This window comes from Neofelis nebulosa, chromosome 5 (genome assembly GCF_028018385.1).
Source record: "Neofelis nebulosa isolate mNeoNeb1 chromosome 5, mNeoNeb1.pri, whole genome shotgun sequence".
In the NCBI taxonomy this organism is placed as follows: Eukaryota; Metazoa; Chordata; class Mammalia; order Carnivora; family Felidae; genus Neofelis; species Neofelis nebulosa.
Window position 1 is genome coordinate 106,280,932 of NC_080786.1, and position 144,179 is coordinate 106,425,110.

Consider the following 144,179-nt stretch of genomic DNA (forward strand, 5'->3'; position numbering starts at 1 on the left):
GTCTTATACACATATTTTGTTATATTTTTTCTTGAGATTTTATGTTATTTTTGGTTATTAAAAATACTGACATTTTACATTTTATTTTCCAATTATTTATTGATGCCTTATAGAAATAAAATGGATGAATATTGAAATCCATTCCTTCACTTGACAACCACTAAAGTAAGTGGTTTATTGATTTAAATATTTCTTTCAACCTCACTCTCCATTTACATGGATGATACATTAATTCAGATGTCATAATTTCTCCTAGTTTATTTACCTAGTATTTGCACCCTAATAGTCATCGAAGTATTATGCTAGTTCCTGGCTTAATATACTTCTAATCCATCATTATAAAATCCCAAACTAATCATGTCACTCTTCTGATTTAAAAATTATTCATAACCCAGATATAAAATTCCTTAGTGTGCAACATCATCGATTGACCAAACTTAGCTATGCAAATGGATTATTCAGCCAAATATTATTAAACTACATATAGCTATTAAAATGATAAATTTTTTTTTTAATTTATGTGTTTTACCATGTGCTCTTTCCTCCTTTTGTAATTCCCTTTCTTCTCTTCTCTACCTGGTAAGCTCCTAGTCAGCCTTTAAGACTGAATTCAAATAGCTATGCTTCTGAATAGCTACCCCTGACCTCATGAAAGAGATGTAATTACTCTCTCCCCAACTTTATTATTTATTTATTTATTTATTTATTTATTTATTTATTTATTTATTTATTTATCTGAGTGGAAGAGGGGCAGAGGGAGAGAGAAAAAAATCTTAGGCAGACCCCACACTCAGCACAGAGCCTGTTCTGGGTCTCGATCCCATGACACTGGGATAATGACCTGGGCTGAAATCAAGTCGATGCTCAACTGACTGAGCCATCCAGGTGTCCTCCTCAACATTTTCTTTATACGGCTCTAAAAGTACTTATCTACAATTTTCTAACATACACCAATTAATATTATCTCAACTTACATATAAGAGAAAAACTTTAAAACATGGAATTGAACAAAAATGTGTTTCTTAGGATAAGCATTTAAGGCTATATAATGGCTTCAGAAGTCTCCAGTAAATCACTAAGTCTTTCATTTTTCTATTCTGACTTCTTCAGTGTGGCTTTCATCAATGTCACCTGTTGGTGTAAGAAGTTAGCTGGAGCTCTACTTATTATGTCTGTTTTTCTGGTTCTAGAAAGAGAGAAAATGGTGATGGTAATAGACATTTCTCCTATGCTTCTGTGTAGAACATTTCAGGTAGTCTTAGAAGATATTTTTGCATGCGTGACATTGGCCAAAAAATAATCACATTGCATGCATGCATGCATGACAATTGCATGCATGACAATTGGAACAAAAAATAATCACTTAGCTACAAGTAAGGCTGGAAAATATCATATTTTACTCGGTAGTTTATGGTACAAATGATTGTTCAATTACGATCAAATAAAGGCTAAATGAATATTGGGTTGCCCCTAACAGTCCGTGCCATTATCCCTTCCTATAAGCTAATAGATTGTTTCCTATTTATCTCTTTATCTCATGTGGACAACACAGAGCTTGGCATAGTAGGCAATCATTAAAAATTAAATGAAGAATGCATTCGATACAGTAAGAGATAAGTGAATATATATGCCTATTTCGACAGAAGACTAGCAGCCAGCACTTGAAAGGAAATAGATCTCAACCTAATCAGTCTAGTTTGGCCTCAGTTTTGAAGATTTGTATAATTACAGCCCGGAAATGTTGAGTATTCTTAGCTGATATTGATATTATTGATCTGAAGTATATTTAGGCTTATTCAGCCTCTGAGAGAATTAGAAAAAAATATTATGAGGAAAGAAAAAAAATGAGGAACCTTGGCTATGAAAGTATGTATAGTCAGTAACTCATTCTAACAGAATTTAGAAACTTTCCCATTTGGGAAGAACTTGTACTCATACTTCAACATATTTCAATGACAAATACTAATATGATAAAGCAAGGAGGTATAAATGGACAAAGGGAAAGTTCACAAAATATTAATCTAGTCAGTGGTCCCTTTCCAGCATGAGTGGGTAGATTAAGGGACAAAGGGGAAGTTCACAAAATATTAATCTAGTCCATGGTCCCTTTCCAGCATGAGTGGGTAGATTAAGGTCACAAGAATTACAACACCAAGAAACTATTATGAAATTTCAAAGTTCTGAAGCTAATTAGTGACCGATTTTTATAAAAACTAATACTTAATAATCATTCATGTTTCTAAACAGAACTACTTTAAACCTTTTAATTAATCTACATGGTATTTCTTAAGTTTCCCATTAATTATCAGTGAATTTGAAGAAGGTTAGTTTACCTGTTATATAAGGTAAGAGGGAAAAATGGGGTACAAATGGAAATATAGTTAACCGACAATGAATATTATTGAAAAGAATCATTGGGAAGCATTCAGAGAATTTTACATACTGGAAGAGAAGTTAAGCTTTGATCACACATTCAACACTTTATTGAGCATGTATTACATGTCAGACACTGGGGCAGGTGAGTAAAAGAGCCATGCTCCTACTTATACAGAACTTAGAATCTAGTAGAAAAGACAGATTGTAACCAAATAATTACAGTAGAGAATGTGCAATTATAAAAATACAAGTGAATTGAATGAAATGAACATGATACTGTGATAGCATGTTAAAAAAAAAAAAAGGTTCCTGGCTCAAAAAGAAGAGGGAGGAGTTTCCGCATAAGCCTTTCCTAAGAACACGACTTTGACACTAATGTTGGGAAATACAAACACTGACTATTGTTTAGGAGATTTTGATTCGTTGTATTATTTTAACTTGTATAGTAGAATGCATAACGATCAGGACACCTTAAAAACTTGTATTTCCCAAGATCATTAAGTAATTGCAGGTACTCAACACTAATTTGGCAGCAACCTTTGATGCAGAAAATGTCTACAAAATAGTTTTATTTTATTATGAGGGTTAAGTTTATAAGGCCTTATCATAATCACTTTTCCCCACCTCTCTTAGAGATCTTTGCCATTTTTCAGTTGTTGTTCCGTGCATGCTGTATACCAGAAAGAGGCTTTCTTCAGAGTTGGTCTGGGAATAGGTGACTTTAGGATGCATTTCTCAGGCTACTAAAGCATCACTTCTGCCAGTTGAGAACTATTTGGCTCAATAGGATAACCACCAGCTAAATATGGCTATTTATATTTGAGTTACATTTTTATAAAAGTTAAACATTTCATTCCTCAGTCTTACTAGCCACATTTGAAATGTTCAATAACCACCTTTGGCCAGTGGCTTCTGTGTTGAACATAGCATATCCATCACCAACAAAATTTCTTATATAGATAGATAGATAGATAGATCTATATCTATATCTATCTATCTATCTATATATGTGGAGATATTCAGCCACAACAGGCTGAATGTGAAGGGTATATATATATATATATATATATATATATATATATATATATCCAGCAACTAAGACCGCAAAACAGGTAGTATATATATATATTATATATATATAATACATATATATATTTTTTTTTAACGTTTATTTTTGAGACAGAGAGAGACAGAGCATGAACAGCAGAGGGGCAGAGAGAGAGGGAGGCATAGAATCCGAAACAGGCTCCAGGCTCTGAGCTGTCAGCACAGAGCCCAACGCGGGGCTCGAACTCACAAACCACGAGATCATGACCTGAGCCAAAGTCAGACGCTCAACCGACTGAGCCACGCAGGCTCCCCACACCAACAAAATTTCTATTGGACATCGCTGGCCTAGAGTACATAAGGTAGAGCAGATTCCATGACTCAAAGAAAATGAAGCTTTTGATCATTAAATGGCTGTATCAAAATCTGTGCTGGTTTGGCAGCAAGAAACAAAAGGACCCCAGTAAACAGCCTTACGTTGATCCACTTCATGTGAGACTGCTACTCTATTTTTATTAAGAAAATAACAAATAACAAAATGTAATCTCAGGTGACAAACAGAAAAAGCCCACTGGTAAAAGAACCAGAGAAAAGATATTGTCTTGTGGCTCATTAAGCACTGAGCATCATTTTTCTTAAATTCATAATCAAGAATGAAGGACCCACGGATAAATCTTCTTTTCACCTTGGAAATTTCTTATTGGTTTCTTTCTGGTCTCTACAGAATATATTCACAGATATTAACCATTTGTCTTTGTTCTAGGCTTTCAGAAAATAGAACATGAGACAAAGATAAGAGCACTTATACTTTATTAGTAGGTAAAAGTGCAATGAAGACGAAGAACTTAAGAGAGGTGAGGGAAGGAAAAAATGTAAGTTATATAGTGAGAAGCAGTGCTAAGAAGTGTATCTTATAAAGAGACAGGGTAGCCCACACTTAGTAGGTGGGGCTTCCCTGGAAAGTTTGCAAAGAGTAAACAGAAACTCGAGCAGTCTGTGGAAGGGAGAGATACAGGGTTATTAATGGACCCTGTTCTCTTTCATCTCCCTTATCCCACTGGTCAAGGTTCATATCATAGGGAGCTGACCCCACAATTTCAACAGTATTATTTTTTTTAAGTTTAATTAATTAATTAATTAATTATTTATTTGGAGAGAGAGAGAGAGAACAGGGAAGGGGCAGAGAGAGTGGGAGGGAGAAAGAATCCCAAGCAGCTTCCTGACTGCCAATGTGAAGCCCAATGCAGGGCTTGAACCCATGAACTGCCAAAACTAGGAGTCGGATGCTTAACCAACTGAGCCATCCAGGTACACCCCCCCCCCCCAATATGTATTATTAAATAGAGCAGCAATCCATCCACATCTGGAAGGGGAGGCAGTAGGGTAGCGATAGGTCAGAGTATATTCAGTTGGTGAAATACGCAGGCCCTGCTGGTCAACTTGGACTCCAGCCAAATTGGAAGCTTGGCAAGGGCACCAGGAAAGGAGGCAGAGGTGTGGTCCAGGAGTAATGTTGAAGCAAAAGCAACTAAGACCGCAATACAGGTAGTTAAGTTAAATCCTTAAAGATTGAGGGTGGTGGGGCGCCTGGGTGGCTTGGTCGGTTAAACGTCCGACTTCGGCTCAGGTCACGATCTCACGGTCCGTGAGTTCGAGCCCCGCGTCGGGCTCTGTGCCAGCAGCTCAGAGCCTGGAGCCTGTTTCAGATTCTGTGTCTCCCTCTCTCTGTGACCCTCCCCTGTTCATGCTCTGTCTCTCTGTCTCAAAAATAACTAAAACGTTAAAAAAAATTTAAAAAAAAAAGATTGAGGGTGGCTATAATAAGAGGAATGGCATTGTTTGATATAATCTTCAAAGATGCTGGTAATTTTTAGGAAGAATGAAGAGCAAATGTTCTGGAAAAGTCATGAAGGAGATGAAAAAAAGAAACGGACAATCATTACTTGAGAGAGTTGCAGGGAAAGCAGTGTCTCCAGTGGTGGGGCATTTTTGTGTTAAGATGAATAAAAGAATGAAGACTTTACAACAGGCTGAATGTGAAGGGTAAGTTGATGATAACTGACTCGAGTTTCAGGGAACAAAGTTGAAGGGTTGACAGGGTTGGGAAGGGTATAAGATTGGGCTAGAGTAGATGTACATAGCTTCATGGGAGTGAAGATTTAGACCCCACTTAGGGAGGATTCAGGAGTAAGGAATGGATGGCTCTTGCCGTGCCAAGCAGAGCCCTATGTGTCTGCTCCTCAGTCATGTCCATAACCTGACCCATGTGGATAAGCAGTAGAAAACGCCCTGGGAGCACTCAATACAGTGCTTCTCAGACATTATTGAAGCACAGGAAAGCAGTCTTGCCAGGAGACTCTGGGAGGAGGGGACAGAGGGTGGTTGAGAATACACCACATGTTCGTATTTCTTTTCATCAACATTAACATTTGTTTATGTCACAGTTCAAAAATACCACGGGCTTATTACATGTTGCTGTCTTTCAGAAAAGAGCAATAGTTGAGGAAAAAGAAAGAACTATGAGTTCTACTTATACGCTGATCCTCCATATTGCATGGCAAAGAATTCTGGTAGTTTATCTAATTATTTCTGCATGAATGAAACTGTGAAAGCTATAGGCTCTATTTTTGTTAATGGGGTGGGGGGAAATGAATATGGAAATGCCCAAATGATATTATCCCAGGAGTAGAGTTTTTAAATAGAAAGAGATCTTTAATTTTCTGGAATGAATTCTGTTTTTAAAACAATTCCATTGCTTTAGACGTTTCTTACATTACCATAAAGAGACAAAAAATGACAAAAATCTTGTGCATTTATCAAAATATCTCAAAATATCATATCAGAAGCTGGTGTATCGAAATATTTAGATCAAATCTAGTTGCTAGAAAATATTCTTTCTAATTGCCACTTTTTTTCACTTTTTAAAAGAACATTACAAAGTAAAATGCCTTTTTTTTTTTTAAAGAAAAAGTAATTCCATATAGTGCATAGTGCATGGGGTGTTATTATTACATAAATCTTCACTATCTCAACTTGTGCTAATCAAAATGCATAGAAACATGAGTTGCTACAATCTTCAAAACCCTGCAGATCTGAGAAAAAGGTATATTATTATATATATTTATATAATTGTTATAAATATATAATATTTAGATAGATGATAGATCGATCGATCCATCGATCGATCCAGGTAACCTTTCTCCCTTCCTAGTTGCATTAAGACTCTATTTATAACTGAGGGGCGCCTGGGTGGCTCAGTCGGTTAAGCGTCCGACTTAAGCTCAGGTCATGATCTCACAGTCTGGGAGTTTGAGCCCCGCATCAGACTCTGTGCTGGCAGCTCAGAGCCTGGAGCCTGCTTCGGATTCTGTGTCTCCCTCTCTCTCTGCCCCTCCCCTGCTTGCTCTCTGTCTCTGTCTCTGTCTCTGTTCTTTCAAAAATAATAAACATTTAAAAAAATTAGAAAAAAGATTCTTTGTATAACTGAATACAAATTATGTTTAGAACAAGTATCCTTATATGCCTTCATAAATGTGTGGCTATTTTCTTCATTTTAGGTGCAACACTCAGATTCTGTTCAGGCCAAAAAACACCTATTGTCTGAGAGTTAAAGGAAATAGGAAATCAAATAGCCATTGTACTACCATCTTCCCTTGTTAATATAAAATTTCTGATAGGGGCGCCTGGGTGGCGCAATCGGTTAAGCGTCTGACTTCAGCCAGGTCACGATCTCGAGGTCCGTGAGTTCGAGCCCCGCGTCGGGCTCTGGGCTGATGGCTCGGAGCCTGGAGCCTGTTTCCGATTCTGTGTCTCCCTCTCTCTGCCCCTCCCCCGTTCATGCTCTGTCTCTCTCTGTCCCAAAAATAAATAAAAAACGTTGAAAAAAAAATTTAAAATTTCTGATAATAGGCCTGAAAGGAAATATTTTTATGTAGGATAAAAATGTAAAGACAGCTTTAACAATGTATAAAACAGAAAATAAACGTAGGGAGAGCATATAATGCATTTTCACAGGCAAGCCACTGGCTCCAAAGAGAGAGAGGAGTTGAGTTACAATCAAATGAGATATAGTAAGGTTGGGACCAAAAAAACAGGAATGTTTAGGGAAAATTCCTCTTCTTCAAAACCAAAGGAATAAAGAAAAATATATTGTGATCCAACTAAAGAGTGCTCTGGCACACCATTTGCACACACACTGGTAGGTTTAGTTTATTATTTTATCTTTTGAAAAAATTCGAGGGATTCCTGGGTGGCTCAGTCCGTTGTGTGTCTGACTCTATTTCAGCTCAGGTAGTGATCCCAGGGTTGTGGATTGAGCCCCAGGTCGGGCTCCACGCTGAGGGTGGAAACTGCTTGAGATTCTCTCTCTTCTCTCTGTCTCTCTCTCCCTCTCCCACTGCCTCTCTCCCTCACTCATACTTTCTTTCTGTCTCTAAAATTAAAAATAAAAGAAGAGAAAAATTTTTAATCCAGAAAAGTTAAGCAAATAACACATACATGTATCCACTACCCAAGATGACAAATATTTACTCTTCTTCATATTACCTTCAGACATGTTTTCATAAAATTAATGCAATTATTATGAATAAAGTTGGTCTCCTTGGCTGTGCTCCATCATTCTACTTCTTTGGAACTCTCCAGAAGCCACAGCCATTGTAATCTTGTGATTCAGGCAGTTGGTCCTTTTCCAGTTTTATCTCATATACTGTAGTTCCCCTGCCCCCCTCCCTTATCCATGGTTTTGCTTCTGCATTTCAGTTTCCCCGTGGTCAACCACAGTCCAAAAGCAGATGATCCTCCTTCTGACATATGGTCAGAAGGTCAACAGTTGCCTAGCACCACATCACAATTCCTATGTCATTCACCTCACTTGATCTCATCACATAGGCAGTTTGTCATTTCACCTCATCATAAGAAGGCTGAGCACAGTACAATAAGGTTTTTTGAGTGGGAGAAGGAGCACATTCACATAACTTTTATTACAATATATTGTTATAATTGTTATATTTTATTATTGTTGTTAATCTCTTACTATCCCTAATTTACAAATAAATTTTATCAGAGGTATGTATGTATAGGAAAAAACATAGTATACATAGGGTCCAGTACATCCATGGTTTCAGGCATCCACTGGGGGTATTGAAATGTATCTCCTGCAGGTAAGGGAGGACTATTGTATATGTTGTCACTTTCAAAACACTGTATATTTTAAACTCCCATAAATGTTATCATTGTGTGCTAACATTCACACCTTATTTTTCTTTTTCATTCAATATTATCCTTTTCAGATCTAGTCTTGTCGACACATGTCACTCCCTTTTGATACTGCTTTTTCAGTTTCTGATATTTCACTATTACAAATTATTTCAGAGTAAACATCCTTACCGATATCCTCATAAGATGTGCAGGAAGCTACTGGTGTGTACAGGTCTGAAGAGAATTGCTAAGGTGCTGGTAGAAGCATCTTCAACTTTATGATACATTTTGCCAATCTGAAAATTGGTCCTTAGGCCGTAGACTTTCCCCGGTATGTGAGTTTTGATTTACCCACATTCTAAATTATACCTAGAAGGGTCAAATTTTAATTTTTTTTTCTATTCTTATTAGTGTCAAAGTACATTATTTTATCTCAATCATATTCCCTTGATTAGTTATGAAACTGAGCATTATTTTAAAAAAAATTTAAACATTCAAGTTTGCTCTTCTCTGAATTACTTTCCATGCATGTTGTCTACTAATCTATCAGATTGGTTGTTCTTTTTTACTGTTCACTTTTATGAATTCTTTTTAACATTATAGTTATCTAACCTTAGTTATATAAGTAAAAAATTCTCTTTTCATATCTTTGTGTGTTGAATTTATCTATACTTCCTTCATGACTTTTCATCTTATTTAAGAAGTTCTTCCCTTCCACATTATAAGAAAAATAATCTCATACATATTCTCCTAAAAGTTTTTAGCTTTGCTTCTCATGTTTAGGCTGTGGATCCACATGATTATTTTGGTGGGTATGGTTTGTGACAGAGAATCATGTAATGTTCTTACCGTATGTAAAGTCAGCTGACCTAGCACCAAACCTGCAGAACTGATCTTTCCATGATTTTTTGTATTACCACCTCTATCACACATTGCGTTCCATATGGGTTTGGGTCTGTTTCCAGGCCTTTTTTGCTGACTCTTTTCCCAATTAAATCTTATTTAATATTATGGCTTTAAAATATGATAGGGGTGAATCAAGTCCTTCCTCTTTGTTTTCCCACTTTAAAAAAATTGACTTAAAATAATTTTTGTCAGAATCTAAGACTTTGCCAATTACAATGACTATGTAGATTAATTGGTTGAAGAAATTAAGATGTAAGTTTCGTATTGAGTGACATGATATAGTCTCCTTTATTCACTACTTTTTATATTTTTTATTATTTTTTTAATTTTCTTTATGAAATAAATAGTCTATTTCAGACTTATTCTGAATCATATATTTTTGTTTTTGTTATATATTTTTTAATGTTTATTTATTTTTGAGAGACAGAGACAGAGTGTGAGCAGGGAAGGGGCAGAGACAGAGGGAGACACAGAATCTGAAACAGGCTCCAGGCTCTGAGCTGTCAGCACAGAGTACGTCGCAGGGCTTGAACTCAGGAACGGTGAGATCATGACCTGAACCACCCAGGCGTCCCTGTTTTTATTACATTTTCTAATTGCTTTGGATAATACGTAGAAATACTATTGATTTTAATACCAAATCAGTAAGATATGTTAATTCATTTTAAGAGTTTTTCTGTGGATTTCCTTGAGTTTCTATCAGCCCAATCATATTGTATACAACTTTAAAGACAAAACTGACTTTAGAAAAAGAAATTTCTAAATATTTAAAAGTAAGTATGATGTTTGCAATAATTTATTTGTTGTTACCTGCCATGAAATAAGAATCTACACAAATCTGTTAAGATTTTAAAATCTTGAACCTGTGGTAAATTTTATCCACTGTTATTTTTTTTTTTTATTCTTTAATAGATTATATTAGCACATTGTTCTGAAATGATCCCAATTTATCAGGACATGTCAATATTTAATGCATAGCTTGGGTTCATTTGTTAGTATCTTATCCATTTCATCCATGAGGTTGGTGAGTTTGTTTTCTCCTACTTTCATGTCTGATTTTTCTATTAAGATTATATTGCTCTTATAAAATCATTTATGTAGTTTTCACTTTTTTAAGTTCTAGAACAGGTTTCATTAGGTAGAGATTAGTTGACAAACTTACCTATATAACCTTCCGGGCTTGGCATCTTTTCCTTTTACTGTGGGTGAGAAGGGAAAGGGGAGAGGGTGAATTAACTTTTTGATGAGCTTATTGTCTGCACATTTTCTGTTTCTTCATGTTTGTAATATAAATATTTTCACAACATTTTCCTTTTGGCATTAAGTTGTTTAGTTTTTTCCTTTTGAGTCTTTTCTCAGTTTATTTATTTATTTTGAGACATAGAGAATGGAGAGAGGAGGGTCAGAGAGAAAGGGGGAAAGAGGAGGACAGAGGAGAGAGAAGGGGACAGAGGGTCCAAAGCAGGCTCTGTGCTGACAGCAGAGAGCCCAATGTTGGGGCTTGAACTCATAAATCTTGATTGAGATCGAACCATGAGACGGAACCTTGAGCTGAGGAGCCTGCTTGGGATTCTCTCCCTCTGCTCCTCTCCCTCATGCACATGTTGTCTCTCTCTCTCTCTAAAATAAAATTCTTTTAAAAATTAAAAAGGATAATTTCTTTCCTTCTATTTACTAAATATATTTCCTTGGGGCGCCTGGGTGGCTCAGTCAGTTAAGCGTCCGACTTCAGCTCAGATCATAATCTCGTGGTCCCTGAGTTCAGGCCCCGCGTCGGGCTCTATGCTGACAGCTCAGAGCCTGGAGCCTGTTTCGGATTCTGTGTCTCCCTTTCTCTCTGACCCTCCCCCGTTCATGCTCTGTCTCTCTCTGTCTCAAAAATAAATAAACATTAAATATATTTCCTTATTTTTACTTCACCTAATCTTAAGATAATCACATAGTTCATATATTTTAAATTTTCTTTTTTTCTAATGTACGAATGTATGCCAACAAATGTTCTGCTAATTATGACTCTAACCATATTTTTTGATATGTAATTGATATGTAATTCCATACTTTTTGATATGTAACTTTTTTGCTTGTTATTCATTTTTATTGATTTATTGATTTAAATTTATTTTTGCTTCTATTCATTCTTAAATACTTTGGACTTTCCGTTGTGATTTCTTCTTTAACTTAATAGTGATTTATAGTGTGTATGTGTGTGTTTATTTTTCCCATGTATATGATTGTTTGAGTGTTTGTTTACTGTCTTTTTTGTTATTTTATTATTTTCTTTGTATCGCTTTGTGGTCAGATAATACAAACTGTTGTTTTGTTTGGTTTAGTTTGAGACTTCCCCTATGGCTTATGCTGATCAATTTTTGATTGGTTTTATGTGTACTGGAAAGATATACAATATCTTTCTTGGATGTAGAGTTTGACAGGTAGGAAGGCGAATAGAGGTAGGCAGGTAATAATGCTGTTTACTACATTGCTTACATTTTAAACAGCCTTGATAATATATATGTTTTCATTAAGAAATTCCAGTATAGCTAACATAGAGCACTATATTAGTTTCCGGTGTCCAACACAGTGACCTACCAGTGCTCATTACCGTGCTCATCAACACAAGTGTGTACCTCATCTCCGTTTATTCCACTCGTCCTCCTCTCTACCTCCCCTTTGGTAACCATCAGTTTGTTCTCTATACATAAGAAGAGTCTGATTTTCAGTTTGTCTCTGAGCCTTGATAATATTTCTTTGCTTAACAAGCCCTTTGCAGAATATTTTAAAGTTCCCCACTATGATTGTAGATTTGTTCATTTCTTCTTACAATCCTGTTAATTATAACTTTCTGTACTTTAATTGCATACTGTTAGAATATCACAATTTATAATATCTATGTGCATTGGTTGACACGCCAATATTATGGAGAGTCTCATCCGTGTTGAGGTTTTTGCTTTAACTTCTAGTTAATAGTTTCATTATTTAATGATAGTATATCAGCTTTCTTTTGATTAGCATAATACATAAGCATATCATTTTTATTCACATTTCACTTTATGTCCTTTTATTTCAAACTTCCTGTATTATCTGGCTTTATTTGTATCTCTTAAAAACAGCATTTCATATGGATATTTTAAAATACATTTTGATAGATTCTGTATTCCAATAGATGAATGGATTATTGATTTTACCCCATATCTGGCAGGTTGAGTTCCCTTTTCTCTTTGATTTTCCTAGGTTCTTTTCCTTCTTTTCTTACCTTTTTCTGGAATGATAAAATGTTTTAAACTCTGTGTTTTGCTTGTATGGACTTAATTGCATTTCTGTTATTTTACTGGTTACATGTTTTAGATATGTATTTAGATACATAATTACCAGGTGGCAATTTTTCAAATGTTTTTCTGAGCTTACTTTTTCCTTTACTAGTATCAACTTCTATTTTTTTTTAATTATTTGATTTTGGCAGAAAACAGGGAAAGTTGGAGAACTTGAATTGGCCTGTGTCACTAAGCAGCAAGTGAAGCCCATTTCCAGCAAATGAACTACGTGTATATATATATATGTGTGTGTGTGTGTGTGTGTGTGTATATATTTTTTTAAGTTTATTTATTTTGAGAGAGAGAGAATACAAGCAGAGGAGGGCCAGGGAGAGAATCCCAAGCAGGCTCCGCACTGACAGCCTGGAGCCTGATGCGGTTCTTGAACTCAGGAACCATGAGGTCATGACCTGAGCTGAAACCAAGAACCCGATGTTCAACCGACTGAGTCACCCAGGTGCCCAAGACCTCATCTAATTTATTTCTATCCAGAGTTTTAGTTTCCACTTTTTAAAAAAGAAAACAATAAAAAAAAATTCCACAAAATTATTTATTTTTATTCAAATGTACAAACAATTATTGTAATTTTTCCCCCTCCCATTTCCTCTGTATCCTACCCCTCTATCCAGGTAAACTTTTCTTTTTGCTACAGTAAATGCTTCAGAATCTCTTCAGCCAAAGTCTATTGGTAAAAAAAACTCTTTTTTTTTTTTTTTTTTTGATGTTCAAAATGTTTTGCTAGCATCGTCACTCTTGAATGACAGTCTAGGGTTGTACCTAATTGTGACTTGGTGCCTTTCCCCCACAGCACTTTGAAGTTTGTCTTCTGGCCTCTCTATTGTCTACTTCTCAAGAAATGGCTTTTCTCATTTGAATTATCAGTGTGAGTCTGCTTTTCCCACAGGGAAATATTAAAATTTTCTTTTTAGTTGTGATATTTTACAGTTTTGCTATGTTTGTCAAGGTGGAGAATTGTTGAATTTCATCTTGTTTATCTGTATTTTGTAAATGAAGATTTATTTGGTCCTTCAGCCTGGCAATTTCTAAGTTACTATCTCTTTAAATATTGACACGTTCACTTCTTTTGAAAATTTTATGGGGAAAAGTAATTTAAATCAGACCATTCTCCAAATCTCTTATAATTTTGATGTCACAGTTTCCATTTCTTTCTCTTTCTCTTAAGTGTTCTAGGTGAATTTCTCAGTATTCTTTCTAATTCATTAATATTCTCTCCAGTTCTGACAACCTGCTGTTCACCCAGTTTACTCAGGGTTTTGGGTTATTGTTATTTAATTTCAAGGGCTACATTTTTCATTTCTAAGATTTCTTTTCAGTATATTTCTTTTCATAACTTATTTTTGATTCTTGACTATCTTTTTGGTTCCAAAATCATTTCTTCTTTCCTTCCTTCATGCATTTTAAGATCTTAATTGTTCAAATTACCAAAACGTAATTATGTTACCAGATCGATACCTGTTCGATGACTATCTTTCATGGTTAATTTTTAATCTGCGTAGGCTTTGAAATTTAGGTGTGTTTTCTTCAATGTGCCTTTCCCGATGCTTCTGTTTAATTTCCCTCTCCTCACCTCTTCGTGTGTGACCATTTCACAGTTGTCTCTACCTGCCTTGCTCTTTTATTGGCAACCAGAGTTTCATAACGCAAGGATAAAGTATAGGTATATTACTACGCTGGTTGGAGCTTGGCCCAGCTTTGCTGCAATAGCTATTTGTGCTTCCTCTCCACCCTCTAAGCAAAGCTGAGTATTTGCCTATGGCCATGGGTGCTCTGGCCTACCTTGCTATTTCTGAACATGGCCCTATTCTCCCAGCCATTTTGATCTTCAGGAGCTGAATATATGGCTGCTTCTGATTGTTTCTTGTCCTAGAATTCAAAAGAGCTGCGAATGAAACTACAATTACGGTTACATGTTTTATTCTGCTTCTGGTCTTCAGATACGTTTATCTTGCTTTTGGTTGTAGCCATGTTTAAAACAAAAAGTGATATATCATCTATCTTTATGGTGATTTTTGGAGGAGGAGCAGGAGAGCAATTTTACATAATAGCAATCTCAGCACAGGTGACTTTTTTTCTGATGAGCAAAGGCCATCAGAAGCAGTTACAAACCTAAACACAAGCTTAAAATGAAAGAATAAAGCATCAGTCCTCTGTGACCGTTCCAGCTCTGGGTGCCACTTACTGAATGGGGAAGAATCACTTATGTGATACGATTTCAGAGTACAGATTAGTTCCTTTAACCTACTTGCACGCTGATGTCTGAAACTTCAAGAAGAGTTTCAAGCATTTGACATATGATGACAAATAGTTTTTCCCCCGGTAAAATATATATCTTCTTGTGTTGATATGAATTTAAGCCTTATGAATCATTTATGTACTACCACCTTATTGTGAATCCGTTTGTCAAATTCTTTCCTGAGATCAAGTTTTGATTAGAAGGACAGAGAGAATATGAGAACATTCTCTGCCTCGTATATAGATCTGGATGATAAATTGTGTTGTTTTTGAAAGAATGCTAGTCTTGGACTTAGTAGGAGGAGTCATCACTTATGGCTGTGTCATCTTGGACAGGTTTTTAAGTTCTACGAAGCTTGGTTTCCTCAGTTTTTAAAGTGGAGTTTCTATGAAAGTTACACGAAATGATGTACGTAGTAGCACTGTAAATATAGTAGATACTCAATAAAGGTGAGTTGAAAGGTTGAAGTAAAAAAAACAGGTGAAAGTTGGAGCTACAAGGCATTTCCAAAGCTATCTGCTTAGTTTTGCCTTTGTCGTCTACAAATTTCACAAAGCTAATGTGCATAAATAATTTAGGTCCTATTACTACAAAATTAGACATCTGGGTATCAATTTTAGGAATGTATTTTAGATGTGAAGGTCCTAAATCATGGCTTCAAAGGGAGGCATTCAAATTGAATCGGGATGGATTTGCTACTGATTTGTCACTGAAGTCAGAGATTCTGAATAAATGTGTTGTCAGTGCACATTCATTATTTCCATCGACAATTTTTCAGTAGATACTCTGAGAGCAAACACGTTTGCCAAAAGCAAAACCAAGTCATCTTGCAGAATGGCTAAGTAGGCAACAAAGAGCAACTGAGGCTGCTGCTGGTTAAGGGTGTTTGCTTTTGCTGTTCCCGAGAGAAATCACCATTGGACTAAATCTTAAATTACACGCACATTTATTTTTTAGCGCACAAATCAGTCCCATATCCCATACCACTCATAAAATAATCATAATTAATTGGCATGGTATCAAAACTGAGCCCAAAGGATAGTAATAACCATATCTTATATTTTCATAGTTCCTTGCAATTTCCAAAGCACATTTATAGGCATTGTTTGACTTGAGCCTCACAATAAATTTATAAAGCAGGAACTACCACCTCTGGTGCACAAATAAGGAAACTGAGGCTAAGAGAAGTGAAATTATTTCCTCAAGTAATTTGGAGCTCTTTCAGCTGTACTATACTTGGCAGGACTGATCAAAATTTGCAGGGCCTAATACAGTGTCACCTACACTGTGGGTGTTCAATCTTTCATTGCAGGCTACGAGTAGGATTCTCTAAACTGAGTGTTATGCAATTTATTCAAAATAGTATCCTCAAGATTGCTTAAATGCTTCATGTTATAGACTACAATAAAAATGTGTGTTTGGGGCATATGGTAGATACCAGTGATTTTTAAATCTCGGTCTCCTGAGAAATTATTGTTTTACACTTTTTATTTCAGAGATCCTAGCCCTTCACAACTTGTTAAATAACTCCAAACTAGTATTGAAAGCAATTTGTAAATCTAATTTTGTGCAATACCACAAAACCAAGCAACAAGAAAGACTCCTCCTGACTGTTTGTTAAGTAGAACATGTCCTGATATGTCCAAAATTATCTTATGAGACATCAAATACTAAAGTCAAATAACTACACCAAAGGATTAAGCGCCGGGCTTGCCTTAACAACAAGTTCAGGTTCTTTTTGCTCAGACATTGTACTTGCATGTCAGCATGTTTTAAATATAACTTAGTTCCTCTTGAGCACAGGGACTCTTGTAATATTTGTGGCAGCACATATTTCTATGACTTTGTATTTCAGTTCTCCAGTGGGTTTTAAAAATTATTTGTATGATTTTAAATGAGGTGCTGTTCCTCATATCTGAAGAACAGTAAGACTCATTTCTGTCTCCATTCCTCTTTCCCTGTTTCCTGAATTACTTACCCTGGCCTCATTCACCTACATTTCTTTCTACTTTGTCCTTCCAGATGTCAATGTTCCTGTGATGATGTGTGTCAATATCGGTCTGAGAAAAACATGCCTGGTGCACTCTAGCAAGACAAGTCCACCACCCTACCTAGCCACCACCATATCCCACCCCTCTCCATCCACAATTAAGCAGAAAAATAACAAGGGAAACCACTGTTCCCTTTTTCAGCTGACTCACTAGATCACCTAAGGAAAATTCTATTACCTGCTTTCTGGTATTACATTTTAAGCAGGGCTGAGTTATGATTTTCATAGGCCTTCAGTAGTTTTGCCTTCTTGGGCCCCTTCATGAATTAAAAAAAATATATTGTAGGGGCGTCAGGGCGGCTCAGTCGGTCAAGCATCTGACTTTGGCTCAGGTCATGATCTCATGGTTTGTGGATTCGAGCCCCGCGTGGGGCTCTGAGCTGACAGCTCGGAGACTGGAGTCTCTTTCAGGTTCTGTGTCACCCTCTCTCCACCCCACTCCTGCTTGCGCTCTCTCTGTCTTTCAAAAATGAATAAACATTAAAAATTTTTTTTTTAAATATTGTAAATGTTATTTTATGACTGCACTGGTATAAAGATGAATATATCGATATTATATACTAAAATATGTTTTACCTATAAGTTTATATATTTATGATTTTTTTCGTTTATTTATTTTTGAGAGAAATAAAGAATACAAGTGGGGGAGGAGCAGAGACGTGGAGACTGAGGATCCAAAGTGGGCTCTGGGCTGCCAGTGTGGGGTTTGAACTCATGAACCATGAGATCATGACCTGAACCAAAGTTGGATGCTTAAGTGACTGAGCCACCCAAGTGCCCCTATTTCTTATGATTTTAAAAGAGATTGAAATATTCTTGTGATCCTTTAAATGTACAAAGGGCAGACACTGGGCTTGCTATACCTAATGGGTAAGTCAGCCCCGGTTCTAAGGCCAGGTTATCCTCAGGAAATTCTCAGATAAAAAAAAAAATTTAAGAAAGGTTTCATAGAACTCTAATAATATTGATGCTCTTCCTGATACTGTAGTATCTAAAAAGTATTTGGAATCTCTTTAGTATCCAGGAAGTAGGCATGTTATGCAAGTGAAATGAAAACCAAAAGTAATTAATTTGCCTGATTTATTTCACACACACAAAAATTAGTCTAACATTTATCAAGGACGTACAATGTGCTGGGGCTATGTGATGTGCTGTGTATGAATCATCACACCTAATCTCATTATTACTCCAAGGAATAGGTATTCTTATTACTTCCATCATACAGATACAAGACTCAAAAGAAGAAAGTGATTGGTACAGTGTCCACAAAAAATAGATGGTAGAGGCAGGATCTAAATTGATAGCTGAGCCTTAACCACAATGTGTATCCCGGTTGGTGTTTCATAATATTTTTATGGTTAAAACGTATTAGCATTACTTTTACAATGTAATGTACAAGTTCCTCTCTTAATATTCATTGCTAAAATGGGAAGAAGAAAGATCTGCTTTCACTGTTTTATATCATAAGGAAGAACAGGGAGCTCTAATTATAGCCTGTTTTAATCCATCCTCCCTCCTACACACATACACATACATTTGTGTGTGTACCATGCACACCCACTCATACACATACACACACAATTTTGCCTCTCTTCCCCTGGCTTGTACTGTGTAGATTCTTCACAAAACAGTCTTTCTTCCTTTTACTTTTAGTTCAACAAATGTCTTTAGTTCAATGGTAGACTCTAGAGTAGGCACAAATAATGTAAATATGAAAAAGACTTGTTGGGGAAAAAAAGGAATCTTCTTAATGAATAAAAAACATTTCTTTTTAATGAAAAAATAAACTTGTTTTATTATTTTGACTAAAGGGTCAGATCAGGTCCCAGTTCTGCTGGTATCTACATCCTATGAGCTCTAGGCAACCTCTATTCAGCTAAAAATATGTGTATGAAAAGGACTGCATATTACTTGCCAAATGAAAAGAGAAGATAACGCAAGTGGGCAAAGCATTAAGCATGTTGGATGAAGAACTGTCACCAACTAGTGGTTTGAATTGGCACTGTTTGGACCAGATGGGGCTAAGGTCCTACCCAGCTACATCAAACAGAAGCACAATGAATAGTCTTTATACCTAGTGTCCCACCCCCACCCCCACCTTCAACTGTCCTTATCTTCTTATCTTCTTTTCCTCAGCGAATAAATTTCTGTTCTTATGCTCCTTCGTTTTGTTGTGCTAACTCATATGCACTGTTTTACTTAGTGGATATTAGCATGTGTAAAGGGTTCTTAGCAATATCAATTAACTTCAAGAGGGGAAAAATTATTAGCTTGACCACTTGTCATGGTGTGAAGGTTCAACGTATGAATATTTAAACATATTTAAGCAGAAAAGTGGTAAATTGAGCTTATACATGGTAGGTAGACAATACAGTTTTAAATATTTTGAATATGTACTAAAGGAAAGGTGGCACATTAAAACATTTGAATTGACTTATGAAGCTATGTTTTAACTCAAGGACGTGGTCCCTGAGCAAACACTGCTAGTATATGGATGTTATTTTCACAGGGTATATTAAGGTGACCAAAAAGCAGCACAATGCCAATTGTACTCATTTCCTCTTTCTATTCATGCCCATGCAGGCAGGGGTATCCTGCTTCTGGAGTGAAAGGCAATTCTGGAACAAAAACTCCTCTCATCTAGGAAAAGGAAGTCCTAGGTTAAAAAAAAAAAAGAAAAGAAAAGAAAAAACAAACAAACAAACAAACAAAACTGTGTAAAGGCAATTGTACTATTCTACACAAGAAATAACTAAGTATTGTCTAGGTTCCAAAGAATTCTATTCTTTCTGAGCCATATTCAAAATTTCTCCCCAGATAAGTTTAAGACTTTAGCCTCTCCACCTAGGCGTTGGGGTAAAAGTCAGTTAGTCAATGAACTGGGAAATTAGAGCACGATGAGACTGCAGTGGTTTTCCAAACTCTAAATCCCTGTGTACTGAGTATTTGATTGCAGGTCATTGCCTGGGTTAGAAGAATCTGTGGTTTATGCTTTTAGAACAGTCTCATCCAAATGCTGGGACTGCTGACCGACTTCCTCTTAGCAGAGGAGGTGGCCTGCAGGGCCATGTTCAAAAGTATCCTCAGCGCCCGACACACTCCCTCACCAGTCTGCCATTCTCCTCACAGTTAATAATTTGGACCCCATCAACTTAATTGTTTTTCTGGTTTCTCATCCTATCTGGCTGGCTCCAAAACTCGTATTTTTAACACAAAGTATATCGAAATCAGTTGGAATTGAGACAAATCATAGTGTAAATGAAATATTATCAGATATGTAGATATTTACAAAGGGAATCAGACATTTCAATGTGGATGTGAGTGGCAGTGAATTTTTAGTTTCTGATACTCTTCATGCTCTGTGGGAGACACTATGCCATTAATTGATCCACAGTTTGAGAGGATTGCTTAAGTTCACATGAAAAGAAAGTGGCAGACAGGTCCATTGTTACTACAAAGAAAGGAGAATTGAGAAGAAAACTGGATTTGATAGAGTGAATTATAAATGAGGATAAAACAACAAAAATAGATAAAACCAAAGGGATTAAATACAAATAGTGATGCAAAGTAGCACCAGAGAAATAGTATGTTTCAAAATTCTTAATCCAAGGAAGCCACCAGACTCCCTACCCTCTTGTTCTCCCTTTTGACTCATGTCCTCAACTTCCTCTATTCTACCCAGTATTTTAGAGGCTGCTCAGAAATCCCATGACCCTCACAAGGTATTCCAAAACTCAGTCAGAATTCATCTTTTCCCCCTCTCTTCTCACACCGCACTTGTGGCTTTCTTGTGACACAGAGGTCTGTGTATTTCTCCACCACCAGATTGAAGTAAAGGGGTCCAGAACACAGCACCTGGGCATAACACCTGTTTTGAGAAGATATTTGAGTTTCTGAAATCTATCTGCCTAAAAGTAGAGCCCCCCCAAAAGAACTCCATTGACTTAAATCCCCAGCCCGCCATCCCTCCCACCCCCAGAGCAACCTGGAATGATTGATTCTTATTACCAGAGAGAAGTCCTCAGGCCACACCTAAACAAACATGGTCACCAAACCATCTTCCATCCATTACTCTCCTAAGAGCCCATTTATCTTTTCTAAAAGTCATTTATTTTTCCATAAGTGCCCTTTCCCTCCTCCCCCCCTTCCCCTATTAAGAAGTCATTTGTTTTCCCATTAAGAGCTTTTCTCCCTGTTCTTCTGCTATTAAGATGGTATATAAGCCCTAAATTCTAAACACCTCACTGAGTCACATTTTTCTGTGAACTCTCCTGTGTACTTAGGTGAAAAAAAAATCTGTCTTTTCTCTTGCTAATCTATCTTTTGTCAATTTAATTTGCAGGCACTCAAGACACAAACTTAAAAGTGTAAAGCAAAAGATTTTTCCTACTTTGTAGAAGGCAAAGAGAATCAGTCACCTCTGTAATCCTCAAGTGCCAAGGTCATGGTAGGTATCCAATACAGTTTTGCTGAGCTGAAATCAAGCAAAGTGAACTGAATTGAAATATATGGCGTGGGGGGGGGGGGGTGGAGGGGGAGGGGGGCGGACAGCTAGCTGGCCCAGTCAGAAGAGCACCTGACTCTTGATCTTGGGTTTGTGAGTTCCAGCCCCACACTGGGTGCAGAGATTACAGAAGAAAAAAAAAAGTAAATAAACTTAATAAAAGAAAGATATACTAAATGTGATCAAGTATTCAGAAGCCTGCGAGAAGGAAAAAATGCAACCTGCAATTAAGAAGGAATTGAAGGGGTGCCTGGGTGGCTCAGTAGTTTGGGCATCCAACTTTGGCTCAGGTTATGATCTCGAGGTCTGTGGGCTCAAGCCCCCGTGTTGGGCTCTGTGCTGACAGCCTAGAGCCGGCGCCTGCTTTGCATTCTGGGTCTCCCTCCCTCTGCTCCTACCCTGCTCACGCTCTGTCTCTCTCTTTCTCTCAAAAAATTAAAATAAACATTAAAAAAAAAATTTTAAGAAGGAATTGAAGTCAATGATTTTTAGAAAAAGATTTTATTTTTTTTCATTAGTTCTTTTTTAATTTTTTTAACGTTTATTTATTTTTGAGACAGAGCATGAACAGGGGAGGGGCAGAGAGAGAGGGAGACACAGAATCTGAAACAGGATCCAGGCTCTGAGCTGTCATCACAGAGCCCGACACGGGGCTCGAACTCATGGACCCTGAGATCATGACCTGAGCTGAAGTCGGACGCTTAACTGACCGAGCCACCCAGGCGCCCCAGAAAAAGATTTTATACTAGACCTATGAGAACTTCATTAGGGCTGAGGTTGAAATAAACGTGAATTAAGGAGGGTTATAAGGTATCAAGAGTCTAAGTTATAGGTTAACATTTGCCAAACCAGACTAAATTGGGACTGGCCTTGTTATTATGCATTTTTATATTCTTTGTATTTTTTTTTTTAATTGTTTTTATTTTTGGGACGGAGAGAGACAGAGCATGAACGGGGGAGGGGCAGAGAGAGAGGGAGACACAGAATCAGAAACAGGCTCCAGGCTCCGAGCCATCAGCCCAGAGCCCGACGCGGGGCTCGAACTCACGGACCGCGAGATCGTGACCTGGCTGAAGTCGGACGCCCAACCGACTGCGCCACCCAGGCGCCCCTATTCTTTGTATTTTTAACGTTCACTCAGTGTGGTAGTTCTGCATAGTGACCAACTAGGTAAGGCTACTTTGCTAAGAGGATAGTATGACTAGGATCCCAGTCATAGTCTTGAGAAGAAATCCATGTACTTGGAAAAATCAGAAATTTACTATTCAATGAATTCATCAAGGGAGCATTCAGTCACAGAGGTGTTTTTCTCATTATTGGTACTTTGAGTTCTGATGTTGACTTTGTTAACTCTTTGAAAATGATTTCTGACCTTGACCACAAACTCTAGATTCACTGAAATACCAGCTTAACCCTTTCCCTGCACTTCCTCAGTCTCATGCCTGAAGACTAAAAGTTCTAAAGACCATCAACACTGAGCTTAGCTTGGACATAGAACTATCCATCCCCAAGGTTCAGACAAGATTCCTAGAGAGGCTTCCAATCTTCCTTGTGCAGAATGAGAAAAAAATACTGAACAGCCCAGGGCAAAACACCTCTCAGATGTGTGTTCCTCACAGGAGGTCTGAGCAGAAAGATGTTACAAGTGCAAACATGCTAATGTACCTTTTATTGCTACTGATGTTAATCTTGCTATTTACATTAGAACATGCAGCACTTTTTATGGTGAGATGATAAAGAGCAATCATAATGGGAGAATAATGCTATTTTTCCCCCAATGGAGCAACAGCTAATGACAAGAAGCAGCATACTGATTCTAATGGGAATTGAGCATGGTGTTTGGGACAAATCCACTCTGAAAGAGCAGACAAGTAATTTATCTTAAGGATTTCAACAAATATGTCCCTGCTTTCCCTTATAAATTTCTCTTCCTTGCATCTCCCGGTTTGCTCTGGGAGAGCCCTGTGACTAGAAAGGCGCACATTCCACCTCACCTAGCCAGGTAGATTCAACTCTCACAGCCTTCATCCTGCCTCCCACCACAGAGCCATTCTTGGCCCTTCTCACCTAGTTAATGCTTTCCTATTTACGTTATCTGCCTTACCCTATTTTGTAATTTGTTTCTGTGTGTGTGTGTGTGTGTGTGTGTGTGTGTGTGTGTGTGTATTTTTCCCAGTAGATGGATAATGCCTTAATGGCAGGAAGTGTCTATACAAAACATGCAAGTTGTCATATATATAATATCTTGATTTGAGTAAAAAGAAAAGAATTGTCAGTACAAATCTAGCCAACACTTTTCTAATTGTTAAAGATGTACATATTTATACATTAATTTTTATATAGCATGCCTCTCTGTCATGATTTTTTTTTTATTATAATACTATTGACTCACCTCAGGACAGCCCCCACTTACTACTTTGTGACTGAATGCTAACCCTACATCGCCACCCTCCGTGACTACTACCACTCCTCCTCTACCTACCACCTGCTACCTCCTACTACTGTCACTATAACTATTATAACCATCATTACCACCAAGACCACCACCACCATTATGGCTGAGACTTGTCCTTCAGGTCTCAGTCTTATCTCTCATCCTAGACAAGGTGAGTTCTTGAAACCAGAGCTTTCCTACCACTCGCTACAGCCTAACAAGAGCTGCTGATAAGCGGAGGTGTTAATCTTCTCCAGCCTCTGTTGATCTCAGCTAATCGTATACTATCGTATACTATCACACTGAATACTGTGCCTTAGCAGAAAAAATACTGTGAACCCTGCTCTAACGACTTGCATTGCCCTTTTCTCTTCCTGGAATGCCTCATCATTGTCTCTACAATTCTTTAATGCTAGGCAGGGACAGCACAAAGGCAGTGACCTGCCCCCTTTCACAATGGGGACCACCTGTGCTTAGCAGCATCTGGCACCCAGTGTGTCATCAATATGTATTTGTTGAGTGACTGATAAATAAATAGGCCATATCTGCATTTCACAGCTGCTGTGAAGCCAAAGAGGATTATTTTGGGTCCCATCCACCTTTTCTAGAGCCTTTAAATGACAGAACCAAAACAAAGTAAGTCCTTTGCTAATTCTCAGAAGGTGGGGTATTACAGAGAAAGCAGGGTTGCTAAAGAAAAGAAAACAAGGTGATTAGAGAGATTAAGTGGAGACTTAAAAGATGTCAGAAAGCATTAAATTAAGCAGTGGTCAATAACAGTTAATGTTCTACTTAGCCTGCCTGTCATACCAGGTGGGGGAGCGGGATTGCTGGTTTGAGTGGGGGAGGGGAGGAAGAAGGCTGATTTTAAAGAAAGGAAACCAAAAGAGAACAGGAAATGTACATGAGTTTCTCAGTACTGCAGTGGAGCCCTAATTCTTGTGTCATGTTTATTGAGATATAATTTACATACTGCAAGAATTCATCCTTTTTAGCGTAGAGCGCTATGATTTTTGACCAGCACAAAGAGGTGTAACCACTGCAGTCGTGATGGAAAACACTTCCATCGCCTCCAAAATTTCCCTCATTGCCCTTTTTCAATCTCCTTCCACTGTCCCTCCTGATCTGCTTGTTGCCACTGCTGGTTTGACTTTTCTAGACTGTCATAGAAATGAAACCAAACAATACGTAGACTTCTGAGCTTGGCTTTACTCCACTTGGCATAATGCTTTTGAGATTCATCCATGTTGTTGCATGTATCCGTATTTTATGTCATTTTTAATTTATCTTATTTTATAACTTATTTATTTTGCTGAGTACTATTTTATTGTCTGGAGATATGACAGTTTATCTATTCATTAAATGATGGTCATTTGGTTTATGTTCAGTTCATACTATAATGCTTAAAGCTACTATAAACACTTATGCCCAGGATTTTTAGTGGACACATGTTTTCATTTGTCGGGTAAAACACCTACAAACGGGATTAATGGGTCATAGGGTGAGTGTATGTTTTCTTGTTACAAGAAACTGCCATTCTATTTTTCTGAAATTCTGCCTAAATTTTATTTTCTTACAGTGCTGACATCCCATCTTCATGGAGAACCTTTGACCAGACAAAGGTCCTGCAGATGGTATATGACAGTTTAAGGAGAAAACAGGATGCGCAGATTTGATGGGAAGGAAAACCACAGATCACATGTGAAAGCATATATAGCCGTTATTTTCTGATCTGGCCTTACGCTTTGTACTTTGAAGACACGGTTAGGATGAAATCAAGGTGGGACAACATTGCCTGCCAGCTACCATTTACAAAACACCCATCCCCCAACTTGTGGCTCTAAGTCCCAGCACTTCTGCCATATACACACATCCTGCCAGAATGCATCATCCTGACATCCTGACTCTGGATTGCATTGAAGGCACGGAGAGTGTAATTCTAAAAATGTGATGTGTGCCAAGGAAAAGTAATCGTGCCTCTCTGTTTGAGAGTATTGATGGTGTCCTGAAGATTCTTTAAGAGAAAAGAAAAAGCAAAGAAAGAAAATCTTGCTCATAATACATTATTATATTTTTCTTTCTTCTGGCACATTTCCGGAATCCAGCTGGAACTGGAAAAACATGTGCCAAAACACAATTTGGAAAAGTGTTCATGTTTGTGGGTGTTTCAGTTCTGACTGGAACCAGGAAGTAGCAGAAGTCTTAAATGTGAATGAGTGCCCCCTTGAGCCTTCCAAACCAGTTTTACAGTATTATTTTGCCAAGCATCATTGCCATCGAAAACTCTAAGTCTCCTGAGATACCGTTTCAGGCAGGATGGATCTACTTACATTAAATCAAAGATTAATGAAGATTGGGGTGGAGAAAGGGGGTGGTGCTCTGCTTCTGGTTGCTGACACTATCAGAACTTTGGATGAAATTTATAAGGCGATACCTTTAGGAAGAAAAGGAAAGAGCTTAAGGGACAGATGCCCTGGAGCCCTGGTTTGTCTTACGGATCATCCTGTGACTTGAAGGAGTAAATGAGCTCCTGTCCATGTGTCATTTTAAAAATTGGCAGTGGCTACATCAGGTTCAGATAACTCAGCTATGATGGAGCCCTTTATTTAAAATAACTTTTCACATAGTGAAAATATCACTCTTGACGAGTAACTCTTCATGAATACTGAGTGAGAGTCATACTTTAGTCACCACACATGACCTCCCATTTCTGACTTAGAGAACACAGCTGTTTGTGAGTGATCTCTGATGAGTTGTCTTAGGAGGAGAGGTTGAGCAAGTAGCTTGCAGGCTTGTTGCTCGTTAATTCCTTTTTCAAACTCCGTGAGAGATGCAAGAAGCTGCCCAGAATTTAATAATCATAGAATAGTAGTCCTAGACCTTATGAAGAGAGGATAAGCACAGAGAAATGAAGCCATTTAGAGTCTGTTGGAGAGCAGTGAATTTCAAAAACAACTCTCTGTTTCATTAAAAATTTATTTATTCAAGTTTAATGTACTTTGAAATGAATTTGCATTTTATAAAGAACAGAATATATTTTCATAATACTTTATCAAGGAAATACCACCCCGGAAAGGTTACTTATATGCTGTGACAATGTCAAGTGGGTTATGCCCTAAATTTGACATGCTTGAGTATTAAATTCTTGTTTCCTAAATTACTCATGATAGCATCTTACCTTTATAACATAACGTGGCTCTTGATCAAAGGCTTCTTAAAATACACCTTTCACTTCAAGCTCATTTAATCTGAATATACCCATTCTTAATTCCTATCAAAGAAACATGTTTAATACATTTCCTGAAAGTGCACATAGTGATAGAGATAAGATATTGAAATTTTTGCTTCTAAAACAATCTTAACCTGCTAAATTATCTGTCATGAAAAATCTTAGCTTACAGGTTTATAGTTTCAGTTTTCTGACAAGAAACTTTTGTTATCATACCAGATAGCACTTTTCTATAATATTTACTATTTCATTAAAGTATAGACAAAACATGCTAGACTGTTAGGAGAATTTAAATATTATTTAATTAAGTGGTCTGCAAACTATGGCCCATGGGTCAACCATGTGTTTTTGTGAATAAAGTTTTATTGGAATTTGGACACTTCCACTTCCACCTGTGGTGACAGAATTGATTAGTTGAAACAGAGACCCATATGGCCCACAAGCTTAAAACACTATTTGGCCCTTTAAGAAGAACTGTGTTAAGCCATGACCAACTATTTATAAAAAACAAAACATAAAGTATTTAACATTTTCCATTACTGTTTGAGACACTACCAGGGGAACTGATTATCATATGAAATCTTGAAATTCCAAAAATATGTTTTGGTTTGCTTTACATTAATATATATGTGGGAAAATTGCCTTTATCCCTTTGTACTAACATAAGATTGAATTAGTATGTCTACTGAGAAAAGAACATTGACTCTATGGTCTCCCTCAGAGACCCAGCCATAAAAGGCTCAGGGAATCTACAGTACTTAGTATCTAATGAATTTAAACATTATATACAGAATCGAGTTATTGATCAGAGAGCAGTGAAGGACTTTAAAATAAACAAGTCACATGCAATGAAGTAACATCTCTCCCACCATGTTGTCAAAATTGCAATAGAAGTTAAGAAATAAATCAACTGCATGGCTTTTCTTGTAATACCTCTCTTTTTTTTTTTTTTTTTATCATTTTAGTAATGACAAAAAAGAAACACCAGACATTAGAAGAGCAAGTGGAATGCTCCTCAGGTAAGAAGCTGAGAGCTTTCTTACAAAAAGTCTAGGGCCATACTTTAGGAAAGCCTATAAAAGCATTTGGCTTCAAGGTGCCCTAAGGAAATAACAGAGATAGTCTTTATCTTAAAGGTATTTGGAAAGGACTTTTAAGACCAAGTAAAATTGTGGCAAAATGACATTGTAGTGCTTATGAGTGGTACTCCCTGGACTCGTGCAATGCACAACCCATGTGAACCTAGGTGACAGTATTCTTTCGTGAAATACTGGTACTAACACTTTTAATGTAAAACAAACATTTTAATAGGAAAAACGTAATATATTTACAAAGTATAAGCAACACATCTATAGATGCTGTTTGTATCACTAAATATTCTGGGTCCTTAGGCTCATGTTTCAATTCATTGACATTCAGTTGCTGTAGACCTACCTCCTTATTTTCATCAGTTACCACAGTTCTGTCCATCGCCCATCTCAGAACTTTTTCTTGCATAATACAAAATGTATTTCTAATTCCAAGTGTATAACATTTTGAATAAAGGCAGTTAACATCAATTATTTTTATAATCCTAGGGGTTTTCTTCTGGAAGAGTTTTATTGAGGTACAATTTACACACAATGAAATGCATCTACTTTGAGTATATAGTTTGAGGATTTGAAAAGCATGGATAAACTTGTGACAGCTGTCACAATCAGATTACAGAACACTCACATCATTTCAGAAAGGTCTCTCTTGTCCCTTTGCAATTACCACTCCAAATCCGTAGACAATTATTGGTCTGTTTTCAGTCATCACAAATTAGTTCTGCCTGTTCTAGAAATTCACACAAATGAAATAATACTGTACATATCTTTTTATCTGCCTTCTTTCATGCAGTGTAATATTTCTGATATCTTTCCATGTTGTTGCATGTGTAAGTATTTTATTTTGCTTTACTGATGATGCTATTCCTTTGTATGGACATACTGCAATTTGTTTACCCATTCACCTATTGACAGATAATTGATCATTTCTAATTTGTGGCTATTATGAATAATGCAGCTACAAACACTCATATGAAGTCTTTCTGAGACCATATATTTCAATTCTCTTTGGTAAATAACAAAGGTATTTCAGTTTTAAGTATTCCTCTGAAGTTTTTATTGCTTTGTCTACTTTTTTTCTGCCTGAGAACTCTGTTCTCTACTCTCACTATTCCTTCCTTAATATCTATGCTCCAATTTGCATCAATACATATTAAGATAAAATAGAATTAAATATAATACATATACAGTATATGATTAAGATTCATAAAACATGAAATAGTATTTCCAAATTATCTGTTCTTTTCCAGTAAGTGTTCAGCAAAATAGCTTTGCTAAAATTCTCAACAAAATCCAAACCTAAGAGACACCGATCACATTAATTTACATCTTTCGTGAATTCTTCATTTGGCAGGAATCACAGAACAAAAATGAAACTCGGGGTTGTGCAAGCCCTGAACAGAATAGGTCTGCCCCAGAGTGAGAGAAAGGAATGAACCTCTCCCAGCTTTCTAGAGTCTTGGTGACACTTGGTGACATGGAAAGACACATATAGGTCTTTCCATGACCTATATGGTGTGAAACCTTACTTGTTACAGTTCTTGGCAGGGAGTGGAAGGAATGTAAGTAAGAGATGGGTGAAAAGGTAACATAAAAATCTCTACCCTCAAGATGACATGAGTTTGAAGGTCTCATCCCCTAAAAGGTGGCCTAGTTAAACATGAGTGCTTCATAAAAACCACAGAGATCCCTAAGACTTGAAACATACATTATGAGTCAACATTAAATAATGTACTCAGAATAAACAACAAATGAGTACTTAGATGTCAGGGTTGTCAGAAACTGGGGAGAAAATGAGATTTTCTTCTACATGTGTACTAACAAGTTATCCTGCCACAGATAACATGAGATTCTGGCAGAATACATGAGATTCCTGGGTAAGAGGCCAAGGATATTTTTACAGAAATATAAGTAGCCAGAGTATCAACATCTGTGCTGGCTTCCTGAACCCCAGTTTTCACAGGGAAATGTGAAGAAGGCCAGGTCACACCTGCATATAACAGTGGATTACATTCCTGGAGAGGGATTCTGAGCTTGAACCATCTAAACATTTTGTAATGACTAGTGATTCTGCCTGAAATTTGCCTTTAAAGGAAATATTACCTTCCTTATACTAGACAATAAGCAAATCTATCTTTTGTATGTGAGAAAGAGAGAAAGAGAACTCTCTATTTTCCAAGGCTCTTCGCTACAAAAAATCCTTGAAAAGATAATCCAGAACAAAGATAGTCGGTGCATCTGCTTTAATATGCAGAAATGCAAGAGACCTATGGAGACTCGTTTCTTAACAATATGTAATTTCATTTTCCCTAGTCAAGTATCTCTGTCTACAAGGGTCTTATAAACATGAACACTATGGATTGCACTGTAGCCTGCACCTACTTGTGGCGCCCACAAATCTGGTAGCTTTCCATGCCACCCAGTATATGAGTTGGATTAATATTTCTAGGTATGGAATATGTTGCTTCCAGAACCCAAAGAAGCCTACTAGGCTATTTTGTAGTAGGGAATACAAGATGCATGTCTTTTACTTTAGAAGGGATATTCCAACACAGCCCTTAAAATCTTCACTGAGGTGGCTGTTCCCTGAATCTATGTAGGACTTATCTCCCATGCTCTGGAGTGTCTTACCAAAGCTACTAGCATATTAACCATCTCTTACTTTTCCTGTCCAGTCAGCATCATGCCTATGTGATGTACTCTCAAAAATAATATTGTATCCCAGGGTGAGGGTGGAGTTGTGGCAGAGATTGGTATCACCACTAACAATGAAAGGAGGCAGGACTGGTGGCCCCAATCATATCTCTATTTAATTTGCCAGTGTGGCCCCTGCAAAAAACAGATAGATCCTGGGAAGTGACTGTAGACTATCTCTTAACTGAACATGAAGTAGCCATGATCACAGCTATGCCTTCCACACTATGATAGAATTTACCCCAGTCACCAGGGACGTGATATTGGTATAACTCCAGCTGCCAAATATAAAAATTCCGATATGTGCTCAGGAACTAGGGAAATAATTGTAGTGGGTCCACTGCAGCTGGACTTGAATCATGATTCTATTTATTGTCTGGCTCCCATTGGCCCTCACTCTGAAGGGATACTGTGATGATGCTTTTAATCTCTGGGTATCAGTGTCAACTGGATTTTGCCCAATAGTCCTTTCAAAGTGGACTCGCATCCAGGTAAATGGCCATAGATCCCTTTCAGGAGGGATTGGAGGGACTGTGGTGGTGTACATTTGCCCTGGTTTTGCACGGTCGTTCTTCCCAGAGACCAAACTATCTCTTCCCTCAGTGGGTTCTGGATCTGAAAACTGGCTCAGGTATTCTTTACAAAGTAAAAGGATCATGGCTGCTTATTGAGGAGGCAACCCTCATGTTCCACTGTTCTTGATTTTGATTTGTTTTGTGTCGATTTTGGTTACAGATGTTAAGCATCATCCAACCTCTACCTGTGCTCACACAGAATTTGGGCAAAGAATCAAAGTGATTCGTATGCAGATTTCTGGAATTCTTTCTCTGCCTATCTCCCACCTGTCCTTTAATTTGTCCTCAATTTCAAGTTATCTCTGCAATCTCTGTCTCTGCAATTCCACAGGGACACTGTACTTTGAGATCTAGACAGCGACTTCAGACAGAAAGTTGAACTCACATATGTTTCCCTTCTCACAGTGACCAGAGATCTGTTTTCCCTGATGGCCGATGTTTGAAAACAGATGTTTCATATATTTGGTCATTTTCTAATTATTTATGATGAGAGGTTAAGTCCAAGCCCAACTATTCTGTGATGGAAAGAGGAAAGTTCTGTATTTAAACACTGACATTTAATTTCACCATACTAAGAAATTGATTTCATAATTTAAATGATCAATTTAAAAAGCTAACATTTATCTAATGGGTTTATGACAAGAACATTATAACATGTGTATTTTTCAAATTTTTTTTATGGTAAATATTTGGCCTAACTCATTTCCTCTACTTTTCCTAGCTCCTTGGCCAATTCACAGGTATACAAATAGCTTCCATTCAACAAATTTCATGGGACTTCAAAATACCCAGAATACATTGTAGTCTCTCTCCCTTTTTCTTTCAACAGTGTTTATTCAATAAAGTTTTACTGAGTCAGTTCTATTCCACGCACAGTGCTGTTTAATACAGGAGACAGTGATCTTCCGAATGAACTCTGATACTGAAATTCTTCTCTAGCCCTCTCACTCCTAGCCCACTGCCAATTTTCCACATCTTGGTAGCAGTCTATTATTCTTTTCCTTCATTCTAACTAGTTATCCAGAGCACAATTCAAGCTGTTCACCATCCTCACCAAAGAATTAACCTCCACCTTAAAGAGCAGTGCATTTTGCTGAAATTCTCATATTCTGAAACTCTTATTCTTGTTCTTTCTTTCAACTTCTCTTTTCTGGATCTGAGGCCAGCTCCCCACCTTCTCTGTCCTTAGGAGAGACAGTGGAGAACAGGCTGCATTTGATTCCTGGCTCTGTCACTTTCTCTCTGTGTGAACTTGGGTTCCCAGGTCTCTGTCCTTCTCTACAAATGGTCTTATTAGTATGTACCACAAAAGCTTGTCGTGACAATTGAGTTTATATATGTATAGCACTTAGAACGGTGTCTGGCATACAGTAAGCACTTGACAAATATTAACCTTTATTGTTACTTCTCAGAATCGTCAACACCTGGCTTCCAGTGATCTGATCACAATATACATTCTAAGCTGCTACATATGCTATGCTTACATCATAAATTGAGATACTCTCAGTTCCAAAAATTTTGGAAACAAAATTCAGACTTGTGTCCTTATAAACTCTTGGCCCAGACTCCCATTTACCTCTTCAGGGTGAATGTCTGCAGCCAGGTCACTTTACTGTGTCCCTGACCCAGCCATTTTCAGCTTGGTCTGTACCAGTTGCCAGCAATGGGTCTCCCAAGGGACTGGAAGCGCTTCCTTCATGAGACAACCCAACATGCAGCAGTGACACTCACAAGGCCACCATAAAGCCAGCCTTTGATTCCTGAAGTGGCATCTAAGGCTCCAAAGTGCCAGCTGAGGTTGTATGTGTTAGAAAAAGAAAAATGATGAAAACACATAATAAAGTGACAGGCAAAACAGGCAAAGACTTGGGTATTGGGCCCTAAAAAGAAAAAGAAATAAGCAAAGAATTCATCTTGGTCAGAGCTTGTTCTGAAAGAATGTAGTGTCACATGCAATAGATGTTTCCATAAACTAACCTGTAATTACACAATCTGTACCTTCGAGAAGAGACCCGTTTGAGAATCAAAGCGATTTAAAGCATGACTATAGCTAGAATTTAAAGTCTGTGTACACAAATAAGTAAAATAAATCAGTCTTGTTTTATTTAAAAAACAGATATTTATATCCCAAGTATAAGGCACTGACTTCTGCCTCAGCGAGAGGAATTATAAGTCAATAATGCCTCTTATAAATCAAGTGCATGAACCATTCACCATTTCCTGAGATTGTAAATCAGTCATGTTCTCAAAGCAGTTGCATGACTTGGAAACAACTCCTTGGCTGAATAAATCAGTCACTTCCAGATATATGAATAAGTGACGTGACCCATAAATCGCATGACTACATACTCGTGCTTCATCAATCAGAAACTTTTATTTGTAATTGAAAATTTAAAAACACTTATTGGGAACAATTTACTCAACGCCAGTCCAAATTCCCATTGTACTGTAAGATGATATGCCTAAGAAATGCAAAAGTTTGCCCTTACCAAACAGTGTTTTTCACCAAGCAACAAATTGATATGTTTGCTAGTACTTGTGCTAGGAGTAACACCTCGTTGTGCTCTATCTGGAAAATGTGGATGAGTACAACTAACTCATCCAACAATCATATCATTCAAACAATGTCTTTTGAGGTAGATGGATATAAATACATCAACTTTTGGAAAACAGTATGTTTCTTTTGGAGAATATTTTTGAAAACAGATAAAATAATTGTAATTGTAGTTCAAAGAAAAAGAAGAATAAACATTAATCCAGGTAATTATGAAAAACTACATGCTAATGTCCCATTGGCACATGTAAATTTTGCTGACATATTCATGTTTTAGGTATGCATAGCATTTTATACATTTATTATTTTCACTTACAATTGTATACTCGTTATCAACATTCTTTAAAGTTGTTATTTATTTATTTTGAGAGAAAGAGAGAGCATGCATGTGGGGTGGGGGGAGCAGAGATAGAGGGAGAGAGAGAATACCAACAGGCTCTGTGCTGTCAGCCCAGATCCCAATGTGGGGCTCGAACCCGCGAATCGTGAGATCATGACCTGAGTTGAAATCAAGAGTGGGATGTCTAACCAACTGAGCCACACAGGCACCCCTCCTTATCAAGATTTTATACATGGGGGAAATATGTATGATAATTAAAATCAAAGGTCACCTGTCCAGCCAAGTAGAAATCCAGTTTCCTGTCTTCTATTTCTGTATTCTTTCTGTTTCACTCTGTCACCTTTCATGCATTTTGCTGCCATTAAAAGGGCACGGGTAATTTTTAATCTTTCTGTGAAAACATAAAATTACTAATTTTGGCTTAAAGTTCCTTAGTTTAGGCTTAGAGTTTACTAATCTACATGTACTTTTACAGGCTTAGAGATGTCACCCACATTTTGAAGAACTCACCAGCTTCCTTTTAGTGGTACGATAATTATAAAATATTTACTTGTACACCATAGTACATTTGAAATTGGCAGAAGCTTGGATTTTAGGTTTGTGACAATGAATGTCCTTTTTCTGTGTAGATTCCTTAAAAACCATTCCAGGTTTAATGACTTTTGTCATTGAATTAAGATCACCAGTAAATGGTGGAATTTCATGTGTCTTTTTACTATAATTCTAAACTTACTGCATAATCACAAACTACTGATAATTTAAAATCTATCCAAATGTGTCCAGTTATATTGTCTGATGATCAGGCCATTCACTAAACCTATTTCTGTGACCTAAGGTGGGTGAAAGTTCAAATACTTCTATTTCTCACTATCAAACAGGTAGTTTATGTAGAAACAATTCAGAGTCTAGCAAGGGAAACAAATTTTCTACCTTTATTAAGAGTATGATATTCAGTGCATGCCACAAAAAGCACTAATTACAAGTTGTTTTTACTTACTGGCTTGAGCATTAGTTTGGCTTTAACTTTAAAAGTCAATTTTGATTTCAGATTTTTTGCATTAGAACTGTTGTTTTAATCAGTTTGCAGATTATTTTGGCAACTCTTTTCTTTCTCATGTTGGTTTTCTTCTGAGGAGCAGAAAATGAAAATTATACTACAGAATTTATAATATCAACTCTAAAGTATGGCATTTCGAGTTATGCTCTTTGAATTGTTGCTTCTTAATTTGCTAAGGAACATTAATGATATGTCTGTCACATCCCTGGAGGGACAGTATCACACGGTCATTAAATCTTGCTTTGTTAGCATAATTATATGGAATTCAGCATTATTTCAGTTTATCAACAGAGTGAGTCACTTGGGAACTGTAGAGACAATGTGATCTAAGAAAAGATTGCTGGTTGGGAAGACAGAAGTTAATTCTATTCCAAATTCAGGTGGTGCTCTCATGATCTTGGGCATGTCACTAACTCTTATGTGGTCTCAGCTTCTGTCTTTGAGTTGAAGATTAGATGTCTCCCTTTGTGGTTCCTGAGAATATTGTGAGTAAACATTAGGAAAAAGGATGAGCTTGAGTTCATTAGATGAGAGATGCTGTGTAGGTCTAGAAGTATGTGATTGAGTCATGACAGGGTTCAGGGCTTCAGGATTCCATCTGGGAAACTCCTGGGTGGCTCAGTCAGTTAAGCATCCAACTTTAGCTAAGGTCATGATCTCATGGTTTGGAAGTTTGAGGCCTGCATCAGGCTCTCTGCTGGCAGGCCAGAGCCCGCTTCAGATCCTCTGTCCCTCACTCTCTCTGCCCCTCCCCACATCAAGATAAATAAACATTAAAAAAATGTTAAGATTCCATGTGGTATACATATTCAGTGAAAAATGACCTATTTTAACAGTTTGGAATCCAGTGCTTTTAAGATCTCTTGGGAAAATAATGTCATTCACTTCAAACCTGCCTCATGTATAGCTTTGCATTCCTCTTCTAATTCCCATTGTTCTTTGCTTAATAGCGAAAACACATCTAGACTTTTTCTTTGTTACACTAACTCCGTAAGTACATCTTACACCTCTGCAGCACTTCTATGAAGTTCTTAGGTTTGATGAAGTTTATGGAGAACATGTACCTCAAGCTGAAACATGTGACCATCGCAGTATGCTACATGTATAACAAATAATAAATACCAGTTAAGTCATCAATTAGATATAATGTTAAGTTGGAGGCTTTTTAAACAATAGTATCATTAGGAACATTAAAATTAATGAAGTTATATGTAGGTAAAATGTCCTTAATCTAGTTAGCTTTATGGTATCTAGGCGTTCTAGCATCTATGGCAGGATTGTATTCCTTAGGACACTGTCCCCTTCTTCACCCCCAAAGAAACAGACTATAAAATAATCCTCATTTACCGCCCCATCTGCACAGTCCTTCCTGTCCATCTGGATGTCAGATGGAAGCAAAGAGATCCATGGCACTTTGAAATAACTGAGGTGGCCTGGCTAGCATTTTGTAATGCAATATACAAAACCAGGTTCTAATATCCACATCTCCGTTTGAACTATTGCTAAGTGGATAATGGAGGCCACATTTTCTCCCACAGTCACTCTATTACCACATCTTCTAATTCATTATTCTTGAAGTACTTTGAGAGAGCTGGAATAGAATTAAATTTTAAGCAATGCTCTTCATTCTCCAATAAATACACTGAAGAATCATCTTCTTTAAGCCCTTGACCTTTCCCAATAGAAACATTTCCTTTGCCTATAGTGAGTCAGTCTGTGCTTTCGCATTGAATTTGTTATTCTTGGAATGCCTGCCCAAGACAAAGGAGAAAAGGAAAATAAAGAAAAAGAAAAAGAAAACAAAGGAAAATCAAGTAAGGCTGTAAAGCTTTAAGAAAATCTTTAGAATATAGAAGGAATGAATATGTCAGTCCTCAAAATTCGAAAGCTGTCCACTAGATATCTTCCCAGAATAATATTAATGCCTTGAGAATAGTTTGATAGAATTCCGGTATGGATACTTTGTTAGTCAGCAGCACTGTTCTGGTCCTCCTTGCCCCAGGTTCATTACAGGATTGTACTTCCTGTTTATGGTTGTCTGGGGCCTTGTAACAAGTCTGGCAAATAATATGTGAAGTATGTCACTTCTGGACTGCAGGAGACTCTCCAGAGTGGTCTTTTCCCTCTGGCACAATAGACAATATTCAAAGTGTTGACTGTTCAATTTACCCTGTGTACCTATGTACCCATGATGAGTACCTGGCAATGTGCAATTGTCAAGTAGCATGGGCAAGAAGTAAACCTCTATTTTAAGGCACTAAGATACGGGGTTGTATTTTATGGCAGCATAAACCACACTATTCTGACTATTACATATACCAAACTTCATTACGAAGAATTAAAGGATAGTCTTCAGCAAGCATTTTCCAATGCTTCACGCAACTTTCAACCTCCATTCATTTTCATTCTTGGACTTTGATTTCATGTTAAATAAAGTGATAGCTTAGACCCATACAATAATGCCTGTTAGATTTGTGGGGCAATATAAATTATTGTCATATGGTAATTTTGTGAATGCTTTATGGTATTCAACAGATGCATTCAGTGGTTCCCTCCATTTGTAGAATATGAGTCAATTCTAGGTGAGAAATATCTACCCCTTATATAATTAAGTGGGTTCACCTTCCCCCAGATGGCTAGCTGGTCCCCCTAAAATATGCTGCTATATTAGGGCCTCACCATTGTTCTCTATTAATGCTATTTTTGACACACTACAGTGGAAGCAGTCAGATAAAAAATTCAGTAAGAGGAAATGTTGAGTCCCTGCTACTATGCTTACTTTGCTCATGAGCCCAATGGACATGAACTAGAATAGTTAAAGAAAGACAGTGAAATCCAGAGTGTGAATCATGGTTTATGTGAGTGGGAATAATCAGAAGAGGAGTCCATTGTTGGTGATTTGCATGGAAAACAAATAGTCTTCCATCTGGTTCCATTTCAAGTTCCATCCACAATCTCCTCTCTGAAGCTTCTTGTCACCAATCTTAAAACCTTCTCTCCAAATACCTGCCCGTCTGGCCCAAGAAATTCTTCCCTGTTCATGAATCACTCTAGACATCTATTTCTGACAGTCTCTCCACTTGCAAAGCCTTCCACTTTGACCTTCCTAACATAGATAAATTTTGCTCCCCTCTGGTAAAATAGATCAAGTAAGGAATTAATGGACTGCTCATCTATTTCAGTTCTAGAAATGCCATGTACAATTAGTTACCACCAAAAATAACTGAAGATCAAAGCACTTTTATTACCACCGTGGCTCTACTGCCTATTAGAGTAGCTATTACAATCTCGTCCCTTTTTATTAAGTGCTGCTACCTTGCTTTTGTCGCCCAGGGATTCCATAACCCCACTGAAATCAGACAGTCTATTTCAATGTCACCACTACCCACCTTCATGTGTGTCCTACAAAGAACAGACACTACAGGGTTATGGCTAATGTATTTATCTGATATATTTCTCAATTCTGTGGTGAAGGCAGTATAAACTAGTCCCTCTCAGAAGACATTATTAAAAGGTGACAACTAGGGGCGCCTGGGTGGCGCAGTCGGTTAAGCGTCCGACTTCAGCCAGGTCACGATCTCGCGGTCCGTGAGTTCGAGCCCCGCGTCAGGCTCTGGGCTGATGGCTCGGAGCCTGGAGCCTGTTTCCGATTCTGTGTCTCCCTCTCTCTCTGCCCCTCCCCCGTTCATGCTCTGTCTCTCTCTGTCCCAAAAATAAATAAAAAACATTAAAAAAAAATAAAAAATATAAAAAAATAAAAAAAATAAAAAAAAAAAGGTGACAACTGGTTGCCTATAAAAATAATCCATTTCCACAGTCCCATTTCTCTAGGACTCTGGAATTTGTTTTCTAAGTTATATTAAGGAAGTTCTGACATCCCAATTTATTTCATCATAGCCCAATATTGAGTCCAGGTTTTAATCAACTCAGTGAGAAAATATTTAGAAGCATTCCCAGCTGCTCAAACTAGAATTCTAAATCAAGTAAATTCTAGTTATATAAACCCATATTAACAATATCAAGCTTATCTAAAAAATGGTATTCTTCTCATTCTTGTCTAGAATCTCAGAGTCTGCTTCCATAACTATCCCCCTATTTTTGCTTTACATATAAAGTATCTTGCAATTATTTTGAGGTGGAGGCCTTATTCCTCTTGGTTTACTTTGTATTGGCTCCCTGTGGCATATCGAAACCCACCTCCACTTATAGAGCTTAAACAAAGAGTGGAAGTAGATATATTGAAATGAGAAGAATTGGCATCTCCTTGCAAGATAACTATTTCATGTTAGGCATTTGCTGGGATATCATGCAAAAAACAACCAGACACATTAGCCAGAGAGGAGAGGTTGCTTCTGCTGGCCCAGTAGGCAAATTAGAGTCGAGGGGTTCAAGAAACTCATAGTTATTCACTTCACCAAATGTCTCTGATCAACAATCCATGTTCTTCTCATTTCCAAGCATTGCCTTAATTTTCACTAAAGATACCTGGTCTGGCTATGAATTCTATCTACAGTGCAGCTCAGCTATCCTGGTGTGGTGAGCATAAGGGGTGTGGGGGTTGATGAAAAGAAGCAATAATAAAGTGACAGTAACACACAATGAGCCTTATCTGAATAACACTTTGGCAGACTTGCATGTGGGAGAAGTTCCTCACAACATGAAACTGTCTAGAGGTTATGACACAGGGACCACTTTTCAGAAAGATGGGAGAGTAAGAGAACTCCCAAGGGAAAGACAGATCAGAGGAGGTGGTTTGTGTGTTTAGATAATTTCACTCTACAGTCCAACTGGGAGTCTCAGTCAGAGTGCTGTGAAGAGCAGTAGTAGCTTGGCATCTTTTATACCTACAAGACTTATCTATGGCTAACAGATGTTGGATGTCGTTTCATGACTATGGAAAGCAGGCAGGTTTTCTATAGCTAAAAATATGTTCACTTGGGCTATGACTAAAACAATCGGTTGTGTAATAATTTGAGATTGGTGATGGTAGGTTTTTGAGCTAACAGGACTCATTATTCTTGCTAACAAACAAGTAAACAGCATAGGGCCAATATACAGAGGCCATCTTTGGCTCATTTACATAACATTGGGAAACCAGAAAGCTTCTGATGTTTTGCTGCTTCAACTTTGCTGATATGAAAGATAAAAGTTTATCTTAAAGCAGCCATAAAAAGTCTTTGGTTCCCTAGTGATATTTTTAGGCATTCAAAGCTGTACAATCCAGTTAGAGTTAGCCATTCCATTCACACAGTCCTTTTATTCTTAAACCAACATTAATGGATTATCCAAACAGTCACTCAGTCTGGATAACTTTGTCTTTAATAGGACTTCATTCTAGGATCAATCTAAAAGATCATTTAAATAAACTTTACCACTGGTTATGGGAATATATCACTGGTCATGGAAACATATCCCATCTTCTAATGATAACTGGACCTTGGCCACATAGCCAAGCAAAGATTTGCATTTTTTGAATGTGGATTACCTGCAACCACTTCAATGACCAATTATTCTACCACTTAAATTTCACTAGCAGACAGACAAAAGAATTCATTTTAGTCAGTCCAAGCAGGAGGGGTTTAATAGAGGAAATTAGATGAATGCAAAATTGTAGAAACAGGCTCTAGACCAAGTTCTGAAGAGCACATCTCATACTCTGGAATCCTCTAACACAACAACACTGCTAAAAAAGTTTGAAGACTCTGAATGCTGTTGCTGCTATGAGTATAAAACCACATCACTTCTGCCATGATACAGGTCAGAAAAAAAAAAAAAAAAGGATGCCACATCTTCTTCCTCTCTTAACATGACATAGTTCCTGATTAAAATTTTTGGAGATTGCATCTCATTCATTTATTCATTCATTCATTTATTCCTAAACACCTCCCATATGGTTAGTCACTACTCAGGGTGCTAGGGATATAGCAGTGAACAATATGAGCAAATCTCTTTCTTATATAGGCAAGAAATTAATAAAGAGAAATTTCTTTATATACTATGCCATATAGTAATAAATGATTTTGAAAAAAGTAAAATAGTAAAAAGGGAAAGGATAGTGTTTAAAAAGCAGAGATTATTATTCTATGTGCCTCTATTGGGGACAGCTTCAATAATGTATGGTAATTATGGTAACATTGATCAGAGACATCTGAAACAAGTAAGGGAATAAGTCATAAAGATATGTGGGAGAAGAAGATTCTAGGAAGAGAGAGGAATGTGTTCAAAGGCTGTGAGGCAAGATCCTGGAATGTTCAAGAAATAGTTGATGAGGGTTGAAGTGAGTGAAAGAGCATGAGGTTTGAGTGGGATGGGTGGTCTGGATTAAGTAAGTGCCTTTTAAACCATTCTAAGAATTTATACTGTTCTTCTGCATGAAATAGAAAGAGATTGGGGGACTCTAAGTAAAGGAGTGACATGATTTGACAGTGTTTTGAATAATAATTCTTTCTGCTTTGTGGAGAATATAGAAGTAGGGTCAAGAAAGGAATGGAACAAGTGAAAAGGCTAGGATAATCCAGTCAAAAAGTTATGATGCATTGGACCAGGATAGTGGTTATGAAAGCAGTGAAATGTCAAGTTTCAGGTGTGTTTTAAAGATAAAGTCTATAGGATTTGCTGTCAAATGTAAGAGAAAGATAAGCCAAGGATGACACCAACATTTTCAACTTGAAAAACTAAAAGAATAAAATTGCCAATAATTGAGATAATGAAGATGGGAGGTAGAATATGTTTGGTATAGAGGAAATACTGAGTTCCATTTTGACATGTTAAATTTGAGAAGCTTAGCAGACATACAGTGGAAAGGTAGAGTTGGTGGTTGGATGTACTTTTGGAGTTCAAGAAAGATGGTGAGACATAAATTTGAAATTTATCACCATATGGAAAGTTTTTAAAGATATGAACTAGATAATATTCCCCAGGAGTACATGTAGATAGAGAAGAGATCCAGGAGGTGGACTCCAAGATACTATAAGTCTTAGTGCTATAGGAATGGAGGAGAATTTAGCAAATGAGATAAAAGATGACTCTAAGAGTGAGTAATTTTCTGAACACTAAGTAAAGAACATGTTTCAAGAAGACATGATATGCTGTGGACAAGTCAAATAAAACAAGAACATGGAACTGACCATTAGATATAGCTATGTTGAAATCACTGGTAACTTGACAACCGAGTTAGGAGAATTATAAAAATGAGAGCTTGATTAGAGCAAGTTCAAGGGAGAACAAAAGGAAAGGAAATAGGATACAATAAGTATAGAGAACTCTATCAAGGGGCTGTAGCTCAAAGGGATATGGGTTTTTTTAAATAGGAGATGTTACGAGTTTAAAATAGGAGGTATTGTAGCATGTTTACAATCTGATGTAATGATTCAGTAGAGAGTAAAACACTGGTGAAAGTAAAGGTAAGGGGTGGGGAACAAAAGCAAATGAATGTCATTAAGAAGTCAAACAGTCATAGAATGCAAGTAAAATGTATTCAAACTAAAGGAGACAACAAGAGTAATAGTGGTACTGTTTGGAAAATCTTTTTTCATTGCCTATATTTCTCAGTGAATGAAGAGTAAGGACAGGAGTGGGCAAAGGTGGTATTGTTTTTGAGGTTTGAGAAAAGAAGTCATATAATGCCCCATCTAGGTTAGGAAAAGAGTCAACAGATGGTGAAATGTAGAATTGCAAGGCAGCAAGAAGAGCACAGTTGGCGATAATGGTCATGAATTTAAGTAAGACTAATCAGCATTGTTGTTTAATTGTCTGCAACCATTTCTACTGCTCAAGTGGTGGCAGAGTATGAGGAGAGCTGGACTTAAGCAGCACTAGTACTTTTCCAAGTGAGTGTGAAAGAGAAACAGAAGCAAGACAGTTGAAGCCACAAGCAGGGGTGTGCTCAGAAAGAAGAACCATGTAATAATAATAGTAAGTTGATAGGATCATTGAATTTTATGTCTCTGTCATAATAACATTCTTGCAACTGGGATGATAGAAGCAGTGAGCTGCAAATATAGGAGGTAGTGGAGAGAGTGAGTTGTTTGAAATTAAGAACATAGAGTTAGTATATCTTTTTGCTGGTGAAGCAGTCTGGGGTATGACCTTAATAATAGGGGACTGAGGCAAGGCCATGGAGAACATCACTGGAGAACAGAAGACTAAGAAATAGAGAAACCAAACATATGAAAGAAGAACCTCCACAGATATTGAAATCACTATTAGTTATAAAATGTGTTGTGTTAGAAGGAATGACATGATAACCAGAAGATAAAATCTTGAAGTAATGCCAGTATCATCGGAGGATGGCTACAAGAAGGAGGGATAGTAGGTAGTATATTTTGGAAAATGGAATTCTAAAACCAGAGATGAAAAACTTCAAAGGAGCCTTCAGAAAACAATTTTAAGTTTGCTAGCCTCTGTACACTGGGATGGATTTGGAATAAATGTTGGGTATGCTAGTCTGAATGTTCACCACAAATCTTATTAAATTATATGCAACATTCTGTGTATATGCCTATGCATTTGTTTTTTGGAGAATATAGGCTTGTAGCTGTTTTCATAATCTCAATTGGGCCCATGATCCACGAAAGCCTAACCAACACGTATAAATGTTAAATTTAATTCAATATTTATAGGACATCTATTTGCCAAGTACTGTTTTTGGAATTGGAATGTAAAGATATGTAAGACAGAATCTTTACCATAAAGTGTCATAGAATCTGGTTCTCATGAGGCTGGGGTAAGGTTATATGTGAAAAAGAGAAGCCATGTTACAAGGTCAACTTGAGTAAGTGCTAAGGGAAGCAGAAGGGAGGTGCTATAGGATTGTAAGTGAAGAAGTTATTTTTTGTGACTGGATGGTTTGGAGAAGCCATAAAGGAAACATTAAACTTATTTGGACCTTGAAGAGTAAGGGGCTTTCTATAAATAAAGGAAAGAGCAACAATCCAGTCTCAGGAAATAGTATTTTAAAAAGTTGTAGTCTTAGACTTTCATTACCTCTTTTAGGATGACAATAAACTTAATATGATTGAATTCCATAGTTCATGAAAGGAGGCAGTAGAAGGTGAGTTTCCTTTTGGGCCAATATAGGAAATGTAATTGCAGGAATACTACATGAGTGTGTACAGAGTTCTGTAGACAGCAGGGAACCACTGAATATTACTTGAGACTACAAGTGACATGTGATATGATCCAACCTGTGATTTAGGGAAAAAAATGTATCCCAATAGCAATGCAAAGGATGAATCAGAAAACTAGGGGATTATAAACAGGGAGAGATTGTTAGTCGACTGATGCAGTAATTTAGACAAAAAAAAAATGTGAAGCTTAAATTAGTATAATTGTAGTGAATGTGGACAAAAGGACAGAATCGTAAAGAAATAGAATAGAATAGAATCTTTAGAACCAGTCTACTGATACATTTGCTCAGGAGGTGAGAGGAGGTATAGAAGGTTGAAGAAGATGGAAAAATGAAAAATGATTAGGATATACAGCTACTGGACCTGGATCCTTGATAATGCCATTTCCAGAGAGGAGACCTGCATAGGAGAGATTTTCAGTGGATGTAAGAGTTAAAGTGTTCAGCCTTTGTGTTAGCAGGAAGTTCAGGTTTGGAGCCCAGGGGAGTCAAATATAGATTTAGAAGTTCTTAGCTTTGAAGTGATGTTAAAGTCATTTATTTCTTTGGATACTTTACTTGAGGAAGAAAATGTGAATCACAGAAAGCTAACAGAGTAACTTGGAGAGTAATACTGCTAGTAATAATAAGAATAACACTCAATCTGACGCCCAGCCAGCACTACTCAGTAAGGCCATTCCTGTTGTTTCCAGGCCGGTGGCTGTTCTCACTGGTGCATCCACTCTGAGTCACAGGGACATACTGTTGATTAGATATTTATCTTCAGCTACTATGGACTAAAAATCTTGTATTTTAGAAGGAGGTCTTAGGATGAACAATTAGTAAAAAGAGAGTAGCCAAAGAAGAGCATTTTAAGAAGGTGTCAAGCAAAAGTGCCAATTAGGGGATTCTCGGTAGCAGTAAAAGCAGTTTCAATAAAAGCCGGAGGATCGGCATCCGAGGGCTTGGTGGTGTGAGGAGTGCGTTTGTGGTAAAACAAAAGCAGCAAACGTAGATTCATTTTCTCACAAAGTGGCTAGGGGAGGCAAAGAAAGAGATGGTATATCTATCGGTCAGGATTTTCTTGGTAACAAGTGAAAAAAACATGATTCAAATTATCTTAAACGATGACAAAAAAAATTAAAATTTTTTTAAAAAATAGGGGTGAGGAGGGGCACCTGGGTGGCTCAGTCGGTTAAGCCTCCGACTTCGGCTCAGGTCACGATCTCGCGGTCCCTGAGTTCGAGCCCCGCGTCGGGCTCTGGGCCGATGGCTCAGAGCCTGGAGCCTGCTTCCAATTCTGTGTCTCCCTCTCTCTCTGCCCCTCCCCCGTTCATGCTCTGTCTCTCTCTGTCTCAAAAATAAATAAAATGTTAAAAAAAATTTTTTTTTTTAAATAGGGGTGAGGATTGGTAAGTGAATATACCCGGCTGGCAAACACATTTCAGGTAAGGCTAGATCCAGGGTCTTTTAGAGAGGTGATGAGGTTCCAGGTTTTTTTCTTTCCATATAGCTCCTGCAGATATATCCTTCCTGGATTCCATGCAGAAGAAAAGGGAGAATCACTTTCTCAGAATTCTCAGTAAACATTTTTTTAAATCAAGTGCCTAGGGTTGAGACTCATTCGTGACTCATGACTTTGAATTCATGACACATCAACATTGGCCCTTGCAAGGCAATTTGCTTTAAGCATATATTTATGTATTTATCAATGTATTCGTATCACTATGCGCCAATCCCATTCTGCTACCCTATGAAAACCTTTTCAATTTGTTTAATGTATACTTTTTATTTTATTGTGTTTTTGCAAAACATGTACTATTTTGTATAATTTTGTTTTAACTGAACTAAGTGGATGTTACGTATCCTATTTTTTACTTATCACTATGTTTTTAAGTTCCAGTTATGTTGCTATTGTGCACATACCCATTTAGCCTATCTACTTATAATAAATCGTGTCTTTGTTTACCATATTTTCCTTATCTCTCTCAGTAACAGATGTTCAGGTTGCTCCCAAATAACTAATGCCACAAATAACTTATTTATTCACGAAGACAGTGAACCTTGGATTGCAAGTAACTTGTTCTGCGAGTGTTCTGTATGACGAGCAAACAGTTCTAACAAATGTTAACCTGATAAACAAGCGATATCTTACAATAGGAGTAGTACATGATGCTGAATGTCACATGATCACAACTGAGCCAATGGTTCTTGAAATTTGCTTTGATATACAAATGCTTTGCATTACAAGCATGTTTCCGGAAGGAATTATGCTCACAAACCAAGGTTTTACTTGTGTTAAGGACCCTTACCATTCACCAATCACTGTTTTAACCATATGAGACACATCAGTGAATAAAACAGACATTGCTGCAAAAAATATCCTTATACATGGCTTTTTGTAGATCTGTAAGAAAATTTTCCTGGCATGTATACTTAGGATCACAATCCAGCAAAATTCCTTATGCATTGGATTTTATTTGTCCATATACCCCCCATGCATTTACCAATCACTGACTGCATTGGGGGAATATAATGGACTAATTAATTCAAGTTAGATAAATGCTCACGCCTGGTGCGCCTGGGTGGCTCAGTTGGTTAAGCCTCAGACTTGATTTCAGCTCAGGTCCTGATCTCACAGTTCATGCCCCACATTGGGCTCTGCTGACAGGGTGGAAACTGCTTGGGATTCTCTCTTTCCCAATCGCTCTCTGCCCCTCCCCCACTCACATACACTCTCTCTCAAAAAGAAAAAGAAAGAAAGAAAGAAAGAAAGAAAGAAAGAAAGAAAGAAAGAAAGAAAGAAAGAAAGAAAGAAAGAAAGAAAAAGAAAGATAAATGCTGACTCCTAAGCCAATGGTCAGGAGTGTTATAGAATGTAGCTCACTAAAACAAATGAGGACAGGGGTATCTCACAGAAGGAAATAGAGGCAAGTAGATGGCAAATGAATGCTGAGTAGCAAATATAGTAAATGTCCTGTGTATATGGGAAGGCACCTTAATGGAGAACCTCCCACCACTCTGCCTCAAAGATTTGAATGCCTCATGTTGAGGAAAAGCATTTATATTTCAAAACAAACAAACAAACAAACAAACAAACAAACAAACAGAAACAGACTTTCTGATTCAGCACCTCTGGATAGCATCAGCGTTTTCATTTCTTTTTTTTTTTTTTTTAATTTTTTTTTTCAACGTTTATTTTATTTTTTGGGACAGAGAGAGACAGAGCATGAACGGGGGAGGGACAGAGAGAGGGGGAGACACAGAATCGGAAATAGGCTCCAGGCTCCGAGCCATCAGCCCAGAGCCTGACGCGGGGCTCGAACTCACAGACCGTGAGATCGTGACCTGGCTGAAGTCGGACGCTTAACGACTGCGCCACCCAGGCGCCCCAGCGTTTTCATTTCTATCAAGTGCCCAGGTGACATTGATGCTGCTGGTATAAGCACTACTTTCCAAGAACCACTACTCTAGTCTAAAAGTCACTACCTGTCATCATCTACCAGTGCTGTGATGATCAAAGGAAATAATGTATATTAAAGTGTTTGATAATCTTAATCATGTCACTTTTAAAATGTTGATTATTACTACTTCATTTGTTATGTGAATTTCAAGATAAATAATTACATTAATCTTTGATGAGATTTCAAGAGAAAACATAAAGAAAGAATGGGAATAATTAAGTCTGATTAGTCTAAATATAAGCTTCACTGACTTCAGAAATTTTTCAATGATCAGCTAGGTTTTTAACATTTGTTGTTGATTCTTACTAGAATTTCCAGAAAGACTGTGCAATTGTATGCTTAATTTAGAGACAAGGTCAGGTCAGAAAGCTCAATCTTTGATATATAACCTAATAAAACCGATATAAAATGAATAGGCTCTGTCATCTATAAGATGGTATCTGAAAGGGGTATTAATGAGACTCAGCAAGGAGGAAGGAAGGAGGAAGCTGTATTGTTGCCTGCTTAATATGATGATGAGTTAAAGTAGGGAGGCAGTTCTCATGAAGAACACAAAAATTAATAATTGAATGGTAATAATGTATTGATGTATAATCCAGCATTGTCCAGAGAATAGGGTGAATGGATCTGGTAGACATAAAGCACTAGAGAGGAATAATTTAATAAATCACAAGTTGAATTCATAAGTGTTAACCTTAGTTTTTGTTTTTGATGTATATTTATTTTTGAAGGAGAGAGAGAAAGACAGAGCGTGAGGGAGAGGGGCAGAGAGAGAGGGAGACAACAGAATCCGAAGCAGGCTCCGGGCTCTGTGTCTGAGCTGTCAAACACAGAGCCCAACACGGGGCTGGAACCCGTAAACCACGGGATCATGACCTGAGCCAAACCAGAGACTTAACCGACTAAGCCACCCAGGCGCCCCGAGTGTTAACCTTAGTTTTTAGCAAATAGCTGGTAAGATTATGACTAACTGGTTTTCTTGAATTAAGCTGCATTCTGGTTATTTTTTGGCCTTCTAAGTGCCCTGAGAGAGAAAATTCAGTACCCTGAACTCTAGGCATTAAGTTTCTCTAACATTACAAAAATCTAATTTCCATCTTTTCTGCCATTTAACTAGAAACTGAATTTCTATTACATTGACTCCGAGGAGGTATGTGAAAACATGCAGGCCCTTACAAATCTATTTTAAAGGTTGTGGAGGAAGTAAAGAGGAAAAGGGGGTTTCTTGGGAATAGAAAATATGTCTTAGAGAAGCAAAGGGCTAAGGGGGAGCTTAAGCAATCCCATCATTTCTTGAAACAAATTTTCCTGAACTATGGTCTCTGAACCATACATACCTCATTGCACGTATTGAGAGTTTGGTTAATGAAAGGCCATTTCCAAGTGCTATTCAATTTTACATTAAATAACAAATTTGTATTTCGAGCACAGCAAAGTTTAAGGCCACACCCTATGTCCTATGCCCTGATGACCATACCAAGTTTATCACCACCTTAGGAGTCCCTGACTTAGCAGTTTAGTTGACCCCTTTCTTTAGCTCTTTAAAAAATGAAACAGTTCAGTGCATTTTCTCTTAAAAATTTTTAAAAACATATTAGAGTCTTTACACGTCCCAATTTGGTAAACAAAACATAGTTGGGTTTTGAAAAGCATAAATATTACAAATATGATGGTGAATCTCTGGCTACAAATAAAGCTGTTCCATTGCATGTGACTATGTTAATGACATTAATTCAGAACATCCATCATAATGCATTTTATATTGATGTAGTAAAATGCAAAAAAGAATAATAAATTACATCCAATTTCCTAAACATTAATTATGAGGCATTACTAGGCAAATCATCATGATGAATTTCTGCATTTGGGGGCCATCTTGTTAAGCACCCAATTCTTGAGAAATATGTTAGTGTCAAACATAGCTCCATAATTAATTATAAGACTTTTACAGTGTCAGAGTGATTAAACTTATTTTGTTTGGTTCCAGAGGGCAGAGTAAGGGCCAGTGAGTAGAATTATAAGAAGTACAATTTTTATTTCATTAGAAAGACATTTCTAAGGAATAGAACTGTTAAAAATTGAATGGACTTATCCAAATCTGAAAATCTTCAAGCAATGATTATATGATCACTTAGGGGTGATATTGAGGGCATTTAGAGTAGACCAAGGGCCCTATGAAATCCAATCCCATTTGGAATTTTCAGATTTTGTGAAATTAGGATCTGAGGGGTTTCTAATAGTTTGACTCTATTTAGTCCCTAAAATTCACAAATCTAAAATGAGGCTACAGAAAATATACTCTGAATATAAATTCATTCCCTGTTATGGTCCTTTTTTTCTTTATATTCTCCCACAAGGCCATGAGAAAGCCCAAGTCATGGTAAATGCCTTGTTTATCTCTGAATTCACAGTGTAGTACCTGACACATTGTTAGTACTAAATTATTGCTGTTAAATGAGTATGGACAATATTTGGAGATAGTGACATATAGTTTTTTCTTAATGTGTTTATCCCTTTCCCCTCCTGCCATTCAGCTAGAATGGATCTCCATTAGATTGACTCTGAGAAGGTACATCTAAACCCTTAGAAAAATATTTTAATGATTATGAAAAAAATAAGAAATGGGAGATTCTTGACAGTAGAAAGCGTGTCTTGGAGAAGCAAGGGGCGGATGGGAGTTTAACCCTTCCCATCATTCCTAGAAACAAATTTTTCTGGGCTGTGGTTCTCTGCAACTCAGGATCAACTTTGGTGTCCTCGCAATAGAAACAGCAGGCAGAATCAGCAAGATGAGTAAGAAGACAGGCCCAGTGGCAGATCTAGCTGTGATTCCGTCCATCTCCCCCTTATTCTCTGTGTTCTAGGCATCTTGATCTTTCAGTTTCTCAACAGGGATGTAAGCCTCCTTTCTCAAGGACTTCACACAGGTCATTCAGTTAGACTGGGTTCCTCAGTCTCTCTCCTTACTTCCTCTCTCCTCTGGAAGTAGAAGTAGCCAAGAGTCTTTTATCCTGTCAGGCAAACAGGAACAAACACATGCAAACCAGAAGAATGGACACCGAGTAACCCCCAGGATGATCTGGTGACCTAGAACTAGAGGCAAAGCATAAAGCCTCAAAAACTGGGTTGGGGCCCAACCCTGGGGAAGAGAAAGAGCCCCAAGAGTAATTGAAGTTAACATTTTCCAGTAGCCCATTGAAACTCAAAGTCAGAAATTAAGTGGTTATAGAAAATAAAGGGATCTGTCTTCTACACGCAAGTTACATGCTGAGATTCATGCCAACCACTAGTGAATGAAAGGAACCTATCAGATTAGATCAGCAGTTAATGAAAATTATATTCATTCAGTTTTTAACATTTTAATGCTATTTTTTTGTTCTTGCTGACTGAAGCTCCACAATGTCACAGTCTCTGTCTCTGAATTCTGTTTTAATTAGTGATGACATAATCTAAATCATATTGTGAGAAAGTTCATAAGACTGTACTCTATATGGTATTTGTCTCCCTTTCCTCAGCCATCTCACTGATAATAAAATATAGTCAAATTACGTATTTTTTTTCTTTAAAGGCACTCAGAGTCAGTTCAGCATGTAGTGGATTATTGTTTAATCTTTCTCAAGGAAAAAAAATTCCAAGTTTCTGCCTTGCAAATGTAGTATAAAGATGGCTTCTCAATCCTCTAGTGGATACTTGTTTAAATGCTCTTTAAGTTGAAATTTTCTCTGTGCTTGACCTAAATATTCCCTAATGCAGCACATGACCATTATATCCTATTTCTCTCCCCTTGTCTGGAAGAAATAATGTCTCCCTGGCCTCTATTTAATATCCCTTTATGTCATTATATACTGTGTTTTATCTTCTCTCTCTCATTGTGAGCAGGTTGACAGGGCTCACTTTCCTTAACCTTGACTTCTTGCTCTCACTTCCCCACCTTTTCTGCTGTGTAATATGTGAACTCTTCCCCCGTCATTCATTTTCACCTCGAAAGTCCATCTATTTCAGCAAGCAGAGACCGGGATCTTACTAGAGATTAAAACTGAAGGAGAGCTATTAATCCCAGGGTGGCACTTCTGAATTTTGAAATCAGTTTGAAATGATCAGCCTTACCAAGTGTTTCATGAGGTTTCCCAAGCGCTTTGAATTAACAGCATCTTGCTTCGCAGTGTAACAGAAAGTCATTGTTGAACTTGAAGATTGCTGAGGGCTGTAGAATGACTTGACTTTGTCATGTTACCACTCTTGCCCAAGGTTCTCTCCATTGCCCTAAGAAATAAAGGCAAAAGGTCATACTCTACGCTAAAGGCTTGGACCCTAGTATGTCTCTTCAGTTTTACAATGCACAACCTCTGGTATAGAAGCCTTCACTTTGGTCTCACTGGGCAACTCAGTGTATACCCATTCCAAATTATATTTAAACTTTCATATTTAGTATATAACTTACTCAATACATTATTTTAATCTTATTTAGTCATACAATTCTATGTGCTAAATTGTGTATATTTGTTATCCCCTCAGTAAAATCTCAGTGCTTAAAGATAAAGGGTATCTCACCCGATGAACTCTTTAAAAGCGATCATTCCAAAAATATTTCAGGTGATTTTAAAATTGGTACCAAGAAAAGATAAAACATCTGATGCTGATATGCATCTTTTCAGTCCAAATTAATAGCTCTAGTCTACATAGATATCTCTTGCTGTTCTGATTAAAGCCATTATGGTCAGTATATTGCAGGTGGATTTCTATAAGGTACTTTGTCTCTGGGCCTACCAGGTAAGAAAAATAAAAGTTGAAAGAGAGGTCCACTAATGGGAAAGAAGAAGCATGCTTCTCTCATCCCACCAATCAATTTACATTTCCAGTCTTGTGAGAGTCTTTCTTAAATATCATCTGACACCTAGCAGTGAGGTTGACTCTACATTAAATGCCATTACTAATAGCAAATAGACCCTCTGAATATTAGTTCCCCTAGCAAAGAAAATGCCTCAAAGGGGGATATATTGCAATAAACTAATATATGTCACACAAATCAAGACAATTATGTTCATTTTGTAGCTATTCCAAATCTACAGGGTCAGAAAATCTAGCCTTATGTGAAATAACGGCATGGACCATACGGGGCAAGCATTCAGTTTGGATTTTTGTATGAAGTAGGAAACAAGACAGGAAAAACCCTCTGCATTTGGGGAATTGTGTTTTTCATTTGGATAAAGGTTAGGGCTCTCAGTGGAAAATCCCTGGGAATGCATAGAAAGGTTCCAACAAATTTGTATTGGTACCAAATGGGATCAAATTCATTTGTCAGCTGTGGACAGAGTTAACAGAGTTGACAGAGTTTTTTAACATTTAGTGTTTTAGTGATTTTAATGTTTGAGTTTTGTAATGTTTAAATTATACTAACAGTCTCAATAGATTTAAAACTTATTTAAAAATAAGAAGTCTATATTTTATATTTTAAGTAATTTGTTCTTCTTTAAAGATTACTAAAGATATTAGTAATTACAGTGATCATAGCTGAATGAATGATGATCAAATTATAAAATAGCATTTAAAAATAATAGCCCTATTGATACCTATCAATTTCATTGATTCTATAATTTTTATTTTTATTTTTATTTTTTATTGAAGTATAATTAACATACAGTGTTATGTAAACTTCAGGTGTACAATATAATGATTCAAGAATTCTATACGTTACTCAGTGCTCATCATGATAAGTGCACCCTTAAACCCTTTATCTATTTTCCCCAAATCCCCACCTACCTCCCCTCTGGAAACCACCAGTTTGTTCTCTGTATTGAAGACACTGTCTTTTGTTTGTCTCTTTTTTGTTTGTGCCTTTGTTTTGTTTCTTAAATTCCACATATGAGTGAAATCATATGGTATTGGTCTTTGTCTGGTTTATTTCACTTGGCATTATACCCTCTAGGTTCATTCATGTTGTTTTAAGTAACAAAATCTCATTCTTGTTTATGGCTGAGTAATATTCCATTGTTTGTATATACCACATCTTCTTTATCAATTTGTCTTTTGATGTACACTTGGGCTGCTTCCATAATTTAGCTTTGGAAATAACACTGCAAAAGACATAGGGGTGCCTAGATATTTTTGAATTCATGTTTTTGTTTTCTTTGAGTAAATAGTAGTTCAATGACTGAATCATATGGCAATAATGTTTTTAATTTTTTGAGGAGCCTCCATACTTTTTTCCACAGCAGCTGCACCAGCTTGCATTCTTACCAACAGTTCATGAGGGTTTTTATCCACATCCTCACCAGCCCTTTTATTTCTAATCTTTTTTATTTTAGCCATTCTCACAGGTGTAAGGTGATATCTTATTGTGGTTTTGATTTGCATTTTCCTGATTAGTGATGTTGAGCATCTTTTCATGTGTCTGCTAGTGATTTTTATGTTTTCTTTGGAAAAAAATATCTATTCGGGTCCTATGCCCATTTTAATTGGATTATTTGGTTTTTTGACGTTGAGTTGTATAAGTTCTTTACATATTTTGAGTATTAATGCCTTATCAGATGCATCATTTGCAAATATCTCCTCCTATTCAGTAGGTTGCATTGTCATTTTGTTGATAATTTTTTTAGCTGTGCAAAAGCTTTTTATTTTATTTATTTTTGTGTGTATGTGTAGTCCCATTAGTTTATTTTTGGTTTTATTTCCCTTGTCTAAGGAGACATATATAGAAAAATGTTTCTATGGCTAATGTAGAAAAAAGAAAATTACTGCATATATTTTCTTCTAGGAGTTTTATGTTTTCAGATCTCAAATTTAGGTCCTTGACCCATTTTGAGTTTATTTTTGTGTATGGTGTAAAAAAGTAGTCCAGTTTCATTCTTTTGCATGTAGCTGTCCAGTTTTACCAACACCATTTGTTGAAGAAACTTTTTCCCAATACATATTCTTGCCTCCTTTGTCATTGATTAATTTACCATATAAGCCCAGATTTATTTCTGGGGTCTCCATTCTGTTTTATTGGTCTATGTATCTACTTTTGTCCCAGGGTCATGCTGTTTTGATTATGACAGCTTCATAAGGTATCTTTAAATTTGGGATTATGATACCTCCAACTTTGTTGTTCTTTCTCAAGTTTGCTTTGGCTATCTGGGGTTTTTGTGGTTCCATAAAATTTTAGTGTTATTTGTTCTAGTTCTATAAAAATGCTGTTGGTATTTTGATAGGGATTGTATTAAATCTGTAGATTGCTTTGGGTAGTATGGACATTTTAACAATATCAGTTCTTGCAATCCACGAGCATGGGATATCTTGCCATTGTGTCATCTTCAATGTCTTTCATCAATGTTTTACATTTTTCAGAATACAGGTCTTTTACCTCCTTGGTTAAATTTATTCCTAGATATTCATTCTTTTGGTGTAATAGTAAATGGGATTGTTTTCTTAATTTTTTTCTTGCTACTTCATTATTAGTGTATAGAAATGCAGCCAATTTCTATATATTAATTTTGTATCCTGCAACTTTACCCAATTCATTATCAGTTCTAGTAGCTTTTATGTAGAGTCTTGTGTTTTCTACATATAGTATCAAGTCATCTGTAAACAGACACAATTTTACATCTTCCTGTCTAATTTTGATGCCTTTTATTTCTTTTTCTTGTCTTATTGCAGCAGTGAGGATTTCCATTATAGTGTTGAATAAAAGTGCTAACAGTGGACATCCTCACCTTTTTCCTGATCTTAGAAGAAAAGCTCTCAGTTTGGTTCTACCATTTTACAATCAATTAATATTCATGGTCTGATATACAATTACATGTCTGATCAAACAACTAAGGACATGAAATTATATTATCAATGACTTTTATTTTCAAACAATGAATGCTAGATCTCGTTAACCATCATAAATAGTCACTAAAGTTACACAAATTATGAGAAGTGAGAACATAAGCTAGTTTTGAACCTTCTTTAAGAAGTTTTTTGGAACTCCTTAAAACCCTGTTACTAATATTAAAGAAGATAACCTATGCCTGAGAATGTTTTCAAAAACCAACCTAAACAATGTATAGTAGTAATATATCTTAAGAGAAGATACAAAACAGAAACACTGTTTTACAAATGTGTTTTTTCAAAACCTATTTTCTATTGATTTCAAGTATTCCTGCAAAGGGGTCTATAATACATAGTGCCTGGAGTTTCAAATGATTTTTAAAATAGTATAACTGTATAATTCACATATACATCATTGCTATAACTAAAATGAAAGCAGAAAATTTATACCTAAAGGCACATAACTCAGATGTATTGCTGGTTTGTTTTTTTCAAATGGAAAGGGAGATAAGATGGAGACTAATAGAGGGAACTAATATTTACCATGAAAATATATGTGGACAGGAAAAGAATAGACATTTCTAGTGTTTGTATTTAAATTACTGTTTATCAGGAAAAAAAGTTTATCAGATAAAAATGTACATTTTCAGATAAAATGAGGTGTATATGTATACCTCAAATGTCTGCCTAGATTTGATATTTCACTTAGTTGTTTTATTTATTTATTTTAGTTTTTAATGTGAAATTTATTGTCAAATTGGTTTCCATACAACACCCAGTGCTCATCCCAACAGGTGCCCTCCTCAACCCATCATCCACTCACCCCTCCCTCCCACCCCCCATAAACCCTCAGTTTGTTCTCAGTTTTTAGGAGTCTCTTATGGTTTGGCTCCCTCCCTCTCTAACCATTTTTTTTTTCTTTCCCCTCCCCATGGTCTTCTGTTAAGTTTCTCAGGATCCACATAAGAGTGAAAACATATGGAATCTGTCCTTCTCTGTATGACTTATTTCACTTAGCATAACACTCTCCAGTTCCATCCATGTTGCTACAAAAGGCCATATTTCATTCTTTCTCATTGCCATGGACTATTCCATTGTGTATATAAACCACAATTTCTTTATCCATTCATCAGTTGATGGACATTTAGGCTCTTTCCATAATTTAGCTATTGTTGAGAGTGCTGCTATAAACATTGGGATACAAGTGCCCCTGTGCATCAGTATTCCTATATCCCTTGGGTAAATTCCTAGCAGTGCTACTTCTGGGTCATAGGGTAGGTGTATTTTTACTTTTTGAGGAAACTTCACCCTGTTTTCCAGAGTGGCTGCACCAGTTTGCATTTCCACCAACAGTGCAAGAGGGTTCCTCTTTCTCCACATCTTCTCCAGCATCTATAGTCTCCTGTTTTTTTCATTTTAGCCACTCTGACTGGAGTGAGGTGATATCTGAGTGTGGTTTTGATTTGTATTTCCCCGATGAGGAGTGACGTTGAGCATCTTTTCATGTGCCTGTTGGCTATCTGGATGTCTTCTTTAGAGAAGTGTCTATTCATGTTTTCTGCCCATTTCTTCACTGGGTTATTTGTTTTTTGGGTGTGGAGTTTGCTGAGCTCTTTATAGATTTTGGATACTAGCCCTTTGTCCAATATGTCACTTGCAACTATCTTTTCCCATTCTGTTGGTTGCCTTTTAGTTTTGTTGATTGTTTCCTTTGCCGTGCAGAAGCTTTTTATCTTCATAAGGTCCTAGGAGTTCATTTTTGCTTTTAATCCCCTTGCCTTTGGAGATGTGTCAAGTAAGAAATTGCTACAGCTGAGGTCAGAGAGGTTTTTCCCTCCTTTCTTTTCTAGGGTTTCCTGTCTCACATTCAGGTCCTTTATCCATTTTGAGTTTATTTTTGTGAATGATGTAAGAAAGTGGTCTAGTTTCATTCTTCTGCATGTTGCTGTCCAGTTCTCCCAGCACCATTTGTTAAAGAGACTTTTTTCCATTGGATATTCTTTCCTGCTTTGTCAAAGATTAGTTGGCAATACGTTTGTGGGTCTAGTTCTGGGGTTTCTATGCTATTCCATTGGTCTATGTGTCTGTTTTTGTGCCAATACCATGCTGTCTTGATGATTACAGCTTTGTAGTAGAGGCTAAAGTCTGGGATTGTGATGCCTCCTGCTTTTGTCTTCTTCAATATTACTTTGGCTATTTGGGGTCTTTTGTGGTGCTATACAAATTTTAGGATTGCTTCTTCTAGCTTCAAGAAGAATGCTGGTGCAATTTTGATTGGGATTGCATTGAATGTGTAGATAGCTTTGGGTAGTATTGGCATTTTAACAATATTTATTCTTCCAATCCATGAGCACAGAATGTTTTTCCATTTCTTTATATCTTCAATTTCCTTCATAAGCTTTCTATAGTTTTCAGCATACAGATCTTTTACATCTTTGGTTAGGCTTATTCCTAGGTATTTTATGCTTCTTGGTGCAATCGTGAATGGGATCAATTTCTTTATTTGTCTTTCTGTTGCTTTATTATTAGTGTATAATAATGCAACTGATTTCTGTACATTGATTTTGTATCCTGCAACTTTGCTGAATTCATGTATCAGTTCTAGCAGACTTTTGGTGGAGTCTATCGGATTTTCCACGTATAATATCATGTCATCTGCAAAAAGCGAAAGCTTGACTTCATCTTTGCCAGTTTTGATGCCTTTGATTTCCTTTTGTTGTCTGATTGCTGATGCTAGAACTTCCAACACTATGCTAAACAACAGCAGTGAGAGTGGACATCCCTGTCGTGTTCCTGATCTCAGGGAAAAAGCTCTCAGTTTTTCCCCATTGAGGATGATGTTAGCTGTGGGCTTTTCATAAATGGCTTTTATGATCTTTAAGTATGTTCCTTCTATCCCGACTTTCTCGAGGGTTTTTATTAAGAAACATTGCTGAATTTTGTCAAATGCCTTTTCTGCATCGACTGACAGGATCTTATGGTTCTTATCTTTTCTTTTTTTAATGTGATGTATCACGTTGATTGATTTGCGAATGTTGAACCAGCCCTGCATCCCAGGAATGAATCCCACTTGATCATGGTGAATAATTCTTTTTATATGCTGTTGAATTCGATTTGCTAGTATCTTATTGAGAATTTTTGCATCCATATTCATGAGGGATATTGGCGTGTAGTTCTCTTTTGTTGCTGGGTCTCTGTCTGGTTTAGGAATCAAAGTAATGCTGGCTTCATAGAATGAGTCTGGAAGTTTTCCTTCCCTTTCTATTTTTGGAATAGCTTGAGAAGGATAGGTATTATCTCTGCTTTAAATGTCTGGTAGAATTCCCCTGGGAAGCCATCTGGTCCTGGACTCTTATTTGTTGGGAGATTTTTGATAATTGATTCAATTTCTTCACTGGTTATGGGTCTGCTCAAGCTTTCTATTTCTTCCTGTTTGAGTTTTGGAAGCGTGTGGGTGTTTAGGAATTTGTCCATTTCTTCCAGGTTTTCCAGTTTGTCGGCATATAATTTTCCATAGTATTCCCTGAAAATTGCTTGTATTTCTGAGGGATTGGTTGTAACAATTCCATTTTAATTCATGATTTTATCTGTTTGGGTCATCTCCCTTTTCTTTTTGAGAAGCCTGGCTAGAGGTTTATCAATTTTGTTTATTTTTCAAAAAAACCAACTCTTGGTTTCATTGATCTGCTCTACAGTTTTTTAGATTCTATATTGTTTATTTCTGCTGTGATCTTTATTATTTCTCTTCCTCTGTTGGGTTTGGGGTGTCTTTGCTGTTCTGCTTCTATTTCCTTTAGGTATGCTGTTAGATTTTGTATTGGAGATTTTTCTTGTTTCTTGAGATAGGCCTGGATTGCAATGTATTTTCCTCTCAGGACTGCCTTCACTGCATTCCAGAGCATATGGATTGTATTTTCATTTTCATTTGTTTCCATATATTTTTAAATTTCTTCTCTAATTGCCTGGTTGACCCATTCATTCTTTAGTAGGGTGTTCTTTTAACCTCCATGCTTTTGAAGGTTTTCCACACTGTTTCTTGTGGTTGATTTCAAGCTTATCGCATTGTGGTCTGAAAGTATGCATGGTATGATCTCAATTCTTTTACACTTATGAAGGGCTGTTTTGTGACCCAGTATGTGATTTATCTTGGAGACGGTTCCATGTGCACTTGAGAAGAAAGTATATTCTGTTGCTTTGGGATGGAGAGTTCTAAATATATCTGTCAAGTCCATCTGATCCAGTGTATCATTCAGGGCCCTTGTTTCTTTATTGATCCTGTGTCTAGATGATCTATCCAATGTTGTAAGTGGAGTATTAAATTCCCCTGCAATTGCCACATTCTTATAAATAAGGTTGCTTATGTTTGTGAGTAATTGTTTTATATATTTGGGGGCTCCCGTATTTGGCACATAGACATTTATAATTGTTAGCTCTTCTTGATGGATAGACTCTGTAATTATTATATAATGCCTTTCTTCTTCTCTTGTTATAGCCTTTAATTTAAAGTCTAGTTTGTCTGATATAAGTATGGCTACTCCAGCTTTCTTTTGACTTCCAGTAGCATGATAGATAGTTCTCCATCCCCTCCCTTTCAATCTGAAGGTGTCCTCAGGTTTAAAATGAGTCTCTTGTAGACAGCAAATAGATGGGTCGTGTTTTTTTATGCATTCTAACACCCTATGTCTTTTGGTTGGCGCATTTAGTCCATTTACATTCAATGTTATTATAGAAAGATATGGGTTTAGAGTCATTGTGATGTCTGTAGGTTTCATGCTTGTAGTGATGTCTCTGGTACTTTGTCTCACAGGATCCCCTTTAGGATCTCTTGTAGGGCTGGTTTCGTGGTGATGAATTCCTTCAGTTTTTGTTTGTTTGGGAAGACCTTTATCTCTCCTTCTATTCTAAATGACAGACTTGCTGGATAAAGGATTCTCGGCTGCATATTTTTTTCTGTTCATCACATTGAAGATTTCCTGCCATTCCTTTCTGGCCTGTCAAGTTTCAGTAGACAGATCCATCATGAGCCTTATCGGTCTCCCTTTATATGTTAGAGCATGTTTATCCCTAGCTGCTTTCAGAATTCTCTCTTTATCCTTGTATTTTGCCAGTTTCACTATGATATGTCGTGCAGAAGATCAATTCAAGTTACGTCTGAAGGGAGTTCTCTGTGCTTCTTGGATTTCAATGCCTTTTTCCTTCCCCAGTTCAGGGAAGTTCTCAGCTATGATTTCTTTAAGTACACATTCAGCACCTTTCCCTCTCTCTTCCTCCTCTAGAATCCCAATTATGCATATATTATTTAGTTTAATTATGTCACTTAGTTCTCTAAGTCTCCCCTCATACTCCTGGATTTTTTTATCTCTCTTTTTCTCAGCTTCCTCTTTTTCCATAATTTTATCTTCTAATTCACCTATTCTCTCCTCTGCCTCTTCAATCTGAGCTGTGGTCGCCTCCATTTTATTTTGCAGTTCATTTATAGCATTTTTTAGCTCCTCCTGACTGTTTCTTAGTCCCTTGATCTCTGCAGTGATAGATTCTCTGCTGCCCTGTATACTGTTTTCAAGCCTAGCGATTAATTTTATGACTATTATTTTAAATTCGTTTTCTGCTATATTGCTTAAATCATTTTTGATCAGTTCGTTAGCTGTCACTACTCCCTGGAGTTTCTTTTGAGGAGAATTCTTCTGTTTCATCATTTTGGATAGTCCCTGAAGTGGCGGGGAAATGCAGGGCTCTTCCTCTGTGTTGTCTGGAGTAACTTGCATTGGTGGGCGGAGCCGCAGTCAGAGCTGATGTCTGCCCACAGCCCACCACTGGGGCCATAATCAGACTGGTGTGTACCTTATCTTCCCCTCTCCCAGGGGCAAGACTCAATGTGGAGTGGTGTGGCCTCTGTCTGGGCTACTCGCACACTGCCAGTCTTGTGGTACTATTTTGATGGGATCTGGCATCTTACCCGGGGTGGATCTGCAAGGTGCACAGGGGCAGGAGAGGCAGGCTCAGCTCGCTTTGCCTTTGGTGGTCCGCTTCAGGAGGGGCCCTGTGGCACTGGGAGGGAGGTAGACCCGTCGGAGGGATGGATCCGCAGAAGCACAGCATTGGGTGTTTGCGCGGTGCAAGCAAGTTCTGTGATGGGAACTGGTTCCCTTTGGGATTTTGGCTGGGGGATGGGCAAGGGAGATGGTGCTTCCCAGCGCCTTTGTTTCCCACCAAGCTGAGCTCTGTCCTCCATGGCTCAACACCTCTCCCTCCTGGTGTCCTCTCACCCTCCCGCTCTCTGAGCAGAGCTGTTGACTTATAACATTCCAGATGTTAAGTCCCGCTGGCTGTCAGAACACACTCCGTCCGGCCCCTCTGCTTTTGCAAGCCACACTTGGGGGCTCTGCCTTGCCAGGTGGGTTGCCCCTCCACCACCTGGCTCCCTCCCGCCAGTCCATGTAGCGTGCACCGCCTCTCCTCCCTTCCTACCCTCTTCCGTGGGTCTCTTGTCTCCATTTGGCTCTGGAGAGTCCATTCTACTAGTCTTCTGGCAATTTTCTGGGTTAGTTAGGCAGATGTGGGTGGAATCTATGCAATCAACAGGACGAGGTGAGCCCAGCGTCCTCCTGTGCCGCCATCTTCCTCCTAGGTTCACTTAGTTGTTTTAACAGATACATTGTTGAGGACATAAATCTGTATATTTCTAGTAGCTCCATTTTTTACTTTTGGAACTTCTCTCCCTGCAAAATGTTTTCACTGCATGACGAGCTTTACAAGTTGAGGGTGGGGACAACACAAAAGAGAAAGGTACAGAAAGTAAAGAATATAATGAGAAGCTGTCACAGGCATTAAGTGAAATATTGGGTACTTAGCTATTTAATATTAACTGAACATCTCTTCTTTAAAATTGCCCAAAACCTAGTGGTAGATGTTAAAGATGTCACACACATTGTCCCAGCTGTCAAGGAGTTATTTATTCAAGAAGTATCATTATAGATGTGGGTTCGTCATTGTCTAAATGCCAGGCACAGGATTCGCCTCTAAACATGCAGGTCTAAAAGGCACTACTCCACTCTCTAGAAGATTAAAGCTCAGGAGAGAAAAAAAGAAAACACAGGTAAACAAACACAAAAGAGTGAAAATGGCTAGGGCAGAAGTTAGCAGTGTGATGCTCTGGTGGCAGAGTCCAATAGAATGTGGGTGCTGTGGGGTGAGGAGCGTATAAGGTCCAGTTGGTGGACAGTAAGTGAAAGCCTCCTGATGAGACTGACACTTGAGCTGGGTGTTGAAATATGGAGTCAATCAGCCAGCGAAGGTCACAGGAGCATCCACACACAGAGAATAGTTGGTGCAAAGGTGCCAAGGTTAGAGGAAAGATGATATAGTCCAGAGGAAAGATGATATAGTCCAGAACTAGCAAATTTATATGTGTGGCTGGGCTTGAGAGTGAGAGGTAGGAATGGCAGAAGCTGAGATTTATGCATCCATGTATTTATTCATTCATTCATTCAGGAAAAGCATATTGAGAAGTGATTATAGACCAATACATTTGCTAATGCTGGAGATACAGTGGTGAACCAGAGACTCCCAGACTTGATGAAATTGAAAATATATTATGCCAAATAAAATTTAGATAAGTAATTACATAAATCAATCATTGTTTATAATTATGATAAGTGCAACAAAGTAAAAGTAAAATATATTTTAAAAACATCTAATTAAGAGAGGTAGCTAAAGCAGTATGGAATTATTCAAAGAAGGTAATTAATTTAGAATGAGCAGGAGTTAGCTAAGAGAAGAGGAAGCAAGTGGAGAAGGTTGGAACATCCATGCAAAGTCTTATAGACTATATTAAGGTTTTGGCATAATTCTAAGAACATATTGGTAGTCACAGAGGATTTTTAACAAAGAAGTGACATGATATAATTTGCAATTTCAGAAAGACCCCTTGGTCACAGTGTAGTGAATAGACTACAGTTGAACAAAGGTGGATATGGGCACTATTTAGAAGGCTACATCAATAAGTAAGGCAATGCCTTGTGCTAGGAAGGTAGCCATAAAGATGGAAATAAGTAGAAAAAAATTTTAATATTTAAGAAGTTGCATCAACAATATGCAACGGTTGATTGAATCTGAATAGTGAGAAAGAGGGAAGTATTTGGTAATTATTCTCAAGTTTGGCTTCAGTAAACAAGTTATTTACTGAAATGTAGAATACTAGGAATAGAGAAGACTTGAAGGAAATGCAATGATCTGATGTTGAATGTATTCAGTTGAATTGTGTATAAGACATTCAGGCAGGAATGCAGTAGGCTCTTTAGATGTGTGAGTGGGGAATCCAAAGAAGATTGTATCCCGAAGCAATAAATGTGGGAGCCCTTAGAAGATAAATGATATTAAGGTTATAGAAGGGATTTGATTAAATCATCCAGGGGGAAATGTACTGGATGAAAAGAGAAGAAGGCCTTGAAAAGAGCCTTGAGAATCTTCCAGAACTCAAGAAAAGATGAACTGGGAGAAGAAATAGACAAGGAACAACTAATGAGGTATAAGGAAATCTAGGGTTAAGTGTTGTCATGGAGGTCAGAGTCAGATAATATTTCAGAAAGCATGCAGTGATCCATTGAATCTGATGAGAATGCAAATAAAATCAGAACAGAAAAGGATCTGCTAGCTGTGCTAACATGGAAATTGTATCTTGCCAAGGGCTGTTTCAGTTGTATCTTAGATATGGAAATCAATTTGGAGCAAAGATGCATGAGTGAGAGATGAGAAAGTAAAGATGAAGAGAAAGAAAAATATTTTGAGAAGTTTGATCCACAAGAGCAGAACAGTGGTACAGCAGTAGGTAGAGGGAATATGGGGTCAAGAAAGACTTTTGGAGTGAAGCAGAGGTAAAGTCATAAAGAGATTTCCATGACATGCTAAAAATTACTGACTCTTATCTGGAAATGGAAATGTAAAAGTCATGGAGACATTAAGCACGTCTCTGAGGTTTCTTGGCTTGCAAAACTAGCCGGACATATGTACTATTCACTAGAAAAAGGAATAAAGAAGAAAAATAGATTTGGAGACTTTAAGTGCTCTTACTGAGTTTAAAGCATCTACAGGACTTCTGAGTGTCCAGTAGTTCTCAAGAGAATTATCTGGGTAATCTAGTTGCAGAGAAAAAAAGCAGTAGCAAATAAATACTGTGTGCAAAACTGAGTTGCATGCAGGCTAAGCCTATAAGGGATTCAAAGAAGGAAAAGCTTATCATTAACCAGAAAAGTGAAAAACATCTTCACTAAAGAAGTGAGATTTCAGCCAGTTTTGTAGAATAGGTAAAATCTGTATAAAGGTAGCTAAAAAGTGTGGAGATTAGAGACTGCTACAAAAAGTCATAGCTACAAGCATAAAGGCATGGAAGAAGAAGTATGTATGGCCAATAGGAAAGAAAGGAAGTTATTTTGAAATGATGTTTTTTCCAGAATCAACTTGAGTTGAAGTCCATCACCAATCCATCAATAAATACAACTTTTTGGTTTATAAAGACATATAGGCAGACACACATACACACTAAATTAGGGTTAAAGAATGGAAAATTTACTGGGGGGGAGGATGAATAAGGTATCTGGGTTGTGAGTCCTATTTTTACCATAAAATTGCTATAACTGAAGTGAGAAAATGGTGATTTCTAATAAAATTCCTTTCTCTTCTGACATGATTAACAGCTTTCAAAATGCCTTCATATCTGTTACTTCACTTTATCCTCTTGTCAACATCGAGTTTAACGATGCTTAGTCATTGCCTAAGTGACCAACAGCTAAGCTTTTCTTTCACTATAAACTGTTTTCACAATATAACTGCATTGTGGCCCTGAAGGTCCTTCAAATAGTGTGAATATGTAGTTTGTCTAATAAACATTTGCTCATTTTGTTGTGTTTTTTTTTTGTCCTTTGTTTTTCTAAAACCAATGTTTCAATTACTCGAATGAAGGTAAAAATACATGTTTTTCAAAGATAAGTTCTTAGAAACTTGTGTGAAGTAGTCAGTGATGGTAGTAATATCCAACTTATCTGTAGTCTCCTTATTGCCTTAAATAAGAGTAATATCCTTGGAGAGGTAATTCTATTTTTATTTTTTTAAGTTTATTTATTTTTGAGAGAGAGCACATGCAGAGAAGGGACGGGGTGGGGGGCGGTGGGGACAGAAGATCTGAAGCAGGCTCAGTGCTGAGAGCAGCAAGCCAGACGGGGGGCTCGAACTCACAAACCATGAAATCATGACCTGAGTTGATGCTGGATGCTCAACTGACTAAGCCACCCAGGTGCCCCACTATTTTTAAATGCTTCCCAACTCTATGAATGTGTAAAATTCTATGAGTGACTACAGATGATAGCCTGTGCACAGATATACCTATTGTTGGCATTTCTATGGAAATAAAACCACTTAGCATTTTTTAAAATGCACTTATATGTAGAAATGTGGAATCAAATGATGAGAAAATTCTTAAAATATGTGTGTTTTTCACCTTGGAAAAGAGAAGTTCTGATAACCCTTCAATGAAGAGCAATAATGGTAATGACCCTTTAAAAATAAATCCTCAAGTCAGATAAATATTATATCTGAATTTAAGAATTAGTCTGAGTGTTTACATAATAAATTGTCATTTGTTACAGATATTTTTTTAGTCAGTGTGTGTTTGAATTCATAATTTTTAATCAATTTCTCACGTAGTATTCTTTAGGAGGTTATTTTTGGATGATTTTTTAACTCCATTTTATTAGAAATTTTATAAAACTATCTAGCACTGGTTTGTATTAATTAGACCTTTAAGAGAGTCATAAAATAGCATGAATTCCTAACAAATACTTGTCAAAAGTTCAGAAATCAAAGAAGTAAAGCCAGTGATTCACCAGAGTAGTTATTTAGTAAATGTTTATTGTGCACACACCAAAAAAATAGTTTGCAAACTGAGATCACTCAAACCAAAGCATGGAATCAAGCTTAGAGATATATTTTACAAAGCAGCTTATATAGTGAGAAGACGGTAACTGTTTATTCTTCACAGTTATTGGTTATATTAGAATTTTCTCAATTGATAGGGAATTGGTCAATGGTTACTTCATATCAACCTTGGGAAACAGTTTAAGCTTTGCTTATGATTTCCATAGGCATAAGCAAGAAGTGACCTAGGTCAAATTAGTCTCACAAAATAAGCTAAATTAATCTTTGTTTGTATTAATAAACTGGTTTTATCTGCTCAGGGGATTTTCTTTTTTTTTTTTTTTTAATTTTTTTTTAACGTTTATTTTTGAGACAGAGAGAGACAGAGTGTGAACAGGGGAGGGGCAGAGAGAGAGGGAGACACAGAATCTGAAACAGGCTCCAGGCTCTGAGCCATCAACCCAGAGCCGATGCGGGGCTTGAACTCACAGACCATGAGATCATGACCTGAGCCAAAGTCGGACGCTTAACCGACCGAGCCACCCAGGCGCCCCTGCTCAGGGGATTTTCAAGGCTGTCTCTGTTTGTTTTTTATTTTAATGTATCTATCATTTATTGATCACATTCAACATTTATCCAGGGCTGTCTTACAGAAGGTAGGGCAATAATAATAATAATAATACTGTATGTTGACATATATATGAATATATATATATATATACACATATATACTGTATATATATATATATATATATATACTGTCAACTGTATGTTGACATATATATGAATATATATATATATATATATATATATATATATATATATATATATTTACATACAGGACAGTAATAAACTCCAAGAGCAAATTTTGAGGGAATAAAAACTACAGAAAGGTGACCTGAAAGACGAGTCATGATAGAGTGGAGTTCTAGATTCCTTAACTCTGGTTGTCAGTACAATGTAATGGATGAGAGATACTCACCTTCCGGTTCCAATCTGCTGCTTAAAATCTATATAACAGATAGACATAAGAATCCTCCAGCCAAGATAGAATAGCAGGGTCTGGGTTTACTGTCCTACCTAAAACAACCATTATAACCAAAGCGTATGAAAGAAAAATAGTGTTCATGACACTGGGCATCAGGCAAAACAAGACACGTGGGGAACAAATGAAGTAAGCCTTACTATTGCCCTGCTATAGGTAATGACAACAAAAGAGATAAAATTAAATCATAAGGAATACTCAATCATTCCAAAGGAAGACAGAAAAAGAAGGGAAAGGAACAAAGTTCAGATGAGACAAATAGAAAACAAATAGGAAGATCATAGAGTTAAACCTAACCATATAAATAAGCACATTAATTGTAAATTGTTTAAACGCTCCAATTAAGAACAGAAAGTGTCAGATCAGTCAAAAAAAAAAAAAGACTCAACTATATAATATTTACCACATGATCCAGCCATTTCACTTCTAGGTATTTTCCCAAAGGAAGTGAAACTATATGTCCATACAAGGACTTGAATAAAAAACGTTTATACCAGCTTTATTTGTAAAAACCCCAAACTGGAAAAAACACAAATATCCAACAACAGATGAGTGGATACACAAATCATGGTGTATCTATACAATGGAATGCTACACTGCAGTAAAAAAAGAAATGAACTATTGATGTATAACAGTAATCAATTTCAAAATAGTTATCTTGAGGGAAAGAAGCCAAACAATATAAAAAATATCACATACTGTATGATTCCATTTGAAAGAAATTCTAGGACATGCATACTAATATACAGTGACGGAGCACAGATCAGTGGTTACCTGGGATGTGTCGAGGAATGGTGGTTGCAGGGGAATAAAGGATGGAGGGATGACAAAGGAGGATGAGGGAACTTTTCAGGGACACTGATAGTTCACTACCTTGATTATGCTAGTGGCTTCAGCGACATAAACACATATCAAAATACATTAGATTATACACTTTGGACACATACAGTTGAGTATATATCATTTTACTTTAATGAAGCTGTTTTAAAAATCTATATGACCTTGGACAAGTTGCTAAACCTTGACTTTACTCATCCGTAAAGTGTCAATTTTGTGAGGTTATTGCTTGTATTAAATGGAATACTTCTGTGTCAGAAGCATTACACATTACCTGGTACATGAGAAAACCTCAGTGAGAGTCTCCAGGGTCCTTTGCACAGAGTACCAGATGGTGTGTATTTTATTTCCTTCTACCCCCCACTGACAGTGACTAGCACAAGTGTACATGACCATGAACTTTCATCATGCCCCTTAACACAAGTCATCATGATAGCATTTTCGTGAGTTTGTTAGCAAGAAATTAATCTTCTAGCATTGCTGGGCTGTCTAATGCTTGACTGCAGTAAATTAACTCTTGTGTGCTATCCCTGCCCTGAAATCTGTCTGTGGGAGCCAAACTGCTCTATGCCAAGATTTCTGTTGGGCAAAGTGACAGGAGCAGGAGAGGGTGGGTGAAAGCTAAAGCTGGAGTGATTGGGATAGCTATTTTGATACTCCAAAACTGAAGTGTCAAAATTCACCTAAGACCCCAGGTTCATAGCTATTTTTACATAGGTGGAGCATATTTTGATGATATTAAAATTCATGCTGTTTTAACAGACTATTTGGGGCCGACCCCCAAAATTCATATGTTGAAATCCTAACCCCAATACCACAGAATGCAACTACATTTGAATATAGGATCTTTAAAGGGATAATTATATTGAAATGAGGTCATTAGGGTAAGCCCTAATCCAGTATGACTGGATTAGGACATAGACACACACAGAGGGAAGATGATATAAAGACACAAGAGAAGATGGTCATCTATAAGCCAAGGAAAGTGGACTCAGACAAAATAAACCTTGATCATGGACTTCTAGCATCCAGAACTGGAGAAAATACATATGTGGTACTTAAGTCATCCAGTCTGTGATATGTTGTTAGAGTAGTCCCAGCAAACTAATACACAGACCATTTTTATTGCTCTTAACAATCCAACGTTTCTCCCTTCTTTCTATTAGTACCCACTATCTTCTCTGCAGACCAGTGAATTAATTGTTTTGCTTGGGAGTACTCATCACATCTCTATATCTTTTTATGTAGGTATACAAACCTCCCTTAAAATTCCCAGTCTACTGTGTATGTCTCTGTATGTATGACTTTTCCTTGTTAATGCCTTTCTGATTTTGTCTGCTGCTAATTGTCTTTCTTGGAAGCGTTATCCCTTCTTTGGCCTTGTACCACACTTCTATTAGGAGCACAGAGTTTTCAGGAATCTTCCTCCTCTTTTCCAACAAGTAATCATTCTGGCTTACATCCTGAAATGTTTTCCCTCAACCCATTAAACCTAAGAATGTTACATTGGTGCAGTAGTGATATACAAATCATCCGTGCAAAGTATCAAGCAAGTTGAAAAAATGACATATAGTAGATGCCACTTTTTTTGAAAAGGGGAATTTTACCTTTCCCTTAAGTAAAATTAATAACCCAAAGCTATATTTTGGTATCAACTTTGGTTAAATATGTATTGGCACCAAAACTGAGTATTTGAAATGACAATTGAGAATAATTGAAGCAATGACATCTTCTTTGACTACTAACTGAAGGCTCCCCAAACAGCGATAACTTTGAGGAGGCTCTGAAAGAAGAAAGAAAAAGAGAAGGACCAGGTCTTAGAGGAGAAGGAAAGAAGCAAAGAGACTTATTTAGCAGTTAAAGTCATTTTCCCCATTCAGTTCTCTGCCTACAATATGTTTACACCAAAGTTTTTAATGTTTTTGTTGGCTGCACGTTATTAGTATGTGAGGAGCTAAAAGTATTGCTTACGTCCAGTCTTCACCATTTTTCCACATTAGAATTACTTAGACTAGTGCAATGCAAAAATGTAAATCCCTCAGCCCATTTCAGAACCATTGAAACAGGATCTTGAAGAGGATATGGCTCAGGAATCTGTATACTTCATCATGCTTCCATAGTGTTTTTCAGTCTGGAAACTCATTCTGTGATGGCAGGGAAAAGGTCATGACACTAGCTTGCACTTCCTAACTATTTAAAGAGTAAGGCAACAAAGTAGATAGAGCCCAGGAAAAGTGGACACAAATGGAATGTAAGTCCATTGGTGTTTTGTTGATGTTATTCTGAAAACAGAAAGCCTTGTGAGGCTGGAAACAACTTTTTGTTACAAAGAAGAGGACTACTTTAGAACATATTGTTAATAGTTCAAAGTTCTCAAAGGATCACTATCTTTATGAACTGAGTTCAATATGCCTATTTATAATTGGGTTTTATGATATTTATAATGATCTTTGAGAATATTTTAGGCTCCCATATAGAATCTGATCGTTTCCTTAAATCAAGAATTAGAATACATTAATTGCATAAAATACATTAAACAAATAAAAATGTGGGTTTTCTGGTGTTTTTCCCTCCAAAAAGAGACAGCTCTGTCTGTATGGATTTTAGAAATTACAAAGACATTTTCAGTAAAGAGCAACAGGAAGCTAGCTACTAATAATTGTCTCCTCTGAAAAAATAGTGTTGGGGCTACCACTGATAAATCATCATATCCTAGAAAGTTTATTCAACTATGATCCTTTGCCTCCTATGTCCACTCTGTAAAAGATATTACTAGGATTATTACTCAACAATTCTTAAGACAATTATGACATACTCAGTATCATATAATTTTAAAAGTTTCTTTTACTCATTATCTACCTTGTTCTTCAGGGATGCAAGTCTAATCTCTTATGTGTTTCCTGATCCAAGTTACTACCCTGACAAATCTTTAGGACCATACTTTATTTGCCAGTTTCTTTACCCATAAAAGAAGGTTGGGGGTATCCTACATACTGAAAGACCACTCTGATGTTAATTAACTTCCTGGATTTCTAAAAGCCTCCTGTTTTTGAAACCCCTATGACTATATCCCACCAGCCTCTCAATAGAACCTCATCTGTCAGTCAATATTTGACCCTTTGATGTTTTCTGCCAGCTTCATTTACCAACTTTCCTTAGATGCCTGTATTAATCTGGGTTTTTCAGAAAAAAAGATCCAATATGAGATACATAGATCCAATACATAGATAGATGATAGATAGATAGATAGATAGATAGATTGATAGATTAGATGTTTTATAAGGAATTAGCTCACATGATTATGAAAGCTAGTGAATCCAAACTCTTCAGTGTGAGCCAGCAGGCTGGAGACCCAGCAGAGACGATGGCACAGTTTCCCTCCAAAGGCATTCTGCTAGAAAGTTCACTCTTACTCAGGGAGGCCAGTCTTATTGTTCTATTTGGACCTCCAAACTTTAAAGTGGAAGAGGCCCACCTCTTCATGGAGGGCAATCTGCTTACTCAAAGTTCACCAATTTAAATGTTAATCCCTTCTAAAAGTATCCTTCAAGCTAATATATAAAATTAACCTTCACAATGTCCCATGCCCCACCCACCTGACTAAATTTCATCCCCTAAACATATGATGGGTTCATTCCCACTCCCAGTATCTGTATCTTATTGAAAGAAGGTTGGGGGCGCCTGGGTGGCGCAGTCGGTTAAGCCTCCGACTTCAGCCAGGTCACGATCTCGCGGTCCGTGAGTTCGAGCCCCGCGTCAGGCTCTGGGCTGACGGCTCAGAGCCTGGAGCCTGCTTCCGATTCTGTGTCTCCCTCTCTCTCTGCCCCTCCCCCGTTCATGCTCTGTCTGTCTCTCTCTGTCCCAAAAATAAATTAAAAACGTTGAAAAAAAAAAAAAAAAAAAAGAAGGTTGGATAACAGCTCGTAACTACTCCTAGTCTATCATTCTACTCTGGGGAACCTAATTATGCCAGTCTAGGTAGCAACTGAAATGTGGTAAAGTGCTCCATTTTTTGATTTTTTTTTTTAATTTTTTTTTTTTCAACATTTTTTATTTATTTTTGGGACAGAGAGAGACAGAGCATGAACGGGGGAGGGGCAGAGAGAGAGGGAGACACAGAATCGGAAACAGGCTCCAGGCTCCGAGCCATCAGCCCAGAGCCTGACGCGGGGCTCGAACTCACGGACCGCGAGATCGTGACCTGGCTGAAGTCGGACGCTTAACCGACTGCGCCACCCAGGCGCCCCAAGTGCTCCATTTTTTGAATGAATGAATGAATGAATGGCATAAAGAAACATCACAAAAGATGAAGTTTGTCTTACATATTCATATCATTCTATAGTTTTTAAAGACTTTTATGTACATCCATAAAAGACTTTTATATATTCCTATATAAAATTTCATTTTTTTATTCTTAAAAAAACAATACAACTTTCCCATTCTTACTTAGCAAAATAATAAGAGCCCAATTTCTCTAGAAACAAAGAAAATGAAGAAATTGAGTCTGGCTTTGGGATATGACGTAAATGATAGAATGATAAGAGTATACCACTGATTCTCAACCAAGGGGGATTTTTTCCCCCCTGGTCAGGATTTGACAACGTCTAGATACATTTTTCGTTGTCAAAACTGGGGGCATCACTGGCATCTAGTGGGTTGAGCTGGGGGGTGGGGTGTTGTGAAACTTCCTAGGATACATAGGGTAGGCCTCACAACAGTGAATTACCTCCAGTCCCAAATGTAAATAGTGCATTGAGGACAGACTGTCATTTGAACTGGACCTTAAAGGACTGGTGAGATCCAAGTGGCATAGGTGGAAAAATTTCATTCCTGTCCAAGGAAATTCCATAAATGGACTAGGGAATAACAAATATGGAGGTCATTTAGAGAACCATAAATAGTCATAGTAGAAAGGAAGTGGAAAATGGTAAATTAAGAAAAGTGGGTTGTTAGGGTTTAGAGTAGGGGTTCTAAAATTTTAGCATATTAGAATCACCTGGAACTTTACCACAATCACTGTGCCCCATTTCCAGAAATTCTGATGTTATAATATTGAAATGAGACCTGAGACTGTGCACTTCTAACAAATACCCAAGTGATGCTGAGGCTACTGATCTATGAACCATATTTTTAAGAACTAGTTTTTAGATAGTCAGATATACCTGAAAAACATGTTGGGGATTCAATTTCTAGGCAAGAAGAGGATCATTAATCAAACAATTGTTTATGAAGATAACTCAAACAGAAACTTATAGGACACATTGGATTAGGGAGAAAAATCAGTACAGAGATACAAACCAATTGAAGGTCATGCCAAGAGTCACTGACCCCCATGAATCCGCTTCATCAATGAAGCTTATAAGACCTGGGGCATTGTGCCTCTCCAGGTAATGTAATTCTCTCTTGACCTCAGCTGTGTAATTATGGTTTGCCTGGAGTTTAGTCTTAGCCAGTTATGCACGATCCTTGTTTTTCTGTAAAGAATCTCCTGGGATAAACCATAAGCTGACAGCCTTCAGACAAGCTCCCTGGACTGCACTTAATTAGTAGGATTGAGGTCATGAGAGCTAGGTGACAGGGCAAGGAGAGTCTCCTTTCGATAGCCAAATCACTTAAAAGTGTGTTTCTTTCTTGGTCAACAAAAAAAAGCAGGAAATATTGCCTCTGTTCCTGCTTCATTCCATTTTCCAAATTACGCTTAAGGGGCTTGAACAAAATCCATGAATCAGAGAGCCTTTGTGTAATAATGCAGAATTTGAAGGGCCCGTCAAACATGATCTGTTCTAGAATCACACACAATCCCTCAGAATTCTAACAATCAGAAGGGGTCAGTTTGAACTGATTAGAATGCTTTTCCAAACCCAATTTTCTCTTTCTGGCTGGAAACTATTACTTGCTTTATCTAAGATGGTTGGTACCACTAGCCCTAGGAGAAAGCAAGAAAAAAAAGTTCCTTCTAAGCAACTGATCTGACCCTCCTGAGGCTTAAGAGCTCTTATCAACAGAGGTTCTGCATATAAGCCAGCTGGAGGCTCTTGCCTCTACTGAGGGTCCCTCCTGCATAATGGCTTCTAAACACAAACAGGAACTAAAAAAACAATCAGACAAATGGAATATACATCAAACACATCTGTTTCATCTTTCCCTTCCAAGCTTTTCACCCTCTTTCCAATAAAGGAACTGCCTGCCTCTTAATTAATGTTGAGACTAGCATCTTCTGAGCAAAACTCCTGCCCCAGTCTTGATCACCTCTTTCTCCCCTTGAGAGATCTTATTATCTGCAACCCCTATTTTAGAGTGTGTTCTTCCTTTGCTGGATCCTCAGCAACTCCCCACACTGCTGCAATATATTCGCTTTCTTACACTCTGACCATTACTGTGGATATGTTAATAAACAGAATACTAATTTATTTTTCTATAAAATACATATATAAAGACCTGGCTTAGGACTTCAAGTAGGGGGGTAAAACGAAGGAACAAAGGAAGCAATGAGAGCAGGCAGGCAGGAAAAAAGGGAGGGAAGGTGGGAGGAAGACCATTAAAACTGCAATATAGCAAAACAGCAATTTGTCCAAAGCTCTTCAATGGTTCTTGAACTTTGGTGTGCATAAATGATGCTAGGGATAATTGTTATGGCTGCTAATTGTAGAGCCCCAGCCCTAGAAATTCTGATTCAGTAGGTCTGGTCTAGGGTCTGTAGGACTACATGTCTAACATTCCCCTCAGGTGTTTCTTGTGTTGGTAGCCTGAAGTAACTGTACTTGAAAAGCTTTGCAAGCTTAGATTGTCCCTAATAAACACTGTCAGGGTAAACAGCCTGTCCTTGTCAAGATTTGCCAGCTGAGAGGAGGGAGGGATGATAAACAGCAGCTGCTTAGATTTGAAATGTCTAGGGAAATCAGCACAGGTGGTAGGAGATTTACTAAACTTCTCCAAAGGCTCCATGTACCAAGATAGCCATCTGCTGCAGGCCTCCTCACTCAGGCAGGCCACCCCTGTACCCAGCAGTTAAACCGCTTTCTCAGACCACTCCCCACCTTCTTGTGCAAAAGCCTTTTGTTGCAGACGGAATTGTGCCTCCCCCAACCCCCGCCACCATTCATATATTGAAGCCCTAACCCCTGATGTGTTGTATGAAGTTATGGTCTCTAAAGAGGTATTAAAGATTAAATGAGGCCATTAGAGTGGTGCTTCATTCTGATAGGATTGGTGCCTTTATAAGAAAAGGAAAAGACATCAGAGATCTTTCCCTTTCTGCACAGGAGCACAGAGGAAAGGCTGTGTGAGGACACAGTGAAAAGGTGGCCATCTGCAGCCCAAGGACAGAGGCATCACCAGAAACCACTCCTGCTGGCACCTTCATCTTGAACTTCCAGCTCCAGAACCGTAAGAAATTTCTGTCCATGCTACCATGGGATTTTGTTGGCAGCCCAAGCAGACTGGTGTAATTTTTTCAAAGCTCTTTTAGATGTTCCTCAGTCAAGAGACCCTGCTTCTAGGCACTAAAACCTTACTACTATTTCACTACTCAGTAAGCAAACTTACGTCACAGAAAAGCCATAGGATATGATTCAAGAATGTTATGAAACTCGGGGCTGGGTATAGGAGAGTGCTCAGAGCTACCATATTCTTTCAGCTACCATAAGAGTTATAACAGGAATTTGGTGTCCTAGCTTCAAATCTCATTGCCTTTAATACATTGTTTCTATAATAAAATACATTCAATAATCCAGATAACTGAATTTCAACTAACTTTTTAAGCCTTGGATTGATTATTTTCCTGGAGTTCCAGAAAAGTTCCCAGGAACTTCGGGGAGTTCTGGAATAACTCTGATTAAAACATCCCGTTGTGTTTTCCTTGTAACTATCTTTATATTTACCAAAAACAGAACTTACAGTTATTTTATCTATAATTGTTCAATTCACTCAAAAAATAATTGCTGAATGCCCATTATGTGCCAAACAATGTTCCAGATACAGAACAGCAAAAATGAGCATGACAAAGTGTAGAGACAAACAAAAACAAGGAGGTATATATCAATCAGAAATGATAGATGCTTCAAAGAGAAAGCATAGGAAGGAGAATGGGGGAAGGGTCCTGATTTATAGAAGGTGATCTGAGATAGCTTCTCTGGTCTAAAACACAACATCGCAACATAGACACAAAGGAAGTGAGGTATTCAGCCATGTGTGCCTCCGAGCAATGTCTCTCTTCATAGAGAGACAGCAGCCAAAAAAAGCTTCTTTAGCAGGACAATGTATGGCATTTTTTTAATAACAAGGGGCCTGTGAAGCTGGAAGAGAGTAAGGAAGAGTTGGATAGGTCTGAAGTCTTGGATGGAAATGGTGAATAGTTAATCATAAAAGCTCTTCCAGACCATTGCAATGTTGTCTTTACTCTCATTCACATTAAAAGCCATTGGAGAGAGAAAAATAAATGCGTGACTTGATTTATATTTTTAAATGATTAATTTCTTACCATGTGAAGAATAGTCTGCAAGGTTCAAGGATGGAAAAGTAGGCCAGCTAGAAGGCTACTGTATTACTGATAGATGACAATGATTCAGACTAGGATGTGGGACAGTATAGGGAATTGAACTGGCACTAAATACATTTAAAAGTAGCAGCAACAATATTTGCTAATGATTGGATGTATTACATTAGAGAAAGAGGAGGAAAAAACTTTTGGAAATTTGGTGAATTTAGTAGAATTAGCCACTTAAATAAATGGATGCATCTATCTGTTGTCTGTAACAGTTTACAAACCAAAACATTAACAGTGGTCGTCTCTAATGATGTAATTATAGAAAATATGTATTTGCTGTATTTTGCTTGTTTATAATGAAAATATATCACTTATTAATTTTTAAAACTTTCAGATATATGAAAACAATTTCCCTGGTCTTTTGAATTTTATTGGATACCAGAAAACATTCCTATTGCATTTCTGATATGCGGGATTAAATGGGGCAACCTAAAGTAATTGATTCTATCCCTTTATTTCTCTAATTTGGAGATAAAAGACACTAAAACAGTACTATATGTTCAAATGTTTAAGTGATATTAGTTTTCAAGTGCCATAGAAAGTTTTGTCTGGACAATGAAATAAAACCATGAGAAAAGAAAAAATAGAAATAGACTCTGGAAACCTTTTTGAAGATGCTTTTCTTCTTTTCTTGAATAGCATTGCCTATGGCAATTCACTGGATCCTAGAGATACAATCAAAAGCATGACTCACTCTCACTTTCCATAAGTTTTTTTTTTTAATTTTTTTTTTTTAACGTTTATTTATTTTTGAGACAGAGAGAGACAGAGCATGAACGGGGGAGGGTCAGAGAGAGAGGGAGACACAGAATCTGAAACAGGCTCCAGGCTCTGAGCAGTCAGCACAGAGCCCAACGCGGGGCTCGAACTCACGGACCGCGAGATCGTGACCTGAGCCGAAGTCGGACGTTTAACCGACTGAGCCACCCAGGCGCTCACTCTCACTTTCAAAAGTGAATGCAGCACCCTTTAAACTTTGAATTTTGTCTTTGTGTTTTTAAAGGTAATATATATTCACACACATCTATAGTACTTGTATTCATGCACACCTGGTTTGTGGTGGTTTTACTAGCACTGATGTAGAAGAAGAAAAGACTTATGAATATCAGATATCAAAGATATGGGACCCTTAATAGACAATGAAAAATAATAATAGGCTTATCTTAGATTCATATAAAGGCTTTAGTTTGAATACCATGCAATATTTGCAGATATTTTTTTTCAAATCTTTATGTATATAGTTTGAAAATCAAAAAAATTCTCTTGAACAGCAGGGCCATTCTTGTTTTAAGAACTTCTGAGTAAGTTATAATATTAGTATTAAAAAATAATTCTCGCCAAAAAAAAAGTTACCTATAAAAACATATTCCTTAAAACGGTCTTAATATATAAAGGTCCAATGTAAATATTTTTTCTTTTAATTAATTGATTAATTAATTAATTAATTTTTTAATTTACATCCAAATTAGTTAATATATACTGCAACACTGATTTCGGGAGTAGATTCCAGTGATTCATCGCCTATGTATAACACCCAATGCTCATCCAAACAAGTGTCTTCCTTGATGCCCCTTACCCATTTAGCCCATCCCCCCCACAACTGCTCCAGCAACCCTAAGTTTGTTCTCTATATTTAAGAGTCTCTTATGTTCTCTATATTTAAGAGTCTCTATATTTAAGAGACTCTTATATTTAAGAGTCCCTCCTTGTTTTTATATTATTTTTGCTTCCCTTCCTTATGTTCATCTGTTTTGTATCTTAAATTCCTCATATGAGTGAAGTCATATGATATTTGTCTTTCTCTAATTTCACTTAGCATAATACCCTCCAGTTCCATCCACATAGTTGCAAATGGCAAGATTTCATTCTTTTTGATTGCCGAGTAATACTCCATTGTGTGTGTGTACACACACACACACACACACACATATATATATATATATATATATATATATATATATATATATATACACACACACACACACATATATATACCACATCTTCTTTGTCCATTCATATGTTGATGGACATTTGGGCTCTTTCCATAATTTGGCTATTGTAGATAGCACTGCTCTAAGCATTGGGGTGCATTGCCCCTTCGAAACAGCACACCTGTATCCCTTGGATAAATACCTAGTAGTGAAATTTCTGGGTCGTAGGGTAGTTCTATTTTTAATTTTTTGAGGTACCCCCATACAGTTTTCCAGAATAGCTGCACCACTTTGCATTCCCACCAGCAGTGCAAAAGAGATCCTCTTTCTCCACATCCTCGCCAACATCTGTTGTTGCCTGAGTTGTTAATGTTAGCCATTCTGACAGGTGTGAGGTGGTATCTCATTGTGGTTTTGATTTGTATTTCCCTGATGAGGAGTGATGAACATTTTTTCATGTGTCGGTTGGCCATCTGGACGTCTTCTTTGTAGAAGTGTCTATTTGTGTCTTTTGCCCATTTCTTCACCGAATTATTTGTTTTTTGGGTGTTGAGTTTGATATGTTCTTTATAGATTTTGGATACTAACCCTTTATCTATACGTCATTTATAAATATTTTCTCCCATTCTGTCGGTTGCCTTTTAGTTTTGCTGATTGTTTCCTTCACTGTGCAGAAGATATTTATTTTGATGGGATCCCAGTAGTCCATTTTTGCTTTTGTTTCCCTTGCCTTCAGAAACATGTTGAGTAAGAAGATGCTGCAGCCAAGGTCAAAGAGGTTTTTGCTTGCTTTCTCCTCAAGCATTTTGATGATTTCCTGTCTTACATTTAGGTCTTTCATCCATTTTGAGTTTATTTTTGTGTATGGTGTAACAAAGTGTCCAGGTTCATTTTTCTGCATGTCACTGTCCAATTTTCCCAGCACCATTTGCTGAAGAGATTGTATTTATTCCATTGGATATTCTTTCCTGCTTTGTCAAAGATTAGTTGGCCATACATTTGTGGATCCATGTCTGGGTTCTCTGTTCTCTTCCATTGATGTGAATGTCTGATTTTGTGCCAGTACCATACTGTCTTGTTGATTACAGCTTTGTAATACAGCTTGAAGTCCGGGATTGTGATGCCTCCAGCTTTGGTTTTCTTTTTCAGGATTGCTTTGGCTATTCATGGTCTTTTCTGGTTCCATACAAATTTTAGGATTGTTTGTTCTAGCTGTGTGAAGAATGCTGGTGTTATTTTGATAGGGATTGCATTGAATATGTAGATTGCTTTGGGTAGTATCAACATTTTAACAATACTTGTTCTTCCTTTCCAGGAGCATGGAATATTTTTCCATTTTTTTGTGTGTGTCTTCTTCAATTCTTTCCTAAGCTTTCTATAGTTTTCAGTGTATAGATTGTTCACCTCTTTGGTTAGGTTTATTCCTAGGTATTTCACAGTTTTTAGTGTGGTTGTAAATAGGATCGATTCCTTGATTTCTCTTTCTGTTGCTTTATTATTGGTGTATAGGAATAGCAACCAATTTCTGTGCATTGATTTTATACCCTGTGACATTGCTGAATTCATGGACCAGTTCTAGCAGTTTTTTGGTGGAATCTTTTGGGTTTTCCATATAGACTATCATGTCACGTATGAAGAGTGAAAGTTTGACTTCCTCCTTGCCAATTGGATGCCTTTTATTCTTTTGTGTAGTATGATTGCTAAGCTAAGACTTCCAATACTATGTTGAGTAATAGTGTCAAGAGTGGACATCTCTGTCGTGTTCCTGACCTTAGAAGGAAAGCTCTCATTTTTTTCCCATTAAGAATGATATTAATGTTGGGTCTTTCATATATGGCTTTTATGATCTTGAGGTATACTCCTTCTATCCCTACTTTCTTGAGGGTTGTTATCAAGAAAGGATGCTGTACTTTGTCAAATGCTTTCTCTGCATCTATTGAGAGGATCGTGTGGTTCCCCTTCTTTCTTTTATTAATGTGATGTGTCACATTGATTGTTTTGCAGATATTGAACCAGCCCTGCATCCCAGGTATAAATCCACTAGGTCGTGGTGAATAATTCTTTTAATGTATTGTTGGAGCTGGTTGGCTAATATCTTGTTGAGGATTTTTGCATCCATGTTCATCAGGGAAATTGGTCTGTAGTACTTTTTAGTGGGATCTTTGTCTGGTTTTGGAATCAAGGTCATTCTGGCTTCATAGAATGAGTTTGGAAGTTTTCCTTCCATTTCTATTTTTTGGAACAGCTTCAAGAGAATAGGTGTTAACTCTTCCTTAAATGTTTGGAAGAATTCCCCTGGAAAGCCATCTGGATATCTTGGACTCTAGTTTTTTGGGAGATTTTGATTACTATTTTGATTTCCTTACTGTTTATGGGTCTGTTCTAATTTTCTATTTCTTCCTGTTTCAGTTTTGGGCGTTTGTATGTTTCTAGGAATTTGTCCATTTCTTCCATATTGCACGTTTTATTGGAAGATAATTGCTCATAATATTCTCTTATTATTGTTTTTATTTCTGCTGTGTTGGTTGTGATCTCTTTTTTGTTGATTTTATTTATTTGGGTCTTTTCCTTTTTCTTTTTGATCAAACTGGCTAGAGGCTTATCAGTTTTGTTCAATCTTTCAAAGAACCAGCTCCTGGTTTCATTGATCTGTTCTACTATTTTGTTTTTTGGTTTTGGTTTTGATGGCATTGATTTCTGCTCTAATCTTTATTATTTACTGTTTTCTGCTGGTTTCGGGTTTTATTTGCTGTTCTTTTTCCAGCTGTTTAGGGTGTAAGGTTAGGTTGTGTATCTGACACTTTTATTCCTTCTTTAGGAAGGCCTGGATTGCTATATACTTCCCTCTTATTACTGCCTTTGCTGCATCTGAGAGGTTCTGGGCTGTGGTGTTATCATTTTCATTAGCTTCAATATACTTTTTAATTTTCTCTTTAACTTCTTGGTTAGCCCATTCATTCTTTAGTAGGATGTTCTTTAGTCTCCAAGTATTTGTTATCTTTCCAAATTTTTTCTTGTGGTTGATTTAGAGTTTCAGAGTGTTGTGGTCTGAAAATATACACTGTATGATCTCGATCTTTTTGTACTTGCTGAGGGCTGATTTGTGTCCCAGTATGTGATCTACTCTGGAGAATGTTCCATGTGCACTCAAAATGAATGTGTATACTGCTTCTTTAGGATGAAATGTTCTGAAAATATCTATTCTGAATATATCAGTCCAGTGTATCATTCAAAGCCATTGTTTCCTTGTTGATTTTCTATTATATGATCTGTCCATTATTGTAAGTGGGGTGTTGAAGTCCCTGATTATTATGGTATTATCATCAATGAGTTTCTTTATGCTTGTGATTAATTGATTTATATATTTGGGTGTTCTCACTTTTGGGGCATAAATGTTTACAATTGCTAGGTCTTCTTGGTGTACAGATTAATTATGATATAATGTCCCTCTTCATTTCTTGTTGCACTCTTTATCTTAAAATCTAGACTGTCTGATAGAAGTATGGCTACTCTGGCTTTCTTTTGATGACCATTAGCATGATAGATGGTTCTCTATCACTTACTTTCAATCTAGAAGGTGTCTTTAGGTCTAAAGTGGGTGTCTTGTAAACAGCATATAGATGGATTTTGTTTTCTTATCCATTCTGTACCCTGTGTGTTTTTATTAGAGCATTTAGTCCATCGACATTTACAGTTAATACTGAAAGATATGGACTTATTGTCAGTATGTTGCCTGTAGAGTTGGAGTTTCTGGTAGTGTTCTCTGGTTCTTTATAGTCTTTGTTGCTTTTGGTCTTTTTTCTCTCTTTGGTCTTTTCTCCTCTCAGAGAGTCCCCATTAAAATTTCTTGCAGGGCTGATTTAGTGGTCATGAACTCCTTTAGTTAGTTTTTTTGTTTTTTTATTTTTTTGTTTTTTTTTTGGTCTGGGAAACTGTTTATCTCTCCTATTTTGAATGACAGTCTTGCTGGGTAAAGAATTCTTGGCTGCAAATTTTTCTGATTCAGCACATTGAATATATCCTACCACTCTTTTCTGGTCTGCCAAGTTTCTTTGGATAGGTCTGCTGCAAATCTGATCTGTCTTCCCTTGTAGGTTAAGGATTTTTCCCTTGCTGCTTTCATAATCCTTTCCTTGCCTGATATTTTGTGAATTTGACCATGATATGCCTTGTTGATGGTTGGCTTTTGTTGAATCTAATGGGAGTTCTCTGCACTTCCTAGATTTTGATGTCTGTATCTTTCCCCAAGTTTAGGAAAGTTTTCCACTATGATTTGCTCACAGACCTTCTACCCCTTTTTCTCTCTCTTCATCTTCTGGGATGCCTGTGATTCTGATGTTATTCCTTTTTAATGAGTCACTAATTTCTCTAATTCTTATATTGTGCTCTTTTGCCTTAGTCTCCCTCTTTTTTTCTGCTTCATTATTCTCCATAAGTTTGTCCTCTGTATCACTGTTTCGCTGCTCTGCTTCATCCATCCTTGCTGCCGTGGCATCCATTCGAGACTTCAGCTCAGTTATAGCATTTTTAATTCCATCCTGACTAGCTTTTACTTCTTTTATCACCACAGAAAGGGATTCTAATCTATTTTCCACCCCAGCTAGTATTCTGATAAGAATTATGATAATAATTCTAAATTCTGGTTTGGACATCTTGCTTGTATCTGTGTTGATTAAGTCCCTGGCTGTCATTTCTTCTTGTTCTTTCTTTTGGGATAAATTCCTTCATTTAGTCATTTTGAAGGAAGAAGGGGAATTAATAAAGTAAAAAAAATAAAAATTAAAAAATCAAAAACCACAAAAAATTAAATAAAGGATGCTAGATCCTAGGTGTGTTTTGGTGTGTTTGCTCACCAAAGCAAGATGGAAGAAGCTTGATGGAAGCTTGATGGAATAGAGAAAAAGGGAAAGAAAAGAAAAGAAAAAAGAAAGACAAAAAGGAAAACGTTTGAAAATTTCAAAAATTGAATAAATTAAGTTGAGTAAAATGACATTATGAAAGTAAAATAGAATTTTTAAAAATTACAAAAAAATGAAAAGTATAGTAGAAAAAGTGAAAGAAAAATCTTTTTTATAAAAACGGAAAATTGGGGGCGCCTGGGTGGCGCAGTCGGTTAAGCGTCCGACTTCAGCCAGGTCACGATCTCGCGGTCCGTGAGTTCGAGACCCGTGTCAGGCTCTGGGCTGATGGCTCGGAGCCTGGAGCCTGTTTCCGATTCTGTGTCTCCCTCTCACTCTGCCCCTCCCCCGTTCATGCTCTGTCTCTCTCTGTCCCAAAAATAAAAAAAAATAAAAATAAAAAAAAAAACGGAAAATTGGGGCGCCTGGGTGGCTCAGTCGCTTAAGTGTCTGACTTTGGCTCAGGTCATGATCTCACAGTTTGTGAGTTCAAGCCCCATGTCAGGCTCTGTGCTGACAGCTCAGAGCCTGGAGCCTGTTTCAGATTCTGTGTCTCCCTCTCTCTGACCTTCCCTGTTCATGCTCTGTGACTCTCTTTCTAAAAAATAAATAAATGTTAGAAAAAAAAATTTTTTTTAATGGAAAATAAAAATAATTTTTTTCTCTTTCTGTATTCAAGAATAAGAAAAGAAAAAAAGGAAAAACAAAATTGAATAGATGGACCAGTGAACAGAATTAAATATGATTGAAATTACATCAAGTTTCCCCTAGAAGTCAAGCTATGAAGCACTTTATAATCCATAAACTAAGCAAGCAGAGAGACTTGTGGTGTTCCTCAAGAGCGCAGTTGGCCCAGTTGGGTGGGACTTAGTGTAACAGCTCCATTCTCCACTAGATGACTTTGCTTAGCTTACTGGGGTGGATTGTTGTGATGTGTTTAGGTGTGTATGTGCTTGCATGGGAGAAGTGAAAATGGCATCACCCAGCTACCCAGTCTCTAGCTTCAGAAATCTGTACTCTGCATGATGAGCACCCGTCTTTTGTCTCTGACTTCTGTCCACTCCCCTCTTCAATACTGTCCATGACCAAGCCATCATGCTGCCAGGCGGCACCTTCCTCCTGAGTTTTATCTCAGCTGGGGCTGTGTTCCCCACCCCCTCACTTCTGAGGGACTGTGGCTTTGAAGCATTCAGACACTCTAGGAGAGGATCTCACCAAGCAATGGCTGAGTGCTGGCAAGCCCCTGGTATGTTCCTCTGATCGCGCTGTTGCAGTTGCTCAGAGACTGTGGCAGGGTGCCAGCCCGCCCCAGAAAAAGTTAGCAGAATTGTGTAGCAGCAGCCTTTTAGAGATTATGGTAAATAACAACACACATCTGGCACCAGGCTTCACCATTAACGTCCTTTTTAAAAAAATTTTTTTTAATGTTTATTTATTTTTGAGACAGAGAGACAGAGCATGAACAGGGAAGGGTCAGAGAGAGAGGGAGACACAGAATCCAAAGCAGGCTCCAGGCTCTGAGCTGTCAGCACAGAGCCCGACACGGGGCTTGAACTCACGGACCGTGAGATCAGGACCTGAGCCGAAGTCAGATGCTTAACTGACTGAGCCACCCAGGCGCCCCTTAATGCCCTTGTTTAAACACCAGTGAATGTGGTTGTTCTCCAGGGTTGGCTGGGACCTTTGCCTGTGGGCAGGTTGCACAGCCTCTACCACATGTCCTCCCAGCAGGGAACTGTCTCTCTCCATGTGGCTTGAGGACCCCTCAGACCTTGCTCTCTGTCCCTGGGGATTCACCCTTCCCACCAGAGCTCCACCAGGTAACTAGCTGCAGAGTTTCATACTGTGTGCTCCCCACTTATAGAGTCTTAATGGAATTTAAACCTTCTCCTTTCCCCATTTTTTGTTCAGTTCCCTTAGGCTGTTTCCACACTCTCTCTTTCTCTCCAGCTGCTTTTTTTGGAGGGGGGCTGCTTTTCCTTTACTCTCCCCTGAACTCAGTCCTCTCTCCCCAAGCAAAAACAGCTCCCTGTCTTCCACAGCCTCTCTCTCTCCCAGTCCATCTCTCCATGCCATGTATTTGCCGAGTTCTGTGGTTCAACTTGTGCAGATTGTAGTGTTAATGCTCAAATCAGTTTTCTAGGTGTGCAAGATAGTTTGGTGTTGATATGGCTGCATTTTAGGGATGAGAAATGCAAAAGAAAATTCCATGCTGTTCCACTATCTTGGCCCCCCCGAAATATATTTTTCCTTGAAGAAATAAAATTCTATTACTCCTGGAAAAGTTATATATCATTGAAGTAATGGATACATAAAGGAAAAATTAAAAAATAATGATAGGAGAATTACATCAGGTTAAAATTTCCAAGTAAAAATGTTTGCTATAGAGTTGAAGGAATTATTAACTGAGCCAATGCCACACCTAAATTATACTTCTAAAAAGATTATGTTGCTCTAGGGACCTAGTATAAAATCACATAAAAACAAGTGTGGAATCAAACTTCAAAAAGAAAGCAGATACGTAAATTTTAAGAGAGATAAAATATGTCCACTCAAAATATCAGCAAGAATCATGAGGATTGTATAATACAAAATCAGCTTTTAGAAAGAAAAAATATCATATCATAACAAAGTGATATTAAGAATGCAAAATAAACAAATAGGAAAAAATAGTAAAAAAATATTCTAAACAGTTTTCTTATCTTTTTGTGGGAAAACAGAAAAAGAAGAAAGCAGAGATAAAATACTAATTGTAGTAATTCACAATATTCCCTTACAAAATTAATTTAGCAAGATGACCATACATTGGTCATAAAACAAATTTCAGTGAATCTAAAAGGACTCAAGACATATAAACCATTTTCTCTGATAATATTAGAATTAATTTAGAAACTGACAATAGAAAAATATCTGGAAAATCCTCAAGTATTTGAAAATGAAGTAACACACTTCTACATAAACAAAGTGTCTAAGAATAAATGAAAAGAGAAATTAGAACATGTTTTTAACTAAATAATGAAAACATGACAAATAAAAATTTGTAGGATGCATTTTAAAGAGTGATTAAAGAGAAATATATATATGAAACTTTCCATATTAGAAAAGTGAAAGATCGCAACTCAATGGACTTAACTTTCACCTTAAGAAACTAGAAAAAGAACAAACTAAACCCAAAGAAAAAAGAGAAAAGGAAATAATCAAGACGAAAATGGAAATCAATAAAACAGAACACAGAAACACCATAAAGAAAATGAGATCATGGGGCGCCTGGGTGGCGCAGTCGGTTAAGCGTCCGACTTCAGCCAGGTCACGATCTCGCGGTCCGTGAGTTCGAGCCCCGCGTCAGGCTCTGGGCTGATGGCTCGGAGCCTGGAGCCTGTTTCCGATTCTGTGTCTCCCTCCCTCTCTGCCCCTCCCCCGTTCATGCTCTGTCTCTCTCTGTCCCAAAAATAAATAAAAAATGTTGAAAAAAAAAAATTTAAAAAAAAAAAAAAAAAAAAAAAGAAAATGAGATCAGTAAAATAAATAAATGTCCAGCCAGGGCTATCCATAAAAAAAAAGGAAGAAGAACAAATCACCATATCAGGAATCAGAAAGTTGACATGACAGTAGATTCTACAGGTATTGAAAGAGAGTTTTAAAATATTGCAAACTACTTTAGACTAATTTTAGAATTTAGATTAAATGGAAAATTGCTTTGAAAGATACTGATTACCAAATTCATCAAGAAGAAAGAAATAAAAACTGAATATCCTTGTATCTATGGAAGAAATTTAATTTGCATTTCAAAACATTCCCCACTAAGAAAACTCCCATATTGTTTCACAGAGAAATTCTACCCATCATTTAAGGAAAAACAAATGCCAATTCTATATGAATGTCTTTAGACACTTGAAAAGGAGGGGATAGTTACCAAATTATGCACTGAGTTCATTATTTCCATAATAATAAATCTAAACAGACATTAGCAGGAAAGAAAACTTAAAACTAATAACACCAATGACAAATTTTAACTAGTCAAATTGAACTATCTATAAAAAAGACTAAATCATGACCAAGTTTATATCAGGCATGCAAGTTTGGTTTAACACTTAAAAATCAATGAGCATTATCAATACATCAGTTCTTCCCAAGTTGACCTATAGTTTCAATGCAATCCCAATGGAAATTCCATCAAGCTATTTTGTGCATATCAACCAACTGATTCTAAAGTTTATAAAACGAGGCAAAATATCCGAATATCCAACATTCTACTTAAAGAGAAAAAAATATTGGAGGACTGACACAACCTGACTTCAAGAAATTTTACTGTAAAATTGTAGGAAGCAAGACAGTGCCGTATTGGTGAAAGAATATACAAATAGTTCAAGGGAACAGAATAGAATCCAGAAATAGATCCACATAAATGTAGTCAACTGATTTTTGACAAAGGGGCACAAACAGTACAATGTAGTAAAGACAGTCTTTTCAACAAATGGTTCTGGAACGACTGGATATCTACATGCAAAAAAAACAAAAAAAAAACAAAACAAATGTCTAGGTACAAACCTTACACCCTTCACAAAATTAACTGAAAATGGATTATAGACCTAAGTGTAAAACATAAATATGTGTTTTCCTAAAAGAAAACATAGGAGAAAGCCTGGATGATCTTGGGTATAGCATTGACTTTTTAGATACAACACCAAAGACAAGGCACCAGAAGGAAATAATTGATATGGGAGACTTCATTAAAACTTGAAAAGTCTACTCTGTAAAAGACAATGTCAGGAGAATAAAAAGATAAGCCACAGACTGGGATAAAATGTTTGCAAAAGGCACATTTAATAAAAAACTGTTATACAAAATATGTAAAGAAATCTTAAAACTCAACAATAAGAAAAAAAAAACAAATTAAAAAAGACCAAAGACCTTCACAGACATCTCAATGAATAAGATATATAGATGGCAAATACGCATATGAAAGGATGCTCCACACCATGTTTCATCAGGGAAATTCAAATTAAAACAATGATGTACCACTGTATGCCTATTAGAATGGCTAAAATCCAGAGCATAGACAATACCAAATGTTGGCAAGGACATGGAGCATTTGTTACTGGCAGGAAAGTAAAATGGTACAGTCACTTTGGAAGATAGTTTGGCAGTTTCTTACAAAGTTAAACATACTCTTACCATTCAATATAACTATCATGATCCTTGGTATTTACTCAAAGGAGTTAAAATTTTATGTCTCCACAAAAATCTGTACCTAGATATTTATAACAGACTTATTCATAATTACCCAAAATGAAAGCAAACAAGATATGCTTTCAGTAGATGAGTAGGTAAACAAACTGTGATACATACAGACAATAGAATATTATTCAATGCTAAAAAGAAATGAGCTGCAAAACTATGAAAAGACATGGTGAAACTAAGTGAGAGCAGCCCATCTGAGGAGGCTACATACTATATGATTCCAACTACATGAAATTCAGAAAAGGCAAAATTATGGAGACATCAAAAAGGTCATTGGTTTCCAAGGGCTGGGGAGAGGGAGTGATGAGTAGGTTGAGCACAGGCTACTTAGGGCATAGAAGATATTCTGTGTGATACTATAATGCTGAATACATGTTATAATGCATTTGTCCAAATCCATAGAATATACAACGCCAAGTGAACTCTAATGTGAACTACTGACTTTGGGTGATTATGATATGATAATGTGCATTCATCAAATGTACCATTCTGGGAGGAGATGTGGATGATGGGGGAGGGCATACATGGGCTGTATGGGAACATATAAGCTATATGGGACAGGGGCTATATGGGAACAGGGGCTATATGGGAAAACTATGTACCTTTCCCTCAATTTTGCTGTGAACCTAAAACAACACCAAATAAACAAATAAATTAATAAAGTTTTTTATTAAAAATAAATCAGCATTGGGGCGCCTGGGTGGCGCAGTCGGTTAAGCGTCCGACTTCAGCCAGGTCATGATCTCGCGGTCCGTGAGTTCGAGCCCCGCGTCAGGCTCTGGGCTGATGGCTCGGAGCCTGGAGCCTGTTTCCGATTCTGTGTCTCCCTCTCTCTACCTCTCCCCCACTTGTACTCTGTTTCTCTCTCTCTCTCTCTCTCTCCCCCGTTCATGTTCTGTCTCTCTCTGTCCCAAAAATAAATAAAAAACGTTGAAAATAAAAATAAAAATAAAAATAAAAATAAATCAGCATAGTTCTCAATATTAACAGACAAAAAAAAAGAAAGAAAACACATGTGGCCATCTCAATACATGCAGAAAAAGCATTTATCAAAATCCGCTATCTATTGGATTAAAAATGAAAAAAAATTTTCAGTATTATGCTAAGAGAAATAAGTCAGTCAGAGAAAGACCAATACCATATGATTTCACTTATATGTGGAATTTAAGAAGCAAAACAGATTAACATAAAGGGGGAAAAATGAGAGGCAAACCATAAAACAGACTCTTGGAGCACCTGAGTGGCTCAGTCGGTTAAGCATCCAACTTTGGCTTAGGGTTTGTGAGCTCAAGCCCCATGTCAGGCTCTGTTGTGACAGCTCAGAGCCTGGAGTCTGCTTCAGATTCTGTGTCTCCCTCTCTCTACCTCTCCCCCACTTGTACTCTGTTTCTCTCTCTCTCTCTCTCTCTCTCTCTCAAAAATCAACAAAAACTTTAAAAGAAAAAGACTCTTAACAATAGAGAACAAACTGAGGGTTGCTGGAGGGGTGGTGGGGGGATGGGCTAAATGGGTGATGAGTATTAAGGAGGGCACTTGTTATGATAAGCCCTAGGTGTTGTATGTAAGTGATGAGTCACTAAATTCTACATCTAAAACTATTATGCTGTATGTTAACTAACTGGAATTTAAACAAACAAACAAAAAAGTTCACAGCAAACTAGGTATAGAAGTGAATTTCCTCATCGTGATAAAGGCAATCTATAAAAACTTATAGCTAACATGAACACAATTCTTTGTGGTGAAAGATTGAATCATTTCTCTCCTAAGAACATGAATAAGACAAGGATGACCATTTTCGTCACTTATATTCATCATTGTACTGAGGTTTTAGTCATTTTAATAGGCAAAAAAAAGAAAGAAAAAGGTATCTAGATTGGAAATGAAGAAATAAAGCCATTGTTTACATGAGATTATCTATGTAAAAAATAATATGGAATATATAAAAAGCTACTAGAACTCATGAGCAAATTTTAAAAGTTGTAGGACATAATAACAATATACAAAAATCAATTGTATTTCTATACACAAGCAAACAACTGAAAACTGAAAATTTAAACCACCATTTATAACAGTGTCCAAGAATATTAAATAATTGGAGATAAATCTGGCAAAATACATGCAAATCCTCTACATTAAAATCTACAAAATATTGCTGAGAGATTAAGATCTAGATTAATGAAGAGATATATTGATGAGTAAGAAGACTTAATAATAGTTCTCCCAAAATTGATCTATAATTGCATGAAATCCCAATTAAAATTGCAGTGTCGCTTTTTTATAGAAATGGGCAAGCTGATTCTAAAACTCATAGGCAAATGGAAAGAACTGGACTAGCCGAAACAACTTGGAAATAGAAGAACCAAGAGGAATACAAGATTTACTTTAAAGCCTTGTTACCAAAAAGCTGCAATAATCAAGACACGATGATATCGGCCTGAAGACACATAAGCAGATTAATGAAACAGACTAAAGATTCCAAAAATATATCCGAATGTATATGGACCACTGATTTTTGAAAAAGGTGTAAAAGCAATTTAGAGAAAGGATGATCTTTTCATCAAATGACACTGGAACAATTTGATACACACATGCCCCCAAAATGATCATCAGTCCATAACTCTCACCATATTGAAAAATAATTCCAAAGTATCACAGACCTAAATGTAAAATCTAAAACTACAAAAGCTCTGGAACAAAACATAGAAGAAAATCTTTTTTGTGTTAGAGGTTTATTAGCTATATCACTACAAGCACAATCCACAAGAGGGAAAAATAAGAGTTTATCAACATTTATTAGTCCTTCTTTCTGAAATTTACTGTACAGAATAAAAAGTCAACCCATAGATTGGGAGAAAATACTTGGAAATCACATTGGTAATAAACATTCTACCCAGAACTCAGCAATAAAATACCAAACAATCTGATAAAATGAATTGGCAAATTATTTGAATAAGCCTTTTACTAAAGAACATACATGATGGCAAATAAGCACAGGAAAAATGTTCAACATTATGAAGCATTAAGGAAATAAAAATTAAAATCAAAATGAGATAACACTCATTAGAATGTCTATCATTAAAAATAGTGGGCATCTCAGGTGTTGGCAGGGAAGTGGAACAACTGGACCTCTCTATACTGCCAGTGGGAATATAAAATAGTATAACCACTTTGGAAAGCAGTTTGGCATTATTTTTAAATAGTTAAGCAGACTTCCAGTTTGAGCTCCAATATGTAATGAGCTTATATCTTCACAACAAAGGAAAAACGTCCAAACACTGAGATCAGTGAGTTTTTCTTGGACCTGTCAGAAAGCTGAAGTTACAGATTAAACTACCATTTTGAAATCTAAAGAGACAGGTAAATACAGAGTTAGAGCTAAGATCTGCTTAACTGAAGCAGAGGCTGCTAAAGCCATAAGCTGGTAGGAACATGTAAATTGTAATTTTAAGGACTCGCTGGAGGCTGTGATGGACTAGCATGAAAGGGAGGTACTTCTAGAGGCCTAGGTCCTATGGGGGTCTCAGCACTGTCATGGATTTTCTCCCCAGAATCTCCCTTGGCTCTCATGGTGAAGATAAAAGAAAGGACTCTCTTTGCACTGGTCATGGAAAGGAAGAAGTAACCACCTTGAAACACAATCAGAGCCTTCTCAATAATAAAAGCCTATTCTTCAGGGGAAATCATGCTAGAACAGCAGAGCATAATTTTGAAAATGTATCTGGCTAGAGGAAGAGAATTTCTCTACATTCCAGCCCCTCCTGCCTCAGAATAGATCAGCCTTATGATCTCACCTAAAAGGATAGGGGAAAAAAGTCAACAGGAGACACACTTTCAAAGAAATACATTAGGAACGGAAACTGATATATCAAAAAAGAGTATATCTTTTTTTTTAATATTAACTAAAATGGAAGTTCTGATGCAATTATATTTTCATGGAACTGCTCAAAATTTAACATAATCCTTGATGCAAAGTCAGGGAGAGAGCTAAGAGCTCTCTATTACATAGAAATGCAGAATGTTAAGACTATTTTACTTTTTTCTCTACATTAGTTTAATGTGTCCCTGGTACAACTCTGGATGGAGAATGGAGACAATATATTAAAGAGAAATAGAGGACTTTTTATGACATTAAAGATAAAAGAGGACTTATCTAGTATGTGATAGGAGAAAACAGAAAGAGAAAAAAGATTACAATCAGATAGTGTGGCCCCATGCAGCTGAATAATGAAGCAAAAGAAAGGAGTAATAAACAAATAGAAGTCCAGCTTCTAATTGTGTGACAGTAAGTATCCAAACACCACATCTCTCTAGAACTCAAAGAGAAGACTCTTATGCCAAGAATACAGCGATGTAAGAATTTTCTTTGCTCAACAAGAAGAGAGATACTGCAGACAGAGGTAAGCAGCTTCATCTTGTGGAAAAATACAGTTTTAATTTGGCTAAAGTTCACATCTGATAAATTCTTAAAGTGTCTCGTAGGCAATTTTGTTCTTTACAAGATGGATGTTTTGAGTTACAAAGGCACTCTAGACTTAATGCAGACCAACCATGAGAAATTGTTTCATATCCTGGAAGAGATGGGACAAATAAGATGTTAACTTGGAAGTAAGAGGGCTGCTGAACATGTGGTAAGTCCTAACTTAGGAAAGCACATTTCACAAAGTTAGAAGTTGATACCATGACCTGATTCAGGAAGAAAAAGTTAATGCTAACAAATAAACTATGATGATTAACTGCAAATGCCCCTTTATGAAAGAAAAAGAGAGAGACATGCATAAAGGACAGCAAAATAAACTTCAGTGTCTGTAAACATACAAAGATGGACAGAGGGACTCCCCTGAGTAAGACCCCTAAGAACAATGCAAGAAAGGTAGTGCAAATAACAAGCTACAACTAGTGAAAAATATTTGCATGGTGCAAGAAGACCAGGAACACAGATCTATTACTTAAAAGCAGTGATGTTAGTTATAACAACTATAATATATTAGCTCATACATCTTCCTTTATCTTCTCTGTAAAAACTACCCTCTGTTGAGTCTATGTCCATGTGCCAGGCATTAGACCAGGTAATTTAGGCAGATTAACTCATTCAAATCTAAACACAACACCATACTGTGTATATTATCATTTCTCACAAATGGGGGAATTGAAATTTATTTAAAAAAAATTTTTTAACGTTTATTTATTTTTGAGACAGAGAGAGACAGAGCATGAATGGGGGAGGGTCAGAGAGAGAGGGAGACACAGAATCTGAAACAGGCTCCGGGCTCTGAGCTGTCAGCACAGAACCTGATGCAGGGCTCGAACTCACAGACTGTGAGATCATGACATGAGCCGAAGTCGGACGCTCAACCGACTGAGCCACCCAGGCACCCCTAAATTTAAAGAGGTTATATAATTTGTCCACAGACACACAATTAGTAACTAGCAGAGCCCGTATTTGAACTCAAGTAGCTTAAGTCCAGAGCTCATGCTTTTAATCACTATACTCAACTATCTGTTGCATCAAAGAAGATTAATTCTTCAGAATGGAAATGATAGAATAAGCATGATTGTGAAAGTATTGAAGTCCAAGAATATCTGAGAGTCATCTAGACACTCTAAATGAGTTTTATCTTCCTAGCCAAGATTAATTACCATTCAGGGAACTAATACCATATACCAAGGAAATCACTATAGTTCTTGAAATAATCTACCAGTCACCTGGTATCTAAAGTCTAGGGTCAGATAAATGATTTTTCAGGATTCCAGAATAATGGAGAAATTAGACATTGCACTAACAATAGGCTATTTATATTATGACCATACTAGGAAAAATTATAGATGGTCTATCAAAAGAGGTTAAGAAAGTAATTAGCTGGTCAGTCAGTAAAGATTAACCTGTATTCATTGAGAATGAACCATAACTGCTGAAAATATTTATATTCTAAAATTTAAAGTATATTAAAATATTAATGATTTAAAAATCTTTTTGATCAGAGGAAAGCAATAGATAGATAGCATTAATGGAATACAGGAAATATCATGAACTAACTAGTATACTGCAATGGATTTTTTTTATTTTTTTTTAACATTTATTTATTTTTGAGACAGAGAGAGACAGAGCATGAACAGGGGAGGGGCAGAGAGAGAGGGAGACACAGAACTGGAAGCAGGCTCCAGGCTCTGAGCCATCAGCCCAGAGCCTAACGCGGGGCTCGAACTCATGGACCGCGAGATCGTGACCTGAGCTGAAGTCGGACGCTTAACCGACTGAGCCACCCAGGCACCCCATGCAATGGATTTTTAAGTGGCTGTGCAAGTTTATGAAAAAAGCTACTAGTAGAGCTATATCAATCAGAAGAAAATTTTTGTAAATAACTCAATGCAGAGATTTCCTCTCAAGCCTTTCTGGATCAAAGTTGTTATCAAGAAAAATATAGAGGACATATTTAACATATTTAAGAATGGCTAGAGTCGGGGGCACCTGGGTGGTTCAGTTAAGCATCTGGCTCTTGATTTCAGCTCAGGTCATGATCTCATTGTTCATGGGTTGGAGCCCATCTTGGGCTCTGCACTTGGTGGCATGGAGCCTGCTTGGGATTCTCTCTCTCCCTCTTTCTGCCCCTCCCTTGCTCACCCTCTCTCAAAATAAGTAAATACACTGAAAAAAAAAAAAGAATGGCTAAGGGGGAAGAGATGGCAAATGCATAGTTTTCCAGGAAGTCTTTCCATAGTATCTCAACAGAATAATATGATGGACTGAATCCAACTGGATATAATTTATTAATATAATTTTTTTAATTATGCATTTTATTAAACAAATACCTTCCCTGTTACAAACAAATAACTGTAAAAGTGTTGTGATATTTCAAGAGCAAGCACAAAAACGTCTTGGGACTTTGAGTTGACCTAAGTTCAACATGAGTCAGCAGTCTGAACTGGACATCTCATAAGGAACTATTGCATTCAATTCCAGGCCTCCACAAGTTAAAAGCATCCAGAAGAAAGAAACCTGGACAATCTAGGCTTAGTAAAAAGCATGTGAATAAAGTCTTAATAGAAAAAAAACACTCAGTTTGCTTCACCTGCAGAGAAATGTGTGCTCATCAGTTACAATGCCCTTGGTTGCAAGTAACAGCAACTCCAACTGATACAGGTGTAAAAAATAAGAAAGTACATTTTCTTACATAATAAGTCCAGAATTAAAGCAGCCTTCACTTGGTAATGCCAGATCAAGGCATCAAACTCAGAGGATATACCCAACAGCAATATCTCTCCCAATGGCTAACTACTGAGAGAAAGAGAGAATGCCAACTTTTTCCGGAAGATTTCTCTTGTGACTGCATTGGTCAGAATTGTGTGTCTTTACCATTCTGGGACACATCATTTGCAAAAGAGTGGGATTAGTCCTACACTATCCAGGACTCTCCAGAACTAGGGTGAGATCATGTTTCTCTAAGACATAATGATATATGAGGGAGGGAATAGATATTTGAGCAAAACTGAGACTTCCGTTAGAAATAAAAAGGACAATAACCAACAACCAGGTCCACTACCCAATGTCCTAGGGAAAACTTGATGGTAATTTTCAATTATTTAGTTGCTATATGGAAATATATACAACAGATTGAGGGAAATGAATCTAGGATTAATGTTTGGAAGTTAAAGGTGGGTATACAGCAAGCCAGAAACAAATGGAACCTGCTGCATAATGAACAAGTTCCACACTCTATCTACATGTGTTCTCTGGATTGCTTCCATAAAATCTTTCATCCAAAGCCCAGCCCACAATTCTGCAGGTTTTCTCCCACACAAAGCACAGGCAATGAGATGGGTGTGTGTGATGGGTAGAGACTGAAGTTTGGGCCATTGTCAACCTGCAAAATAATGCAGATTTCTCGGGGAATGAGGCACCTAGATCAAACAAATATGCCATATTTGCCAAGCTGTTCCTCCACAGTGGTAACCTCTACTGGGAGAATCACCTTCCTAGAATTTGCACAAAGATGCCATGGGTACTAGTTAACATGACAGTGATTCTAATGCTAGGTTTTTCTGATTCGATTTATTTAACCAAAAATAAGTAGGAAAGAATAGAATTGCAGTTTCAAACTAAAAACAAATAATTTAACACTTTCTAGTTTGCAAAGCACCTTTCCATCTTTAAAATAGCTATTATAATTATTCTTATTTTACAGATAAAGATATTGAGGACCAAGTCTAAATTTCGCCAATTAGTAAATGGTGGATTTGGGTTTTCCAACCCAGTTCTTCTGATTCCAAACAAGTGTTATGAAAATAGAAATTCATCTTGTCCCTCCTTCTCTTCTTCCACTTACTTTTTCTTCTGCTGCTGAGTTTGCAAATCTTTCTCTGGTAGAGATAATAAAATATTTTTATAAAAATATAATAAGACATTTCTTAAACCCAAAAGCTCTTTAAGAACACAATTCTGTCAGGGTGCCTGGGTGGCTCAGTCAGTTAAGCATCCAACTTCAGTTCAGGTCATGATCTCACAGTTCTTGGGTTTGAGTCCTGCATTGGGCTCTGTACTGACAGCATGGACCCTGGAGTCTTCTTCAGACTACCTGTCTCCCTCCCTCTCTGTCCCTCCCCTGCTCCTTCTCTCTCTCTCTCTCTCTCTCTCTCCCAAAAATGAATAAACATTAAAAAATTTTGAAAAAAAAATTCTGTCCTTCCATATTTTACTGCTCACTAACAATCTTTATGCTTTTCCATATACCCAGAAGGTATTTAAATATCACAATAAAGGTCTTTTCCCATCATTTGATTTGCATATATGTTCCAATTATGGCTCTTCTTCAAAGAAAAGAATGGATTAGATATCAGCTCTAGTTTGATATGGATTGAATGAATTTGATATCAACTCCATTTTTACTCTTAAACAGTCCCTTCCATGATGACCCAATGTTGAAATAACTTATATAAAAAATAACTTTTTATATTAAATTAAAATTTTTATCAAGGACTCAGTATATCTTACATTTATTACTAATGTATCTGCTGTCACACACACAATAAGTCTATCCAATTTCCTTTTCTTTATGAAAATATTACAATATATCCAAGTAAATCTCACTGCCACTTTACTAAAATAAAGTTTGAAGGGCAGAGAAGTAGTCTTTTTATATGTCAAAGTTAATAGGTCAGATTTATATTAATAAATGAAAGAGAAAATAATAAAAAGTGCAGAATGGCAGTAAGAGCTGGGGACTGATGGGGAACAGGAGTATAAGGGAAACTTTCACTGCCTTTCTTTTTCTCTTTCAAAATTTGCTTAAATCACCAGCAGTGTATTTACTTAAAGGGATAAATAAACGAACAAATACATTTTGTTAAAATTTAAACCAAATAATAGTAAGCTAAATAAAAATAAGAAAAAAAAAAGAGAAGGAAGGGTAAGAGGAAAGCAAAGGTATGTTGATAGACATTTTGCTTACATACTAAGCAATCTCCACAGTATAATCCAGGAACCTTGAAAAGCTACTATAAGTCTTGAGAGTTCTTAGAAAACATTTCCAGATAACTCAGGGTTTTGTGGATTTAAGACAAAATCAGAGACAAGAAGTCAAATTTGGAGAAAAGAGAAATCGAGTTGGGATTTGTAAGGATTCCTATTCCTTTTTTAGTACCTTAGGCAGAAGACTTCACATTTTTGTACTTTTAAAGAATGAGAAAAGAAAATGAAGAAATAATTGGCTGGATGTAAACCAACTGAGATGCTTTGAAGAGGGTGAAACCCTCAATCTGCAAACTCAAATATGTGTAATCAACTCACTAGGACTCAGAGGAAAGTTCCCTAAAACAAAATGAGACATGACTCCAGACTGAGTGTAGATTGCACCAAAACAAAGTGACCCCATCTAAAAAGGGGACACAGATCCATAGCTAGTGTGATTGTTGTGAGAATATACTTTAAAGTGTTAGACCAACATTCATTGTCTGCTCACCTACAAAATCAAGACACTTCAAGAGGAATTCATAGAAGATTATCACTCACTTCCAGGCTAGAGGCTACAGCAAAATTGGCTTCCAAGGAAATTTCTTCTGTAAAATCTCTTCTACAATAAAATTAGAACTGGGCTTCCAAGTAAAAACTCAGAATTAAAATATTTTAGTAAAAAGATATTCAGATGGTCAGTGCAAGTATACCTCTTTGTCACTTTTAATATTTTGCATTTCTTCACCATAATTCTAGATTCTGAGAGATCCTCTTTGTTATTATTTTTCCATCTGGAAATTCTATTTTCTTCCCTTTCCCCACTTTTAGGATTCATTTGTGTATTATTTTTACTTAACATATATAAGATACTTAATAGAGGAGCGCCTGGGTGGCTCAGTCGGTTAAGTGTCCAACTTCAGCTCAGGTCATGATCTCATGGTTCATGAGTTCGAGCCCCGCATAAGGCTCTGTGCTGACAGCTTGGAACCTGGAGCCTGCTTCAGATTCTGTGTCTCCCTCTCTCTCTTCCCCTCCCCCACTTGTGTTGTGTCTCTCTCTCAAAAATAAATAAACATTAAAAATTAAAAAAAATTTTTTTAAAGGTACTTAATAGAGCAGAATAGTAATACCATATTCCCTCTTAGGTGTGGTAACGTATTATCACAAAATCTGAATGTGGCCTTAGTATTAAGGAATCAAATTCTATAAACAATTCTGCTAATAATTCTGTAAGCTGAAAATTATGTAATATTTTGTTAAAAATGGGGAGCTATTACGAGCAATAACCTGTTTCATGCCTGTCAGAGGCCACATGACAGGTGTAAGCTATACCTACAGAATCAGTTCAATTTAGTTTACAAAGGCCTACAAAGGTGAGTTTTATTTCTTCAGATGTAAGAATCCAAAAATACAGCGACTAATAAGATATATTCCTGGCTTTTGTGGAATTTTCAGTCCAGTGGAGGAGACAGATCTGTAAATACAGAATGCCGATACAGAGATCAATAGCCATCTCTGTACACACACTTGGTCTGATAAAACTAATCAAGGCAAGAAGGGATTCCAATTCAATGAGCCTCCTTCAGTGACTCTTCCAGACTCTTGGGAACATCTGTTCCCAAGGACACGGCATTATACTTGGGCCCCCAGATAATATATACCTTAGCAGATCACAAGCATTTTATTATATGGATCCTGAAACCATGCTCTTTATCTCCCCACTGCAGACTATGGTCTATTCTTCCTCATCTTAGTCTTCTGTTGACCCTCTTCTCTAGTTCGATGTATTGATTTAGCACCACCTATTTCCAAACCAGCTCTGGTTACTGGTATTTTCTCTCTGCCTCAGACTAAGTGTCCTCCAGATTTTGGAATAACATACCAATTCCACCTAAGACAGACTAACCTTTTCTTTCCTGTCCTATGCATGCATCTAAACTATTTTTGCAGTTGCATGTAGTCAACTTACTGGGTTCTAGTCAATGGAACATGAATGGAAATCATGTGCTCCACGTCCAGACCTGATCTGTTAAAAACATCTCATGCACAGTCCTCCATAGTCTTTCATCTTCTGCAGACTGGTGCCAAATAAGGGGTGTGTGGGGCAAGTGGGGGAGGGAATGGTAGGCAGACTGAGGAGAAGCAGAGTAAACTGGTTTTGAATCCAATAAATTTCACCTCATCAGACAAAAGAATGATGTGTTATTTACATGATTGCAACTACTGTCTACAGGTAGAGAATATGTTTGTTGGAAAGAGTGGGAAATATTTGCACTGGTATCGTGTAGTTGCCTTCAGGTTTAAAGCCACGCTGTGAACTCTTATTTAGAATTGTCAGTGAATAGTCAGAATAATTAAGGGATTTAAATGCAATTTTTCTCATTTCCTTTCTCAGTTCTGTGAGCAATGGAAAAAATACAAAGTTAACTGCCTTCAGAATTTTCATCACCTTGTAATTTAGTTTAACTTTTTGTGGCCACAAGGCATTTGTTGTAATAAAACTAAAATGATATGAAAGGGAGCAGCTTCTGGTAATTGATCATTTTTGTCAGGAATTTTTAGGTTGTATTTCTAATTCTGCTGGGGACTAATTAGATTACAGTATGTTTGGCGAGTTACGATTTCTTTGTCAGGCAGTTCTGTGGGTGACGTATTAATATTGTTCTAAAATACTTTTTTTACTATGACAGGGGGAACTTCTGTGGACACTTACATGATCCACATGTTTTATATTTGTAGTTGTTATCTTTTACTCTTTCTGGTTCTTCTACCTGACTCTTTGTCCCAGATTTTTTTTTTTCCTATGAATGAATGTTAATACTACCCATCTGGCAGTCATTTGCAATGAATTGAAGAGGTTTGGGAAAATTCCCTGGCAGAGTGACACTTACATTTATGTCATCTATGACAGAAATATAATTACTATGTTAACATAAATATATCCCTTCTGAAATATCAGAATGTTTTCAGGCTTCACCAATTATTTTAGATATTATAAATGATAGTGGTTCTTCTCTCAAGGGATCTATTATTTTTCCAGGTTCCATAAGAGATAGGTATGGTCCATATTAGCACTTAAATATTTCAAAAATATGTGTAGAGCAAAGAGCTTTGTAAGTTTTTAACATAAATCTAAAGTAATTAACAAAAAAGCCAAACTCACAATGGAACAGTAGCAGGGTCTGCCCTTGTCGAAAAGTGATGCCCAGCTTCCTTTCTTAACTATTCATTAGTCTGCCAAGACCACAACTTCCATTGACTTGTTAATCAGTCGAGGCTTATATATTTAATTTTAATGATTTACTGGGGGTTTTTATTTTGGCAGTTATGTTTTACTTTATCATTACATAATATTGCACAATTTCCTTTGAAAAGATCTATAAAAGTAATTAAAGACAAAATACTCAAGAGTACATATTTTTCATAACTGGGCTAAGTGATAGGCAAGATCATAAGTAAAGGAAATTGATGAATTGAAGAAGGAAAACAGATGGTAGAGCTGTATACACATGCCAACACACTCTAGCCTGCAGTCTGTTCCAGATTCTGCTCAAGCCAGAAACATAGTAAAAGTGATACCAGGAGCTTAATCCAGCAGAAAAGGCCCATAGTCCCCTTGGGTCCTTAAAAGCAGGCTTCCTGGCTCCAACACAAGTAGCCCTGTGCAAAGCAGTATTCCACAGAAATGCTACGTTTTCTGACCTTCTGGAAGTTTGTATGTTAAACCATATGGTCTTTTTCAAGGGGAGAAGAGTTCTCTCTAAATAACTAATAGATGGCAATAGATGATGTAGATGAATGGATATACAGAGACAAAATGGTTCTCTCTTTCTTATGTGTGGTTATCATTTTTTCCTATTTGTCGTTAATATTTCCTTTGTTTTTTACTAATATGTGATGGATACCCCATGAATCTCTGAGTTACACAGATGATTGAAATGATAGTTCTGCTCATAGATTAATCACTGCTTTGATCTGCTAAGAAAAGCTTTGAAAGAACAAGTAAGGGCAATAAGAATGCTGGTAAAGTGAATTGAAATAATCAAGTAAATAAAGGTAATCTTCTTTTGGCTCCAAAGTATCTTTTCAGTTGCCAAGATGGTGGCAGCTTCATAATTGAACCAGGGGTTCCCCAGTTTCTAACCAAGGTCATTTTCAATTAGTGTTCCGATTAGTCCCTTGTGAGTAAACTACATTTAAGTCATCAACAAAATAAGAAACAAAAGTCAGATTATAGTGAGTTTTAAATATTGAAAATTTTTGCTGAACATTAGTTGTAACTGAACATTTAAGAAGAAACTGAACGTCTAGCACTATGGGATTGGTAAATTAAACCATACTATTTTATTTTATGGGACATGAAGTAGACAAGGGAGTCATTTTATAGGAATATTAAATAATATAGGAAAATGCATATGCTGTAATATTAAGTGAACAACAAATCAACTCACTATAAACTTTTGATATTTTCCTGTCTTCCTGACTTAAGAGCAATTAGTAGATTCCAGTAATGATTTGGGGTAACTATCTCTTAAAATGAATCTTAGGAGGGGAAGGAGTAGCAAAATGGGGGCAATGGATTAAGGGGTAAAACACTCTTTTTTTGATGGACAAGTTTTTGAGGATGGCTGAAGCACAGGTTGCATGTAAGAGCCCTCCTAGGGGAGGTGGGGTGCTACTATAGGGCTTTGAGCCATAACCACAGTCAACTAAGCCTTCATGACTTCATGAAACAAGCAACCAATTACAGTATTTGGGAATCCAGCTGCAGTAAATTTTGACAATTACACAGGGGTAATTGACCCAGTGCCAGTCACTGACCTTTGCAGTGTAGAGGATAGCCAGTGTATGGATATATCCTTACATTGGAACCTAAGAGCTAACTTCAAATATGGATGATAAATGGTTTGTCTATCTATTTACTTGTCTGTCCTTAACACCTTAATAAATCACTTTTTTTTTCTTTGCTAAATTCCTGGTAGAGAGTATAATTCATGAATTGGCCAAAATAAACAAGTAGACTAGAGAGGTAAATTAATCCTTAAAATTCTCACTACAGGGACGCCTGGGTGGTTCAGTTGGTTAAGCATCTGACTCTTGGTTTCGGCTCAAGTCATGATCACATGGGTTTGTGAGTTCAAGCCCCACATCAGTGGGGCTGTGCTATGTGGAGCCTATTTGGAATTCTCTCTCCCCCTCTCTGCCCCTCCTGCAGCTCTCTTTCTCTCAAAATAAATAAATAAACTTAAAAAAATGTCCTCAGTGAAATTCAAAGTATCTACTTTGCAGCCCATATAAGCTATTCTTATGAAACTTATATATTAAATATGCTTGTTCAATAAATATATAGGAGTCATTAGGATATATAAAAATGTCAAGGATTTCAAAAAGAAAGAATATAGTGTTGCCAAATATAGACAACACAAATTTTTAAATTAGTCATCTCTGGTTACCTTGTCTAGCCAAATCCCGGATCGTATTTTCTTACCCTTTCAGAAAATTGGATGCAAGAGGGATGAGAGTCTCATCTAAGGAATTCATTCCCCTATCATCGAACCAAAATAAGGAGAGTTAAGTAGGTAGGTTGTTGTTTGGTATGTCAGAATGAACAATAATATCTCCCTATAAACCCACCCATCTCTTAATTAGAACATCTTCTTATTGATATCCCATAAGGCATCCATAATTTATACCTTACTGTGTAATATACACTACTTTGTTCAGATATTCAAAACAATACCCAGTATAAACATTTACAAAATGGAGTCTTCCTGGGCAGGGATTGAAGTGAGAAGAAAATGAGAAAGAAAATGGAGGGGCATGAGACCTTTCTGGGAAGGACAAATCTAGTGTAGAGAGCTCCTGTGAGGATTTTGAATCCCTAAAGGCAACATGAAGACTGAGCATCTGAGGAGTAGAAGAAAGATACAGGATGAGAAGCAGAAGGGAAACAAAACCCATTTTACTTTTTAATTTTTTCCTAGAGCCCAAGGCCAGTTGCCACTGCAAATAATGTTTAATCTTCAGCAAGCTATTAATACCAGGCACCAAGTAACCACATTTATTAGGGGTCTGATCACACTGAATACTCCTCTCAAACAGGGTCTACACCTTACTCATCTTCTTTAGCCCTAGCATATACTAGTATGATAGATCAAAGGTAAACAAAAATGAGTAAGATGGCAGTTTCTTTCATGAAACTTAATGCCAAAAAGGAACCAATGAAACAAAGTAGCTGAAGTTTATAACAGGCATATGCTCTGGGTACAGAAGAAACAGAAAAATTATTTGTCAAAGTGGTTAGCGTGCTTGGGGGAAGTAAAGTCAAGACAGGCTTTACAGAGCAGGTGATGTTCATGTCGATGTTTGATATTCATATGGCGAAAAGAAGGAGCAAAAGATATTCCAGACAAAAGGAGAAGCAGTAAGCCAAAGCCATGGGTCTTACTGAAGTCCAATTGTGCCTCCAGTGCTATTTTATGCAAATTCAACTCATAAATAATATAGTAATTTGTGAAACTGTCTCATTCCAAATATAATCGTAAGACATCCATTACCATATACACAGTGTCTTTTCAGCTCTATGAAGTATCTATCTGCCAGATCAGGGCTTTCCCCAACAATTCACAAATATAATGAATATTTCTGAGTCAAAGATAGGTGTCTAATATTACCATTCGCCTTTTTCAAGAAAGGAAAAACTTGAAGTAAAATTCCTTTTTCCCAGATTAGAAAATGAGAACTTGTGGTTCTCAGTGCAAGTTGTGTTTCAACTTAGAAGGTTTCTTTATGTTAAATGGTAGGTGAGCTCAGTAATAGATTTACTATAACACTCACATTGGTAAACCTTAGTTGAAGGCTGTTATTTTCTGGCTATCAATGGAACTTTATCAACAGTAGTTGTATAACCATGCCAAACAATTTGGCAGGTACTCTACACCACTGATACTTTGAGAAATGGTAGTGCCATCCTTTAGCAGAATGAGTCAAAAGACTTAACGCTAACAGTAACAAACACGTTTGGAAAGTATGGGAGCACATACCTGGGATTTTACCCACTTACAGCATGTGAGTACAGACCCAAGAAAGAAATAAGTTCAAAATAGTCTATAAAATGACTTCCTGAAAGGAGTGACATATGAAGATAGAGCAGCTGTATGTTTGACTTTCTGAAATAGCCTCTTGTAAAGCAGAAATCTCTTATTCAGTACGCACACATGATGGTGAAGGCAGCTGTTGTGTTAGTTCTGTGATTCCGTGCCAAACCTAGATGCTGGAGAGATAAGGGTGCTTAGAAAGTTAAATGCTTGCTTTTTTTGAGTACTTGCCCACACATGTTTCTAGTCTCTGCTTGGAGAAATCAGATATGCTCTTTAGGTGAAAGGCATGGGTGAAAAGTGAGTAAGTGAACCTGGGTCTTCAACTTTCAGACATCTTGCCAGCAACTTGATACAGCTAGAGGCTGCTAAGAACTGAAATCCTAAATGCCTTACAGGAATTTTTTTCTGAAATACCTACGTGAAGATCTGATTTTCTTTATTATTTTTTTTTTTAATTTAAGTTCATGCTAGTTAACATATAGTGTAGTCTTGGTTTCAGGAGTAGAGTTTAGTGACTCATCACTTAGGTAAAACACCTAGTGCTCATCCCAGAAAGTGCCCTCCTTAATGCCCATCACTCATCTAGCCCATCCCCCTGCCCAACACCCCTCCAGCAACCCTCAGTTTTCTTGTACCTAAGGGTCTTTTAAGGTTTGTCTCTCTTTCTTGTCTAGCTCTCAATCTCATCTCTCTCATCTTCCGATACTTAGACTACCCTAGTGACTCTCACAGTCCTTAGCTTAGACTAGAGCTAATATTTTTTTATGCTTGTTGAAGGAATAAATGAATGAACAGATATTATAAAGAGTAGCTTGGATTGCTATCAGCAGACAATACTGATCATTTTATTACTAGTGATGAGGAAATAAAAATAACAACCATAATTTAATTATGTTTTTGTTTTGCTGTCTCTTATTAACTAGATGCCTTGAGCAGTGTTTCTAGCTTTGCTTTCCTTTTTATCCAATCATCATGGTCCCCATTCAAGTGAAATTATTGATGCTCAATGGCTGGTTGCACAACACTTTAAAATCAAACACGAGACACTGTAATATGCGTATATATTAGACATCTTTTTAAAGAGTACTTCTGGAGTTTGATTTCTCTTTTGAGATTTTGATTTGACTTATAACCTCCCTGACTCTTTGTCCAACTTTTTTTTCCTGGAATGAAAGAGCTGTCAAATAGTCATGCCATTAAAAGTGTCATGCAATCTAGCCAAAATAGTCTCCTGCTGTCTCAGAGCGCTTAAAATTGATTAATATTCTCTGTTCTGTTCTCCTGAGGTCATTTATAATGCTATGTATTTGTGCTCTTCCTGCTGGGGTTCATTTGACCTTGAGATAACACACATTACCAGAAGAGAACACAACTAACACGTCTAAAGCAGGTATGCTTTATTTAAAAAAAAAACTGTTTAAAGCAAGACATTGTAGGGTACTATATTTACTTTCTTAAATGATGCCTATGGCAAATTGACAATATCAAATTAAAACCTGGTATTTTCTTCAAGAAGTGATGCCTATGTACTAAGCAGATAAAACTTGAGAAAACAGTGAATAAGTGCAATTTATTAACTGCTGCCACCTGTACGGCTCTCTCAGCATTATGTAGGGCTCACCTTCCCATAGGAAAATCTATACCATATTCTTTGTCTTAATCCTTAGGGACTGTGCTCTCTGGTATCTGTCACCACTAGAAATGGTTTAAGATCAACAAATGCTCTGAGATTTATTGACATTGACTCAAAGCATAATACTCTAGGAATATTGATATGTTACTAAGGGACTTGAAAAGGCCTAGAAGTCCTCAGGAAAGACCTGAAGGAATAGATCTTAAATTGTAGCCTTTCAGATGGGGATTTGGACTGGTAGTTCTTGGAGTCTGAGTTAGCTCTCTTCCTAGAGCCTCTCAAATCAACCCAGCTAAGCCTACCCTGCCATGTCAGCCCTGGGGAAGAGAATCAAAGCAGGTTGTCTCTTTCTTGTAACACAATCATTATTAAAGTGGGGAAACTATGAGATCTGGAATTAGATAGATTCATTGCCAAGTTCTGAACAGTTGGCTTAGTCTTCAAAGTGAGTGTGTGTGTTCGGGTGTGGGGTTCATTTAATATGATTATTTAATTACAGTTCTGTCATGTATATCTGTATAATCTCTTCCAGGTTATTTATTCTTTATGAGATTTATTTCTCATATCTAAAATAGGAATAATAATCTCATCCTCAATTTAACTTGGATTAGTTTAAACAGAATATGTATAGCAACATGTACAGTGCCTGACAATAGTAGGTAGTCAATAAATATTAGATGTCTTCACTGAATAAAAAGAAACTTCATTTATGTTCCCTGTCTCTTTGAAACTAGCATGAACAAAACTTTATTTTTATTTTTTTAAGTTTTTTAATTTATTTTGAGAAATACAGTGAGAGCAAGTGCAAGCAAGGGAGGGGCAGAGAGAGAGGGGAACAGAGATTCCAAAGCAGGCTCCACACTGACAGCCAAGAGCCTGATGCAGGGTTTCAACGTTTTTTTTTTTTTTTTTTTTTTTTTTTTTTTTATTTTTATTTTTTTGGGACAGAGAGAGACACAGAGCATGAACGGGGGAGGGGCAGAGAGAGAGGGAGACACAGAATCGGAAACAGGCTCCAGGCTCCGAGCCATCAGCCCAGAGCCTGACGCGGGGCTCGAACTCCCGGACCGCGAGATCGTGACCTGGCTGAAGTCGGACGCTTAACCGACTGCGCCACCCAGGCGCCCCTGATGCAGGGTTTCAACTCACAAACTGTGAAATCGTGACCTGACCCGAAGTCAGATGCTTACCTGACTGAACGAACCAGGCACGCCCAATATTTATTTTTATGAATAAAATAAATAAGTACAATTTAATTACAAATCACAGAGAAACACATTTGGTAGACAAGTGGTATTGTTGAATTAATTTATTGATTTTTCTCACTTTAAACAATACTCACAATATAAAGAAAGAAATTAACTCCAAAATATTAGAAATATATTATGTATACAAGACATATAGATTAAAGCTGTAATAGTAACCAAATAAGTCAGCAAAATCCAACCTGAAATGGGTATATAAAAATTTCCCATTGGTATATAACATTTTTCTAAAGGTATATACAAATTTTTACCTTGAAAGTTGCCTTGGACTTTTACAAGCCAGATATTCAGTCAGATGAAGAAAAGAGATTCTTGTGTGACAAAAAGCCTTAAAAGGAAACACCCTTCTCTCAGTCATCCATGACTAAAGGCCAGGGATTGCACTGTCACATACATAAAGCAAAAGATCAGACAGATAAGCCTCGTGTATGTTCTTTCTAACCCACTTTAGGAAAGAACCATACTATTTAGTGCACTCTTTTACAACCTCTTCATCAGTAACCTTTTAGTTTCAGCTCAAACACTTCCAAGTCAAATTTCCTCTCATCTAGAGAAAATGGAAGGCTCTGATGATGAGAAATTTCTTGTTTACTATGGTCAGCATGGGCAGGCAGGCTGTGAGTCTAGTGACACATTGGAAACAGAACAGAAAGGTAGGTAACTGAGGCACAGCAAGGAACCTTCTCCCCCAACCCGATGTTTTAAAATATAGCAGAATCAGGTCCTTGGATCCTCTAACCTGGTAGATTTCTCAATCCACATTGGCTGCAATGGCCAGCAGACTTAGGGTCTAGCTCCATGAAGAAGTAAGAGACATTAGGAGAAGTTTCCACACTTATATTTAGTCTGAGTATGTTATTTTCACTGCTTTTTGATGGCTTAGTAGTAAACTGGAGTCAAATAACATGGAACTAAGTCTAAACCACAATTCTCCAAATTAATTGAGAATTCTAATAAATATTGAGACACAACTGGCTTTTAAACCTTTTTTTTTATTAAAATGTCATTGACATACAACATGCTATTAGTTTCAAGTGTGCATCATAGTGATTCAATATTTTTATACCTTATGAAATAATCCCCACAATAAGTCTGGTTACCATCTGTCACCATACATAGTTACTACAATATTATTAACTATATTTCCTATGTTGTACATTACATCCCCATGACTTATTTATTTTATAACTGAAAGTTTGTATTTCTTAATCTTGTTCACTTATTTAGCCTGTCCCCTAACTACTCCCCCCGCCCCTTGATAACCAATAGCATGTTTTCTGTATTTATGAGTCTGTTTTTGTATTATTGTTCATTTGTTTTGTTTTTTAGAATCCACATATGAGTGAAATTATACAGTATTTGTCTTTCCCTGTCTGATTTATTTCACTTAGCATAATACCCTATAGGTCCATCCATGTTTTTGCAAATGGCAAGATTTCATTCTGTTTTATGGATGATACAAATATGTATATATATACACATATATATGTATGATGATATATATATATATATATATATATATATATATGACACAACTTCTTTATCTATTTGTCTATTGATGGACACAGGTTGCTTCTATATATTGTCTGTTGTAAATAATGCTGCAATAAATGTAAAGATGCATGTATCTTTTCATATTGGTGTTTTTGTTTTCTTCAGATAAATACCTAGACATAGAATTGCTGGATAGTATGGTAGTTCTATTTTTAATGTTTTGAGGAACACCCATACTATTTTCCATATTGGCTGGAAATAGTGTACGAGAGTTCCCTCTCTATCAATAGTGTACGAGAGTTCCCTTTTCTCCACATTCTCACCAATACTTGTTATTTTTTGTCTTTTTGATAATAGCCAATCTGACAGGTATGAGGTGATATCTCATTGTGGTTTTTATTTATACTTTCCTGATGATTAGTGATGTCGAGCATGTTTTCTTGGGCCTGTTGGCCATTTGTATGTATTCTTTGATAAAATGTCTATTCAAGTCCTGTATCCATTTTTTAAACAGTAGATGAAAATTACAGAAGGCAAAAATTGTATTTAAACATTTTTGAACCAGTTGTTATTACCGTTTAAGACTATGGGAGAGTGATGGTATTTGGAGCAAGACTTATTCCCAACTACTAATATATTCTATGAATCATGGGGATAGAAACAGGAAGGATATTTTTGTTGTTCATTTCTGTATTCCCAGAAACTAGAAAAATGTTCTAGCACTTAGTAGCTCAATAAATATTTGTTGACTGACTATCTGGAGGAAGCAATTAAGAGTGAAAGTAGAACATACAATACTTCACAGAGGAGATATCTGTGAGGGTGTAGAGGGTTCTGGTTTTAGAGGCAGTGACAGAATACTTACAGCATCACGTCTCATAAGTGAGAACAAAAAGTACACATTACAGTTAAAGGTAAAGAAACAAATGTTCACATAGAACATAGTAGAAGAGCCTCATGGGAAAAAAAAAGGATGAATTGTATACAAATGTGAAAATGGGAAGGAATCATAGAGATACTCTTTGTCCTTGGAGAAAAAGTTGTTAATAACTGAGAAAAAGCTACTCGTAGTTAGAAGTTAAACCAGAGACTTATGATAGGTACAGGAGAGGTGAGAAGAGAAGTATCAGGGCTTAACAGGCCGCAATATTCCATGAGACATGCTCAAGTTTCGTGGTGTGTAGGGGCTGCAAATTGAAATGCTTACAGGAGACAGGTAATGAGTGACTGGGGCCCAGTGGAAAAACAGAAAGCATATGCTCCTTCTAAAACCAGCAGTCATTGTAGCTCCTATGATTGTTTGCCATTCGGAAATTGAAACCCAAAGAGAAGCCAATAATCTGCACTAGCATGTAAAATCTTCTAATTTGTAAATGTTAGGAACTGATTCAACATTTATAAAAAATAGTTTATGTCACATAGCAATGCAGATTTATAAAATGTAGCATTGAGAAAAAAGAAAAGGAATGAGATTTATGGCATAGAATCGTTGAGACAAATTAAAAACACATTCACAAAGAAAAAGAAAATATTCTATAAGATTTCATGTACATTAAATGACACAAGTCAAACACATTAGTATCCTGCCTTGGTTATGGGAGATAAAACTGACCGAGAAATGAGAGGGAAATACCAATTTAAGAAAAAAATCAGAGAAGTCCTACATGGGCACATGATAATACCGTACTATGGATTAGGAGTATTATTATCCAATTTTCTGCATATAAAGTCTAAAAGTAAATGAATAAATAAAGCACACAGTAAAGACCCAAAAAACAAACAAATCAAACATGTTAGTATTTGAATTCGATCTGTGAGCTACTGGTTCCAAAGTCCTTATTTACATATTGTCCCCCAAAAGCTGCCCTGAATGTGGCCAGAGAATTGGAAATTTTTGGAGAAAATTGGCTCCTGGAAGAGTTGAGAGGCCATGACTTATAAGCACTCAGTGGTCATTGCTACTCCTGTGTCATCTGCTGGTACTTCTCTGCTGGGTTTTGGGCGATGGACAAGCAAGAGAATGAGGAGTGAAAGACAAAGAAAATGCATCAGACATAGCAGACTAGATATGCCTCTAATGATTCTCACCCAGTGAAAAGCCTTCACAATACCCTAGGGACTGGAGATTAAGATAAGTGTGCTTCTGTGTCTATTTGTGAAAATACTATCAAAGATAAGTACACACAGATCCTGCTTCATATGGAAGAGTTTGTGTTTGTAGTGTAATTTTCCAAGCCCTGTTTTCTAAATTCAGCACATGCTCCTCATCAAAGTTCCTCTGTAAATTTGAGCCCTCCAACAGATTGTGGTCTAGGGAAAACAAAAACTATACACATGGTTTTTATTTTTTATATATTAAATGAAGCCAATATATTTCTATAAATCAATTTGTTCTCTGGCTCATGATGAAACCAATTTTTCAAAAGTTTTAATCAAATTAATGATCATGGACAATGGTCATTTTATTTTTCCCTTAAAGCCTAAATTAACCTTTTAAGTTAAGAATGTTGTGGTGATTACTGCCCAAGGCTAGTACTGTTTAGAACAGTAAATGTCCCTGAATTACATTTTACTTTTTTTTTTTAACTTTTTTTTAAAGTTAGGTTTTTAAATGACCATTCTCTCTGGAGGTGCTGCTGAAAATTAACTTGTATTAAATGGTAAATGCAAATGATGAAATCCTGGATTGCAAATATAATTACATTAAGTACATAGAAAAACTTAAAATTTTTAAGTTTTGAGTTTAACTATTAAAAGTTTATTCTAGTTCTTATTAAAGTAAGATTTAATTCATATGTTATTAAAAGATCTAGATAGTGGACTATGTTTAACATTTTTGAAAGGTAATGTAGAGTCAATAGTGTAGAGTTTCTCTACACTACCTTCTACACATGTGACTTTTACTCACCACTGCCTCAGTTTCTTCACCCATAAAATTTTGAGAAAAGTAGTATGAAATTAATTACTACTTAGAATACTACCATAAAATAAATGTCAGGTACTGTTATTAGTGACATCTAAAAATCAAATTATCATTTGATAATGTGCATACACTTCTGACAAGTATTCCAAAGATATTTATCATATGTCTTTGCAAATACATTCATCATCATCTGCTAAAAAGTGTTAATCATTTATATTATCATTTAAATATATAACTAGCAACTTTGGGGTAGAAAAGCATTGTCTTCACACCAATCATTCAACCTGTTGTATTAGGAATACTGTAGTCTATTAAGTCCTCAGATAAATGGAAGTTCTCTCAATGATAACCAATGCTCCTTCCCCTATAAATGTGCATGTGTTTTATATATGTTCTGTTGGTCAATGTTACAAAAAGAAAATTCCAAGAAATATTATTTTCTATAAGGTGCATTACAGAAAATTTAATAATGACCATTCACCATGGGCTAGGTTCAAGCAGTAATGAGAATTATCATGACCACCACTTTCTTCCTTCTCCTTCTTCTTCCTCTTCCTCTTCGCCTTGTTTCCTTCTTCCTCTTCCTCTTCTTCAAAAGCACCGTTATCATCTTCAACATCATCACCTTACCCTAATATACTGTGAAGCTTGAATTTTCTATTCTCTTTGAAAAATACAATTATCTAAATTTTCAAGGTTTGCTCTTAAAATACTTTAGCATCTTTTGAAGGAGTGTAGACTTATTTATTTTACTTTTTTTCTCTTATTTTACTTCTAAATAGAATGCTAAGTAATGAAATTGAGTTGTTAATTTAGAATAAGACCTACATAAGTATGAAAAGATAGGCTGTCTCATAGAATATCGTATTTCTATGTCATAAAATATCGTATTTCATTTACAAAATAATGACCAGAAGGTCTCCTAGCATTGACTTGTTCAGGATAGACTCTCAAAAATCTCTAAGTACATTAATTTGAGAAGTTGCTATGATTTAAGGTTGTTTTATTTTTAAAAGTTTTATTTTAATTCCAGTTAGTTACCATACAGTGTAATATTAGTTTCAGATGTACTGTGTAGTGATTCAAGACTTCCATACAACACCTGGTGCTCACCACAAGTGCCTTCCTTAATCTCCATCACCTATTTCATCCACCTCCCACCCACCTTCCCTCTGGTAACCATCAGTTTGTTCTCTATCACTAATAGTCTGTTTCTTGATTTGTCTCTTTCTCTTTTTCTTTCCCTTTGCTCATTTGTTTCTTAAATTATTTTTTTTGTTGCTGTTGTTTGTTGTTTTATTTTTTATTTTATTTTTTATCTTTAAAAATTTACATCCAAATTAGTTAGCATATAGTGCAACAATGATTTCAGGAGTAGATTCCTTAGTGCCCCTTATCCATAACCTCCCCCCAACAACCCCTGTAGTAACCCTCAGTTTATTCTCCGTATTTATGAGCCTCTTATGTTTTGTACCCCTACCTGTTTTTATATTATTTTTCTCTCCCTTCCCTAATGTTCATCTGTTTTGTCTCTTAAAGTCCTCATATGAGTGAAATCATATGGTATTTGTCTTTCTCTGACTTATTTCTCTTAACATTATACTCTCTAGCTCCACCCATGTCATTCCAAAAGGCAAGATTTCATTCTTTTTATGGCTGAATAATATTCCCTCATATATATATGTATATATATATATATATGTATATATATACATATATATATCCTCTTTTATCTATTTATATATATATATATATATATCTTCTTTTATCTATTTATATATACCATCTCTTCTTTTTTTAATGTATTTCATTTCTTTCTCATATGTGTTTTGCAAAATTTCCAAGGTAAACATTAGCTTCATATGCAGAAATAAAGGAGAGTTCCTTTAAGAACTGGCATTTACTGAATCAAAATGATCAGATTTTGATAATGGAAAATAAACTTGTATATTATCAACACTGAAGAGCTTAAACGAGGAGTTTTCTTTGGAAGGATCTCGCTCATTGAATCCCATTCTGCCTCAGGGGACTCAAAGCATCATCATATACATACAAATACAAGAAAATGCATCCACGTGGGAGCAGCATCTGCGCAATCTCAGAGATGGTTCTATGTCACACGTGTAAATGTTCCAGGTATTTGATGTTCTGTACTAGGACTTTTATGGGTGAGTTTCAACATTTAGTTAAGAACACATTTTCTTAGGGTGCCTGGGGGGCTCAGTCAGCTAGGCATCTGACGTCAGCTCAGGTCATGATCTCATTGCTTGTGAGTTTCAAGCCCCACACTGGGCTCTCCACTGTCAGTGTGAACCCCACTTCGGTTCCTGTCTCCCTCTCTCTCTGCCCCTCCCCAGCTTGTGCTTTCTCTCTGTCTCAAAAATAAATAAAAACATTTTTAAAAAATTAAAAAAGAACACATTTTCTTGGAGGTGCCTGGGTGGCTCAGTCGGTTAAGCATCCAACTTTGACTCAGGTCGTGATCTCACAGTTGGTGGGTTTGAGCCCCACACAGGGCTCTGTGCCGACAGCTCAGCGCCTGGAGCCTACTTAAAATTCTATGTCTCCCTCTCTCTGCCCCTCTCCTGCTTGTGCTCTCTCTCTCTCTCTCAAAAATATATAATAAAAAAAGTTTTTAAAAGAACACATTTTTTGGGGAGATAAATTTATATAATCCCATAATTTGCTAAATTGTCAGACTATTAACTGCCTTAAATATACAAAGAAATCACTGTGAATATTTTATTCTCTACATTTCTGCACTATCATTGTCATCTTCAATTTTGGCTCTGAAATGCATTTTCCTAAATTCTCATCTGCTCACTGAAGGACAAGACCAAAGGACAAGACTGGAAGTTCCTACATGAACTCCATGTTCCCGAAGAACCAGCCCACCAGCGGCTGGTTGCTGTCCTCATCCAGAAAGATGCTGCCATCTATCTGCAGCAGCAGAGGCCTTGGGGCCTCTTCCCTCTGCAGCACTGGTCTGCCCTACCAGTATGGCTGCCAGGAGGTTCCTCTCCTCCAAGAGCCCCATGTGCTGGCAAGGACTGGTCCCTCTTCAGTCCCTGCTGAGCAAGCATCACACACAGCTGTGTGTGTGCAGTTCCCTTCCCTGAAGGCAGTGGTCTGTAGCCAACCCCAAAGGCTCACTGTTACAAGGGCTCTGGGTGGTATTTTGGGCAAAGCAACACTATTGTTCTTAGGGACTAGTTTCTGTAATTCTGATTTCACAAGTTAACCTTTGTCATACTTGAACTTCTTGGAGTTTGCCTGTAGGCAACTTTGTGTGACAAGGAAGTTGTCATGGCACACATGTCGGGCTGGCTTCCTGACCAGAGACCAGCTTGGCTGAGCAATGAGGGGGAGCTCTTAGACACACTGAAGACCTCAGTCCACCTGTGAACTTCTAGCTCCGCAGGAGCGTGAGCTGCCAGCTGTCCCCAGCAGCACTGCCTGGAACCCCCAGGAGGAGGCCTAATGCTTCTCCCCACCCCTGCTTTATCTATTCATCAATCAATGGACACTTGGGCTGTTTCCATACCTTGCCTACTGTGAATAATGTTGCCATAGACATATTTATCCTCTGGGTAAATATCCAGCAGTGCCATTGCTGGATCATAGGCTAAATCTATTTTTAACTTTTTGAGGAACCTCCATACTGTCTTCCAGAGTGGTTGCACCTGTCGCATTCCCATCAATAGTGCATGAGGCTTCCTTTTCCTCCACATTCTCACCAACACCTGTTGTTTCTTGTGTTGTTGATTTTAGCCATTCTGAAGATGTAAGGTGATATCTCCTTGTAGTTTTGATTTGCATTTTCCTGATGGTAAGTGATGATAAACATATTTTCATATGTCTATTGGCCATCTGGATATCTTCACTGGAGAAATGTCTGTCCCTGATTATTTTTCCATTTTAATTGGATTATTTATTTTTTGGGTGTTGAGTTTTATAAGTTGTTTATATGTTTTGGAGATATTAGATATGAGATATGTCATTTGCAAATATCTTCTCCCATTCAGTAGATTGTCTTTAAGTTTTGTTGACTGGTTCCTTCACTGTGCAGAAGCTTTTATTTTGATATAGTCCCAGTAGTTTATTTTTGCTTTTGTTTCTCTTGCCTCAGAAGATATACCTGGAAAAATGTTGCTATGACTGATATCAAAGAGGTTACTATCTGTGTTCTCTTGTAGAATTTTTATGGTTTCTGGTTTCAAATTTATATATTTCATCTATTTGGCATTTATTTTTGTGGGTAGTGTAAGAAAGTGGTCCAGATTCTTTCTTTTGCATGTTGTTGTCCAGTTTTCCCAACACCAATTGAAGAGACTTCCTTTTTTACCACTGAATATTCTGTCCTGCTTTGTTTTTTTCTGGGTTTTCTATTCTGTTCTATTGATCTATGTATCTATTTTTGTGTAGTACTATACTGTTTTGATTACCATGGCTTTGTAATATAGCTTGAAATAGGGAATCATGATGCATCCAGCTTTGCTTTTCTTTTCCAAGATTGCTTTGGCTATTTGTAGTCTTTTGTGGTTCCAAACAAATGTTTGAATTGTTTGTTCTAGTTCTGTGAAAAATGCTGTTGGTATTTTGATAGGAATTTCATTAAAAGAGTAGATTGCTTTCAGTAGGAGAGACATTTTAACAATATTTTTTCTTCCAATCTATAAGCATGGAATGTCCTTCCATTTCTTTGTGTCTTCTTCAATTTCTTTTATGAGCATTTTATAGTTTTCAGAGTACAAGCCTTTCGCTTCTTTGGTTAGGATTATTCCTAGGTATCTTATTATTTTTGGTGCAATTGTAAATAAGAATATTTTCGTAATTTCTCTTTTTGCTGCTTCATTATTGTGTATAAAAATGCAACAGGTTTCTGTACATTGATTTTGTATCCTGCAACATTACTGAATTCATTTATCAGTTCTAGTAGTTTTTCAGTGGAGTCTTTTGGGTTTTCTATAATATAGTATCATGTCATCTGCAAATAGTGAAAGTTTTACTTCTTCCTTAATGATTTCAATGCCTTCTATTTCTTTCTGTTGTCTGATTGCTGTAGCTAGGACTCCCAGTACTATTTTGAATAAAATTGGTGAGAATAGATATTCTTGTCTTATTCCTGATCCTGGAAAAAGCTCTCAGTTTTTTCCCCCATTAAGGATGATATTAGCTGTGAATTTTTCATATATGGCCTTTATTATGTTGAGGTATATTCCCTCTAACCCTCCTTTGTTGAGGGTTTTTTATCATGCATGGATGCTGTACTTTGTCAAATGCTTTTCCTGCATCTATTGAAATGATCATATGGTTCTTATCCTTTCTCCTATTGATGTGATGTATCATGTTGATTGATTTGTGAATATCAAACTAACTTGCAGCCCAAGAATAAATCCTGCTTGATCATGATGAGTGATTTATTGATTTTATTTTTAATTTCAGTTTGCTAGTATTTTGTTGAGGATTTTTGCATCTATGTTCATTGGGAATATTGGATTCTTTTTCAGTGGTGTCTTTATCCAGTTTTGGTATCAGGGTAAGTCTGGTCTCATAGAAAGAATTTGGAAGTTTTCCTTCCTTTTGCATTTTTTTCAGAATAGTTTGAGAAGAATAGGTATTAAGTTTTCTTCAAACTTTTGGTAGACTCTGCCTGTGAAGCCATGTTTGTTGGGAGTTTTTTGATTATTGATTCAATTTCTCTGCTGGTTATCAGTCTGTTGAAATTTTCTTTTTCTTCCTGTTTTAGTTTTGGTTTATGTGTTTCTAGGAATTTATCCATTTCTTCTAGGTTGTCCAATTTTTGGCATAATAGTTTTTCATAATATTCTCTTATAATTGTATTTCTGATATTGGTTGTTATTTCTCTTCTGTCATTTGTGATTTTACTTATTGAGTCCTTTCTCTTTTTTCCTGATAAGTCTGGCTAGAGGTTTATCAATTTTATTGATTTTTTTCATAGAACTATCTCCTGGTTTCATAGATATGTTCTTTTGTTTTTTTAGTTTCTATATCATTTATTTCTGCTGTAATATTTATTATTTCCTTCCTTCTTTTGGTTCTAGGTTTGGTTTGTTTTTATTTTTCTGGCCCTTTTGGGTGTAAGTTTAGTTGTTTATTTAGGGTTTTTCTTGCTTGTGAGGTAGGCCTGTATTGCTATAAACTTCTCTCTTAGAACTACTTTTGCTGCATCCCAAAGATTTTGGGTTGTTTTGTTTTCATTTTCACTTGTTTTCGTGTATTTTTAAAATTTCTTCTTTTATTTCCTGATTGACCCATTTATTTTTTAGAAGCATAATATTTAACCTCCATGTATTTGTGGTCTTTCCAGAATTTTTCTTGAGGTTGACTTCTAGTTTCATAGCATTGTAGTCAGAAAAGATACACGGTATGACTTTGATCTTCTTTAATTTGTTGAGCCTTTTTTTGAGAGCTAATATGTGATCTATCCTGGAGAATGTTCTATGTGTACTTGAAAAGAAAGTGTATTCTGCTGTTTTAGGATGGAATGCTCTGAATATATCTGTTAAGTCCATGTCATTTAAAGTCATTTTCCCTGTTGATTTTCTCCTTAGATGATCTGTCCATTGATGGAAATGGAGTGAGGAAGTCTCTTACTATTATTGTATTATTATTAATTAGTTCCTTTTTGTTTGTTATTAAATGTTTTATGTATTTGGGTACTCCTATGTCAGGTGCATAAATATTTACAACTGTTATATCTTCTTGTTGGGTAGTCCCCTTTATTATTATATAGTGCCCTTCCTTGTCTCTTGTTACAGTTTTTGTTTTAAAGTCTATTTTTTCCAATGTAAGTATTTCTGCTCCAGCTTTATTTTGACATCCATTTGCATGATAGATGTTGATCCATCCCCTCACTTTCAATCTGCAAGTATTGTTAGGTCTAAAATGAGTCTCTTTTAGGTAACATATAGATTACTCTTGTTTTTTACCCATTCTGTCACCCTATGTCTTTTGATTGGAGTATTTAGTCCATTTACATTCAAAGTAATTATTGATAGATGTATTTATTTACATTTTATCATTTTCTTTGTGATTGTTTCTGAAGATTTTTTCTGACCCTGTCTTAGCTTCCTCTATTTCATGGTCTGCTGATTCTCTTTAGTGATGTATTTAGATTTATTTCTCTTTATTCTTTGTATATTTATTAGTGGTTTTTGATATATGATTACCTTTAGGTTTGTATATAAGCTCTTATGCACATAGCAGTCTAAATGAAGTTGATGGTTGTTTAAGTTTGTACCCATTCTTTACTCTTCTCCTCCCTACATTTTAAGTATATGTTGTTATATTTCACACCCTTTTATTTTGCGTTCCTTGACTGATTTTTTTACAGAAATATTCATTTTCACTGCTTTTGTGTTTCCTACCTTTATAGTGTCACTTTCAGTCTTTCCTTTCCGCTCAAAGGGTCCCCTTTAATATTTCTTGCAGAGCCGGTTTATTGGTCATGACCTCCATTAGTTTTTGTTTTTCTGGGAAACTATCTCTCCTTATATTCTGAATGATAACTTTGCTGGATAGACTATTCTTTTCTACATATTTTTCACATTCAGCATTTTGAATATATCATGCCACTCCCTTCTGGCTCAGAAAATTTCTGTTGAAAAATCCCTTGCTAGCCTTATACATTTTCTCTTGTAAGTTACTGTCTTCTTTTGTCATGCTGCTTTAAAATTTTTTTCTTTATCTATTATATTTTTTCAGTTTAATTGCAATGTCTTGGTGTGGATCTGCATTTGTTGATTTTGATGAGAGTTCTCTGTGAGTCCTGGATCTGGATGTTTGTTTCCTTCCCCAGATTAGGGAAGTTTTCAGCTATTATTTCTTCAAATAAATTTTCTGCTCCCTTCTTCTCTCTCTTCTTCCAAGACTCCTTATAGTATGAATGTTATTACATTTGATGGAGTCACTGAGTTCCCCAAGTCAATTACTATTTTGCATAATTTTTTTCTCTCTTTTATTCAGTTTGATTATTTTCTATTATTCTATCTTCTAGGTCACTAATTCGTTCCTCTGCTTCTTCTAGCCTGCTGTTCCTTTAATCAAGTGTGTTTCTCGTATTGTTTATTGAGGTCTTTATCTCTGCTATGTATTCTTTGTCTCTGTATTAAGGGTCTCACTCATGTCTTCCACTCTTTTCTCAAGTCCAGTGAGTATCCTTATGATAATTACTTTGAATTCTCTATAAGACATGTTACTTAAAACTTTCATTAGATCTCTGTCCATGGCCATGTCCTGTTTTATCATTTGGAATAATTTTCTCTGTATTCACATTTGTGTAAGTCTCTATGCTTGTTTCTGTGTGTTAAGAAAGTAAACTACATGTCTCTTGTTCTTGAGGGTAATAGCCTTATGAAGAAGAAGTCCTGTAGTGCACTAATGTGTAGTGTCCTCTATTCCTCAGGGTCTGGCACTTCTGGGAGTGTCTCTAATGTGTGCTGTGTGTGCTCTGCTGTTTTGTCCTGGCTACTTTATCCTTCAGGTTAGTCATGTGCAGAGGCTCTCTTTGCCTATTAAGGGCAGTGTTTGTTGTCTGAATATGATGAGTTTTAATTAGACATGCTCTGGTCTGTTGGTGAATGAGACCTGTTACCACCACTGCAAGAATTGATGCTCTGCAAAACTCTCAGGTTGAGATACACAGTATGGGCAGGGAATTGGGCTGGTCTTTTGCAGGAGGAGGTCTCCATTACATGGGGACTGAGGCAAGTAGGACTGGGAAGAGTGGTTCCCCTCAGCATGGGGGTAAGCAAGTTAGGTAGTGTAACCAAGTTAGGTAGTGAATGTCCAAACTGTGCTGCTTCCTGAAGGTGGCCCTGTGCTTATGCTGAGGGGCAGGGGAGGGATATGGAGCCTGCCATTTCAAAATAAGGGAAACACATTTGCTCCCAGAGGGGTCTCTCCATGAACTCTTTCTCTCTGGGACACATTCTAAGTTGAACTTTGAAACTCCCAGCTTTAAGCCCCACTGGTTGCCAGAAGTCACGAAATTTGGCCCCTCTCACTTTCCAAGCCAATTGCTATGGGGATTCCTTTTCCAAGTGTGCTCCCCTGTGTGCTAGTGTGTCTCTTGCCCTTCTTTGAAACAATGGATTCCTCCCCACCAGAGTGGCCATTGTCCATTTCTCTCCCAAGTCACATCTCCATACTTCTTCTTTGACGTGGCCTCTTCTCTCCCTTTAGTTGTGGAGTTTGTTCTGCCAGTCTTCAAATCAACTTCTGGGGTATTTAGGATTGTTTGATAGTTATCTAGTTGTATTCATGTGATGAGGTGATCCTAGGAGACTTCTACTCTGCTGCCATTTTCCAACCTCGATGGTGGTTTTGTTTTCTTTTCCTTTGTTTTGGTTTGGTTTGGTTAATAACTAGCCATTTGAATGTCTGGGGTGGGGGGCGGTGATCATTATATATATGAACAATGACTTATTTAAGTGCACGCTGCTTATTATAAAAACAAACAAAATGGGAACTACTTAAATGTCCAGCAAACTTAAACCCAGTAAAAAAAATCTTAAAAGAAAATTTAGGAGATTCCATTCACAACCTCAAGATTGAAAAGATCTTCCCAAAGCAAGAAAATAAATACATATGTTACAAAAAGTATTTTTCTGGGGTGCCTGGGTGGCTCAGTCAGTTAAGCACCTGACTTCGGCTCAGGTCATAATCTCTCGGTTCGTGGGTTTGAGCCCTGCATTGGGCTCTGTGCTGACAGGTCAGAGTCTGGAGCCTGCTTCAGTTTCTGTGTCTCCTTCTCTCTCTGCCCCTCCCCTGCTCATTCTCTGCCTCTCAAAAATAAGTGTTAAAAAATTTTTTTAAGTAAATAAACAAATAATATTTTTCTTCAATAATATACATTGATATTGGATGATAGGAAAACACCACCTTAGAAAAAATTGCAATGCAGATGCCACATAAAAGTCTAAATAGCTATAATGCATAAAGAAATTTTGGAAAATGTTTACAAAAAACTTAACAACGTGAAAGACACAAGTGAAAAAGATTTGAGTAGACAGTTCATGGAAGAGCAAATCCAAGTAGCTGATAAACATGAAACATGCTCAATCTTCACAGATGTCAGGAAAATATGAATTAAGTAAAAAATACAATGTCTTCAAAAGGTTATTCTGGCTGCAACATCAACCATACATCCTTATGAAGTTCAAGCAGCAGAACTAGCAGATCTTGGAGGGCCTAGAACTCTGTGGCATTCTATCTGCTTAATCAAAACAAAACGAGACCTTCCTTTTACCCCCTCTGGATATCAAAATCCAGAGTAACCTCCACTCAATGAAACACACCCCCAAAGAGAAAATGCACAGGTTTCCTCTTTTGCAAGTGTCTACACTGCCTGGATCAAGCAAGGATGCTGGGGCCCTGTCTCTGGGATTTTCCTCTTTCCTTTTTTAACATGGGATAGCCTAGTGGCCAAGAGTAAATACTGGACATTCAAGCCACTTTCTTGGTGAGATGTCTCTGAAATGGGAGACAGTATGAAAAATGGAGGCTGGAAACATCAAAGACCAATTTTATGCATTTTACGATTTTGCCCAAGGCTATTCTGTTTACAGACTTTTTAAAAAAAAATTTAATATTTATTTTTGAGAGAGACAGACACAGAACATGAGCAGCGGTGAAACAGAGAGAGAGGGAGGCACAGAATCAGAAGCAGGCTCCAGGCTCTGAGCTATCAGCACAGAGCCTGATGCCGGGCTTGAACTCACGAACTGTGAGATCATGACTGAGCTGAAGTCGGAAGCTTAACCGACTGAGCCACCCTACAGCCTTTTAAGAGTTATTTATTTCTACATCACTCATGTGTTTATTTTTTGTATGCAGTATGTCAGGACTACACGCTGAGCTCATGGAGATAAAGTTCCTAGCGTCAGAGAGTAAATAAGCAAACAAATAAAAGTTGTAGGTAAAAGTTTTGTTTATTTGTTTTCAAACCTGCCTGAGGTGTAAGGTAGCATTTTAGGTCACACAGAGGGACCAAATAATACTGCTTTCAAGAGACTTATGTATCAGCTGAAGAATCAAGTAATAAATCCAAGAAGATTAACTAATAATATAAGACAATATATGGTAAGTAATGAGTGGCCTGGAGTATCAATACATTAATTCAGAGAAGTAGAGATTCTTGTTTGTTACTTGTTATAGAGCTGTAAGAAGATTTGGTCATGCAAGTTAAATTTATTGCTGTTTTAACAGCTTTAGGTTAGAGATTCAAATTTTAAGAATTTTATTTACTACTTAAAAAATGTAAAATAGCTATGCCAGTAGCAACACCAGTCACCTAATCTGAAATACAAAGCATGGACCAGACCTGACCTGCACTATATGACCATACATTTTCTACTTTTGTTTTTTAATGAAAATTCTATCAAACCAAGCATAAGTAACATTTACTGAATCAAATAGTCTTTATAAAATAAGATTTATAATATAGTATATGGTTAAGATTCCTGTTAATATCTTTCTCAATAATCTTTTTATTTTTTTCATATCAGTTTCTAACTTATTCTAACTTTAATACTGTATGCAACTATTAAGAGCCACCTATTAATTGAAATCATCTTTGAAATTCACTTCACCCTGACTTCAATTGTGTAATTAAATCTTACCCAGGACTGCTAACAACCATCTTATTTCCAGAGAACTTGTCATCAAAAACCCTTGAAGGTTTGCTGATCTCTTAGCTTTGAGTGCTTCAATGTAGTGGAAAATCCTAATAGCTTTCTATTTCACAGACTATTTCTAGAGTAAACTGACACACATTTAAATTCTCTTCTCTCTGACCTCCTTTTTCTTCTTCTTCCTATATTAGTTGTCACAATAAATGAGGACTCACTGTATGTTATTAACATTATCTCCTTTAATCTCCACAAAAGCCCTGTGAGTTCAGTGCTATTATCACCACCCTCATGTTTTAGATGAGGAAATGCAGGTATAAAGAGGCTAAATAATGTGCTTAGAGGCACATCGCTTGTAAGGAGAAGAGCCAGGATTTAAACCCAAGCAGCCTGACTCCAGAGCCCATGCTTTCACTGTTACAAGATAGCACAGACATGAAAGAGAAAGACAGTGTCAGTTAAGCGTTTTAATAACACTTCTCTTGATTCGCTATTTTATTCCCTAGGTAAATCTGCAGACATAGAATAACCCTTGGATATCATAGTGCTGTTCCTAGTAATATCTTAGCAGCAGTGTAGGCAACAGGAAAAATACATTTCATTTATTAATAGATTTTCAGCTCCCCTACTCTCCCCTTCACTTCTCTGAAATCCAGTAGGATGAATCTTAGTGATGAGGACATCAGAGATGTGTCAGTAGAGAAGAGAATGGAAGGTAGGCTGAGAAGGGGGGAAAAGGTATTACCCACTGGAGTCTGAGTTTTGGGGACAGTTGTTTGTATTTTTGTTTTAAGTTTGGAGAGAGAGGGAGAAGAGAGGCAGAGGAGGATTTGTAAAATACTAAGATAGAAGCAGATGATTCTAGGGTATTTCAGTCTGTAATATAAAAGAAAGCTCTCAGCGTACCTCAACTGTTTTGTTATATTTTTATAGATTTCATTATATATTTAAGTTGCCTTTCTTATTTCTTTCTCTCTCTCTCACTCTCTCTCTCTCTCTCCCTCCCTCCCTCCCTCCCTCCCTCCCTCTCCTCTTTCCTAACACTGGGCTAGTGCTGGTATTTCTTCCAAATGTCTCACCAGGTCAAACATGCACATGTTTGTCTGTGCTACTCTTTCAAATCTCCTTAGTTAGGCATGAAGTTTTACAGCAATGTTAGGTGAAAACACCTGTATCTCTTAAAGAAGAAAAAATTGTTAAAACTTTATCTAAGTGTTTGAGTGGCATTTTTAACCCTATTTCCCCCCAAAAAAACATGCTGACATATTTTTCCCTCTTCATTAATTCTCTAGTATCTTTGATAAGCCTCTTAACAGTATACCCTACCTCAGTCTTCTTATTTGTAAGGTAATACTACTTCTTTTTCTTCTCTTCCTTCCCCCTCCTCCTCCTCCACCTCCTCCTTCTATTCTTCTTCTTCTTCTTCTTCTTCTTCTTCTTCTTCTTCTTCTTCTTCTTCTTCTTCTTCTTCTTCCTCTTCCTCTTCTTCCTCTTCTTCTTCCCCCTTCCTTTCTTCTTTTTTTAGGTAGAACAGAAATAAAGTGAGAAGTAACCTAATGTGAACAAAGCATCCTAGGGACATAAAGATCATTGTCATTGCTAGATTGTAATACAGTCTTGGCCGAATTACATATTGGTCATAGTATGTCCAATAATTTTCCTTTAGTTCTAATCCCTGACCACAACTTCCTATCTTTCTAGATCCCCTCCTCTCTATTTCTATCTATCCTTATCAATTTTGATTCTCCTACTTTCTTATTTCTTTCTGTTTTCTTTTAAGCTATCAGGTCTTTCCTGAAATCTCTTACTTCTTTACTTATATAGAACTCTATACCTGATTATCTAAATGACTCTTAGATCACCTTCAATTTCTTTACATTCATCTTCCTCTGCTGCCTTCACTCAAAAACAAAAGCTTGCATTAATGCTAAAATATGCCTCTGTGCTCCTGTTCCCTAGGCACAGAACACTTGAGCAGAAAATGACCAAGCCAAGCTGTGATCATCTCTAGCTCAGAGTTCTAAATCTCAGCTGCTCCTCTGCACCAATAGTTCACGTGTGATTCTCCTTCGTAAATTCCTTCTTCCATTTCCATCAACAATTATGCCAGATCCCAAACTCTCTTCTTAAATCCCCTGATCAACTCCTACCATCTTCTTTCTCAGCAGAAGACCTTATCCCCAGTTGCACTGATACTATTGAAGCCTTCCCATATGATCTCTCTACTTCCAGGCTCCAAATCTACAAATATGTCTGTATACAAACCCAAGCTCATTTCTTTTCCGCAGGACTTAAAAATTCAGTGGCTTCCCACCTATTTTAAGCCAAAAAGTCTGTGCCCTAATGATTCTTGTAAAACCATGCTCTGTTAGGTAAGGATTATCTTACCTAAGATACATATGTCCCTTTAATGCAATATTTCTGCCTAAGAAATATTTCTAATCTTTCTCAGTCTTTTCTCATCTGACCTTCTCAGAAGATTAGTTTATATTTCTGTCTCCACCTGGTCATCCGTGCAATCATTCCTAATGCATAGTGATAAGGATTCTTCCCCATCACAACCCTGGACAAGATCTCACTAAGATACTAATGACTTCTTTATTCACTGTATTTATAGGCAAATATGATTTCTACTGCTCTGGACTTTTCTATTGCAAACAAAATTAATAACTGTTCTATCTATCTTTCTAGAAAAAATAGAACACATAAAACTTTCTACTTAATATGCTAGGCTTGATTGGTACTTTATTCTCCAATTTAAACTTTCTAACACCTACAGCCAATTCTATTCTGTCTCCTTATTGAAATTTCCCTTCTCTGATCACTTAAACCTTTCCAAAAACTATGCTGTTGGGACACTGGTCTTATTCTATACTCTTTCGCAAGGAGACCTCAGTTATTATTTTAACTTCTAGCTATATTATTTCTGAATTAATATTTCTGGTTAAAAATATTCGAGCTTTGACTGTGTATATACCAGTGTCTGCCAGGTACCATCACTTGAATGGCCAAAAACCCTCTCTAAAATCAAAATGTCTCAACATCAGCCTGTCCTCTTTATCTCTACACTTACTTCTCTAGGATTATTTAATACAGGTGACTGACTTCACCATCTACCTAATCACCTGCACCATAAATACTTATTCTTAATTATTCCTTCACCCTTATGTTTCCACATTTAATAAATATCCTGCTGATTTTACCACTAAAATATTGTTCAAATGTATCTAGTTCTTTTCTCTTCTGCTCTCAGTGCGTTATCTTTAAAATTGATTACTTTAGCAGCCTCTCAATTGGCTCCAAGCTAACCCCTTGAAATTCAATCTCTATGTGTCTACACCTGCTTATCGCCCTTCTACATTTCTCCATTGCTTATAAGAAAGCAATGACCTCAATCATGACATAGAAAGTCCTCCATAATCTGGCTTCACCCCATGCTTCTAGTCATCCATTGCCACTTTTGATGTCCTATTTTATGCTTTAGCAACATTAGTGGAGTACCCTAGATACCATCTGTCTTAAGCCTCTCTGACTACTCTATTTCTTGCCTCAAAAGCCTACCCACCTTTATTTGACCAATTCCTGTTCATCAATTAAACTCCCTCCAGGAAAATTCCCCTCCTCTATCCTCTACCACCCCAAATTCAGGTTAGACTCTTCTTACAAGAACTCAATCACTGTATTCATTGGGCCATGCCATATTTGAGAGAGAGGACCATAGTTTTCTATTCCTAGTGTGATGCAAAATAAACCCTTCATACATATTTTTTAAAAGAATGAATAAATATATTCTGTCAAGAACAATATTGATATACCAAATTAACCTAAAACTCCCCTATGATTACCTTACTCTAAACCCAGCTACCACTATGTATTTTTGAGAGAGTAGTCATTATTTGACCTTTTTTTTTTTACTAATGATCATGAAGGCTAATTTTAATAAATTAATGTTGAATCTTTATGCTTTTCTTTCAAGAAAGCACCTGTCACAACATCTGGAAATATAAAATGATGTTAAAAATTGTAAAACTTCTAAAGTTTTTATGGTAAAAATTGTGACAGTAACAAAATTTTGCTTTACATGAAATAATCCATACACAGATCATGTAAAATCTTATTATTAACCTACCATAGATTCTTTCTGCACCCAGCTTCTTACCCAAGATGAAATATATGATTTTTATTTTTAATTTCCTTAAGTTTTCCTAACTTGTGGTTTGATAGCATATAGACTATTATAGAGAGAATAAGGAAAAAATAAAAATCAGAAACACTAAGAAGAATTTCTAAATAATCTCTTCAAGATTATAAATATGTTAGATGTGCAATACAGGAATACCTTCCTATTGAGATAATGGGTAGAAACTGGTCAGTCCATTTCAATGACAAAATGTATCTCTTATCCTGTAAATCAAAGGCTGCATTAGCCAAGAAAGCCCCTTTATGAAGCAAATAATGATTGACATGACCTGAATTTAAAGACAAATTATATAGGGGTGCCTGGGTGGCTAGTTGGTTAAGCATCTGACTTTGGCTCAGGTCATGATCTCACAGCTCATGAGTTCGAGCCTGCATCAGGCTCTGTTGTTAGCACAGAGCCCACTTCAGGTCCTCTGTCCCACCCTCTCTACTCCTCCCTCTCTCTCTCTCAAAAATAAACATTAAAAATATTTTTAGTAAATAAAGACAAATTATATGGGTTTTTTTTAATTTTTTTTAACATTTATTTATTTTTGAGACAGAGAGAGAGCATGAACAGGGGACGGTCAGAGAAAGAGGGAGACACAGAATCTGAAACAGGCTCCAGGCTCTGAGCTGTCAGCGCAGAGCCCGACGCGGGGCTCGAACCCACAGACCGCGAGATCATGACCTGAGCCGAAGTCGGACGCTTAACCGACTGAGCCACCCAGGCTCCCCCAAATTATATGTTTTGATTGATGTCAAGTTAAGAGATGCTAAATCGACAAAACTCTATTACTTGAATTTAGCAGCTCAAGTAAGGTCATCCAAACTTTCATTTCTGATTCCACATGTTGTAAGACTATCTCTAGAAGCACCAGCAAAACAGCACCATTCAATAACCACAGATCCATATTATTTTAAACTATCAAAATCCTATTTTGTCGAAAGAAATAAAAATTCCCTTTTACAGAAACATTATTTCCAAAAAGTAACTGAAATTCCTGTTTAATTTTTGCTTTAAAATGGAAAACTGCCCATAAATCCCATAAGGTATGTCAAATATAAGAAAATAACAAAAGAAAAAGTAGTAAGGGTGAATTAAATTTTATCAAAGCTTCAGTCATTAAGCTCACCTGTTACCATTTGTCGGGATGTAATCAGTTTCCATGCAGTTTTACTATAACATTTTCTGTAACTTGACAAAATTTAAGAAATAAGTTAAAGATCAAGAGCATTCTGAGACTTAAGGATTATTTTTGTCAACTAACCAGGTAACATTTAAAACATCGTGGATCCTTATTCTAGGAGTGGAGATCTTTAAGAGATCAGGGCATTTTAGTACCTTGAACTTTCGGTGGCATTTAGAATCTCTCTCAGAAGAAAGTGGGGTGGTGACTTTTGTGTTTTAATGTTTCCAAAGGCTTTCGTGACATCATATCATAAGAGCTCAGCAAATCCTTCCAGCAATTGGCTTTCTGGCAGCTTGCCTCTGTTTTATAACTTTTAAGTACATGAGACTTCAGTCATTAAAGACCTCTCAATATTTATCAACCACTAATTTGCTTTCTATATTTGTCTTTCCAAGTAGATTCTAATATCTTTGGGATGCATATTTCCCTTTTCTGCTCCACAGTGACGTTCTTCTGCTAGCAAGAGTTTTTAGTGAGGATTTGGCTTTTATGATGAAAAAGGAACTAGGCAGGCAGCATTACTAAGAGAGATCCTAATGGTAGCATCAAGTCAGATTAAGGAACAGAGTTTCCTGGTGGATTTCTAAAAGAACTTAAGTAAATAACCATTTACATACAGGATGAATCTAACATTTTCTCTATAAGTTTATTTTGAATATTGATTATGTTTAAAACTTTGTGCTTTTCTTCTCCATTTTTGCCAGTTAAGCTAAAGGAAAAAAACAAAAAACCCTGTCTTTGATTAACCTCAATATAATTAAGATAAAACAATAGTAAAAGGATTTAAAAGATGGTGACTTTTAAACACACACACACACAAGTACAAGAGCTATATTTGAAAAACAATTATTTTAGATTGGAGCCAATTCCAATAAACTGATTTTAGTAGTTTTAATATGGCAAATTTTAAATCCAAAGTCTTTTTACTGAATTATTTTGTAGAGTTCAAACCTCTCTGAAAAAGCCTGAGATGCCTTTAAATTGGGCAGAGGAAAATAAACATTTCTCAGCAAATGCTCTTGACCTTATGAGGCTTCAGGAAGTGTGTGGAGGTAAGCTCTTTCCTGAAGTGTCATCATCTCTGAGGATAGAAAAAGGATCTGGTTGCCAAGTGACGTTCTAATTCTCCTGGTTGGGCCTGTTGTCTGGAAAAAAAGTCATGCTCCACTTAGTAATTCCAATGTTTCTTCCACTTCCTGTAAATGAAGGGTGCGGGAGTGGGGAACACATTCATTCACAAAAAAGGAATAAAACTATGTATCCCGTGGGAAGGAGCCATTTATAGAACTGCCTAAAAATATGTACTGGGCAGGTCAGACAGTGTTTTGCAATATTATTGCAATGACCGTTAGGTTTGTGCACTGGCTATGAACATGTGTTCATTTCTGAAGTAAGAGTCATCTTAAAGAACTAAGAAAGTGGGTTTGCCAAAGAAATAAATTGTTATATGGCTAATTTCTTTGTATCCTGGCCAAACCAGCTCCCCCAAGCAGAACTTATAGATATCTGTGCAATTAAAAAAGTAATAGTCTACTTAGGATTTCTTACTGATGACATTATCCTCATAATATAGTCTTACAAGTTATCGTCTTTTTAATTTAGTATATAATTTTATGACTTATTAAATAGGTCATAAAAATAACTGGGCAAGAAAAAATTGAGACATTGCAGGAGAAATCCAGGTCATACAGCTCATCAGGCGCAGTTGGCTAGAAAGCTGATCACTCTTTGACTCTGCTGATTTGAGGCACGGATTGGTTTTCACCACAGCTCATAGGGGCCATTTGAGAATAGGCACAGGATGGTGTGTTAAGGGACACAAATTATAGACAGGAGTCTTGGTTTCTAGGCTTCACCACAGCCCTAGTCCCTGTCATACATTGGAGGATTTGGGGACAGGATTTTAACTTCTCTAAACCTCAGGTTCAAAACAAGGAATGAGGACTGAACAATTTCTCCATTTTTTTCTGGCTGTAAATTCTGTCACTGTGTGTTTTATTATTATTAGCTCTCTCTCAATTGTGAAGAAATACCCTGTTTTTCTTGTGTTTTTATGTTCATTCAAGTCAATATCTCAGCTGAGGATTAACCACAGTCTTGTTTTCTAAAATTCACCATTAGACCTTCTAACTTGCGTATCCTTTTTTTCCCCTAAGGTTTATTCATTTTTCAGAGACAGAGAGACAGAGCGTGAGTGGGGGGAGGGGCAGAGAGAGAGGGAGACATAGAATCCGAAACAGGCTCCAGGCTCTGAGCTGTCAGCACAGAGCCCAACATGGGGCCTGAACTCACAGACGGTGAGATCATGACCTGAGCCGAAGTCGGACACTCAGCCGACTGAGCCACCCAGGCGCCCCTAACTTGCATATCTTTTTATCCATGAGACAAACAGGATGCATCATGCCCTGTTCTTCAGAGAAAAACGTATCTAGCTTAAGGATCAAAATGAAAAGGACAAAAGTCACAGCCTTCCTGATATGATGGCCCCTGTCTGCATAGGATCCTGCTTTTGCTCAGGAGGATAAACCTTTTTACCACCTAATCTCTTTCTTGAGCCTTCCCAAGACTCCCATGCTATATATGAAGCTATAAGTCATTTTCTTAACTGAAGTGTTGCTGCAATTTAAATTGTTGCTGCAACTTAAGATGATAACTAAACAGAAGAAGAAAAACTAAAGCTTTATGGCAAATGGCATATTTTCAGTTTCCAAAGTGAAAACAGAGTTGAGTGCCTCACAAGAGAGTCCACTCCTAGGAACCTCTCCCATACTTCCTAATTTACCTGTTCCCCCATAATAACATTAACAGCAATCTCTTCTGGTGTTTCTTTTTCCAAAACTTCTCTTGACTAATCTTCACTCATTTTTTTTTTTCAAGAAACTTCAGCACTAGTACCTAGATATATTCTTCTACAGTGCATGTTCCCATATCTGAGTTATATAGTCTGGGTTCTTGAAGGGAAAGGATTTTGACCATGTAATGAAGAGACAGGAACCAACTAACTGCCCAGAATGACCCTTCCTTAGGAGGAGGAGAAAAGCAAATACCCCATCTCCAAGGCCTTATCTTTGTCCTAAGTCAGAAAAGTAAAGTAAAGATTATGTTTAGATGAAGAGATATTATCCTGCCTTTTTCTACACTCCTGGTGATTTGGAGGGTATCTGGTCTATGTGGAGGAAGGAGATACTTCATGAAAGCAGACTGGGGAAGGAATTGCTCAGCAAAATTGAGCTTTAGCAGTAAAATGAAGGAGCCAACTGAACCTTTAGATAAGCAAAAGCCAAGTCCTAATTTCAGTGTCAACCACAGAAAGTAACATTGCTGGAATGTCTAAGGGGTTTCCAGTGGTCTGGTGGTGAGAGAGAAGAATTGTGCCTAAATTTTGCCAGCTCTAATTTCTATTGTTTTTTTTTTTTTTTTGAGGTTTCTTGAAAGTAGAATGTCATGCTCAAAGGGAAAGCTCTGCTACCTCAGGGAGCCCTAGGCAATGAGTGTGGTTTGCCTTGAATTTAAGGGACATTGGAAAGGTGGATTTCTTCATCTGCCTCAATTACCACTGCATTACTTCCTTCTGAGGGCATCACTTCACACTTTTATGCAAATTACTTATTGGACCTTCTTTCCTCTTCAAGGTCAGGAAAATAGCAAGAGTAGAGCCATATTATTCTTTAATATCTTTTCCTTATTTTCACACACACACACACACACACAAAGTGCATTCTAGCAAGGCCAAGGTTTATTTATTGGTAGTCTTTTGCTTAATATCCATCTATAAGGGAAAAACATTTTCTTATATTTATGCTTTATTTTGTTTAGAGAGTAAGCCCAGTTTTCCCCATATGTACTTTTTAAAAAGTTATTTACTCTTGTGTCTTTTCCTGGGGATATTTGCAGAAGTTCTTTTCTAAGACTCTTGTTTCCCAACTACACTTTCAATTCCATGAAATCAAAAGAGAAACTGTCTCATTCAGGAAAGCAGTGGTCATGAGTGTACTATGCCTGAGAATTCAGAATATATATGGATAACAGGCTAAAACTTGATCATGGAAAACTGGGCACATGACAGCTGGTAAAGGGCCTTGAACTCTTCGTAAAGAAGAAAGCATTTGAAGGAAGCAACATAGTCATATCTATGTCTTAAAAGAATTTGTGGGAATGGACTTTAAGTGAAAAGTTTAAAGACAAAGGGAGATTAATTATTAACCTGCTATATTATTCAGGCAATATTATTGTAACTTTAACTAGGCTGAGGTTAATAAGAGAAAAGAAAAGATTAGATCTAAGAGATGTTTAGGTCAGTATGACAGAATGAGATGAGGAGATGGAATTATTAAAGGAAGAGAATGGTAAAGGCTTTGCTGAGATTAGAAGCACACAAGGAAAGGAGTTGGTGGGACAGTCATTGGAGGAAAATATGGAATGTAATTTTGGACATTTTTAGCTTGAGGCCTCTGTGGACAATCGGATCACAATTCTTTTGGAATATTTTCAAAACTAATAAAAGGTGCTAAGGAGTGGATCTGATTTTTCAAAGACTGACAGAACTACCTTAGAAGTGGAGCTACTATGGAAAGTATATTTGGTCTGCATGATTATAAATTGGCTATGTGTGTAGTTTTCAATAGCCTTACTATAATGCAATTTTGTTTTTAGACCAAGTTGAGGCAGCTTGGCATAGACTAAAGATTTATGAAAGATGTGTATCCTTTTTTTTTTAATTATTTTTTAACGTTTATTTATTTTTGGGACAGAGAGAGACAGAGCATGAACGGGGGAGGGGCAGAGAGAGAGGAAGACACAGAATCAGAAGCAGGCTGCAGGCTCTGAGCCATCAGCCCAGAGCCTGACGCGGGGCTCGAACTCACCGGCCGCGAGATCGTGACCTGAGCTGAAGTCGGACGCTTAACCGACTGAGCCACCCAGGCGCCCCGAAAGATGTGTATCCTCAGGCAATCAAAAATAATATTTAAAATGTCTAGAGTCAAAAAACTAAGGAGGGGGCGCCTGGGTGGCTCAGTGGGTTAAGCGACAGACTCTTAATCTCGGCTCAGGTCATGATCTCACGGTTTGTGGGTTCAAGCCCTGCATCATGCTCTGCACTGACAGTGTGGAACCTGCTTGGGATTCTCTCTTTCTCTCTCTCTGTCTCTCTCTCTCTCTCTCTGTCTCTCTCTCTCTCTGCCTCTTCCCTGCTCATGCTCTCTTTCTCTCAAAAAAAAAAAAAAAAAAAAGAAAAGAACACTAAGGAAAAAATTCTTAGTGGAAAGATAGACAATTTCAGTCAAATCCCCTCTACTTCCCTCTCATCTGCTTACTCAGTGCCAGGTCATATATTTGTTCTGTCAAGTCTTAGGTAATGTTTCCAATGAAATATGTTGTTTCTTGACACTCCAACATATCTTCCACAATGAAATAAAATTTCCTTAGTTAAGATCCATCTCCTTTTTGCAGACTTTAAAATAAGAAGACTTTAAATAATAGAAGAGAAATATATTCTTAAATATATAAATCGAGAAAATGGCCCATCTCCTAAGATTTTATGAATGCCTTACTTTCTTGGGCTATCATCAAGAATTATTTGAGAATTAGAATATTAAATTGCAATTATCTGTATAACTAATGAGGAAGTCTTAAAATACTATATTTTTCTTAGAGGATTAAAAATAAGCAAATGTATTCTACATCTCTCTTGATTCACGAAGTGAATGTCATCAGTTGCTATAGGGAAGCTATTCACATCCAGTACATACTACTTTTTCAAAAGGAATAAAATTGTATCTTACAATTTTTTTGTCAGGTTGGGCAATGGATGGTATTCTGAGGAGGCCTCTGTTTAGCAGTACAAGTGAGGGATGAAGTGAAGTTTATCTAAATGCCCAAGACAATACGAAATGAAAAGTAAACAGAGGATGGATATATTGTATAAAATTCTATCAAAGTTTGAACTCCTAAATAATAATTAAGACTATAGAAAGTCCTCCCCTGAAAGAATAGATAGAATTTACTATTATACCTTAAGATTGCATTGTAATCCCCCATAGATCCATATTTATAGATATCTATAAATATGTAGTATATTGGAAATGGGCAAACAACAGTCTTAACTTGCAGGTGCAATGTTAAGAAATGATTTGGATATCTCATACAAGCATATGCTAAAGAAGTAAGTTTTAGATCAAAATCTATACCATTCCATAAGGCCTATGGAATAATATTTTACACTATTTTTAATAAAAATTATAATACATTTATGTAGTAAAAAATATCCAACAGAAGAAAGGCAATTAAATGAGAATTAAGTCTTCCTCCCCCACCAGCAACCCAATACCCACCTTCTGCAGCTTCCAGTCTCTCCAACCTTCCTGTTTCCCAGCCCACTCATAAGAGGCTACTTATGAGGGGGTATTTTTGCATATTCTACGGGAAAAGTTCTCTAGATAGACAGGCATATACATTATCTATCTAAAGATGTGCCTATCTCCCTTTTAACACAAATATGAGAACATCACACAAATATGAGAACATCATAACCATGTAATTTTGTTTTCAATTAATATGTCTCAAATATTGTTTCATATTAATGAGTAAAGAATCTTTTTTGTTTCTTTTTCATAGTGCAAGCATGATGTTCCATTGTATGAATCAGCCATAATTTTCGAAATAGCCTTTTTCTAAACATTATATAGGTTTGGGCAGAAATTATACTGGCCTTTGAAGGATCAGGCGTGAAAATCCACTTGCTCCTCAGGTCAGTCACAGTTTCATTTCTCTTCTCTGAATAATTTTGTAGGTAAAGGAAGAATCCTCCAAAACAAAAAAATGCAGGGGTCTCAGGTTTTCTGCCATTTTAAGGATACAGACTCTCAAAACACTCAGATCCTTCACATGTTAAATTGAAAAAAGTCGGTATAATTACAGATGGATATTTCCTCCCTCTCTACACTTAATCTGAATTTTCAAAATGTTTTATATTAAATATAAATTAGACAATTAGGTTTGAGAAACTTCATAATAAATAAAGAACTCTAAGAGGATTGCAGTGTCAGGGAAATTTCGTGGTCAGAGGAAGTTCATGCATATGACTGCTCACAGGAGTCATAGACACTGTTCATGAGCTTCTGCCTATTGCTTAATAGACTGGGATTGTTGAGTCAGGAAATGAATTCCTGAGATAGTCTGTGGGAATTTCTTGTGTCCTTCTCAGATTCTTTTTTGAAGGCCATCAGCAGAAATTGTTTATCATCATGGAAGTTAGGGAGAGAATTGATCTCAAAAGTTTACTCAGTTCCTAAGCTTGTATGTCATGAATCCACAAAGACAACCTACTGTCAGAGCTCACAAAAGAGTGTAACTAGTAGAGCATAGAGTCCTGTTCTTCCCCTGACACTTCCCTGAGACTCCATGAGCTGCCTTCCAAAGATCCCAGCTTCCACAGGACAGCTTGGAATAGGACCTAGCCCACACCTCGATTTCAATAAAACTGGAAGTCTTTGTCAGACTGTGTGTCCCCAGTAAGTCTTTTCTGGTTGTTTCCCCTCTTTACTCTTAAAGAGTTAATCACTGAAAAGTATTCTACTGAAAATATTACTAAAACTTGGTAGTTTCTATTTTGAAGGATTACAGACTGAGAAAAAAACAGCTTAGTGTGTCTACGAACATACTTTATTTCAAGAGGAAAGAATATCCCTAACTATGTCAAGGATTCAGTATAGCTGGTGCCTAAAATGTGTGCCCTCCCCAATAACAGAAACAGTCCTGCATTTCATGTTGACCCAGGCTATTAGACAAGATTGAGTCTGGGGTTCCTCTCTTAAGATTCTATTGGGTGTTAATTTTTCTAGACTCCAAGGATTTTGTCTCTGGAAGTGAAGCCTACTGAATTCAAAGCCGAGGGCTGTAGTCCTTTTCCAAGCCCAAATCATGTCTCCATACTTTCTGTCCACGTTTATCCCATGTATAGAAAGTTCTCCTAATGTCCAGTATTTCGTTTCAAATTCCCTATTTCACTACCCCACCGATTAGGCTAAGCTAACTGATATCAATGAACACATGTTCGTGAGAGCTCGCTATGCTCATTAAGTACTATGCATTGGATGACCAACACAGTTTAAGCAATAGTATTTGTGACTAAATGAGATTACCCAGCTCCTTCCTGCCTTAATCTTTGAATGGAACTTGATTCCCTTTTCCTCAACACCTCACATTATCCCAGTTGAATAATGTCTCATTCCTGAAGCTACCTGAGTTACCAAATTTATGTTTGAGAAAATTCTTCATAGCAACTAAATCTTCCTTTTCTGGCCATTAGTCATACCCTGGGCTGGCAATATTCCAGTTGCTAAAGCCGTGCTCTCAAGAAAGCTATTCTTGAGGACCTGAGATGAGACTGACTGCTTCTACTATTTCTGCCATAATACTTCTATTTGTGCCAATTGACACATCACATTATATTGTAACTTAGTGTCAAAAAGTGTGGCCTATCTATCATAGCTCGCGTATAGCACATTGGCTGGCATGTAAAAGCACTCCATAAATATTCTCCAATTGAGTAAATAAATGAAAGTTGGAGCCAAAGAAGAAAGAACAATCCTAGAGAGGGATATGTGAACAAACAGGAATAGAGATGTGGCATAACAACCACAGATAATTAATTCTTTAGAAGTATGTTTGCATTACAAATTAGTCTGACACATACCCATGAGTAAACCTTGTGTAAATCTGCCCACATACGGCAGTATACGTGGTGATGGAGTGAAATGGGTTCTGAACAGAGGATGGGGTAATTTTTGAGAGAAAATATGTTATGAAGACCAGTTGGAGAAGGAATATAAATGCACTTTATCACAGATTGTTTTAAACGCATTAACATGCAAGGTGGCCAAGTGATATTTAAAGACTATGTAATTCTATATGCTTGTGTGTGTTTCTTTTTGAGGCATAATTTTAATGAAGCAAGTCTGATGAAATGTTATTTGGAAAACAATGATATAAAAAATGTATAAATTATTCAAATACCATTACCACAGTAAAAATTATGTGTGGTAAAGAGGAAACATCTCAAAATATTTCCAGAGTTTGTTTGGTGAAAGAATTATGGCCAACATTTTTAATACTATTTAGTGTTTTCCCAAAATTTTATTTACTAAGTATATATTGCCTTAGCACTTACAAAGTTTCTGTCCTTTTTCTTGCCTGGATCAATTCAGTGAACTAATAAAATGTAGTTCACACAGCAACTGGACAAGTTGTATAACTCTTTCCCTGAGTAAACATAATTTAACCATTGACTGTTTTCAACGTAACAGGACAATGAAACTCTATAGTAAAAGAATTGTTAAGGCCAAAACCAAACATATCATTATACCCTTAAAAAGAGCATTAATTATTATTACCAAAAAAAAAAAAATTAATGCTTTAAGATACAGAGGCAGAGACCTGTAATTCTTTACTTCTCTATAACAATGATCTCCAAGGATGTGGGCCACCCAACATGTTGAATAAGAGTTGTCATCTATCCTTTTCCATATGCAAATGCACAATCATAATCATGCATATACAAACATAAATGCATAACACAGACATACTGCTAATGTCATTTACAAGTCTGGAGCTCATATAAAGAACATTTAGTTGAACAAATAAGCTATAGCAGCTCCACATTCATACTCTGAGTTTGGGTCAATTGGAAAACCAAACACTTTACCTGTGAATGTATTTATATGAATAGATAGATAGATAATAGATAGACGATAGGTAGATAGATAGATAGATAGATAGGATATCTATCTTAAAATATGTCAGAATAGGGGTGTCTCGGTGGCTCAGTAGGTTAAGCGTCCAACTTCAGCTCAGGTCACGATCTCGTCATCCATGAGTTTGAGCCTGGACTCAGAGCCTAGAGCCTGCTTTAGATTCTCTGTCTCCCTCTCTCTCTTTCCCTCCCTCACTCACTCTGTCTCTCTCTGTCTCTTAAAAGTGAATAAACCTTAAAAAAATATGTCAGAATAAATATCTTTTGACTTTCATTAAAAAAAAGTGAGGTCTGGGGCACCTGGGTGGCTCAGTCAGTTAAGCGGCCGACTTCGGCTCAGGTCATGATCTCGCGGTCCGTGAGTTTGAGCCCCGCATCGGGCTCTGTGCTGACAGCTCCGAGCCTGGAACCTGCTTCAGATTCTGTGTCTCCTTCTCTCTGACCCTCCCCCGTTCATGCTCTGTCTCTCTCTGTCTCAAAAATAAATAAACGTTAAAAAAAAAAAAAATTAAAAAAAAAGTGAGGTCACCAAGATTTTTGGTATTACCACACCTTTTAAACTATCATCACTTTACTTTTAAGAATTGAGTTATAGAAGCTTTGAAATGAAATCTGATTATTTATTTAAAAGAAATAGCTACTGGTTCTGGTCATAACATCATAACTAAAATCGTATCATTTCAGGCAAATGTCAAGTGTAAGATGGTCTGACTTACATTCACAGATTTTTGCTCACCAGCAAAATTACTAGAACATCAATTACTAGAACATCCTTCTTTTTAATTGGTTTTTAAATTGTAAATTTCTGTTATGACCATTCATTTGCAAAAAAGGAAAAAATCTTGAATTATAATAGCTTCTGTAATGCATTCTCCAGCCTCAATAATTAAATTTCAAACCCACAAAAATTAATTGGGTTTTATAAGGAAACATCATAGAAGTTAATGTTTTTAAAACATATAGAAGAAATAATGTAATGATGTTAAAATTTATCTTTGTGATTTAATTAGAAAATACACAACTATCAGTATATCATAACCAATCCATAGTAAAAATTAGAGCTTTACTTTTAGATTATGTGGTAAATATGAATTTTACTAAATCACTTTCATTAAACTTGTGACAATTGATTAACAAATAACAAATTAACTCCCAAATTTTAGTCATTTGACATCATAGAAGTTTGTTTTCTTACTCATGTAATAAATTCATTCTAGAGTTTATTGTTCCCACATACATGACTTTCCTCCATTTAGTGACTCAAGGATGCTGGGTTCTTCCACTTTATGCCTCCTCACCTCATGGGGTCTTGGAGTTCATCTGTATACAGGGGGCAGATGTGCAGAAAAAGTGTAGGGAAACATACATACTTAGTAAATGCCTTGACCTAGAAGTCATATATTCCACCCACTCACACTCCACAAGCAAGAACTAACCACACAGTCCACTGATTTGCAAGAGGAGCTAGGAAATGTAGTCCCTGGCTCTGGAGTCACTTCCCAGTAAAAGCTCAATATTGAAGAAGGAAAGGACACATTTTGGGGAAACACATCATCCTATCTCCCACCCTAGCAGTGAAAATAACAATATTGTATTTATTTATTTTTTAACGTTTAATTACTTTTGAAAGAGAGAGACAGAGTGTGAGTGGGGAAGGGGCAAAGAGAGGGGGAGACAGAGAATCTGAAGCAGGCTCCAGGCTCTGAGCTGTCAGCACAGAGCCCGACACGGGGTTTAAACTCACAAGCATGAGATCATGACCTGAGCCGAAGTCGGACACTCAGCCGAATGAGCCACCCAGGCGCCCCAACAATATTTTATTAATATTTGCTTCCTTTGTGCCAGGCAAGTTTGATGTGCTTAATATATATATCATTTAACAACCCTATGGGGTAGGAAATATACTCCTATTTTACACATAAGGAAATAGGTACAAAGGATGCTCCAGAGTATTTTTTGCAAAAGATTTTATGATAGAAATTAAACCTTACTCTAGTTTTTCATATGACATGGCAAACTTCATTTACATCCAATAACAAAATTAAATGCGTCTATAAATACAGAGAATAAAGATTTTATTTAAATTTGAAATATCGACAGCGTCATGCAGCAACACTTCTTGCTCTTCTTACAACCAGTCTCACTTTTTAAATTTTCATACATGAAATTATTTCTTGCTTAGCAAGTATTTTCAAATGCTTCTTTTACCTAACAGAAGTTCTATCACTATATCGTTTGTTTATATTGTGTAAAGAGATAATTACCAAAGAGAGTGAACAGTCCATTTTCTCTACAGTCCAGTACTTCTGATTTTGGCATTTATTTTAACCTAAGGACTTTGATCATTTTTATCACTCTGCTTTAGAATTGAGCAAACCAAGAAAGAGCTTACTATCCATTTGATGACGGAATAGCCTGCTTTAAATCATTAAAAAAAACCATTATTTTGGAATGACTGAAATTTGCAAAAATGCTGAAGTATCTTATAACAGACTGGTTACAGAATACTTAAGAGAACACACACATATTGAAAGTATGAAATCATTATTTCCCCTTTCCATTTCTACACATTGTCATTTTTCATTCAATAGTTGATGTTAGCCAAATAATTAAACATCACTGCTTATAACGTTTGTAATTTTATAGTGTGTGGGATCTGTTAGGTTGCATTTGGCTGCATTCTACAAAGAACCCAACCGATGGGGGCCTAGTCAGTGAGCATGCTCACTTTTCTCGTAGAACAGGTTGTCCGAGGGTGGCGGCCTAGACAATTGAAGCAGCTGCATGATGTTGTCAATTTATCAGGCTCCTACTTTCCTGTTCTTATTAACTTAGACACCTAGTCTTTTATCCTCATGATTGCAAGATTGATCTTACACCTCCAGTCATCATATCCCTGTTCCAGGCAGAAAGCAGTAGAAAATGCAAACGGCAAAATCCTTCATCCTGCCAAGATTTCACCTTTCTGTTTTGGAAGGAACACCTTCCCCAGGGTCTTCTCATACATCCTACTCTCTGGTCCTGGGTCACAGAGCCACTTCTAGCTGCAAAGGAGTCTGTTTTTAGCTGGACATGTTATTAAGTGAAACAAAAATCTGAGTTGTCTAAGAAAAAGGGTCCAGCTGATAGTGATGGATTTTGTTTGCTAAAACCCACATGTAACATTTTGACAATTTATTAAAGTTTACATTGAAAGTTAAGACAAAAGCATGCAACCAAATATTCCTTACTGAGAATAACTGATTCTCTTGTCATCTTTCGGATATTTGCAAATGAATTGCAAAGTTGTCCATTAATATATTATATGGTTTTTCAGAAATAATTGCATTGCCATTCTTTAAACTTCTGAAAAAGCTAATTTAACTCAGATAACAATAAGACTCCATGAAAACTTAACTTTGATTTTGGATAGGTTATTATGTCAGTTTTGAAGTGGGTTTTATTGCTTTTAATAGTATTTTCAAATTTTATCAAAATGTGTGGGATGTTATATATCTTAGGCTCTATGTTTTGAGGAACCTGCTATGTTCTGTTGCTGACATTCAGTATGTACCAAATGTTCACAGTGTGGTATATTAGTATGCAGAGAGGAAAGATACACATTATTATAATTCCATTTTCATTGCCTTTTTAAACCCTTTTTCCTGCTTTAGTCTGGAAAATAAGAGCAAGTTAATCTTACATTTCATAGAAACATCATGACTACATTTTCACAAGATAGAAACAAGTGTACTTGTTTCACAAGTGTACATTATCCTGTGAAAATCTAAAAAAACAATACTGGTTGAAGGTGTTACAAAACTGTATGCTGAAATTTATAAAGATACAGTTTTGAGATAATCTCTGAGTTTTAGAGTGTATGTCAAAATACGTTTTGTCATCAAGGTTGATTGAGACCTAACTACACTTACAAGCCTGGTCTAATTACTGCTTACCTGTAGTGGAGAGATGGGGGTTTCATCTCATCTCAACTCTGAATTCCTGTTTGGCCTTTAGGAAGACTTCCTTGAGCAAATACAAATTAAAGAAGAAGAAGAAGAAGAAGAAGAAGAAGAAGAAGAAGAAGAAGAAGAAGAAGAAGAAGAAGAAGAAGGAGGAGGAGGAGAAGAAACAAAAAACCAGGAAGATGAATTGATTTTATTAATAAGAAGTGGTGCTTCATTT